General features: G+C 32.1%; 14 protein-coding genes across 21 annotated transcripts; 5 read left to right on the top strand and 9 right to left on the bottom strand.

Annotated features, from left to right (window-relative positions):
• The first annotated feature begins 403 nt into the window (after positions 1-403).
• Positions 404-7,427, top strand: LOC100819780 (protein TIC110, chloroplastic). 2 transcript variants are annotated; one of them, XM_041012072.1, is made up of 15 exons: positions 404-1,107; positions 1,347-1,406; positions 1,567-1,690; positions 1,804-1,872; positions 1,978-2,076; positions 2,493-2,559; positions 2,994-3,046; positions 3,181-3,275; positions 3,482-3,609; positions 3,701-3,801; positions 4,644-4,860; positions 5,153-5,307; positions 5,776-5,901; positions 5,993-6,961; positions 7,064-7,427. In XM_041012072.1, the coding sequence occupies exons 1-15, from the start codon at positions 653-655 to the stop codon at positions 7,304-7,306; spliced, it is 2,961 nt and encodes a 986-aa protein (XP_040868006.1). In that variant the 5' UTR covers positions 404-652; the 3' UTR covers positions 7,307-7,427. The 2 variants fall into 2 exon arrangements, with proteins under 2 accessions (XP_040868006.1, XP_003551181.1); XM_003551133.5 differs by having other exon boundaries at positions 408-1,107; positions 2,982-3,046.
• Positions 7,428-16,609: 9,182 nt separating this feature from the next.
• On the top strand, positions 16,610-19,344 carry LOC100818176 (cationic peroxidase 1). Its single transcript, XM_003551131.4, has 4 exons — positions 16,610-16,918; positions 17,592-17,783; positions 18,165-18,330; positions 18,537-19,344. The coding sequence occupies exons 1-4, from the start codon at positions 16,700-16,702 to the stop codon at positions 18,920-18,922; spliced, it is 963 nt and encodes a 320-aa protein (XP_003551179.1). The 5' UTR covers positions 16,610-16,699; the 3' UTR covers positions 18,923-19,344.
• A 7,021-nt stretch (positions 19,345-26,365) lies between these two features.
• Positions 26,366-29,103, bottom strand: LOC100816580 (cationic peroxidase 1). Its single transcript, XM_003551130.4, has 3 exons — positions 28,834-29,103; positions 27,837-28,031; positions 26,366-27,264 (listed from the first exon to the last, which is right to left on the bottom strand). The coding sequence occupies exons 1-3, from the start codon at positions 29,041-29,043 to the stop codon at positions 26,701-26,703; spliced, it is 969 nt and encodes a 322-aa protein (XP_003551178.1). The 5' UTR covers positions 29,044-29,103; the 3' UTR covers positions 26,366-26,700.
• A 3,082-nt stretch (positions 29,104-32,185) lies between these two features.
• Positions 32,186-36,362, bottom strand: LOC100816056 (peroxidase 4-like). Its single transcript, NM_001254314.3, has 3 exons — positions 36,110-36,362; positions 33,948-34,142; positions 32,186-33,066 (listed from the first exon to the last, which is right to left on the bottom strand). Exons 1-3 carry the CDS (start codon positions 36,323-36,325, stop codon positions 32,500-32,502), a joined length of 978 nt encoding a protein of 325 aa, NP_001241243.1. The 5' UTR covers positions 36,326-36,362; the 3' UTR covers positions 32,186-32,499.
• Positions 36,363-51,825: 15,463 nt separating this feature from the next.
• Positions 51,826-55,772, top strand: PER1 (peroxidase). The gene is made up of 4 exons (NM_001353239.1): positions 51,826-52,090; positions 53,279-53,470; positions 54,184-54,352; positions 55,182-55,772. Exons 1-4 carry the CDS (start codon positions 51,857-51,859, stop codon positions 55,571-55,573), a joined length of 987 nt encoding a protein of 328 aa, NP_001340168.1. The 5' UTR covers positions 51,826-51,856; the 3' UTR covers positions 55,574-55,772.
• A 2,421-nt stretch (positions 55,773-58,193) lies between these two features.
• LOC100811250 (U-box domain-containing protein 4) lies at positions 58,194-65,792 on the bottom strand. The gene is made up of 5 exons (XM_003551125.5): positions 65,457-65,792; positions 61,873-62,153; positions 60,749-60,865; positions 58,575-60,638; positions 58,194-58,481 (listed from the first exon to the last, which is right to left on the bottom strand). Exons 1-5 carry the CDS (start codon positions 65,458-65,460, stop codon positions 58,422-58,424), a joined length of 2,526 nt encoding a protein of 841 aa, XP_003551173.1. The 5' UTR covers positions 65,461-65,792; the 3' UTR covers positions 58,194-58,421.
• A 4,918-nt stretch (positions 65,793-70,710) lies between these two features.
• Positions 70,711-76,752, top strand: LOC100809100 (phosphatidate cytidylyltransferase 4, chloroplastic). 2 transcript variants are annotated; one of them, XM_003551122.5, is made up of 8 exons: positions 70,711-71,032; positions 71,977-72,236; positions 73,082-73,272; positions 74,001-74,125; positions 75,147-75,280; positions 75,522-75,637; positions 76,048-76,151; positions 76,297-76,752. In XM_003551122.5, exons 1-7 carry the CDS (start codon positions 70,760-70,762, stop codon positions 76,137-76,139), a joined length of 1,191 nt encoding a protein of 396 aa, XP_003551170.1. In that variant the 5' UTR covers positions 70,711-70,759; the 3' UTR covers positions 76,140-76,151; positions 76,297-76,752. The 2 variants fall into 2 exon arrangements, with proteins under 2 accessions (XP_003551170.1, XP_006602067.1); XM_006602004.4 differs by having other exon boundaries at positions 76,293-76,752.
• Positions 76,753-83,561: 6,809 nt separating this feature from the next.
• LOC100790905 (CBL-interacting serine/threonine-protein kinase 10) lies at positions 83,562-86,947 on the top strand. Of its 5 annotated transcripts, none has more exons than XM_006602002.4 (2): positions 83,562-83,709; positions 84,380-86,947. In XM_006602002.4, exon 2 carries the CDS (start codon positions 84,820-84,822, stop codon positions 86,206-86,208), a length of 1,389 nt encoding a protein of 462 aa, XP_006602065.1. In that variant the 5' UTR covers positions 83,562-83,709; positions 84,380-84,819; the 3' UTR covers positions 86,209-86,947. The 5 variants fall into 5 exon arrangements, with proteins under 5 accessions (XP_006602065.1, XP_006602066.1, XP_014626762.1 ...); XM_006602003.4 differs by having other exon boundaries at positions 83,612-83,709; positions 84,443-86,947; XM_014771276.3 differs by lacking the exon at positions 83,562-83,709 and adding an exon at positions 83,759-83,850.
• A 2,176-nt stretch (positions 86,948-89,123) lies between these two features.
• On the bottom strand, positions 89,124-91,757 carry LOC100788794 (GIY-YIG DNA endonuclease). Its single transcript, XM_014771041.3, has 4 exons — positions 91,535-91,757; positions 90,907-91,045; positions 90,104-90,237; positions 89,124-90,005 (listed from the first exon to the last, which is right to left on the bottom strand). Exons 1-4 carry the CDS (start codon positions 91,672-91,674, stop codon positions 89,312-89,314), a joined length of 1,107 nt encoding a protein of 368 aa, XP_014626527.1. The 5' UTR covers positions 91,675-91,757; the 3' UTR covers positions 89,124-89,311.
• Positions 91,758-94,578: 2,821 nt separating this feature from the next.
• Positions 94,579-95,322, bottom strand: LOC100306619 (uncharacterized). The gene is made up of 2 exons (XM_003553177.5): positions 94,985-95,322; positions 94,579-94,905 (listed from the first exon to the last, which is right to left on the bottom strand). The coding sequence occupies exons 1-2, from the start codon at positions 95,150-95,152 to the stop codon at positions 94,804-94,806; spliced, it is 270 nt and encodes an 89-aa protein (XP_003553225.1). The 5' UTR covers positions 95,153-95,322; the 3' UTR covers positions 94,579-94,803.
• A 1,761-nt stretch (positions 95,323-97,083) lies between these two features.
• LOC100799694 (uncharacterized) lies at positions 97,084-107,553 on the bottom strand. Of its 2 annotated transcripts, XM_014771023.3 has the most exons (11): positions 106,508-107,553; positions 105,392-105,510; positions 105,172-105,291; positions 104,957-105,044; positions 100,034-100,125; positions 99,828-99,932; positions 98,214-98,323; positions 97,928-98,015; positions 97,806-97,841; positions 97,615-97,705; positions 97,084-97,290 (listed from the first exon to the last, which is right to left on the bottom strand). In XM_014771023.3, the coding sequence occupies exons 1-10, from the start codon at positions 107,292-107,294 to the stop codon at positions 97,619-97,621; spliced, it is 1,632 nt and encodes a 543-aa protein (XP_014626509.1). In that variant the 5' UTR covers positions 107,295-107,553; the 3' UTR covers positions 97,084-97,290; positions 97,615-97,618. The 2 variants fall into 2 exon arrangements, with proteins under 2 accessions (XP_014626509.1, XP_006602064.1); XM_006602001.4 differs by lacking the exon at positions 97,084-97,290 and having other exon boundaries at positions 97,318-97,705.
• A 1,649-nt stretch (positions 107,554-109,202) lies between these two features.
• On the bottom strand, positions 109,203-111,859 carry LOC100799169 (CBL-interacting serine/threonine-protein kinase 11). Its single transcript, XM_003552876.5, has 2 exons — positions 110,914-111,859; positions 109,203-110,382 (listed from the first exon to the last, which is right to left on the bottom strand). The coding sequence occupies exons 1-2, from the start codon at positions 111,494-111,496 to the stop codon at positions 109,613-109,615; spliced, it is 1,353 nt and encodes a 450-aa protein (XP_003552924.1). The 5' UTR covers positions 111,497-111,859; the 3' UTR covers positions 109,203-109,612.
• Positions 111,860-129,772: 17,913 nt separating this feature from the next.
• LOC100779704 (polygalacturonase) lies at positions 129,773-131,607 on the bottom strand. The gene is made up of 3 exons (XM_003553173.5): positions 131,275-131,607; positions 131,055-131,101; positions 129,773-130,232 (listed from the first exon to the last, which is right to left on the bottom strand). Exons 1-3 carry the CDS (start codon positions 131,405-131,407, stop codon positions 129,990-129,992), a joined length of 423 nt encoding a protein of 140 aa, XP_003553221.1. The 5' UTR covers positions 131,408-131,607; the 3' UTR covers positions 129,773-129,989.
• An 8,833-nt stretch (positions 131,608-140,440) lies between these two features.
• LOC100500618 (putative TBP-associated factor 10) lies at positions 140,441-143,869 on the bottom strand. Its single transcript, NM_001249961.2, has 7 exons — positions 143,541-143,869; positions 143,388-143,452; positions 142,030-142,092; positions 141,570-141,627; positions 141,442-141,492; positions 141,000-141,128; positions 140,441-140,809 (listed from the first exon to the last, which is right to left on the bottom strand). Exons 1-6 carry the CDS (start codon positions 143,631-143,633, stop codon positions 141,048-141,050), a joined length of 411 nt encoding a protein of 136 aa, NP_001236890.2. The 5' UTR covers positions 143,634-143,869; the 3' UTR covers positions 140,441-140,809; positions 141,000-141,047.
• Positions 143,870-144,179: the final 310 nt, after the last annotated feature.

The following is a 144,179-nucleotide window of genomic DNA, read 5'->3' as shown; positions in this document are numbered from 1 at the left end:
GCTTTTTAATCGGATTTTTTCGATTCTCATTAGATTGGATTGGTTCATGAAGACTCCTAACATCAAGGGAAAAGTCCATTCATGAGATTTCTCAGATGGTTTTGTTGAGAATCCCAACCATCCAAGAGGTATATTAGCTTCGTGATTTATGTGCTATAATGAGACAATGAATATCCTCAAGAATATCTTGATGCAAATGGAGTTGGGATTTAACTGCTTTAAAATGTAAAATTAATTAAAAAAATAAACATTAAAATTATAATTAAATTTATATTTTATTTTATTTTTAACTTCCTACTTAATATTAATGACTATAAATACATTATTTTAGGGGAACATTGTTTTTTTGGTACCCATCACATTTTTTAGTGGAGCATAAGATAGTAAGTTTATGTACCAAAAAATGTGATACTAAATATTCTCTAATGATTACTCCAATTTCCTAAATACATTTTCTTTTCTTTCTAAAAACCTCATTTTTTAATTATTATAGTTTGGGCCTTAGGAGCTCAATTAAGGCCCTGGCCATCTTCATCTTCCTTTCCGTTAAAAACACTACAGTAACTGTAACGGTGCAACCCTCTCTCTCTGTTTCTTCTGCAACAAACAACCACACTCCAGTTTTACGACGTCGTTTTCCGAGGGAATCATCATGAATCCCTCACACACTCTCATTCCTTCTTCTCACTGCTACCCTCCCCTCCTTCCTTTTACTTTCGCAACTCTTTGCACCTCCCAACGACGCCGTTTCAGAGTCTTCTTCCCTCGCTGTTTCTCCGCCACCTCCGCTCCGCCGCAAGTCCCGAAGGATCTCTGCGGAATCGAACACCTCGTCGATAAGCTGTCGCCGCCGGTGCGGCTCGCAACCTCCGTCGTTGTCTTCGCCGCCGCTGCCTCCGCCGGATATGGACTCGGCTCCAAGCTCGGTGGATGCCAGAATGTCGCTATCGGCGGAGCCGTCGCGTTCGGCGTGGCCGGCACCGCCGCTGCTTACGCTCTCAATGCGGTTGCGCCGCAAGTCGCTGCCGTGAATTTGCATAACTATGTGGTAGGGCTTGATAATCCTTTCTTGTTGAAGAAGGAAGACATCGATGGAATCTCCAATAGGTGTGTTTGCATTGCTGTTATGTATTTTTTTTTTTTATTAGATCGTAGAAATTATGGATTCAGAGCTACGTTTGGTAGTTGGTACGGTGTTGGTCAATTACCAATGACTAATTGGCGTTAATTAATTAATCAATTGTTTATTTATTTAAGTTGATTGTCGAGAGAGTTGTGTGTTTTTTATTTTATTTTATTTTATGAATCTGATTCTTTCGATGCTCTTGCAATGGTTAATTTTGTAGGTATGGTGTGAGCAAGCAGGATGACGCATTTAAAGCGGAGATTTGTGATATTTACAGCCAGTGAGTGACTAATCAATTTTCTATTGAGAATTGAGATATCTTCACGTGTGCATGTTTGTGTATGATTACATAGTGTGATGAGGCTATGAATTCATGCATGTGTGTTGTGTTGACCTATAATTGCTCGAATAATTAATTTGCATTTCAAATTTTCATTCAGCTTTGTGTCGTCTTTGCTTCCTCCTGGTGATGTGGAGCTTAAAGGAGACGAGGCTGATAAGATCATTAGCTTCAAGAATTCTTTAGGAATTGATGACCCAGATGCAGCTGCTATGCATATTGAGGTAGGCTTTTTGTCTGTTAATAGTGTGAATGTCTGTCTCGATTGAATACCTTTTTTTATCATTTAACAGAATCAGTTAATTATTTTGCTGCTTTGATGCTTGCTGATTGTCAGGTTGGTAGGAACATTTTCAGGCAGAGGCTTGAGGTTGGGGATTGTGAAGCGGATATTGAGCAATACCGGGTAAGTCAATTCAATTGTACTATTATCTCAACTAATAGATGGGTATCTTTGAGGATTTAAATGAATACTTGGAGCTTGAACATTGTTAGTGAGTCTCTAATGCAGGCATTTCAGAAGCTGATATATATGTCATATCTCGTTTTTGGAGAAGCATCATCATTCCTTCTACCTTGGAAGCATGTGTTCAAGGTCACTGATTCTCAGGTATTTAATTACGTCTGGTACCTGTGTCATGTGTAATGTGATATTTTTATCTTACACTTAGACTAGGGCCATTTTTTTGTGTAAACTAACTTCTCCAAAAGCTAAGGTGCATAAGTTGATTTTTAAGTTATAGAAGAAATTTGATTCATTTTGCTTTTTCAATTTTTTTTCTTCCATAAGTTCTTTCGTAGAGGTTTATTCAAAAATATCCTAGGAACAGCACTGTATTATCATGTATTGGTGTATTTCAAAAAATGAAGAACTAACATTTGCTGCATAACTACTTATTTTTCTTTGCCAACACTGACATGGATATAGCTTTTTTTTTTCTCTCATGGTGTTAATAGGTTTTTGTTATTATTTTGATTGTTATGCTATTCTTTTTGTTTTTCTGACTGCAATAGTATATTTTTTAGGTTGAAGAAGCTATACGTGACAATGCCCAGCGATTGTATGCTTCCAAGCTGAAATCAGTTGGCAGAGGTAATTATGCGATATGTATGCATCTAGAGCTTTAGTTGGTCTTATTGTAGTGAAGTGTTTAACACACTAGTTAATCCTCCAGTTAAGCTGTCATAATTTTTGTAATTTGTTTTTATATGTTAATATAACTATGATGTTTTTGCTTAGATTATAAGAAGCTAGTTTGGTACACTTTAATCAATGCCTGTTACCATCTAGAAACTATTGCATATTATGCTTTTCTTCAGTTTATTATGCATTTGTGGTATTAAATAAAGCCTTGTAGCTTCTGCGGTATTCTGCTGAAACGTTAGATTTTATTCTGAATATGGTATTTCTCTAAAATTGTTATCAAAACAAAACAAATGCATTCTGTAGCAACTACAACAAGTAGTTAACTATTTATCTGATTTTGATTCCTTAACTAAGTAAAAAATTGTCAGATATTGATGCAGAACAACTCGTTACACTTAGAGAAGCACAACACTTGTATTGCCTTTCTGATCAGGTGCATTTTCTTTTTTGCTTCTTTAATGAATATAACTTTTGACTGCTTCTCTTGTGTAATAAACCTTTCATTATCAAAGATTTCCTTGAGGAATAGTGTACTGCTTATTAACTAAGATGAAATTTCCTTTGAAGCTTGCTGAAAACTTGTTTAAGGAGCACACAAGGAAATTGGTTGAGGGAAGTATTTCAGTAGCACATGGTATACTTAAATCCCACACAAGATCTGTGTAAGTTTTCTAGTTCTCAAAAAATGTGTATCATGTGTTCTTTTGCACCCAATGCGGGTGGATTTTCTTGGATTCAGCTATTTAATTCTGGAGATGCTTTTATTTGCAATCCATTATGAAGGGTTTCTTGGTTTTTTAATTTTTATTGGTGCAAGAAATTTACTATTGAGGAATTTCCCACTTCTAATCAATTTTAAAATTTTCAGCTATGGAGTTATCGAAGCTGTAGAGGAGCTTGATAGTGTATTGGCTTTTAATAATATACTAATCTCATTAAAGAACCACCCAGATGTGGACCACTTTGCTCAAGGTGTTGGCCCAGTTTCTTTACTGGGTAAACTTCTTGACTGATTTTGTTCTGTTCAGCTTCAAGTATTGAATACAAAATCTTTATGTCAACTCTAGTTCATCTTTGGTTGGAACAGGTGGTGAGTATGATGGTGACAGAAAGATAGAGGACTTGAAGCTCCTTTATAGAGCATATATTGCAAATGCTTTGTCTAGTGGTCGCATGGAAGATAATAAAGTAAATAGCCATTTCATTTATGCAGTGTTTAACTAACATATCCTTTTTTCTGGAAACTATGATAATTATTTGAAGCTGAGTTTGGATTATTTTTTCTCAGGTACAACATTCCGATTTTTTTCTATTGAACATGGGAACATTTAGAAAATTGATAGATATTTGGACAACATAGATGGAATAACCTAGCTGGGACTTAGTGCTCTATATGATTTCTTATATATTGATTTTAGTTCCCATAGCATATAGTGAGTGCAACTACAACTCTGGATCTGATAACCATTAAAATAAATGAAGCTATCCCTATAATGAGCCTTCCTGATCCTTCTTTGTTCTCTATTCTCTTCCTTATCTTTTTTACTTGTGCACAGTGCCAAAGCTGATTGAACTGGTTGTTTGGTGTGCAATCCTTGGTACCATCATTCTCATTATAAGCATTTCAATTTAAAGTAGGATTTGTTTTCAGCACCACTGTACATTTTGGTTGTTTTCCATGTTTCACTGCTAGTTTGGTTTCATTTGTTTGATTTTTATATAATTCTTGGGTCCTTGATAAACAACTTTAGCTTTAAACTTTGAAATCTGGTGGTTTTTTTGACATGTAAAATGTATAACCATAAGATCCCGCCTCACATGCCTTTTTTTGTTCATTCTCTAATTTTGTTTTGGTGAATGAGCATTCTGCCAAGCAAAGACACATGACCTTTTATCTAAACCATCATAAGCATAACTAGAAAAAATTGTTTTTGTTATATGTGCTGAATTGACCTTTATATTGGGTTTGTTTTTCTTTAGCTAAACACTCAGAAAGATGATTTTCTAATTATACTTATCATATATTTCAGGTAGCTGCACTAAATCTGTTGAGAAAATTTTTTGGGTTGGGTAAACGTGAAGCCGAAGCCATTATGCTTGATGTTACATCAAGAGTATATCGCAAAAAACTTGCACAGGCTGTCTCAGGTGGTTCTTTAGAAATGACAGATAGCAAGGAAACATTCCTTCAAAAACTTTGTGATGAATTACACTTTGATCCACAAAAGGCCTGTGAAATTCATGAAGGTAACTTGTTCTGTGTTATCCTTGTCATGTTTACACACATGTAGTGCCAGAATTTTCAATGTGCTGTTATAAGGTTATATTTATCTAAGATTCTAAATCTGAAGCTTTACACCTTATTCAATTTTTTATCTACTTTCTTAGTTGTTGTGAATTTGTGATGGTTGGCTTTTAGCATTACATGACTGTTATCTTTGTTCTGTGTCAAATTTACTTTAGGGTAAAGTGTGCATATTTACTTTAGTTGTTGTAAGCTTTATTATATTCAAATCTAACTATAGTTTCTTACATTAAGAAATTTACCGCCAAAAGCTTCAGCAATTGGTGGCTGATGGGGAGCTCAGTGATAAAGATGCTGCTGCTTTGTTGAGGTTGGGTGTAATGCTCTGTATACCTCAACAGACCATTGATACAGCTCACTCGGATATCTGTGGCAGTTTGTTTGAAAAGGTACCAGGTTGAGGTTGCATGTAATGCTCTATAGTTTATTAGTTTATTGGTCATATCTACTGAATTCCATGCATACATTTTGTGCAAAACATGATGTGTCTTCATGTCATTTATTGTTCGATATACCAACCTTGTCCTTCCTCCATGAGCAATAGTTCAAGGTTAGTCAGTGATTGACAATGGAACAGAGGATGTTTCTCCTAGGCAATGTTGTTTCTCGCTAATTTCTACTTATTCTTTGAGGACTGTTATTTTTCCGTTTCGGGGTATTGTTTATTCTATAGCTATTTGGATTACTAAAATGGGAAGTGACTTTTTTATGTGGTGATGATGCACTCATTTTGACTTGTTTCTAAATACTATGAATCTGGATTGGTTTTGATTCTCTTAATTTATAGTTGGTTGATGATATAGATATGCAAAGAAATCAATGTATTCTTATTGACTCTGCTGTGTTGTTTTTAATAGGTTGTCAAGGATGCGATTGCATCAGGGGTTGATGGAAATGGTGCTGAGATGAGGAAATCAGTAAGAAAAGCAGCACATGGCTTGCGACTAACCGGGGATACTGCTATGTCTATTGCAAGCAAGACCGTGAGTGTCCATTTATCAGGAAATTGGATGTCTATTTATGAGGATCTGAAATGAGTTTAACTTTTGCTCTGCTGTTTTTATCACACTACAGGTAAGGAAAATATTTATTAATTACATAAAACGTGCACGAGCAGCTGGGAATTGTACAGAATCTGCAAAAGAATTAAAGAAAATGATAGCTTTCAACACCTTGGTTGTGACTGAGTTGGTGAATGACATTAAAGGGGAGTCAGATGATGAGTCGACTGAAGAACCTGGAAAGGATGACGTGATACAAACTGAAGATGAAGAATGGGATTCTCTGCAGACACTTAAGAAAATAAGACAAAACAAAGAACTCGAAGCAAAGCTGGGGAATCTTAGTCATACAGAAATTACTCTTATAGATGACCTTTCGGAAAGAGATAGAACTGATCTTTACAAGATATACCTCCTATTCTGTTTAACTGGTGAAGAGACAAGGGTTCCATTTGGTGCCCAAATCACTGCCAAGAAGGATGATTCAGAATATGTTCTGCTAAATCAGCTTGGCGGGATTCTTGGTTTGAGTGGTAAAGAAATAGTGGAAGTACATAGAAGTCTAGCAGAGCAAGCTTTTAGGCAGCAAGCTGAGGTAATTTTAGTGGATGGACAGCTGACAAAGGCCAGGGTGGAGCAGCTTAATAATCTGCAGAACCAAGTTGGCTTACCTCAAGAATATTCTCAGAAGATAATCAACAGTATAACTACTACCAAAATGGCAGCAGCCATTGAAACTGCAGTAACTCAAGGGAAGCTTAGTATTAAGCAGATAAGAGAACTTAAGGAAGCCAGTGTTGAGATAGACAACATGGTATCTGAAGACTTGAGAGAGACCCTCTTCAAAAAAACTGTTGGTGATATTTTCTCATCAGGCACTGGAGAGTTCGATGAGGAGGAAGTATATGAAAGAATCCCGTTGGATCTCAACATTAATAAAGAGAAAGCAAGAGGCGTGGTTCTAGAGCTTGCAGAAACTAGGTTATCTAACTCTCTCATTCAAGCCGTGGCACTATTAAGACAGAGAAATCGTGAAGGGGTGGTAAGTGGTCTTCTGAAGTTTCATGTTCAGAAAATTATAATATATATTTCTAAATTTTGTTGCGTATAGCCCAATCGTGATTGCTTCTCACCTTGTGTACAGGTTTCTTCACTCAATAACATGCTGGCTTGTGACAAAGCAGTGCCCTCTCGGCCACATTCGTGGGGAGTGCAAGAGGAGCTTGCTGATCTTTATACTATATACATGAAGAGTAATGCAACTCCTGAAAAATTGTCTCGTTTGCAGTATCTGTTGGGCATAAATGATTCCACAGCAGCTTCTCTTCGAGAGATGGGAGAAAGATTGCTTAGTAATAATGCAGAGGTAGAGGAGTTTGTATTCTGATAATTATAAGAAACAGTTGTCAAAAAACCCATTTTCTATTGTCATATTGTTTAAAGGTGAAAGAAAAGAAAATCATATAGATTCTCGGGAAAGAAATGAGTAAGACGCAGATTTATGAGTAGAAGTTGGGATTTCAGATTGATCATATTTTGACAGTACGATTTAGTCTGCTGATGTTTTTGATCAATGCAAATCATATTGATCTTTATCAAAATAAAAAGGGTTAAATTATATTTTTTTTGTCTTAGCTAGTTCAATATGTTTCCTTTATTATTATTAAAAAATTTAATTTGGTTCCTTAATTTTTTAAATTAATGCAATGTTGCTTTTTCCATCAAATTTAATTAATATTGTAAGCTTTGTAATTTGGTCCCTTAATTTTAAAAGCCTTGTAATTTACATGACAAACTAGTTATCCTTTCACCTTGACAAACGAAACTCTCTCTCTAGAGGGTGAACATGAATTAGATTTTTGAAAATTCAATCTAAATCCAGTCGAGAGTCGAGATCCATTTAAATAAATTGGATTTAAAATTCAGATTTAATTAAATGGATTGGATTTAAAATTCATATTTTGTTAAAAAAAACCAATTTGGATATTTTGGATCCATTTTAAATCTCTTTTTCAAATCAAAAATCATTTTTGTCCAAACTTATTCGACGTAGTTTTTGATTTACATTGACTGATGTTGTTTTTGATTGACTTTAACCAAGGTTATTTTCAATCGACTTCAATCGATGCAATTAACATTGGTCCAGACATTTTTAGATCGACATCAATTAGGGCATTTTTTAGCTAATGTTGGTTAGTGCATTTTTCGATCAATATCGATCAATGATTTTTCTGTCGATCTCAAGTAGGTTTTATTGTTGTCAAGTTGGCTAGGGTTTTTTGGTCAATGTCGGCCAATGATATTTTTTGGCCGACATCGACTAGGATTTTTCGGTTGATCTTGATCGTGGATATTTTTTGTTGATGTGGACTAGGGTTTTTTTAGTCGATATCAACTAGGCTTTTTTTTGCTGATGTCAGTCGGTGATGTTTTTTGTCAACATTGGTCGAAACTATTTTTTTCGTTGGCACTTACTGGAGTTTTTTTTAGCAATGTTAGTTGAGGCTTTTTTTGTTGATGTCGGCTAGGGTTTGTTGGCTGATATCAACCATAATTATTTCTTTTGGTCAACATTGACTTGGGATAATTTTTTGCTGATGTCAGCTAAGGTTTTTTCAATCAACGTTGTAAACTCCTTAGCAAGTATACCAATTTTTCTTAGTATTTTAAAACGGTAAGATCGAGTATCGAGTTCACAGGACTTTGATTGTACTCGAAGTTTGTATATGTCCAATTTTAAGCAATTAATGAATTAAATTTGACATTGGTCGAATAGTGATACAGAATGTAAAATTCAACATAAATAAAGATAATTAAGTAGAGCACATTAAAGAAATAGAACACAAACACTCGGGGGGTGAGTTATCGGTTGAAGCAGAATTACAGAATATGTTGGGACTCAGCCTACCGAAACTACTCTTGATGCAACATTAAAATTTTTTCACTATTTAATATTATTCCGATTATTACATTCACCGCTAACCTATCCTAATCATGATCCCTCATGTGAAAGAGCTTAAAGTACCTAATTTCACTCCTAATCCCTTAAGAGTTACATCAAATAATTTGCTTTAAGAATAAAGATGCATAAATAAGGCTAAACAAGACCATTCTATCCCTAGACATGGATTACCTAGATGTTCTTTTCAAGTTCTTAGGAGATAAACATTTTCCAATGCATAAACCCTATAACACTACATGAGCATGGGTGATCAAACCATAAACATGATATTAAACACAGAAAAAAGACAATAATATCAAAATAGATAGTTAGAATCAAGAGTGTTTGTTGTTGAGCTCCCAATAATGAATGGTTTACCCTCTCATTGTCATCAAAGACTTACTAATACAAAAGGGAAACAAAAGGTGTGGAAGAAAATGGAGAAAAGGGTCCCCAAATGAATGGGTTCTCCATCTTTTCTCGTACCCTAGCTCCTTATTTGGTCCCCAAAAAACTGTCCTGATTTCTTCCTTTTTCCTTTAAAACTTAGCATAGTCATGTTTTTTGACATTGACTATGCGCTAAGCATGCACGTGCACGCTACGCGCACATGCAAAGTTTAGTTGACATAAGTGACTGCACGTTAAGCCGTCAGATGTGCACTAAGCCGTCAGATGTGCGCTAAGCTGCCAAAGACGTCCTAAGATTGGCCTCCTAGTTGGCTCCTCATGTTGAGCGGTTGTTGACGCATTGAGCGCGTTGCTCCATTTCTTCAACTCAACTCTCTTCTAGGCCTTCTGTTGTGTAATTCTACAAAAAAATACACCCCAAAACACTATAAATTAACTAACTTTAACATCTACCGGATAAAACTCAAAAGAAGTTAAATTCCTAATGTTTTAACACAAAATAAGCAATAAAAAGAGAAAAATTAGATAATTACTATGTGATTTAAATATTTAAATTACTTATGCATAACAATTATCAGATGTCAACTAGTTGTTTGTTTTTTTCGACATCGTTCAATGATACTTTTCGACCGATGTTGACCAAAAAATAGTCCTGAATGATGTTGTCCAAAAAATCCTAGTCGTCATCCACAAAAAATAGCATTGTTTAACATCAACCAAAAACTCCTAGCCGATGTCAGGCGAAAAACCTTACTCGGTATTTACCCAAAAATAACCTTGACAGACATCGACAAAAGAAAAACTTAGTTGATATTGACTGAAAAATAGTCTTAACTAATGTTGACCAAAAAAACTTTGGATGACATTGATAAAAAAAAATAGTCCCAACCAACGTTGTCGAAAAAAAATCCTTGTTGGCATTAACCAAAAAATGGTCCTAGCCAATGACAATTTAAAAACATCATCAAGAAAAAAAAAAAAAACTCTAGACAACATCAACTTAAAAAATAACCCCTATTAAAGTTGACTAAAATAACCCTAACCGTTGTCATCGTCCAAAAAATTGAATTGGATTTAGAAAGCTAAACAAATAACCAATCATGGATTGGATTTAAAATCTAAAAAATTGAATTTCAACATATAAATGAATTTAAAGTGGATTAAATATGAATTGGTTTGATACATTTGAATTTTTTTCACATAACCCTCACCTTTTCTTTTTTCATCGCTAATACTCACGTATGACGTATCACACACATTCCACACGTTACATGTCATAAAGATTAAAGAATCATTCTCATTTAATATTTTTCTCTCACCTGTTCTCTCCCCACTGATGCCACATGCATTGAAGGAAGGCACACTCTTTCTCGATCTAGACACGCATGCATGCACACATTCCTCATTCAAAATCACCCTTTACAAGAACACCTCATACTCATCGTAGAAAAGACGATCAGGTTCTCACATACAACAAATGCACGGAGTCCTCTCTCAAGTTCCCTTTCTTCCATTGCTAGAAAATAGCAAAGAGCCAACTCCAACCATGGCACACCAACACCACGCTACTAGAATGTGGACTGAATTGAAGATCCAATGCTATGTTAGTACATTTGTGTTCTATGATCCCACTAGGAGCCAAGAAGTGCATTTCCAATGTTTTTCCCAAGCTTCATAACCAACCATATTTATGAAGAGATACTGCACACCATAACCGATTAACCCAAGCGTTGAACCAATCAAGAGGAATAGCCAGGATGTAAATAGAAACAAGACCAGTAAGTAGGAACCCGGCCAAAATGTTTCCCTGCATCAGAGGCAAATGCAGGGTTATTTGAGCTGCACTTGGGATATGGAAAGAAGCTATTTCAGCTGGCAAGAGTAAGCAGGGAAATTGATGTTTGTTCCATTAATAGCTTGGAGCCAAATAATGTCCATAGTGTCTTGCCATTGATGACCAGCAGAAGGGATGGTGAAGAAGCTTGGAAAAAACATTTGAATTACACTTCTTTGGTTCACAAAGGTGATGGTGTGTGAGGGCTTATGATGTTACTTGCATACGAATGAAGCCTACAAGGCTTAGCAATTGATGAGCAGAGGAAGAAATGATGGTGAAGAAGTTTGGGAAAAACATTTGAACTGCACTTCTTGGCTCCTAGTAGGATCATGGAACACAAATGGAGAAGATCAAGAGTCTACCATTAATTTTACTGACTTAAAAGACAATAATGAGGTGAAAGAGGGTGAATTTTAGACAACAAAGAAGTTCAAGTGGACATTAGAGAAGAAATTGAAGTAGTTGTATTTCTTCATCTACATTTTCGGAGCAACAACTGGGCTAGTATTTCTTCATAACTTGGGACAAATAGCTGAATCCAGGGGTTGGTAGTAAACCACTAGGAAACATGCACACAACAAGAAATGCCAATATAAGTTGCTTGTAGACTCGAGCCATTGATGTCTATCTTTGCTTGTTGGAAGCTCGAGTACTTTGCAAGTCTTCCCCAAGAATCGAAGCCCTTTCTTTATATATAATATTAGAATTATAACCATAATATTGAACTCACTACTTCATACACTACCCTTTGTTCTTGCATATAAAATATGTTTGTTCAACAACATTAAATTTGCGTCTCATTCCATAAAATACAAAGATCAATTCCTTCTTAAACGTCAAAACACAAGAAGTGTGACTGTGCATCAATTGGATCTCTTTAATTCCCTTACAAATTATTCTTTAAAATAACTTATGTTAATTTAACCAAAAATATGAATAGCTGACTTCATTGTATATCACACGCATAACTAAGAGTTTGTATTATACACATTCAATAGGTTGTTAGTGACGTGTGTAACTCCTATACTAAGCATGATAAAAAAAAAAACTCCTATACGGAGCACACTGTAGTTTTAAAATTGGACTGTAATCGACTAAGTTGAAACACTGAACTGATGAGTTATTAGTTGAAACAGTAGATCAATAGTTAAACAACATGAACCGATATAAGTAACATAAAATCTAAGTATATGTATTAATTGTGTCATAGGTTTAATAAATAGTTATGATAGTTTAGTAGTTAATTGATCTACTAACAATTTTCAGATCCTTGGGTTTACCATATTTTTTGGTATTTTCATTAAATTTGGCATTTTTAAAAATAATATATTACTAGTTCAACCAAAAAAATATTAGTAATAAAAAAATTGATTAACTAGTCCAACCAGATTGATTTATGGGTTCAACCATAGAACCAATGATATGATGGATCCAACGAAAAATTTGAATCAACCATACCACAAGTTCCTAGCTCAAGTGGTTGAATTCATCGATTTGGTTCGATTTTTAAAACTATCTAGCAGTGCAAATCTGAGCTGCATTAAAGATCCATTGTTATGTGATAAAATGATCTTATAGGATGCAATTGGTATTTACACCCCGAAGTTTTATTAATATACCTTATTTTATAATTTTCTTTTATAAAACTATCCTTTATTTGGAAACTATTTTTTGAAAGTAGTAAAATTTTAACACATTCAAAAAATCACTTTTCAGAAAGCCAAATTTCAAGGGAAAAAAAAAAGGCGCTGATTACCTTTAAGGGGCAACCTTGGCACTATTTGGTATAGTGCACGATGTTGTCTTCGTCGCAGAGAACTAGGGTGCTTGGTTGCACTTCTCGCTGTTACAAAAAATTTACTTCTCAACCAAACAACTTTTCCAAACAAACATAACAAGATTTTGGTGATTACTTCACTTGAAAAATTTGTCATTACAATGATTGGGGTGTTGATACATTCACAAAATTCACATATATGCAACTTCTCCATAATTTCATAATTATATTTCTTTTCTAGGGTTACTTCTAAAGAAATGGAGAAAATGAGTTGCATAACATAGAGCAACTTATAGACAATTAGGATTTTTTTTTTAAAATTGATTTTCAAAAATTATTTTTCCGAATGTGTTAAAATTTGGACACATTTAGAAAATGTTGAAATTTTAACACACTTCTGAAAGTATTTTCCCCAAAAAAATGAAATTTTTTGAAATTTTTTTATAAAGTGAAGTATATTAGTAAAATTGAGGAGTGTAATAACATTTTTTTCTTATGGGATACATCACATTTTTCTAATCAGTTTAGTGAGGTTCTCTTATTTGAATCATATTTTTTTTTTTATTTACAAGACTCTCGAACCCAAGAGTTTATTTAAGGAAATTGAATTTAATATTACTCGAACCAATAACTTGTTGATATTTTTTTATATATCTTTCTTTGACTTAATATAACTGATTTTTGGAAAGAATTTAACTAGCTAGTAACTCATTTGTATACTTGCATAGCTGCATTCTTAAAGGGAAATGTTGCATGGACCCTCTATAGCTATTCAATATCTAGGAAGAGAAAGAGAGAAGTGTTTATAAGATAGTAATGTTTAGAGTAATTATAAAGCAAGAGAAACTTAGAAAATATAAATAATAAATGTCAATAAAGTATTTATAAGATAGTAATGTTTAGAGTAATTATACATAGGGTTTGTCTTATTGATATCCAAGATGAAAAAAGAGAGGTAAAATAATATCATTTTCAATGATCAATAAAATTCAGACAATTATCTTGTTTTAAATACACATAGTATATGTCATATTTTTCTTTTCATACACTCTTTTTTTATTCATTTTACAACATTCAAGTATAATATTTTTTTTATAAAATTTTGATTATAATTTTAATTAAATATTACAAATAAATACTATACTTGTGAAATTATAGATAAAATTATGAAAATTGAAAAATTGAAATTATAACATTTTGAATATCCCGCACATGTCATATTATTTATTACTTTAATAGATAAATAATTAAGTTATAATTTTTAATTGAAATTTAATAATTAGAATTATACTAAAATGTATAAATATATGTAATAAAATATAAAATGATAAATCTTTATGATTGTTTATTTAATTAATTATAAAAAGCTATACTCATTATTCACTTTAGATAAATAGTTTTCATTTATTTTGAAACTAGAAAAATTAATTTTAATTTATTAATCTGAAATAAATATGTAAAATCATTAAATATGATAGTAATTGTATTAATGGTAGAATTTAAAATAAAAAAAAAATTATCTGAATTCTACCTGTCATTAAAGATGGGATTCTTTAATTTCATTTTTACCTTCGACCAATTAGACAAACTCTTTTTTTATATGGATGGATCCAGAAACTTATTAAAAGGGGTTAAATATTTTTCTTCTTTTATAATTGTTGTAGTGTTTGACTTTTAATGAGTAATAATTTTTTAAAAAATATTTATTATTTTTACAAAATTAAAATTAATTTTTTATTTTAAATGTATTATAAAAACAACAAACATAATTAATTTTACAAAATTCTACACTAATTAATCTTAATCGTTATTATAATAATAAAATAAATAATTAATTTTACATTAATTAACTTAAAAATATATATCTATACACGTAAAAAGTATCAAGAGAGGGGCGAGGCTTGGGCTCATCTCCCTCTCCATTTGTGTGTCTCTGGTTATATATTGACACTCATATATCATAAACACCTAGTTGACACTGTTATTTTATTTTTATTTTTCTCTTTGTACTAAATTATATTATCTATGTTACCTATATTTCTGTCTCTTATCTACATATGAGTGTCTATTCATTTTTATTCTAATGTTTATGTATCACCCTATTCTTCAAAATGCCCAAAAGAGAGGTGTCAACCATGAGTTTAGTGTTGAATAAAAAAAAACCTTGAGTTTAGTGGGGTGTTGGGCAACCGTACGTAGGTAGTCGTCTAGCTTTCACCTTATTTTCAATTTTGGCTGCTACTTGCTTGCAAATGGGGAAAGTAGAAACCAATATTCCATCTTTACCAAAGGAGACACATAAAGGACAAATGGTGGACCTCACATGAAACATTGAATATGCTACTGTGATATATATATATATATATATATTGCTAAGTATATTCTTCCATCATCATGGTCTTCTCACAAACCAGATTCAAATATGAACCTTTTGGACCCTTTTTTGTATGTAACGTTTACTTTTGTTATTAATTATTAATTTTACCATACATGTGGAATGTTCTATATAAAGTTTGGCAGATTGGCAGAACTTGGTTTCCAAGTCTTGGAAATAGTTTTGTTGACTAACATATGATTCCTTTAATCGCAGGTTCACATTTCAAAGTGCAATAGTTTATGAATGAAAGCACTACGTACAGCTAGCCCTTGTATTCATTTTTCCTTTAGCGGTGAATAAATATATCATGACTACTTCGTTTGGTATTCACGTTTAATTTCTTTTATAGTAGCAGTGTTATATATATAAGTTGGTAGCTACCTTTTATGACTATTTTGTTGAGGATTAGGTTATCTTTTAATAAATTAAGCTGAAGAAAATTAGTTATTGGGATTTGGCATATAAGCAACTGGACATGTCAAAGCATATTGAAGCAAATTCAATTTTAAAAAAGTATTTTTTTCATCATATAGGCCATTGCCCTGCAGTATTTCTACACCTTTAATTTTAAAAGTGAGACTTTTATTTGGAATATTCAGAGTATCCCTCTCTTTAATTCGTTTTCAAATGCTTATAACACTTACACGGAAACCCACTAATAGTAAATTAATGATGGCTAATGGTAAGAAGAAAGAACAGCATTCAAATCCAGAGTGCTTAAAGAAGTATACTTCATGTTTTTACTTTGTTTTTGTATACACACATTTTAAAAACATTCTTCCAAAATTAAAGGACCAAACAAAAAGTTATTACACTTGTGCAAAAACTATTTTCCTATTAGGAAAGTTCAAATTTTAGGCCAAGACTCACGAAAAAGTGAGGAATAGATTCTGTGTATGTCTGTTGTACTGTACAACCGGTGCATTTACACTGTAGCTCTTGATATATTATCACTTTAAAATATAAATATTTTTTGTGACATTAAAATTTATATAATTGTCTATTATTAATTAATATACTTGCTATACTTTTTTGCAAGTCTTAATACATTGCTTGGAAACGTTTTTTTCCAAGTCTATAACAATTGAATAAGAAATCTATTCCCCCTCGATTACCTTTAACTTTACCTTAAAGTTTAATACACTACTCATCGAAATAAGCAACTACCATGCAATAATTTAACAAAATGGAAGACTTTGGTTGAGACCCAATAACGCATGTGAATAGTAGTGTTTAATTTTCTGTCAATTTGACCAAATTAAAGTTGATGATAACCAGATCACACAATAAGGTCCAAAATGGACCGCGCATGCCTTGCTATAAATTAAGCTCGAGAGGACCAGTGTTTACTCACAGAACAACACAAGTGCAAATTAAACTTGACCTAGCTAGCAACTTCTCATTATTAATCGCTAGTGCTATTGCATTAATTTGAACAATGGCTTTCCATTCACTACGTTATAACGTATTTTGCTTCTCTATTTTGTTTTCTCTACTTATTGCCTTAGCCTCTGCTGAGCTATCTTCAGATTTCTATGCATCAACATGCCCCAATGCCCTCTCTACCATAAAATCTGCAGTGAAAAGTGCAGTTGCTAAAGAGCATCGCATGGGAGCATCCTTGCTCCGTCTTCATTTCCATGATTGCTTTGTTAATGTACGTTCTTTCTTCTCTAACTCTTCCTTCATCTGTTTCACTCTGACTCATGCATGAAGTGCACGCATGCATATTCACACACGTATGACTTAGGTACAAAATATGTAGAATAAAAATAATTAACCAACTTATATTCTCACATGATATATTTGTTTTTAATTGTAAGTTATTGTTTCCTTTTTCCTTTTTCCTTTTGTGTGTCGTTAATACTATGATATTAGATGCATTCTTAATTTTTGTCATACATATATAGGAAGAAATTATTAAATATGGTCTTAGAACACATGATTCATCATTCACACATGACATATAATCAAATGATTATTAGAGTTCAAATAATTATATAATTACATTGTAAAACAGTTTTATATTATTATTTAATTATAATTTAGCATTAATATAATTATTTTTAAGATAATTATTATAAAAGTAAATAATATTATTATACATTATAATCTGTAATATTAGATGATATTGTTAAACTGTATTATATCATTAGTACATAATTTTTTTTCTCATATCATCAATTTTTGAATCGTAAATTGAAAAGCTTAAATACTTATCATGTAAAAATTGGACTTGGTCAAGGAATAGAATGTAGCCAGCTAGCTGGTATAAGTTTCCATGCATTACACATTGTGTCTTCACTGATTGATTGTTATGAACCTCGTAGGGATGTGATGCATCAGTTCTTCTAGATGACACTTCGAGCTTCACGGGAGAAAAGTCAGCTGCTGCAAATTTGAATTCTTTGAGGGGTTTTGATGTAATTGACGACATCAAAAGTCAGTTGGAGAGTGCTTGTCCAGGAATTGTTTCCTGTGCAGATATTGTTGCTGTTGCTGCACGAGATTCTGTCGTAGCAGTAAGTTAATTTTACTTAATACAATAATCAGCATAAACGAACTCACCAACACACACACACACATACATATACTGTCTTTAAAATGGAAAAATGTCTAGTAATATTTAGAATAGAAACATTAATCGACATCTTGAATTTTTTTATCAAAAGATCCATGTTTTGAAATTTTTAGATATATAAATTAATTTAAGAGTAAATAGTCTATATATATTTGATATCATAGAGGAATTTTACATTTCATTCGATCACAATTTAACATATAATTTGTTAACTTTTATAATATATCTTTTGGAATGATTGATAATCTAACCTTTTCACATTAAAATATATGTATAGATATTAATTTGAATTATTAACTGATTGGTATTTTCATTATCTCAGTTGGGTGGTCCATCATGGACAATAGGGTTAGGGAGAAGAGATTCAACCACTGCAAGTAAAGATGCTGCCACTAGTGATATCCCATCCCCTCTAATGGATCTCAATGATCTCATATCTGCCTTTTCAAACAAGGGGTTTACCTCCCAAGAGATGGTAGTCCTCTCAGGTAAATTCAAAACACTTTTTTTATTAAAAAAATCCAATTCTCAAAGACTTCCATTGGTATCTAATTAATCAATTAATTACCTCAAATTAAGATTATGTCAACATAATAATTAATCGCATGTGGATCTAGTGCAACCTAATGGTATTTTTTTTTCTTATCTTAAAATTTGTGTACATGTATGTATGTATATATATATATATATATAGGAGCTCATACAACAGGGCAAGCCAAATGCCAATTCTTCCGGGGTAGGATTTACAATGAGACCAACATTGATTCAGATTTTGCAACATCAGCCAAGTCAAATTGTCCAAGCACTGATGGTGACAGCAACCTCTCCCCACTTGATGTCACCACCAATGTGTTATTTGACAATGCTTATTTCAAGAACCTTGTGAACAAGAAAGGGCTTCTACATTCTGATCAGCAACTTTTCAGTGGCGGTTCTACTGATTCTCAGGTCACTACCTACAGCACTAGCTCTTCAACTTTCTATGCAGACTTTGCCAGTGCTATGGTCAAAATGGGAAACCTCAGCCCTTTAACAGGAAGCAGTGGCCAAATTCGTACTAACTGCCGCAACGTTAACTAAAAATTAATGGAGAAAATTAATCAATGAGCATTAATTGAGAAAATTAAGCTCGAGAATTATATATGCTCATCCAGTCACAATCTTTATGTGTTATGGTTTTAATTTCTTGGTGTATGGTGTGATACGTAGTCGGTTTATTTTTGTAGTTCTCCAAAAAATTTATGAACTGGCCAAATAAAGAGTGATATTATTCATCCAAAAAAAGAGAGAAAGTGTTGTTATTCTCATACCACTTTTTTGTTTTTTTATTACTCATACCACTTTCAATTATTGGTGTAAAAGTTACTTTATTACAATCTAGTGTGTTTGGACGAGCTGTAGAATTGATTTTGTTTTGTGATTTTTTATAATTGATATTAAGTAAAGGTACTTAAATTTAAAGCACTGTCCCTTGGATAAATAATATTATGAAAGTTATTTTCATAGAGAATGTTGTTGAGAAACTTTCAATTAAAATTATTTTTAGGTGTTTAATTTACTGAAATAAATTTTAATGTTAGTAGATGTTTCATTGCATTATTACTGAAAAAAATTTTAATGTCCCTTTGGAAAAGAATTATCGTGTCATTATATTTAGGTTTTTATATAGGTAAATTGTTAGATGTTAATTATTAATTTTTTGTTAGTAAGAGATCAAATACACCACCTTTTCTTTCTTTCTTAATCATTCGGTTCAACTTATATCTTTTAAATGTCATTATATTTAATTAAAAATTAATTTGTTAATATAAACAAAAGAAATTTATATCAATGTTCAATTTTTTGTTTCGGTTTCAAATACCTATTTTGAGCTGGCTAAGTCTATATATACATATGGAATAATATTTGTAGAAGAAAAATATATCAATCTTGTTGAATTCATACTGAAATAAAAATACAGGCCTAGAATATCATTCAGGATGACCAATGAGGACATTTTGCTTGTGAAAAATTGCAAGCTGGTCATCACAGCATATATACCAGTGAAAATTGTATTAACAAACAATAAAGCAAATTCAAAACCAATGTTCTTATGACCTGTGGTCTCAATTTCTCTAGTTTGAGGAGCCGCTATTAGGCTAACTACAAAGGGTAAGAGAAGAGAAAGGTTCTAGCCTTCTTGTTTGGAGAAAAGGCATCAACAATGTTTGTATAAATCTTTGCACTTAGCCCTTGATAACTATTTGTTAGTCCCACAGCAACTTGGCCTTCAGATGGGAAATTCCTTGTGGTGACAACATAGCACACTGTGTTGATCCAACAAATGCTATTGCCAGCAAGAAAAGTTAGCAAGAACACATGCCAATAGGACAAAGAGGAAATTTGGCTGGTTATGAAGAGATATTGCACACCATAACCAATTAAGCCAAGAGTTGAACCAATCAAGAGGACTAACCAAAGGGGGGGGGGGGGGGGTAAATAGAAACAAGACCAGAAACCCAGCCAAAAAGTTTCCTGCATCAGAGGCAAAGGCAAGGTTATTGAGCTGCAGTTGGGATATGGAAAGAAGCAGCTGTTTCAGCTGGCAAGAGTAAGCAGGGAAATTGGTGTTTGTTCCATTAATGGCTTGGAGTCAAATGATACCTACAAGGCTTAGCCATAGATGAGCAGCAAAAGGGATGGTGAAGAAGCTTGGAAGAGACATTTGAATTATTACACTTCTTTGGCTCATAAAGGTGATGGAATGTGAGGGCTTATAGTTGTGTATTTTGATCGGATTAGTATTTATGGGTAATAGTTTTGAATGTATTTTTGAAATTAATCGGAAAAGGTTTAATTTCTAAATTACAGTTTTTAACTTGGAATAATTTTCGTTTTTAATGACACTAATGGCAAATTCATTCAATTAATGTTTATAACCCGTTTTAAGTTGTACTATTGAAGTTTGTTTTAATTGATTTTATTATCTCTTTTAAATATATAATTAATTCACAATTTGTTTAGTTAATTAATTTGTAATTATTATATCAACTGTATTTATAACATTAATATATTTTTTATTCATAGGAATAAAAAACAATATTAAAAGTTTATAATAACTCAAAATCTCTAACTGAATTAAACTCTCTTAATAACTTATTAGTATAATATAACATTTTCCTTTTGTTTTATGCACACAAATTTCTTCCCTCGTTTTTTTTTAGGTTTTCCCACTCTCTTTTTCTTGTTAGTTTTGATGTTGCCATCAATGCAGGATCAGCATGATAAATCTTGAGAGATCGAATTATACATCAAATAATATGACTATCACGCACCTCGGACTATTTATACATCAAATTGAGTTGTACGAGTTTGAGAATCGATTCTGCTTCGTGATAATTCAAGTTCTTGTGTTGATTGTTGTTCTTGATTTGGCAAACCTAGGATAACAAAAGATACACCCTATTTTTTAGTTTTACTGGCTTAGTGTCTCGTGCCCAAATTGGGGTATTAATTTTATATTTTATATTCTTATATATATTATAATTTTAAAATGTATTTATTTATTAATATATATATATATATATATATATATAATATTTGTGAAAATGACGATGATAATAACAGTGATGGTGATTGTGGTGAAATAGTGACAATAGAGATAATTGTGTAATAATGATGATAATGACTTTGATAGAAGTGATGTTGGGAACAAAGGGTGATAGTGATTAAAATATGTTTTTTAAAATTAAAAATCAAATTCGTAAATTTTTTTTCTTAATTTTGAAAATGAATGTAAAAATATTTAAAAATTGAGTTAAAAACTAATTTAATTTTATTTTTATTAGACACGCTTTGTTTTTAAATTTACATTTGAAACCGAAAACGCCAAAAAATTCTGCCCAATCATGGCTTGCTAGGCTGAAATATTGTGTAGGTCAACTTAATTTATAAACGTCCAAGAATATATGCAGAGAACATGTCTCTAAATATTCATCATGTGATGCATAATGAATAGCATTAATTGCTAGCTTTCAACATTTTTTAAACAATTGTTAACATCCATAACAACATTTACCGCTAAACATCAACTTTAGCCCTTTGTTAATAAGATACAATACTCTCCTTATCCCATTATAATAATGATCGTTCTACATTATTTTAGACATATTAAGAAAAATCAGTAAAGAAATAAAAAAGAATAACAATTTTATAAAAAATAATATTATCATCATTAATTTTTTTAGTTCAAATCATTAATCATTAATATTATAAAGGATATAAGTAAAAATTAAAAATAATTAATATTACATTAAAAATTAAAATGATAATTATTTTATAACAAATTTTTTTATTTTATACAATAATTATTATGTAACGAATGAAGTAACAAATTGTTATTGTATCTTAACACATTTTAAAGTATACATTCTCTTTAATAATTGTTCACTTCTATTCTTTGCACTTTATTAACTAACTTGAAAGACATTTTTTTATCAGCATATAAGTATATATATATATATACCAGAACCCTTGTACAAAGAGATGTCGCCTTCAATGATTAATTCATATTTATACCCACATAAAATATAAATACCAAGTAACCATTGAACAAAACAATATAAACCACTCTAAGCAGAGATGTCCTTCAATATTCTTTGCACTTTATCTGGGGAACATCCTAGTCAATATTCAAAGTTTTTATGGGGAGGGGTTGATAGGGGAGGAAAATGTGTTGGGAGAGTTAGAAAGAAAATTGTCAACCTAAGAATTTCAGGGCTCGGAGGGAAAAACATTTTCTTATTTAATGTGGCACTCTTGATTTAATGGAGGTGGGAGCTTTTGAAGGAGAATGGGGATCTTTGGAGTGAAGTCTTGGAGTCTAGATATGGGGGGTTGGAGAGGTTTGGAGAGGGAGGAAATTTCACAAAATTTTTCTATTTGGTGGAGAGATATAAGTATGTCGTGTGGTAGGGCATGTGATAATGGGAACTAGGGAAAGGGGACAAAATACTTTTTTGGAAGGATGTTTGGGTGGGAGATCAATCATTGGCAAATAAATATCCTAGGTTATTTTTAAATTCAACACAAAAAGTGAGGATTTTTGTGTGGAGATTAATGAGAAATAGACTAGCCACAAGGGATAACTTAAAGGCTAGGAATTTGGTTATTGAAGGCTATGATTTTTCCTGTCCATTCTGCAATTCTGTGGAAGAATCTGTATGACACACTCTCTTTTGGTGTACAAAGGTGGAAGATATATGGAAGACTTGTTATGGTTGGGCGAATGTGTTGACAGTTCTGCCAAGCTCCCCTGATATGCACTTTCGGCAGCATCAACTGCAAACAAACAATGTAGTGAATTCAAGATGGCAAATTTTTTGGTATGGAGTTGTGTGGAATTTCAGAAATAAACCTGTGTTTAGGGATATATCTTCCCATAAAGATGAGATTATTCAACAGGTTCTGTATCATTCCTGGACGTGGATAAAGAACTCATCAGAAATTTCTATTGTCCTTTGCTCAATGGTCATACAATCCGGCAGCATGTATCCGGGGTTGAGTTGTTGTACCAATTCCATTATAGGAAACAATTATGTTGCAACACTCATCAGAAATTTCTATTGTCCTTTGCTCAATGATCCTTTGCTCAATGCTGGCTTCTGCTCATGGTGTGTTTGCACTTGGCAGGTTACAAATGGATTGGTTGGACTTCTGAAGTTTGGTAGTGAAAAACATGCATCGTGGTTATAGGAAACAATTATGTGCAACACTTATTTGGGATATTGGACAGGTTGTTGGTAACTAATGTTATTAGGGACATTAGGCTGTTGGTTAAAAAATTAAAAGTGAAAAGTATTTATTATATAAATTATAAAAGAACAAAAAAAATATAAATATTATAATTTTCTATTTCAATAAAAATATTTTTATTTTAAATTTTTTAATTAATGCTCTTGAAATACTCGTTAGTATTTACCTGTTGAATTTATTATGATAGATTGGGAACGTCTCTCCTTTCTCAGTTTCTCTCCCTCTCACTCCTGTGACGGCCAGAGGATCATTCGCGATCATGGTATCTCTCTGTCTTTGTCGAGATCTTTCTTGGACTCGCCGTTCTCGTCACCATTCGCGTTTTCGCCCCTCAGCCTCTTGCTCTACCTCTCACTGGCGTTGACGCCCGCCGTCACACCCACCACCATGTCCACCACAACCACCGAAGCCACTGTTGGCGCTTCGTTGACCGTGGTGTTACAATCGTCAAGGTCTTGGCCATGCATTCTACATTCACAACCCTCGATGCAGGTCACAAACCCAACCTTCTCCACCTTCACGTATGTGATAACCCCTCAAGGTTATCTTTGTCAGGCCCCTAAACAAAGCCCACCAACAAAGCCACTTCTCTCACGTTAGAAAAATAAAATAAAAATGAAAGAAATAAATAAGAAGAAGATGCAGAGTTTTAAATTAAATAATAAAATATTAGTAACAAAACAAATTTAATTGACAGCACATGAAACAATAATGCATTATAACATACAATAAGCACAAGGAAAAATTAAATCAAGGGAAAGAATTAAATAGTTTGGGTTAAGGCGTGTAAACGCTATCCTTAGAGAGAAAACGTCCTCACTATACGGATAAGAAATTATAATTGCCCTCCTCTCCCAAGATACGACAACCCGTTGATTCCAATCATGTGCAGCGAAAAGATCCTCGAACCTTCTGAACACTCATGCTCTTTCTCTCAAGAAATAAGTTTTTTATAGGAAAGAAAGAGAAAATTTTAGGGAGAAAGGAATAAGACTGTAACTCTGTCAGTGTTGTGTTTCTAGAGAGTAAAAAAGATATATATAAGTATTTATGTAACAACAAAATATGACCGTTGAAAATCAATCTACAGTTGTCACAACAAACGGAACAAACTAGTTGATTTATTAAAACAAAATCTTAAGAAAATCTAAAATAAATATTTTATTTTATAAAATAGAATTAATATAATTAATATATATTTACAAATTTTAAATTAAAACACAAATATTTATCAACATTCTACATTCACAACCTTCGGTGCAGGTCACAAACTCAACCTTCTCCACCTTCACGTATGTGATAACTCTCAGGGTTATCTTTGTCAGGTCTCAAATATTCTCACGTTTTTTTTTCTAAATTCACCCCTATTTGAGTTTTGTTTTGATTGCCCAACCTTGAGGACAGGTTGGTTTTTTCAGCTGTGGGTAATGATAGCAACACCAGCTGTAATGATAGCAACATGAGGCCCACACGTACAACTGATTGCATCCTTGTGAAGAGATCCTTACCGACAACTTTATCCATTATGTTATTTGTCATTGCATTCTGTTATTCCTTTTTATTATCATTGTCCCCTTTTCTATTATGGCCTAAGTACCAATAATGTACATCACTATAAATACCCATTATCAATGAAACAAAGGCAAGAAAAAAATTGAATAATCTTACTTGGTAGTTTAGTTTGTTAGTGTAGATTTAGTTCGTAACACATTAATATTAGGTGCTGAATATTGTAGGAAATTTTAATGGCAATGTAATTTATTATAGTGCAGGGTTATTGGACGGATATCGATCAAGCTCAATCGGTGATTGTGTTTTATTTATGTCTCTGCGCTGACATTAATAACTTATAACCATGGGATCGATCGAGTGTGTGGGATATGGTAAAAGTTTTGGATATTGTCGGTTACCATCCTATTTGGTTTTAAAAGTTATTGGTACCACTGGCTGGTACCGTTTTAATATATAATTTGCTTTTGTTGAAGACAAAAATTAACTTGAAAGTCATATTTTTTTTTGCAGGCCAGGCGAAGACTTTTCTTTCTTTCTTTCTTTTTTTAAGACGACTTTCCTCTTAGTATCACCATTACAGCCTAGTCACTTCGAAACACAATATCATTTTTCCACCACGGATTCAAGATGAATACACTTGCTCAATTTTCATGAAAAAATATATAAAATAAGAGTTTAGCATTTTTTTTGTTCAAAAATTATCATTATTGAAAACAAATTAACAATATTGATTCGTCATTTAGTTTAGTGATAGGCTAATTCGTTGGCCTAACAAAAAATTTCAAAGTTGTCCTAATTAAGGGATTAAAAATTTAAAATCACTTATTTCTTTATCTATATATATATATATATATATATATATATAATTTCTTCAAAAGAAATTCTAATAATTTTTTTCTTTTTAAATATAACATTTGTTTTCTCAGTTGTTTTTTCTAATGATATGTTACTTTTAATGGAGAGACTAAAATTAAGACATACAGTAGAATGTATTTGATTTTCTATTGAAAAAGAGCTAAAATAATTAGTTATTGTTTTTTAATTTACATTACTTGAAAGTTAGTCTAAAGTCTAAACGAAAACCAAAACACACTAATAAAGATTTGATTCCGTATCAAGGTTTCTGTCATATACTTTGAGCATGGTTCTCTGCTCCAAAGTCAAACATAATGTTACTTCCAAGATAATCATTGTAGCTAGATATTGACTTGACACACATATTACTAATTATTAATTATGTTATACTACAATTTCGATAGTATGGTTTCATCCCAACTTTTTATATTCTAAAAAATTGTGGACAAATACAACTAATACAATCAGAAACAATTATTACATTTATAACCATGATACAATTACGATCATAAAACCTTGAAAGTCTTGACATTGTGGCACCTTCAATATTACTTTTAGAAGTGCCACAATAAATGACATCCAATACAGCAACTTCACTTAATAACATTCTAATAAAAAAAATGAATTGTAATACAATTTTGAACCAGCAGAAGATCACATGATTATTATGGAAACCCCACGTTTCACTTTAAAAGCATTTAGTTGACACTTCTACAATTGACTCTGATCTCTCCAGCATTCCCAATAAGAGGCTTCATGTTACCCATCTTGATCATGGAAGCCTTAAAATCTCTAGCAAAAGCAAAAGGGTTCCTGCTGTAGAGCTTCACCAAAGTGTCACTCTCACCACCATCTCCTTTGAAGAGCTCTTGATCAGAATGAAGGAGACCCTTTTTACTCAGCAAAGAGGTATAGTACGAAGTGTCAACTCTTGAGGGAGAGAAACGATCCAACGGAGCTAGATTGCTGTCTCCACCACTTCTAGGGCACGTACCCTGAAGAGAAGATGCAAAGTTGGGGTCTATGTTGGTGTCATTGTAGATCCTGTTCCTAAAGGTGGCGCATTGCGCGAATCCAATGGTGTGTGCACCAGAGAGAGCCACGAGATCTTTGAGGTCTAAGCCGTGAGACTGAAAACTTGAAAGTAGCTGAGAGAGGCTGAAAAATGGGGGTGGAAGATTTGAGTTTGCAGCATCTTTGCTAGCAGTTCTTGAATCCCTTCTGCCTAGTAACACTTTGTACCAGTAGAGTGAGCCTCCCAACTGTTACAGAAAACCACACTCGTTACTTTTTGAAGGTGGATTTATTTTTTTCATCAATAATATTCATACAGTTAATTTCTTCTACTTTATTTTATTTTATTTTTCTATGTATTTCTTTCTTTATCATTATATCACATGCATTGCCAATTATAAAAATATTATTATACAATCACTTTTCAACTCTTTCATTTCATTTTTATCTTATTTTTTTTCTTCATTTATCCTCGCAACATTTATTATATTTTTCTCACTTTATTTTTGCTCATGTCTTTTTCTTCTTTTCGTTCACACACCCCATTTTTAGAGTGTATGTTTAGTATTTTCCTTTACTATATTTTTTATTCTTTGTTTCTCTCTTTCTTTCACCTAAAAAATGTAATGTATATCTATCATTTTTCCTTATTTTTTTACACCACTTCTTTTTTTAAAACACCTTTCTTTTATATATATATATATATATATATATATATATATATATATATATATATATATATATATACATGCTAAAGAGAAGTGAAACACAATTTTTTCGTGAAGTGTGAGAATAAAATTAAGATTAGTATGACACTTACTATGGACACAGAATCACGAGCGGCTACAGCTAAGATATCTGCACATGATACCACGGGACGTTTGCAAGCTCTGTCAACGGCTGCTTTAATTTCATCAACCACCTCCAAACCTCTTATTGAGTTAATATTTGGAAGGGCAGTCTTCTCCCCAGTGAAGTTGGGGGTGTCATCCAGCAGAATTGATCCATCACAGCCCTATAATTTGCAGCCATAGACATTAATTGCTTTCAGGTCATAATAATATATATTATAAATATGGTTGCATGCATTAAATTTTTAAATTTATCATGAATGGTTGCATCCATTAGAAAGTTCACTAAACTTTCTGCTATATATGGGTTCTGACTTGGACTACCTTTCCTCGTTTATCATTTTGCCGCGTACGAAGTTTAAACTAAAAATTTCATGTTTACAATGAAAAATAACTGTAAATGAAATCAATTAACTTGGCCTAGTCAACTTGGCTTGAAAATGAAGTATAAGTTTAATTTGGTTATCAATAAGGGAGGAAAACAAAAGTCAGAGACAATTATAATGAATGAAATTAAGGTTTTTGCATTAGCAACATCTAGAAAACAAGGCTGGACAAGATTACCATTTGAAGATATATATATATATATATATAAAGTTCTTTTCTAAAATTATATTTAGGGGAGTGTTTGGAATATATTCTCTAACACATTAATTCTTTAAATACATTCTTTTTAATAGGTTAAAATTTAATAAAAATTACAAAATTAATCAAGATAAAATATTAAATATGATGTGGTATCACAATTTTTTTCACTTTCAATAAACTTTATGCAATAAGAGAGTGGAACGTGTGTTGCAAACATTTTTCTACTATATATTTATTTTACATCACTTTGTTTTACACTACTTTATACATTTTGTAAAGAGGATTACTAAATGTAGTAGGAAAGATTACTGCATGCATGAATATATTGGTTAGGAAAAATTCTCATGACAGCATGCATGTCAGGGATATGTAACTCACATTGACAAAACAGTCATGGAAGTGCAAACGAAGTAAAGATGCTCCAATGCGCCGTTCACGAAATATTGCTCGTTGAACAACTGACTTAATGATAGGCAGTGCCTGAGGGCAAACATTGTTGTAAAAATCAGGAGTGAGTTGTGCATGTGAAGAGATTGTGAGAAGTGTGGCTATGGCAAGCACAAGATATTGGAGATGATGAGAAGCCATTTCTTTGTTTTACTAGGTTCGATGGATCTTAACAAGCAAAGATTGATGTGTGAGTTTATCTTGGTTGGGGAGGATTTATATAGACTCGAAGTAGCAACTAGCTAAGGTAGCTTACTTGTTTGAGTTATCTACATAGTAATATATTATATCGTTGTGTTCCAACTTGGTTTTGCGAAATAACAAATTGACGTAAACCGCGTACGAGAAATGTTCAAATATGCCCCCACAGGCCATACATCCATGCACTGCATGCAATTATCCGTGCATAATGCATGCCAGCTTAAAAAGGGAAAAAGTCGTATGTTTGGCCAAAACAAAATAGTGAAGAAATTTGTAAGAATCTTGTGCTAAAAACTGGACTAATCTTTTCGGGGTATACGGGGTATATAAAAATATAAAGGATGTTAATACCGAAGTTTTGAAACACGGATTTATTACGAAACAAAATGAAAAATGAGAGCCATATATAATTACGAAAAAGATAAAGAAATAAAAGAAAAATGAAAATGTTTGTTTGATAAAATACTGTGTATAATGGGTCAATGAGACAAATTGCATTGTATCCAAAAGTCAATACCAACTTTTCTTGAGAAAACTGAATATAATAAGTTCGTATTTGACAAATTGTAACCAAGTATAGTTGAAAACATTGGAACGAAAAACTCGGCCTATATTCTGCAATGTTAAAATATTTAAGAGTAAATCGTATCTTGTACTTTCATTTTTTGCAGTACTACTAATTTAAAGAGGTGCAGCTAGCCGTGCAGCACTACTAATGTTTCATTAGAGTCAGCCTAACTAGTAATAAAGGGTTTAAATAATTTATATGAGATCATAATTTAAATCTTATTACTGTCATTATAAAAAAAAGACTAACATTTAAAAGAATATATTAAGTAATTGTATTCATTAATTCATAATTATGCTTACATATTTATAAAAATACATAATATATAATAATATAAATATATAAAATGTAAAGCTATTACATTGACCTTGAATTAATGATAGTTTCTAAGCAACCACCATTTAATTTGTATAGGTGGACAGTGACTAAATATATAAATATTTATTTTATTTCAATTCAACTCATTCTTAAATCAAAATAAAATAGGTTTTTATCGCAATTTCTGTAGGAAATTCCGTCAAAACTTGCATCTCCCGTCAAAAATTCCGTCATAGCCGTCTGCTAATACATGCTTTGTACGTTACTCTAGAGTGAGTCATACAAGTAATTAACCAAGGAAAAGAAAATCAGAAATTAATTTCAAATAGGCTGAAGGAGGTTGAGGTGCGAAGCGACCATGGTAATGGCTTAGCACTAACAGTAATTGAGATATGACCAAAAATATTGGGTAGGTATTGTTAATTTAATTAATAATTAAATACCGAGAGCGTGTGGCATGCATCATGATCTCCGTTTCACTATTCTCCATCAATTAAGTGTGATAGTATATTCCAAATGACTTTTCAACGAAAATAATCCAAATTACTAAGGGACCACACCAATTCCAAATAATTAATAGAGCTTATTCTCTTTGTGTATTCTTTCACCTTGACCAGATGTAATAATGCTTTAATTAAAAATGTTACATATATAAACGTTACGCGCTCAGCATTACAGACATATAATTTTCCCTTATTTTAAGTTGCAGGCCAACATACCCTGCAAAAAATGACGAGTAAATATTTTTTAACTTTGAATGTATGCCCTAAAATTAAGGACATGAATGGAGCCATATATAACGGAGAGATCGGGGGAAGAAGAAAGCACTAGCTAGAGAGGAAGACCTAATCAAGGAGTCTGTACAATTGCATATGATACGAAAAGATTTTTTAAGTCTATTATAAGGAGAGAGACAAGTTTATAAACTTATTTGTAACTAATTCATAGTTAAGTAGTTTATAATTATTTATTAATTTTACGGATTCAGCTCTTTTAAAATTTACCTTAGGAAATAAACTATTAAATCTCAGTGGTTAATCAGAAAATCAACTATTAATACTATGTGTGCTTACACAACAAATTATAAATGTGATGGAATAATCAAATAGGTGTAACATAATTAATAACACATATTAAATTTATGTGAGAAGAACTGAGTTTGATTCTTGCATCATGATACACTTCTAGTCAGGGATCGCTTAATGACAGGTGAAAGGTGTTACTTATAATAATGTAGTAATGGAAGATAAGCAAAAAGAAGATGACACAAGAGTGATAAACAGTCCTTGAATGGGATTCAGTCTGAAACCTAAAAAATATTCTCACAACACACAAGTATTTATCTAAAAATTCAAGTTTCTTCGTTCCATTGCAATTTTGTGTACATGTAGACACAATTAGTCTTTAATTATTCTAAATACACCCAGTAACTGCAATTATGAAGACTTTAATTTTTAGTGGTGCACACGAAAAGACACCAAGGTTATTAGTCACATACTAAAAAATAAAAATAAAAGAAATACAACTTCATTTAGTCCTAGAAGGAAGAAAGTCATCAGGAACACCTTCTAGCCCATGGATCTTCAATAATAATTATACACTAAAATAATTTTGATTCAATGTCCTTCAACATAGGTACAACTTCAAAAATTGTTGTGATCACTTGTTGTTGGGTTTCTTCAGCCTTTTTGGGTCTGACCCTGATCGTAGGTTCTCCTAGTTCTTGTCATCCATATTAAAAAAGGGGCAAGGAGTTAAGATACAACTAAGTCTCTATTAAAAATGTCACATAATCAGTCCAAAGAATTACCAAATCCACAACCATGAATTCTTGTAGAACACATCCTTAAAGATGCACGGGATAAGAGTTTAAGTATGCTAATTTCGATGAGACCCCGTATTAAGGATTAGTCACTAGTCGGCACAAAGAATCAAAATCAAAATTATAAGTATATCTTAAGGTCTTATAAAAGAATCAAAGATCATGGGGATTAGAAAATAATTAAAATTTATTCATGTTTATTCTAAGTCATTAACTAAATATTTGTCATACCGTGGGCTCAAGATTTGATGTTTGTAAAGATACCTTAAAATTCTGTTGGATACTAAAAAATCTAGTTACTTTGTCTACTTACTTAATTTACTCGTGTTTACTTTAGAGAAGTCTAACCTTGTTTTTGTCGTTGGTAACTAAAATTTTAATAACAAAATTATAAATTTCTGCGGTGATTGCCTTGGTGCATGCATTCAAAAAGTACAAATTGTTGCACAGCCAGTCTAATTAACATGTGACCTTTATTCTTTAGCTGATTTCTTTTTGAAACTTTTGGTTCAACATTATTTGAACCTAACACATTAATATTTTAGTACAAGAAAATATAAAATAACAATCACACACAGTTAAAAAATAATACATGGCAAGCATGGCTTGATTCACTTGACATATAATAATAATACTCTTAATCTCTTAATTTTTCAATCTTTATTGTGGTCCATCCCAACAGCATTAATTAATTAACTCTTCTGCAGTTGCGTCTGATCTCTCCTTTGTTCCCTGTGAGAGGCTTCATGTTACCCATCTTGATCATAGAAGCCTTGAAATCTCTAGCAAATGCAAAAGGGTTCCTGCTATAAAGCTCCACCAACTTGTCACTTTCACTGCCATTTCCCTTGTAGAGTTCTTGATCCGAATGAAGGAGACCCTTTTTGCACAGCAATTCCTTGAAGTATGAAGTGTCAACCGTTGCAGGAGTTGGATCCAACGGTGCCAAGTTGTTGTCACCGCCAACTCTAGGGCATGTTTTCCTCAAAGAGGCTGCAAAAGTAGGGTTTATGTTGGCCATGGTGTCGTTGTAGATGCGGTCCCTGAAGGTAGTGCACCTTGCAAACCCTATGGTGTGGCCACCAGAGAGTGCCACAAGATCTTTGAGGTCTAATCCGTGAGAGTTGAAGTTGGAGAGAAGCTGTGAGAAGTTGAAAAATGGAGGAGGGAGATTGGCGTTTGCAGCATCCTTGCTTGCTGTTCTCGCGTCTCTTCTGCCTAGTAACACGCCGTACCATAGGTGTGGACCCCCTAACTGTTGTTAACAGGAAGACAATGTGCTACTTTAGGGTTCCCTTTAAGAAATGAATAAACTAACCAAAAATGGTTTTTACATGTACACTCCAAATGTTACTCAATGCCTAGTGACTGAGAAAAAAAAGTATATAAATATAATAAATAATATGATATGATAAGAAAATAAAAAGAGTTTGAGGTGTTTGAAAAATGAAATGTTCAAAAAATATTACTCTAAACTAAACTCTGGTTTTACTAGTAATATAATATTTCGCGGATACAATACTAATTACATATACGAAAAAATAAATAAAAAACGAGTGATAGATATAATAAGTAAAATATGATATAGAGACAAAGAGGTGACAAATTCCTATTTGTAACACCACAATATTTGTGATAAAAGTCTTGATTCTTTCGCAGTCAAACAATACAAATGTTTCATTGATACTTTTTATTTTTCTTTATTCCTCCTTTTATCACATCATATTAATCATTTTCTATCATGTTTTCTTAAGTCTCTAGTGTGTAACTGAGCAATTATTACAAAGTTATAAATCATCACGTTTATGATTCCAATCAATCTATACATTACATGTAATTGAGTTTTTTAATATAAAAAAATAGAATAATAACACTCAATTACTTGTCCTAATAATTCCTGTCATGTAATAATTTCTCGTCTACAGACTTACTTTGAGTGTCCAAAAGATAATTTTTATTCCATGAATCTTTTTGTGTAACCGAGAGTATTTTAATTAAATTTATTTTTTAATTTAAGAAGTCGATAATAATAACAATAATATAAATATATAACTTAATTAAAGACTTTATCCCAACAAATAAATTAAGAATTCCTAGCTGGAAAGAAAAGTTTGGTTAATTATAATCAATACTTACTATGGCCACAGAATCACGAGCAGCTATAGCTAAGATATCTGCACATGATACAGCAGGACGGTTGCAAGCTTTGTCAACCGCTGCCTTAATCTCATCAACCACTTCCAAACCTCTTATTGAATTCAGATTAGGTAGGGCTGTTTTCTCGCCAGTGAAGTTGTGCGTGTCATCCAGTAGAACTGATCCATCACAACCCTGTGCTCCCAAGGATCCAACAAATCACCAAATTAGTATATTATAAAAAAGAAAATTATAATGTTATCTAATAGAAAATGACATGCATGTTCCTGTGCCTGTTGATGCATGTTTCCGTTAATTCTTAATTGATGGGTGTTTAGATTATTTTATTTTATGATGGACATGATTTCATCACTTTGCAACACGTAATTGAGGTTGACAATAATTCAGGTTTAACCGTATATTGATCAGTGAAAATTGAAATTTAATTTAATTATGATTTATATGTAATGATACATAAACAACCATTCATTATAAATATTTCCATAACACTTTTTACTTTCACTTCATATCACCTATCTCCATTATATATCTAATTATCTACGCTTTTTTCTATTTTCTATTTTTTGTTTCTATTTTCCTTTAATTAATTTGAAGCTGTAGTGAAATTGAACTGGCTTCAATTTTGTTACTCGAAACCTTATTAATTTAGATATAATTATAAAAAAAAAATGGGACAAATAGAAAGTCAAAACAATTAAATACGTCAAGTTTTAAGATTTTGATTAAGTCTTTTGGATTAAACAGGTTAATTTATTTAAACATTACTACAATAATATTTGTAGTGTGTATATATATATATATATATATATATATTCATATGATAAATATTCATTTTCTAAACTTAATCGGCCTATTTTAAGAACCTAGTGTGATCATGTACGCTTAATTTCAAGTCAAATCAAATTACAATAAAAGGGTATGAATTTATCTCGAATTATATTGAAAATAATTTAATGTTAAAATTTGGATGATAATATATTAATGGTATTTTTTTATAGAGTTAAAATATTTTTTTCTTAAAAATTGAGATGTGCTTAACTTCAAAAGACCGAATATTGTAATTCATAATAAATTTTAATATAATAAATATAATTTTCATCCATAAACAAATTTTTCCCTGCAAAATAAATGAGTTAGCTAATGATTCCCAAACATCCTGTCAGTTCATAGCATTTTGAAGCAATTATTTTATGAATTGAACTTTCATATACTATGCGTAAATTTTTATACTGTTTGTGATTTTCAAAATGATAAACAAAAATTAATTATATATCAATCCATAATTAGATAACAATGTATAAATTTTCACATGTTAAGTATATTCTAATTCAATTGATCGTTATTTTATTACAAGCCACAAATTTTGGAAGTTTCGAAATCAAACCAAAATGAAGTTGTTTAACATACTGGATTGGTTATTTAATTTGTTATAAAATTGCACTTTGACTGTAAAAGTGGAAGGAAGGGATTTTAGCTTTTTGAACATCTCCAATGGTGCAACTATGAATCTATGATGGAGTTGCTTAGCCACTTCTAGTATACTCGACATTGTGACATGAGATTTAAGAATTTCAATAAAAAAATTTCTCCAAGAGTACAGTTTTTGTTTTTTTGTTTTTGACAGAACCAACAGCACAGCTCCTAAGAACTATAAGTCATATATATAATATAATTGTTTCACATTCTTAAGATCAGAACAGTTGTTTATATAAACAACAATTCTCATATAAGAATTGTCACTCCAATAATGAAATTGTATAAGAATTAGTTCTTTAAGTTTAAGAAACCCGTAAAAAAAATCATTTAGAGATATTAACATATATCAACCTCAATAGTGACCTAGAGGCAAAAGCTACAACATATATAATGTGGTTTTGGCTGGTAAAACTGAAAGACTTTTATTGATTAAACCATAAATATAAATTGATATAGCTAGGAAGCTTTAATTGGCCATGCATATAGTAATTAGTAACAAGTTTTCAGCTTTGATTTTAACAAATATAGGAAACTAGACCACAATATTAGTACCAAGTTGTGTCTAAATTTATGGTATGAAAACATGAAAAAAATCACTGTCAATATGTGTGTATAAAAGAACAGTAGCATATGCATATGTACCATTTCACACACAAATAACTTACATTAACAAAGCAGTCATGGAAATGCAAACGCAGCAAGGAGGCTCCAATGCGTCGTTCACGAATAATTGCTCGGTGAACGACAGACCTTATGATTGGCAATGCCTGGGGACAAACTTTCTTATAGAAATTAGGAGTAAGCTGTGCATTGGAAGGGATCATAAATGTTCCCAATGTTGCCAGAACAAGCACAAGCAGAGTTTGAATATTAGAAGCCATTGTGTTGTGCTGGCTATTACCCTGCTTTGTGTAAGTTATTATTGCCTTGGCTAGGGATATGATTTATATAGAAAGGAAGTAGCCATAAGCCATCGAGCAAAATTAATTGATTATTGACTTTACTTGCTTAAACTATTCACATTATAATATTTTAGTTCATCATGTACATAATACAACTGGATTGTGGTCCATAACATTGCCACACGTCGGCTAGAAACTAAATAAAGTCAAGAGATTTTATATATATATTTTCATATAAATGCATAGTGAATTAGTAATATTGCATAGATATATATAGAAAGAGAGGAGGACTTACATTACATATTTAAGCCCTAAATAAGATACTAATTAATCAACTTTCACAACTTTTGGAGCACTATTTCTTTTACTAACTTTTTGTTATTTTCCCTAACTTTTATTCAATCATATAAATGCTAAGCATAAAAATGATTAAGTTTTCCTTATTACAACCTAGCTATAATACAGTAGGAGCATCCGATATCCTGAAGTTTTATATAAGAATTCAATGCAAAACATTTTTATATAGCAGTGAGCTTGCAACAATGACCCGGACAGGTTTTTTCTTGTTAATGTTCAGTAATTTTATGTGCACTATATTAAGATGCAAGCATGTTGAGGGCATGATTCATTGTCTAACACCTAAATAATATTTAAAATTAATATGATATGTGCTGATAAATATATAACACAATAGGTAAACATGCCGTTTCCAATAAATAAAGCTCAAAACACTCGACTGCAATTGCAGCATATTAAATAAATAGTTAAATTAGATACGTAGATCTCAGTTTTTTTTTTAATTTTCCTTTCTTAATCATTTGGTTGCTTGGTACTTCCCTTTTGCGTCTACAGATTTAATTTATACGCATATTTTTTAAGACTTACTCAGCGTGTAACTCTTGAACTCCTTCCCACCCTGAGCTTTCTGCGGGATGTTGGAGTGTATATATACAGCTGCACATGTAATCAAACAACCATTATTTTCTGTTGAGTAATAATTTTTTTTCTTTGCATAATTTTCTTACATTATTTTTATTCGACTTTATAAAATAATAAAATTAAATATTTATTTCAGCAGTCACTCCCTCAATTTATTTTCTAAACAAATAAGATAGGTGTAACATAATTAATTATTAATTTTGATTCATAAATAACATTTATTTTATAAACAATAGTTTTTTTATTAAAGGAGTACAAGAAATACTTTAATTCTTATACACGTTTACATGTTTAATCTCCGTACCCATTCATTATAGATTAAATTGTAACTTTTGTCTCTTTTAAATTTCTGATCCATAATTTGGATTTTTCTATGTTTTTTTCACGTGATTCTGGTCTTTCTATGATAAAATCTGTAATTTTGATCAAATTCCTAATTTTGTAAAATTTATTTTTATATTTTAATTGATTAAGTATTTGTTATAATACTTTAAGTGAATATGTTATGTCATTGTACTAAAAAAATTAAAAAAAAAAACATATGCAACATTAAGAATTGAATTAAAGTTGCAGAAAAAATATAAGAACCAAAATTAAGAATTAGGAATTAAATGAAACACAAAATTAAGGATCGCGAATTAAATGAAAATAAAAATTACATTTTAGTCATTCATTATTCCTATCTTTGTTAAGAAGAATTGTCTCGCAGGAAAAATGTTGACTGTAATGAATTTGTTTAGCTGAAGTTTTGTTGTTATTTGCTTTATATTAGAGACTAGCTTAAGGGGGTGTGTTAAATAAAGGTGTATAAGCTAGTTTGCTTTTTTCTCCAATTGTATTCTGACGTTCCCTATTGCTGACTCATACATGAGTGACACATGTATTGAGTATATAAGTAATGAATGAATGGTGATGCTGCAAGTGGTGCACACTGATTCATTTTTCTGTTATTCAGTTGTAACAAACTCTCTCTCTCTCTCTTCATCTTCGTGTGTGTGAGTGAAGTGCAGTGAAGCACTCAAGCTCCAACATATGGTATCCAGAGCAAGTTGTTGAAGCTTTGAGAGTGAATCCAAGCTTGATTACAAATTTATCTCATAAAATTTTAAAATGTCACGAATTTTGTCTCCAGTTTATAAAATATAAAAAAAATCCTCATATAAAAAACACTACAATTAACGAATAAAATTTACAAAATTGTCTTAATTGTAATGGTTTAAATGAAAAACCACTACGAATGTTATAATCGTGGCAATTTTTTAATGTGGGGCAAAATTTGTAATGTTTTATAAATTAGGGGACAAATTTTGAAAAAAAAATGAGGATAAAATATGCGATATATTATAAAACTTTGGAGAAAAATGCAATTGAGCTTAAATTTTAACAACAGTTTACCTCATTATTTTGCAATTTGTTCGCTGATTCTACCATGTAAACAAATGTTAGAGGTGTGGGAACTTGAATAATGTGATTAAAAAAATATAATAAAGTCGGAGTCCAAAAAAGAAATATTGCAAAACGTTGCCATTAGGAATCATATTTTTCCATTATAGACATTGATAAAGGAATCTTATTTGATATATCTTATTATTTCATTGCTCTACCTATAACTGCATCGAGTTCATGGTAATCATGAGCTCTGGCTCGGGGTCAACGGGAGTATGCTTTTGACCCAAGAAAAATAAGATAAAATAGATAGCATACAACTTGATGTTACCCAAAAGATTGTCAACGGTATTATTAAATGCAAGCTTATTATTCTGTCCAAAATCTACCTTCTCATTAAATCTAATGCAATACATTTGATGCTTTCAACATAATCCTGTGAAATACTAAGATCTTAGCTAGTACATATAACTTTTTCTGCAATTTCAAGCAAACAAAAAATTGCTTGATGTCAGTTAATTCGTTTTTCTTGGTATGACCCAGGTGGATTCAGCCATGCATTCAGGTGACAGTTAACCATACATATATTATTTAAATCGACATAGCTAATCTTACGAAAAGTTGGTGGGCAAGTAATTGGCTCCACTCACATCTTATCATTGCATTCTATCTAATAAATAAGAAACAGGGCCACAAGTTTAATTGGGAAATAAAATTAGGTTACACACACTGACGAATCATGAATCAATATTTAAAGGGGCCCGGGCAGGAAAAAAAACTAATAGTAAATACTATTAAATAAAGGTTCATAGTAAAACATAAAATTTAAATACATCATGTTTGTTAAAAGAAGAGTTTATAATAATTCAGTTGTTAAATTTGAGAGAGAGAAAAATGATAAACATCTACATGACTAACTTATCTGGCAACTGTAATTATTGCTAGTTGCAATGGATCACCATTAAGCAATCGCTTCATTTTTTTTTTGTATTGTAGTACTAAAGTTTAGCTTCTACGATGGTCAACTAGTTTTACCAAGAGAAACACACAGGCAGTCATAGATTATAAAATAAAGATATTTAATGGTGGAAAATACATTTCCCATGATGGGAAACTCTTAAGGTCTTACACCTAGCAATGCCTTTATGTGAATCCCAGAAATGTTTATAATTGGCTTTGCCAAGAAGTTTTGACATTATTATTATTATTATTATTATTATTATTATTATTATTATTATTATTATTATATAAATTGGTACCATCATTACAAATTAAGGAAAAAAGCTTATAGCCAGCCTCACTGAAAGTGATAAAAAAAAAAGTTGCTAGAAAACACAATTAAGTATGAAAAGTGTTTTCATTATAGAGTGAGAGAAAGTGTTGAAATTTGAACGAGTAAGAGAGGAGACAAGATCAATTTGGACTAACTAACTAATATCCACGGCCGCACGCATGACTATTAGAACTTAGAAAAATCAGTTGGTAATAGCTATATTGTTTTCATTTGCACTACTATATATGTCAACTCTTAGAATACATCTAAGTAATTGACATAAGAAAATTTTAGATCTATCCCCTCTGATTCAAAGACCAACAGGAAAGAACTAAAGTAGAGGCTTTAACAAATGAGACGGAACAAGATAATTAGAGGTTTGTTATTGACCCCAATACAATTATTATTGGTCCTATCATCTTTTGAATATTTCAAAAATACTATTTTTCACAATGCACAATGAAAATACATTTTTATTATCCCGATGAGAGTACAAAAATATTGTATAACGAAATTTCATTGTGTCACAATTTCTATAACACAACAAAATTATGATTTTGTTATGTTATAATTTGTGTAATATAAAAAAATTATGTTTTGTTTGTGTTATGGACATTATAGATAAGAAAGAGTAAGTGTTAATATTAGAGAATAGAAGGCAAAACATATTTTGATATTTATACATTCATGATAAGGATCAAAAGTAATTTTGAAGAGACCAATATCAATTCCCATTGGTAAAATCTCAGTGGACAGCTAACCTACTATAATTAATTAGCATTGGTAGAACATTGGGCCAAGGCTAGGAAGGCTTTCTCTTAATAAATTAATGGGCTTTTGTCTCATAAACAAGTATAAAGAGAAAGCATCCAAGGTAATTTTTATTTCCACTTCTCCTTCTTGTTAATACACTCCTCTTTCAAATTTGATCATACAAAATACCCTGTTATGGGAAAGTAGATTCTGGACATTATTTACACTCCTCTCTTTCCTGGAATCTGACTTCAGCTTGTCGTAATCACCCCCTCGTGAGGTAATATTAATTAGTAATTTTCATTTATTCATCTTCCTCTCCGATTACAAATCAAATCAAATCACTATTGTAAAAGAAATATCCAACACGTTTCCTTTGAAAAATGTCAAAAATACTTCCCAATCAAAATTTTACCCAAAGATAAATACTAATAGTAACACGCAACAATAAATCCCAACAATTCAATGTCTCGTAGCTCCTCCAACCATTAAGCACAACTGTACCCACTGGCCTTGAATTTTATCCTGAATTATATTGATTTTCACACCAGCACCCTTATACCCACACTTTGCTTACATATCATTCGTTAAAGTGCCAATAACGAGTACCAAATCCCAAAGACTTAAACTTTGCAAATCCTTGTGTCATTTATTTACACTGCTCCCCACTATTCGAATCGACATTTGTTATTTCATCATCCCTAACCACTTGCTGAGAAGACCAAATTGCTAATATCTACAAGGTACACCCCACCATATCATGATTTCTCTACATAGAAACACTCAACCATGTTCCCTTCTATTTGAAACCACCAAATATAACCTTTATATATCCAACAGCTTAACATTATTCCTGACACTGACGTGGACCATAAACGTACCCAGCATGACAAAGGATATGATAATTTTTTAGTACTATTTAACTACTGCCAAGAGAGAATACACATGTATATTTACAGCAATAATTGTAATGATGTTGCAAAGAAATGCTAATCCTAATCAAATCATGTAGTGGGGAGTGTAAATAATTTCGAATATGTTTTATGGTAAGAGGGTATTTTGGGTAAACAAATTTGAAAGGGGAGTGGGTTATTAAAAAGAGATAGTGGAAATAGCACTTGCCAACGTCCAATGATTTAAGGTGTTACGGATGATTGACCCCAAAAAAACTAGTGTTAAAGGTTGAATCTTCCGAAATGCAAGGATTCTAATTATTTGACAGTAAAAATTCTTGTATCATGTTAAGTTAAGAATCAATATTTTCAGAAACTTAAGTTGTTAAATTAGAATGGTGATTGTTTTCTTATTCTTGTATCAAGTTATTATTACCGATTCGATTTCTTAATAGCTCAACATGTTGAGCTTACAAAGCTACTAATTTAAAATATTAATCTTTGCTTGTTTGTTAAATAACTCATACTTCAGTTTTTCATATATTCAGTTCATGAATTATTTGAGTGTTTATATTTGTGTATGCGCGCCTGTATTTAGTTTTTTCTAGCTTCTATTCTATAATGTTTTTTTTCGTTGTAAATATGCAAAAATTAAAGACAAAATTGTTGAGCATATTTTGGTTCAATTCAAATGGCAAATGAGTTGTGCTCAAGTAATTAATAAAATAAAAAAACAATACCTTTTAACCAGCCAAGGAAATAATAATCAAACTTGTTTTTATCAAATGTCTAATTCAATTCATTTCTACTTTCTAGGTACACTTTTTCTTCTTGTTTCCTTTTTTAAGGATATAATATTGACAGATAGAGACAAATGCCCTTTTTTCTTCTCTTGTTTCCCTTTTTAAGAAATAAAAAATCAAATGAAAGTGATGCTCAATGAGTCTCTCGATACTTTTTCATATTTTTTGTCTGAATTGTTTACACATGAAAATCAAATGAAAGTGATACTCAATGAGTCTCGACTTCAATGAAAAGATAACTACACTTCACCAGAAAAAGAAGTCTAAATTAACAAAGTGATAGCAACCAGTGGTTGTTTATTTTGCGAACCAATTGGTTCATTGTTTATGTTGTAGTGTCTACACCTTTCTCTTTCTCATGAGCTAGCGTGCATGACGCATATACGTACAAAATTATGATACATACTTCACTGAATTTTGAGCAAAACAATAGAGTCGAGCAGCAAGCTGATGAAAACCATATTTGTAGCCACTATTAATTAATAATTGTCACATACAATCATGCATAATCTAGCTATACGGAATTGCTAATGCACGTGAAATTTCTAATTAATTAACCCAATGTTCTGTATATTGGGGGTTTTCAATGCCTTCTATCCACCTAACTAGGTTTTATTTTATTTATTTTGCTTACATTTGCATAAGGGTAACAATGTGTGACATTAAGGTTTAATTTTTTACATTTTTTATTGATAAATATTAATTTATAAGTTTTATTAAAATTGTTAATTGAGAATTCGGATCTATGATCCCTTTTCCTTTTCTTCTCTTGCCATCCATTGAGGCGACCTTATACTTAATTTGTTACCTTACAGTGTGTGACCCATTCATGCGTTATCATTCATGTCTATAAAACTTTGAGTTTTTTTATAAATATAATACAAGGGGTACTCTAACAGTCTAACTCAAATCCAGGACTCCAGGAGTCTTACAATGCCATATTATATTAAAGGGATAAATAAAGATATACTAAAAATTAATACACCAATAAAAAAAAAAAAAAAAAAACAATGCATTATATCAAGTTTCAATACCTTTGAAATAAAAAATAACATCCTGAAAAACAATTTTATTATGGATACTCCAAGTAAAGCTTGTCACTGTATGCTAAAGAATATATGATATAATATAAAGTAAATTATATTCACCTTGTGTTTTTTTAAATTACATTTGATATCTCTCTTTTTTTATACCTTATAAAAAAAACTCCTTAATTATTTAGTTTATATTACACTCAGACATCTTCCCTCCTAAACATTGTTTAATAATTTAAGAGAAAATAGATACATGTTGGTCACATGACTTTTAATGAAAATTTATGTCTAAAATAATCTCATTTTCTTCCTCTTAACTCCATAAAAGACATGATATCATTTTTAACTTTAAAATATTTTAACATTTTTTTCTTTTTCTTTTTTCTCTAATTGTTGGACGTGAACCCAATTTTTGTTGGACATGAATCCACCTTATTGATATGCATGTGTTAATATTATTTCTTTTTCTTCTTCTTTTAGTTCAATATTTTTTGTGCGTGTTGGATCATTTGGGAGTGTTTGGTTTGCATTTTCATTTTCTATTTTCATTTTCTGTTTTCATTTTCTGAAAACTGTTTTCATTTTCAAAAGATTAGAATTCTGAAAACATGTTTGGTTTGACTTCTTGTTTTCTGTTTTCAGGAGATAAAAATATTCAAAATTTATGATATATTGACTTCTTGTCTTTTTGTATTTTTAGATTTGCTTAAAATTACATTCCTTACCATCGCATTTTCATTTTACCCAAAATGAGGTTCCTGTTTTCAACTAAAAATGAGATTTTATTGTTTTCATTTTCTGGTTGTTTCCTATTTTCATTTTCAATGAAAATGTTTTCAAAAATCTAACCAAACACATTTTCATCACCATTTTTTGTTTTCAGTGAAAATGAAAACAGAAAACAATCAAACCAAACACCCCATTGGTTACTATGTTTTTGTTGGACGTGTTTCCAGCAATGTCTATTGATTGAATATGGTTATTTGTTTCAAATTTGAGTGTTCTGCTCTTGTATTTGTGTTTTTAACTCTTTTCTTTGAAATATTTAGTTTTGATAATTAGGTATTTGATATAATGTCTCAATCAAGAACTAGATCTTGTTCAAGTGTTAGCAATAATGAAGAGTCAAATATTAAAAGAAAAACTGTTATTGTCTTAAGAAAAATCCATTCACATAATCAATTGTTAATTTGTTATTGAGTATTTAACAAAGATATTGGGATAAATTTATTTACTCACATATTTCAATTTACGTTAGGATATCGGGTGTAATTTGAGAAAAATACAGGAAGAGGTGTGAGTGTAATAAAAATATTAGAGAATTTAATCTTTTCACATGTTTTAATTAACATTAATTAACGATGTTAAAAGAATGAGATAAAAGTAATGTAAAAAAAAGTATTAGAGAAAAATAGATAGAGTGTAATTTACTCAAAAATAAACTAGTGAGCATAGAAATAGAATTAGGCAACATCCATAATAATCCAATCATTATCATGCATATGCATAAATTGCATGTTCCTAGACGTTGATTCAACAAGACTGGTTTTGAGCTATTGGATGAAGATTAAACGGCTAATAGTAAATACACCAAAATCAATTAATCTAAATCCAGCATCTACTCAGTTAGCCTTGTAGTATAGACGGAATTAGGACTCTCCACCCTAAACTAAAACAAAAAAATTAATAAAATTTTTCTTATAAAAAAAAAAAGTTTTGAAAAAATAAATGTTTATATTTATTATTTTAGTAGTTTTGGATTCAGAAAGAAAGAAAAAATAGTTGCGGACAGTATCTATATTGTGTAAAAGTTGGAATATTATAAACCAAAAGAGAACAAGCTAGCCAACCAAGATTTTGTCCCTTGTGTTTATTGTAAGTTTCAAGTCAAATATTTCACGCCACATGCCAGAGTTCCTAAATTAAGAATAAATAAATAAAACGGAAGAAGTGAAACAACAGGCATGGTCTAAAAAGTCTATGTATTATTAATTTGTAGAACTCAGCACACACCATCCATTAATTACGTTGGTCCAGCTGGTTATCTGATCACAATTTAAAGAATGATATTATGTTAGGAGGGACATATAAGTTAATTTTTCAATTTTTTTATTATTTTATTAGTTGAAAATTTTATTTTATTATTTGATAAATAAATTTTTTTAGTAGTTTTTAGATTTTTTTTTAAATATTATTTGAAGTAGTGTTTTTTAAAACATTAAATTCTAATTTTAATTTTTTATATTTTCTTTTATTTTCATCTACAAAATATTTATTTAATTTCCTAATTATTATTTTTAAATTAAATCATAATTTTTTTTTATTTTATATTTTTTACTAATTTTACCAAAAAATTATAATTTAATAACTTAATTTTTTTAATTTTCAACTTCCAATTAACTTTTTAACTTTTAAATAACTTTTCAATTAATTATACTAAAATAACCTATATATGTAATTTCATTCAAATCTGATACATAAATGACGATTCAAACCTTTTAACTAACTCATAATTATATCGACACAAGATTTAATGAGCTTCACCAGAAAAGCTATCGAACTTGTTTTTCTATCCATCTTTCATCTAATTATATAAAAGAGATTTCTTCAATATTGGTTGCACTTCTTTAATGTAAAGATAACTTAATATACTATAGTATTGTTGATATATTATATATTGTGGATAGGTTCAAAAAAGGGGATTCATGCATTAAAGATGCAAGTTAACGATTAAAGATAAAATTCAGTACAAAGGCTGGGCCTGCAGAATTCAAGATGATATGATTGGCTATTTCACTATTTAACCCCAATGCTTGGTTTTAAACCACCAAATATAGCATCCATATTCACACCTATAAATATCACTATAATTGCCTTAAATGAAGTATGCTTCCTTTATATAAATTATCCTATATATCTCAAAATAATAGTCATTTTTAGTTATTTTACACAGGTTAAAAAAGAAACAATAAATACATAAAAAAAGAATTTTATAATTTTATAAAATTAATCTTATATCATCATTAATTTATTTATAAATTTTATTATTCGTTATTAATATTATAAGGAATGTAAATAAAAAAATATAATTGATGTTACATTAAAAAAACTAAAATAAAAATTAATTTGAAACAATTTTTTTCTCTTATAGGATAATCATAATCGACCAAAGGAATTAGTTGTTAATATGTTACATCACTGAGACACATGCATGTAGCAATTGGAGTAGAACAAAAAAATATATATTTAACTAAATACATTTTCTTAAAAAAGATTTTAATTAACGAAAAGACCTCATTCTTATGTTGAAAATTGGAAATATCAATAACATCAACATTAATTTATATATGGTATTATATATCATTATTGGTGTCTAACTTGTAATTTTGTTTACAGTATTAAAAGATATGTTTGATTGTTACATTTCGATTTCTCAAAATAATATCTTAAATTGAAGTTTGAACCGAAATTGAAGCTCATTGTTCAATTAGTTGAGGATTTACCTACTTCATTTTAACTCATTCCAACTTTAGTCTAAAAATCTCAATTAAAAAATCTCTCCAATTCCTTCTTTATCCTACAAAGGGTTATCCACCCACTCATTATCGGCAATATTCAACCCTCTCAACATATTTTTCTTTCTCCTCTAATTAACAAAAACATGAAATATATTGAATTTTGACCACCTTCTATCACTTTTTTTTGCTGTTGATTTTTATCGTGTCAAAGATTTATTATATGTGACGGTTGAGTTACAAGTGTGAAGTGAAGTCCTATATCGGGCAAAAGTGAAAAAGTTGATAACCATATAAGTGAGGAAGACCCATAAACCTGAACCTTAAGGTTTTGGGTTAAAATGTGGTGTCAAGTTTCCTCATGTAGTAGCTCATGGTCCACCGATAAGATAAATAGTTTGGAAAATCTCTATCTTCAAGCTTGGAATTCTCTATCCTCAAGCTTGAGTGAGCCAGGATAGGAGCCTTCATTCCTAACCATCCAAGACAAGAGTCAATCCACTTCTTAGAGTAAGAAAGCTAAAAAGTTAAAGAGTCATCGTAGAGTGAGTCAATTTTGTAAACACATCCTTGTAATCCTACTATTCTTTTGTATAGTGGAAGAATCTCCATATTTGAGAATTATAATTGTGTGCTCTCATTACTACCTTTAATGACTAAGTGTCTATCTTAACTTCACGAAGTAGGAAAGTCCAAGTTTTTCCAACAGTGATCACCCTCCAAAACTCCTCTTGTAACTCTTTTTCCTACTCACCTCCTCCTCACAAAGTTCCTCTTGATCTTCTTTTTTTCTCTAACTCACTCATCTCTTTTTCAATTTGACTTTGTCTTGTTTCTATGTTCCCAAAATGCTCCAAGTTCCACACTTTCATGATCAATCCCTTCTTCAACTCCTTCAATTTCTCTTTAAGTGAATAAGTTTCCCACCCTACAATATTTAAATCATTTCATATTTCTTTCACATACTTCACAAATCTTTTATTCAAGAACAAACAATCAAGAACCTTAAAGGGTTAGGTTCCCAATCAATAATAGAATTCTTTACCCAAATAGGATAATGATCTGAAATATTTATATATATCAAAAATTTATTATATGTTTCTGGATTGACCACAAATTCAACCACTTTCTAGTTACCAAGACTCAATCAATTGACTTCTTACTTTTTTATTTGGTCTATACCAAATAAACTTTTTGAAGTTATTAAACTTCATTCTTTCCCCTACTTCATTCTTTTTCTCCCTCAAATCCTCACAAATACTTCTCTTTTGCATCCTCTCACACGGTGCATAAATGTTTATTGTGACTTCTCTTTCCGCATTCCTTCCACTCCCACAAACCTTTCATTTACAAAATGAATTCTAAGTTGAAAACACTTTGTATCCCAAATGCACAACAAATCCCTTGAAGCTCCACGTGCCGGTGATGCTATCCAATGGAAATCCCCATCATCCCAAAAAACAACAAAAAATATTATCAACCACTTCTTTCTTTGTTTCTTGTAAGCAAAGAAATTGTATTTTCTCATTTTGTATCAATCTTCAAATAAATTCCTCCTTCACCTTTCCCCCAAGTGCCCTAATGTAGTTTGATAGCATCTTCATCATAAAACCTCTCCTTCCCTTCAAATGTTCTTTTTGAGCTTCTAACAACCCAATTTTATCGCTCTCTTCCATATGTTTCAACTTCTCCAACATCACTACTTCTTCCCCATCAAAGATCCCTCCTCAAAGATTGACATACCTCTGACTTCACCACGCACAACCCACTCAATTGATAGCTCGGCTACATGTCTCTCCCTTCTTTGCATTTACCTAGCTCGACCCAGCACGGCAAAACGATTTCCCCTTGGCACATAATTTCTTTTCCCCATGTAAATTGTGATTCGATTAACTTCAAAACTAAATTGAAATAAATCTTTTACCTACTTGTTCACGATAACAAATTTATCTGGCATATTGGATTTGATTATTTGACAATCAAGTCAAATTTCGTTACTCAAATTTATCAGTAGACCAGGGTCTTGATCGAATTAGAGAATTAAGTTTGACACATACATATGTTATCAACTAAAAGCTAAACACTATTAACTTACTAAAACCCTAAGAGGATTTGAATCATAAGTCCTCAATATTATAATTTATAATCAAACAGAAAAAGTATACATTAAGAATTTGAGTCAAATTAATTATAATCAAAATAACTAGTATTCTCGAAATAAAATCCACTGTCAACAATTAATTACTGTCTTTGAATACAAGTCTTTGATTTTGCATCATACACGTATGTTTATATGAACTAATTAAGATACCTCATACAAATATTAAAATGCTTTTGTATATAATATATAACATTTTTCTACTTTAGGAAAACGAGTTACCGCCGCATTGCTATAAGTGCCCCTTTCTTTTGAATTGTATTGCAAGCACATGCATGCTTGAACTTCATGTAAATATGATGTGGATAGCTAACTAATGCGTTGACATCAGAACAGCGAAGAATACGTATATATCATTAATTGGTTTCGTGTCACTTGCTAGGAACTGTATTTGTAAAATTAATATGGACAATTTTGTACAACAAAGAAAGATTAAAAAAAACAGAACGAAAAATATGTAAGGTAATTAATAAAGAGAAATAAAATAGTAAAAAAATGTTAACTAATTCTTTTAAGGCATTAGTTAAGAAACTAAAAAAAATTATTAAAATATACAAAATTATACATGTTATCCATAATTTTTTTTACATTTTTTTACGATTTTCACAATATTTTTTTTATTTTCTTAATTAATAATCTAAGAGTATTAGTTAGCAATATCCAAATAATAATATGGTGATGTTTGTTTTACGGACAAGTTAAAAGTGAAACTTCTTCTCATTCTAGATGCCAGAGGTTTGCGTGGGAGCGAGGTCATAAAGAAGTGGTGTGTATCAAAATTCTTATTTAATTATTACAAGTTATATTCCTCATTAATTTATAATAGCATTGATGGAGCCTTGTCATAATTAAGATCAAACTATATATGTTACTTTTTTCTCATATCTACTTAATAGAATTAAGGTTGCCTAGTAGAAATGGATTTTGCGGAGATCTAAAAGAACCCTTATCTTTTATACGAAATGGTATCATAACCCTCAGAATTGGTGGGAGTTTTGACTTATTTCAAGTTCTCATCTTGTTTTAAGTTCTTTGGCTGTTACTACTTACTAGTACGTGTTTTTATATAAGTTGGAACATAACCCTTTACTCCTTAATTTTAGTAAAAATTTGATTTGCTCTCAAAATTAACGTAGGGAAAAAGTATGGAATAGATCTTACTGATGCCTTTGGTTTCTTTCTCCTCAAACATGTTTCTAGGCACATAATAATCAACGGACCAGAGGTTTGTTTCATAGGAAACATTTCTGGCGCAAATAATTTATGTTTAGTGTGAATCATCTCGTTCTATAGAGAGATACACGATTTTCCATGATCTGGGTAAAGCATCTTTATCTCAATAAAATATACTGAATATAGTAGTTTGATCAAGAATAATCAGACTAATTACGACGTCGACAATCTTGACCAAACATCCTTTTCAGCATACGTAAATTAGAATTAATCTAACTATATAATTTGCTTAATTAATAATATATAAACCATCATGGTATATTACAACAAACATGTGTGCATAAGCAATCAACACACGTCCTGCTCGTGCAATGCATTACTTTTTAAACGCACATTCAAACGAAAGTTTACGATTGAGCTTATTTGACTTGAGTTTAATTCGTTGATCTTTGTTAAAGACTATTAATCAATAGGAAGAAAATATAATATTAAAATGCAAGGACAATTGAACCGCTCCATTTTCATAATCAAAATAAAGACAATACTTAAAAAATTTACAATTATTTGTAACTAAGTTAGAGTGAGACATATCAACGAAGAGAAGAAGTGAGAGTGAGACACTTGGATCGGCGATCAAGGACAGTAGTTATTTTCTTATAACTCTAGGGCAGTGTGTGTGGCCATTATAATATTAATCTGTCACATTCGTATTGGTGAACCCCTAATTTATCACATGCTCTGGAGATTTAAAAGAACCATAAAACAAGCAAGCTCGGACATTTAATTAAGTAGTTGTCTATCTTTTCAATTATATATTTTCTCTACGTTTTCCAATATTTTCAAGTTTATATATATTAATATCATAAGAATTGAATAAACAACTAAAACATTCTATTATATGTTATTTGTAAATATTAATATCGTTATGTTATAAAGATAATATAAAATACTATATCTCTAGGTAATATCATAAAATAAAATATATAGCACGGGTTTTTGCAACCTTTAGTTAATTTTACTAGTCATCAACATTGGCATGCATGCATGTTCTTTCCTAGCAGCTAGGCAACACGGATGCGGACCCTACAATGTTGAAAAATCAAAAGCATAACACCCCTGATCGAACAAACTAAGTTCATTTCATCGTAATTTAATGTGCATGTTTCCCAATTTAAAAGAAAAGTTAAATGAATCGTCTTTATTGTCATCAATTCAAACCACTAATTATATGTGAGATTGATCTGACAAAAATAGATTCAAATTTTTTAAATAAAGTCTTGCATGCATTCTAGTTTTATAGATAATAAAAAATATGATTAAAAAATTCTATTAAAAATATTAATTAGTTAAACATTTTTTTTATAAAGATTAATTATTAATAAAATTAATAAATGTTTTATATCAATATAAATATCATGATGACAAAAATAAAAATAGGTCAATTCAATCCAGAGATGTTCACGTAAAGCTGATAAAATAATTAGGTGAGGGTGTGAACTACCAGCTTCATCATGGTCTCTATATATTGAAGCTCTCGTATGCACATTTTACTACAGCCACTTCTATAGCTTCAATTTATAAGAATGGCACTTTCTCCTATTCGTTCTTCTTCTTTCTCTTCATCAGCTATTGTTGCATTGGCTGTGTTACTGCTTCTTACAGGGACCTCTTCAGCTAACCTCTCAAAGAACTTCTATTCCAAGACATGTCCCAACGTTTTCAACACTGTAAAATCTGTAGTTAAATCTGCTGTTGTCAGAGAACCTCGCATTGGGGCATCTATTGTTCGTCTCTTCTTCCATGACTGCTTTGTTCAAGTAATTTACTCCTAACCTTTATACTAGTTTTTTTTTTCTTCTACTAGAGTATGACTTTTTTTAATGGTATATCAGTGTGAAGTATTTATTGGCTAATTTTACTGAAAAACCTAACTAACATATCACTTTTAATAGGATTTTTCTTACCAATTATATTTTTTACTACTAGATTATTAGGACTTTTGCATGTGATATGATCTTTTTTGTTCATGAAGTAACTCTTTTTAGCTATCTACATTTTGGGGCTATATAGCTCATGTCCTTTTTTCAAAACCTCTCCATAATTTTCTCAGTTAAGATCTCACTGGTGATGACAAGTACATATATGATATAACTCATGCATCTTTCACTTGTCTTTTAACAATGCAAACGTTGTAAATAAATAACTTAACTTTTTTTTCACTCATTAATTTTATATTTTTTACCTCTCTCTTGGTAAATCAATGGTTATATTTATCACTTTTTGTTACCGACTAATATAATACACAGACACTTGTACTGAGATATTAACGTAGCACGGTGCGTTGATTTGACACTAAGAAATTGATTTTGTCCTCTTTCAGTAATGTTATTCAAAACAAAAATTAATTTTGATAAGTTTTTAATTTATTATACGTTTATTAATAATGATAGCAGATAGTTTCCGGGTAAATATGTAGTATTTTTCATTCTTTTTAAAAACCAAAACATATTATCTTTAAGTAATTATTATTTTTACTTCATGTTTTTATAAATGAATATATATAAATATCATATTATTTTAAAATATTTCTTGCTTTCAAAGTTTGTAAAAAAAAAGTGAAAAAAAAAACATTTTTCAATTCAAAATTTTATGAACAGAAAATTAATAAAATAAAATAGCAATTTTATTATGATTTATTAAAACATAAAATAATAATAATAATATTTTCTCAAATCAAAACATAGTATCCTAAATTCATTCAAAATTATAGTCCTATTTGGATAAGCTTCTATATATAAGCACTTATATGAAAAGAAAATTAAAAAAAAAAAAAAAAACTCTTCCGTAAACTAAAATCAACTTATGCATGAATTTTAATTAAATTTTTTTGGATAAATTAAAATTTAACTAATTCTTTTTGCCTTCAAAAGATCTCTGAATCAAATTTATGGTAATTCTTTGGTCATGTTTGAGATATATGATTGATGGTGCTTTAATGGAAACAGGGCTGTGATGGGTCAATACTACTTGATGACACTCCAACCTTCCAGGGGGAGAAAACTGCAGCTGCTAACAACAATTCAGTGAGAGGCTTTGAAGTAATTGATGCTATCAAGTCTGAGGTCGAGAAAATATGCCCTGGTGTGGTCTCATGTGCTGATATCTTGGACATTGCTTCTCGTGACTCTGTTGTTCTTGTGAGTTCAAACCTAATTAATCTGCTAAACATCGAGTTTAATAAGCCTAGATCAGAAATAATTTTTAATATGAATTTTAAGATGATTATTATAAAAATTAATAATTTTATCATACATAATTAATTATTTATGATTAAATGAAAATATAAAAAACTTTTACGCTATATATTAGTATATTATTATTTGTTGTATTAATGTAATGAGACATATTGTTAGTGTAGAGTTACAACGTTTATATTAACAGTGTATATCTATGCAAAAAGTATGATTCACCAACGATATATATTAATTTCTCATATCAATAAAATTATATATCAATGTGTTACATCGATCTAACACAATAGACATCAAGAAAATTGAATCTAACAGAATGGATTACTTCCTCAAAACGTGACAAATTAAGATTTGAATTCCTTCGTAAGAGGTATTTATATTTAATATTCATCTATGTTTCATACAGGGTTATCTAAACAAACAAAAAAAAATATTTGTGAAAAACCAAAAATAATAACAGTATAGACTTATAATATTTATACTAATTATCATATCTGCATTACATAAAGTTTATAGCAAAGAAGTTAATTAAGTCTAATGATTCTATCATTAGCATATAAATTATATTTGTTTGTAGTGTGATTTTCCAAACATATTTGATAAATATGTCGTTTCTGAACTTTGAAGTCCTTAAAATATTTATTTGTTGTATTGTGCAGCTTGGAGGGCCATTTTGGAAAGTTAGACTTGGAAGAAGGGATTCCAGAACTGCCAACTTTACTGCTGCTAACACTGGTGTTATTCCACCTCCCACATCTAACCTCACCAACCTTATCACAAGGTTTCGAGATCAAGGACTCTCTGCTAGGGACATGGTTGCTTTATCTGGTATTTCTCTTTTTTCTTCTTTATCTTATTTTTCCCCATCTTTGATCTCTCCCTTCCATTATATGAACAATTACTCCTTTTGTCTGTGTTTAGTTGAGACTTGAGACACGTTTTAATATCGGTTTTGCATATAACAGTGATTTTTCCTTTCCAAAATTCATACTAGAATGTGACATTTAAACAACCACATGCATTGGATCAAGTCCTTTTTCTAAGTTTGAAGTCATGTCCTTAAATAGTAACACATTTAAGCAACAAGAAAGGCACATTTAACCAACCAAGAATCATCCATGATTTTTCAATGTACGGGGAAATAAGTGAATCTAATATTAGGATTGACCTAATGGTGAAAATTAAAATTTCACAAAATCTTAAGTTCAAACCTTGTTGTCTGTCATTGAAAAAAAAATATATTTCATATATAACTATAAAATATGAATAACAAGCAATTTCATAAATCAACAGAAATTACAGCTACATTATAGTTATGGGATTTAGTAACCTCAAATTCTCTAAATAGAGAGAATGAAGTTAATAATCAAAAAATAATAAAGAAATACTCTATTTCGAGAGTCCTCCATATATTTAATTTATCATTCATAAAAGTAAGTAAATAATATGAATTTAATTAGAATGTCTTATCTAATGAGATTTCTAATTAGTTGACACTGTAAAAAAATATTTACACTAACAGCGCATGAAAATTAAACTTAATAATTATTAGTGAGACTAGTACATGAGACTAACAACAGTAAATCAGTTATTAAAAATTATATAGGAATACTGAAAATTTCTATTTATGATATTATGTGTGTGGTTTCACTTGCAGGAGCTCACACATTTGGCAAAGCAAGGTGTACTAGTTTCAGAGATCGCATATACAATCAAACCAACATTGATAGAACATTTGCATTGGCCAGGCAGAGGAGGTGTCCTAGGACTAATGGCACAGGTGACAACAATCTAGCAAATCTAGACTTCAGAACTCCAAATCATTTTGACAACAACTACTTCAAAAACCTTCTCATCAAAAGGGGACTCCTGAATTCTGATCAAGTGCTTTTCAATGGTGGATCCACTGATTCACTGGTAAGAACTTACAGCCAGAATAACAAGGCATTTGATACTGACTTTGTTAAAGCAATGATTAGGATGGGAGATATCAAACCCTTAACTGGGTCACAAGGTGAGATTAGGAAGAACTGCAGGAGAGTGAATTAATTAGAAGTGACACATAAATTTGTTTGTTGTAAACTTTGTACCCTTCAAAAGGGGGAAGTTGTTTGGTCTTTTTTGTTGTTTAAGTGATTTCTCTTGGGTTGGGAAATTGTGAATTGTTTGTTTAGTTCAATTTAAATTGTACTTGTGTAACCTTATAATTTTAATATGGAATAAATTATATGGCATTTTGCCTTTTGTAGCAGGTGGAATAATGCATATAACTTCAATCAATAATGCTACACTGTATGAAACATAGTCTCCGGTGTATATATCTTCAACTTTTAACTATAAACAAAAGAAAAGTTTCCTTAATGTAAATAATGGATCGGATTTGACCCAAGAACATTTTGAAATCTTAAGACAGAATTAAAATTTTGTTTTTATTTATTTATTTGAATAGTAAAAATGTTAATTTTATTCATGTTTTGATCAAGTCGTTATAGTTTAAAAAGTGTTAACAGTCTTTGTAATTTTAACATTTTACAACTCAATTGTTTGAGACTAATACTGTTAAATTTCTCATATTAACTAATATTTTGTTTTTCTTTGATAATGTTGCTTCAGTGTAAAGTAGTCACAGACTTATAGTTGTAGTCCCTCAAGATGGTCTTTCAAACAACACATTTGATACATAACTTGCTTAAGTGATATGAAATTACTTATCAAACAGATGGAGTAAAAAATAAAAGAGATTCTGTCTAATGGTGGCTATCACTCTTAGTAACTTTCTTAAATTATCTCATATTATAAGACGACTGAAAATAATTTCTTTTAAAACATTTCCCCTGCTGAATAAATTTTCTCTTTGACTTCTTTTGCCTCGTCAATTCGTCATAATCATTGTTAATAACTATCACTAGTTATGAGTGTTCTAAATTTGACAAAACCAATGAAACCAATTATTTGATTCCATTTTCTAAATAATCTGATTTGATTCTGAAAAACAAGTTTGTATGGTTCCATTGACAATTTGAGTTCAAACTGAATCTTCTTAATTAAATTAAATCAAACAAACTTCACAAGGATCTAGTGAATATGATCTGTGCTAATTAGTGAGATCAAATTCTACAACATTTGCTACGTGGATTGTGTGGGACCTTTTTTCTTTTTCAAGCTCTTTCCGTATCATTACTTTTTATGATTAAAATGAAAAAGGCATAAGAATTACACTGTTGAGTAATATATAAATCTCAGAGTCAATGAAAGTTTATGGTTATGGGTGTCATTGCCTTTGACTTAAAAGGTGCAACAAGGCTTTACTTTTCTTTGTTTGTGTTTGGTTGTGCCTTTTTAATAAGGTGTGCATTTCTTTTTTTTAATTGAGTTGCGCCTTTTACTTCCTGATTACTTTTTTTTAATTGAGTTTCTTTTTTTTACATTCGACACGATTATTTTCAGAGGTGAGAAAGTTTGCTCATTATGAGATCACTTTGGATCTTTGTATTTTGTTTTGATGAAATTTTAGATTCTTTATCCTAAGAGTGTGAGTTTTTTATATGGTAAAATTTCCGTTTTATTTAAGATAAATTTTGAATAAAAGTTTTAATATCTTGTTAAAAACTGAAAAATATCAGTCAATATGAAAAAAAAATCCTAAAAATTTAGTCATTTTAGAATGAAGAGTATTATTTTGAAATGGGGGAGTATCTTTTTATTTGTTTGAATTTCTTGAATATTTTTTTTAGCAACAACTTATGATCTTCACAATTCTCTCTCAAAAGTAGAAAAAGGTTCATTTGTTCATTTATATTTTTTATTACTTCTATTGTGTACTCACTTTTCCGTACATATAATTCATGTATTATGTAATTGCATAAATTAAATAAAACACATCAGAATTTGATGAATCCAAATGTATTTGATTTCACATTAAAAAATTATTTTTAAATCCAGCATTGATTTCAAATAAACTTTCACATGTTTAGTTTCATGGTAAAAAAAATTTAAGAATTAATTGAGTTTAAAATTGATTATGATTTAAAGTAACTTTTGCATTTGATAAAAAAAAAGTATATTAAATTTGACTCCTAACTTGATTTTATAATAAAAACATAAATCACATCATTTTAAAATCAATTTCAATCAAAATTAATTTTATAAAATTACTTTCATTCAAAATCCCCTTGTCAAATTCGCCTTGCAAATAATAAAGACTAATAGTCTAGTTTGTCAGCTTAACGGCTCACAATTCACATTGTACAATTCAATTTCCAAAATCTATTAATTTGTATAAACACTAATACCTTGCATTGATACAGAAAAGGAGGTGTCTACAAAATGGGTGAAGGGGGATAAATTCTTAGACAAAGTTGACAAACTCTTTTCTTTATTATATTGTAACATGAACAACAATACTATAAAGCAATTGGATTATCAAGGGGAAAATGAAAAATAGGAAGGCAAGAACCTTCTACATGTAATCAAGCATCAATTGGACAAATAATCATGCTTTCTTCAAGATGCTTGCCTTGCCTGTTATAAAATCATCCACGCATGAACATAACAGTTTACACCTACATCCCTATCTCAATGAAAGGGGAAATTACAGTGTCACTAAATAAACCAAATGTTTTATTTGTCCACAACCATTACCACAACAACAAAAACCGGACCCTTTTTGTTAATACAAAAGCTAGACTTACATGTATAATTTTTTTGCAATACAGAAAGGTTTTTCACAAGGAGGACACAATCAATCCTCCACAAATATTTTTTTCCCTTTCCAAGCAAGAGAAAACGATACAAAACACCTTTACACACATTATTTGCACCATGTAATATATAAATTGGACATTATACAGGAGTTAATTCAAAACCTTTGGATACCACACGAGTTGGGAATTCAAGATCAGCCCCTCCCAGAACTCCCATGTCTTTGACTTTTAAATTGATTGAGGAGAGCCTGAGCCTAAACATAGAAGAAAACCCATCACTTTTTTGAAAGAATAGAAGGAAGAATTAAAAGCAACTAAAGTATGAAACTACAAAGAAAGAACCCCACCTTTTCTTTGGCCCTTGGGGTGCCTGACTGTGATAAAGCTACTAATGGCGGGACAGCTCCTTGTTGAAGCACCTTGCTTGAAAATTTGGGACTATGTAAGCAAAGATGTAGAAGAGCTGCAGCTGCATTCTCCTTTCCTCTCGCAGAACCCAACTCCACAACCTCAACCAGAACAGGAATACCACCTTCATCACCAATTGCATTTCTTCCTTCTGGAATTGTGGCAAGATTTGCTAAGACGGCAACCGCCTTGTCAACCATTCCAGCTGCTGGGTCCATTAAGTCCACAAGGTGCCTCACAGCACCAGCTTGCACAATCCGATTCTTGTTTTCATGAAATATTGACAAATTAAATAAAGCAGTGGCAGCATCTCTCTTTCCCCGAGGGGTTCCACTTCCCAATAATTCTACCAGTGGTCCAATAGCCCCAGACCTCCCTATGAAAATCTTGTTTTCCTCAATCACTGATAAGCTGAAAAGAGTGGCAGCTGAATTCTCCTTGGCTTCTGGGCTCCCAGTCTCAAGCACATGAATCAGAGGTTCAATTGCACCAGCATTTGCAATTGCAGTTTTGTTGTTATCATTGATTGACAAGTTTAGAAGTGCAGTAACAGCATTTTCTTGGATTGTTGTATCAGTTGATTGAAGTAAATCAACTAATAAGTTAATGGCTCCACAGTTTGCAATCGCAATTCTATTATCCATATTGTGCTTAGCAAGAAGGCGGAGTTCTGCTGTTGCCTCTCTCTGAGTATCAACATCAGAGCTCCTCAACCCCTCAACCAAATTCCGAACCTGGGTTTCAATAGCAGAAAGATCAGCTCTTGTTTCAACAACAGGAGAAGATACTATCCTAGGAACATGCCTCTCTGATGGCCGCCTCCAAATGGCTTGACTTCGAGACCTTGTCTCCAATCGGAGTGGGAACTCAGGTTCTCTATGCACTGATGGCACGGCAGTAGTACCACCAGTTTCTGTCCCTGGATTTAATTCACCAGAAGCTTCTCTACTGTGCCCTGCACTTGTTGACAGCTGAGGAGCATTGTTGTCATCATCTTGTGTTTCTTGGGGAAAATTTGCATTAGAAAGTGCACTGGAATCAGAAACAGCTCTAATATGGGTTTGAGATTGTTCAGAGCTGAAGGCACTGGAAGATTCCCTTCTAGATGGTGACATTGATGGATGGCTAGCTGAATCCACACTGCTTTCATCTGAGCTAGCAGACCTGTCATCCAAACCTTCAGGAGATATTCTAGCAAGATCCATATATTGCCCATTAACCATACCTCTGAAGGAGCCTTCTGAAGTTGAACGGGGATGCAAAGGTGATGTTCCCTCTCGCTGAGTTCCACCAGAAGTTAAGTTATTAGCTGGTGAACTAAAAGAACAAGAACGTGCTGACTCAGGTGAGGATGGCTGGTTGCTCCTGGAATGAGCAAAAACAGGTGATTCCCTGGTTGTACCAGATTCCATATAACCATGAAGGACAGATGCTTGATTTAAATTTGTGGATTTTGTGGGATCAACCAGTTGCACATTGTTTGATTCACACCAATTTGCAATTAGTGCTTTTACAGTATAATTAGGTATTAAGTGGGTATGAACCAGAGTCTGACGTGTCTTTGGACAAACAGTAAGCCCAAGATCAATCCAGTTCTTGATGAAAGCTCGCTCATATGTTTGCCCTGATGCCACAATCACGGGATCAGTCATCAACTCCAAAGAAAGAGGACAACAAAAATCAGCAGGTATTGAAACTGGGCTGCTACTCTGGGCTTGTTTAAGCATAACAAGACGCTCATGCATTCGCGTTACAACAGCAATCATTTGATCAATGAATTCAGCTTCTGCAGTCTTTTCAGTTTGTTCAGCATTCTCCTTCAACCTTTCGAGGGCCACTGCCTCAATAAGAACCTCCTGATTAGACCTTAGGCCCAGGCTATCAGCTATTTTTGTCAGGAGCTCTGAACTGGGTCCTACATTTTCCAAGTGTTCTGTAATAGCTTCCTTAATGACTGGGGAGATTTCTTCATGTCCCAAAAGCTTAAGTTTTTGTGAACAGAGCTGCAATTTTTACATTAATTATACATCCAATGTTTTTTCCCTTTAATAAACATATAAATCCAACTAAAAGGGGATCTCAATTTAAGTACTTGATCAGCAGAATATTTTACCTGTAAATATTCAGAACTTAATTCATCAGGGAGACAATGCTGAGAATCCTTCAGCTGCTGGAAAATATTGAGCCCTGAAGTGCGAATTCTTGATATCAGGGGTTCAACTTGCATAACCTAGCAATCAAAGACAGAGGAAGTAGTGAGAACTTGACATGCAATCAACATGCAAAAATCAAACCATGAACGTCCATGAGATGCAGGCACAACAAAAGAATTACTATACATTCTTCTAGACCAGGTGGCAACCCAACTCAAGCAAAGATACTTGCAAGTTTCTCACTTCTAACCTGAACACATCACACTAAGGTGGAGACACAAGAAACAGCAACCTTTTTGGAAGGACTAACTAAGTTCACTGAGTTGCAGTAAAAAATAAACTTGATCTTCTGAAGATGTTCAATAAAATGACAAATGTACACATTTTCCAAGATAACAATCATTTATTTCTCCAAACAAAATGTTAGAAATGATGATTCAGGATCATGACCCAAAAAAAATAAACATGATGAAAATTGAAATAATAGAACACAAATCCATATTTGATAAAAGTCACAGCATTTTGGAAGCCAAAAGCAAGCTACATGTTATCACATGCACTACCACCACCACATCTTCTCTATTTACACTAAATAGTATTACTGTACCATCATGTCTTCTGAATCATTAGGATCCTGAACCTTTGGTTTTCCAAAAGTAAAACCACTTAACTCTAATTATTAAAAACAAATGAACTTGAAAAGGCAATTCCAACATAGGTGCATAGCAAACACAAAGCAAAGCATTGATTATGCAGAGAGTGAAATGCTTTGAAGTACTGCTGAAAGAAAAGGCACAAGATGATAGAAAGGTAGTAAGGGAAGGACTGAGCGAGATGACAAAATACACCAATGCTATCATAACCATGATCCTCTATATGAAACAGAAGTAAATAGCATGATTTCCTCACCAACCACAAAACAAAGTATTGGACATATTTATACTAAAATTGAATCTGCACATAAAGAAAAGACAAGGACAACTACCCCATAACGGAAGCTCTTTCATTTTACTTTGAAGTAGCAACTAAGACAAATATGTCCTCTGTATCTACATACTAAGAGTTAAGATATTGAGAGACTTACAAAGTATACTTTGCTAGATAATAGGTGCCAGTTCTCAACATGCTCCTTTAACTCATTAACAGCAAAACCAATTTCTTCCAATATCTTATTAAGCACTTCATCAGAAGCTAACTCAGGATTAACAATTGCATCAATGATTGGCTTCAACAACTTATGTATCTCCTCTGCCTTCTGGTAATACTTTGAGACAGGTTCAGAGTTCATGTTTCCAGAAAAAGATAAATGCAAAAATGAGGACATTCCATTTACGATCATTTTTAACAATGATATCTCCATAACACCTGCATATAATAATAACAACAACAACAGCAGCAATAATAAGTTGCATGTAGAAACAATACAAAAGGAGGGTAAAATAGCTCCCAATCTGTATAACAGCGTAAGCTAGAAAATTCTAACTCTAATAAAAAAACAAAAAGTGAAGGTATGACCTTCAGGTACAATACAAAACCAAAATATAATACATGTAAGTGCAGAGTAGAAGATTGAAGCCTCCTCATACACTTCACTACATGCATGTAAAAAGAAAGTTATATACATACATATATTGTCTTATAATTAAGCCAATTAATAAAGGAATCCTAACAAGTTATGTTACATTTCAAAGGCACAAACCAAAGAAAAATAAGGCATACATACATACATGTGCGTATAGGGAACGTATCAAATGACAACACGTCTTATCCTGAAAAATGAAAACTATAAATATAGACCATTAGATATTAGTTGGATGGTCAAGATTAAAAGAAAAAGCACATGGCTTTTTAAAGTGGTCATGTGACCACTAACGAACTTTTAATCTTGACCATTCATGTACGGTTATATGACTCAGATTTATAGTTCTCCTTTCTTAAAATAAGTTCTCACTTGATACCAACCCCAACCCCCACCACCCCCAGCCCCCCCCCACACACACATAATGTTAAGCAACCCATTTGGTGAATTCTTATTAGTTGTTTACATGTTTTGAAGCTTTTTTTCTTAAATAATAAATGTTAGCCTATATATCTACCAACCCATTATGGTTAGTGTTGACATTTTTCAGAAACTATTTACCGAACATTCAACCCAATCCTGTTGGCATAGGGCAAACAAAGACATGAAGCTGAACTAGGTCAGCCAAGTTGAGAGCTACATACCTGGTGGTAACTTACTCTAGTATGTCACATACAATTGATAACAAAAAAATGAAAATCATTACCTTTTTATACATCACATCTGTGAATGATAAAAGGAAAGGCTCATGAATGTGAGTTTTGTCTAATGGAAAGCCTAGTGCACAAGGGTACCAGCTTCCACTATAGTATGAGGTGGGGAAGGTGAGACATATGCCTCCTTCCTCCTTTGAGTGAAGAGACTTGTGATCAGAACCTCGAGCCTCCCAATCATATTGGAATAATGTTAGCATCGGTTGTGTCTAACCCAATGTAGACAAATTGCAAACCAACTTGTTGGATTGTATGATCCAACATTTTTCTTCCTCCACAAGTCGCCCACCCATCTAAATCATTTCCATTGTTAGCTCATCATGGATCATCACTCCAAGGCATAAGATTGTCAGGTCAGCGCTCTGAAAATGCACTAGGAGATGCAGATGAACCAGGCCAGATTATATATATAGTTGGTGCCCTAATTCTGTGCAAACCCCCTTACTCCCTAAAGCTCAACCACATTCAATCCCCTTTTTGGTTCTCCCTCTCTCCCTTACACTTGACCTTCTCTCTCATAGCTTCGTTGTAGTTTTTCGGCCTGTTGCTTCTCTTCTTTTCTCCAGTTCTATGATTTTGCTGGTGCTCTGTTGTGATTTAATTTCATGCTTTAGTTTTATGTGTTGTCAAAAACTTATGTGACTTATGAGTTGTATAAGATCCTATGAATCATCCATCTAAGTTTAATCAAATGTTTGTTGTGATTTAGAGGTTAGTTTTCTTATTATTATACACACAACATACATGTAATTCTTTCATTTTAGTTGGAACTTATTATTCATGTTACAATCATACCATCCTACAAGCCCCCTCTGTTCCAACACTTAAATTTGATTCTGACAACCCTGGTCTAATCAACAGAAATATCTTAAACAACTAAATATGTGGACAGCAAAAAAATCCTTCCCAAATTAAAAGACTGATTACCATAGGAGTGGGCCAATTTGGGTGCAGGACCAACACCCTTCTCACCCAAAAGAAACCCAAGCCTCTTTCTAGTTTCATCAGCCATCACCCTTTATCACCAACAAAAAAAAAAAAAAAAAACATAGCCTCTTCTCCAATCAGCTGTCAACCCCTATCACCAACCATTTTGCCTCACCCGAAGTTGCAGAAAAAACACAGAACAGAGGCTGTCCAATGACAGTGCAGGTCGCAAAGCCTGTCCGGCAATGGCACAAATGGAGGAGCCACCACGAAGCCTGCAAATTGCAGCAATGTTCCATGATTTTGGCCTCAATGGTTAGGCATGACGTGACAGCCCTTAGCGGAGCAGCAGGGTGCCGCAACACGACACTCCAGGCGACAGCCCTACTTATATAATTAAATGCCAATTTATGGCGTTTGATGGTTTAAAAAGGAAAAAATACGAAAAAGAGAGTTGCAATAAATGGAGAAATCAAATAAGGCTAAATAAGAAAGATGACAAACTTTTAGTCAGTATCAATATATCAATACAATCAGGAAACTTCAAAGAAAAAGAGAGCCTAATACCAAATGCCAAGCTAATAACAGGCCTAATATGAGAGTCACACTACTGAGTCAACCCAATCAAGTCATGAAGAATGGTACATCTACACAAGGTAAACAAGCCGGACTGTGGTTCCAAATTTCCATTTGACATGGAGGAACAGCCACCTCTAAATACCAATTTTAGAAGAGGAGACCACTCTACTTCAAGTAGGGGTTCTGACTCCATGTCACACCTAACAAAAAGATGACTCGCGCTCATGCAAATGCACCCAAGCATCATTGTCACTTGACAATTTTATCTTATAATATCCATTCCTGGTGCAATACAGCAAAAGAGGCGTTCAAGATAACAACACTCTACCAGCTGAGTCAAGCTAAAGCAGTTCTAGACAAGTTTGCTTAACTCAACACACAGGCAGCACATCAAGATAAAATTAGTGCACGTCCAACCGAAGAAAATATAACTAGCATCTATCAGTTTTTACGTGAAAAAATACATATACGTTCGTTGCCAGAGCATATCCAGACACGCAATAATTTAATTAGAAAAAAAATCGGATTCCTCAAATCAAGTTGAGTATATCAAATCAAACGCAACGTAACTACAGTTAAGTTTGTTCCACATGACTAGGAATCAGTTTTCTCGAAACGACCGAAACTCCTAAATATAGAAAGAAACACTTGGAGCTGATCCAGTTCAACAAGCCGAACTCAACCCACACCAGAAAACAAATCATAACTTCTTTAACGCTTAACCAGCAACTGTATTTCAAACTCTCCTAGTTTTTATCTTCTTCATCACGTTAACAACGATGCAAAAACAACAAACCACAGTAGCAAACTCTCACAAGAAAATTTTCACGATTGGTCAAAGATAAAATTTTAATCAAACGTGGAATTTACCCATGGGGCGAAAGCTGATGCCACTGTTTCCAGGACTCTGTTGGATTGGATTCGGCAAGTGATAGAAACTGTGAGCTGAAGAAAGTGAAGCTAAGAGTCTTCGCGGGTTCTCACTCTACTTCCTTAGTCTTGGTTAGTTGCCGGCGAGGGAGAGTTGCTAGTACCACCGCCGGCGAGGGAGTGGAGCGGCTGGTTTTATTGCCGGCGACGGTGGCGATTCGCCGGAAGAATAGGACGCGTGATTAGGGCAAGGTGCTCAATGAATTGGGAAATTTTAGAGACTCCGTCTTCTCTTCTGTTCGAGTTTTTTTATTATTATTATTTTGTTGAATCCCAACTTCTCTTGCTGGATTTTTTTAATTAGGATTAATGATCATAATCACATGATTGGTCATTCGAAGTATCTCATAATTGACTTCATTACCCTTCTTTTTTTTTAGTATTTAAAAATAATTTGTGGTCTTAACTTTTAAATGATACAAGATTCCGTGGCTACTGAAAAATAATTTTTTTTTTTACTACTAAATCAATCTTAAAATTCTTTCATTACATACCAACTTGTATTTTTTTATATTAAAAATGAGAATAGAAAAACATTCTTAATACTATGGAGTAAGTCCACCTAGAAGATTACTGTAAAACATGCCCAAATCACAAATAATTTCATCTAATTTGTAATTACTCAACTAATCTTTAATAGTAAGAAAATTACTCTAAGGAGAATTGTCCATCAAGCCACAAAAATGACATTAGGAAGATTTCACACAAGTAATGAAGATGAAAATCTAAAGAAAAAATGTCTCTAAAGGTAATCAATAAAAGTCTTATACAAATAAAATCTCGTGAATATTTTACACTAACATATGACAAAAAAACATAAATTGATACAAGTAAATTCTATTAAAATTTTAAAATATAATCGATTAGTCATAAATGAAAAAAAATAAAAAGCAAATTATTCATAAAACTAACAAATATTTCACACACATGCATACTAAAAAAACAAGCAAAGTTGTGTGCATAGATACAAAGTTGAAACACAAATTCGTTATAGAAAATATATGTCTTTAACATCTTAAAAAAACAAGGAAGATTTTTTTATTTCTCAACTTTGACTTTTATGTGTAGTTTGTAAAGAATATGTGTGCTGTTTTTTTTTTCTTTTTTTGGATCAAATAAATATCTGGATCCACATAGACACATACATAAAGTTTTTTTTTCTTTTTTTTTATCTGGGGAATGAGACGTTCATACATAAGTGATATATAGTTTTAGTATATTTGTAATAACTATAATAAAGTTAATAATCACACGAAAAATAGTTAGAGATCTATTCATTTTGTTTATTTATTTATTTGGTGTAAAGTTATCTATTCATCTATTGATTCTATCCACTCAGCTTTAAAAGAGAACAAGACAAAAAGTTCCTTTGATCTGTAATGGGATTTGGAACGGAATAAAAAAGCTTTATCCCTTTCCATGTTTTCATAAGATTTATATCTCTTCAAAAGTAAATAAATGTATAAACTAAAAAATAAAATATACCTAATAATAATTTAGAATGGGTTAAATTTATTATAAAATACTTTATTCGAAATAATAATATTTTTATGTTTATATACTTTACACATTTCTTCATTAATGAAACCATATTCTGATTAATCTCGCGATCCCTTAACCACGTACGTCGATGCTTCCTATAACCCTATCCTATGGTAAGTGGTATTCATTATTCAAATCAAAGCCCTAAGACTGTCTCAAACGAAAAAGATAAATATACATTATGTTTTTTATCCTTTCACCTTTTGAAATGTATGAGGACCTTGAATGTAACAACATTCATCAGTCATCACCAAATTCTTTATCTAGGAGGAAAAATAATAAATAAGGAGCAACAATGAGTTTTCCTTGTCTGTTGTCATATTTTTTGTAGTGTTGCTATTTTTTTATCGTATAACTAATTCGGTAATTCCTAAGTAAATCCTATAATTTAGTCTCTGAAAAAAAAAAATTGGTAACATAAGTTATTTTAGAAAAATTTTATTTCAAAAAAATGGACAGACTATAGCTTTTCACACTAATAATCCTAAGATTATTTAGTAGTTTATTTTAGAAATCAAACCAGGTAAAATAATTTTTCTACATGGATTGAACTAAGCATTTATTTTTATTTCAAACATGAAATCGACAATCCAAAGTTAGGATTATTTTTTTTACAATGTATAAAGTTATGATTATATTTTTCATAATTTGTAAGGATATTTCTATACTAAAATAAACTCATTTCTTGTACTAGGGCTTACAAGTTATGCACAAAATTATGTAATATTGATATTTTCTTAAAGCAAATGAGGAAAAAAAAAACAATTTTGTTTTAAGGTTTCTTGCATAGTAAAATATATTTCAAATATTTAATTTTCAAAATTATAGTCCGTTTAACTTAAAAGTTTATTAATCTTAAACACTTTTTATCCTTTGTATACTTATTTTTAATGACCACACTACTAATTAGGACATTTAGCTCGTCGATGAGAACTCTAGATATTTTTCATAAATTTCAAAGGCTTGACTAAGGAATTAATCTCTAATCTAGGTATTAGTTCTATGAATGAATTTTTTTTTTTCACATTATTGGTATTGGTATTTATCGATTTTGTCAATGACAAATTTCCATTAAAAAATTTGATTGACCATCTTTAATTAGGATTTTCTTTTTTTATTTATAAGACTTAAACTAAAATTTTAGTTAAGAGAATCGAGTTTGATATGATTCAACCATTAAAATGAATTAATCTAAGTGTTAAAATTATTTGGCTAAGTCACGTGACTCATTCCTATTTAGCTTGAGTCACATTCATAGACACCATGAACTCAACAATCCCCGCTATTTGTACAAGCGGCGGCGTGGACACAGTCTTCCTTCGTCACGAATCAATTAAATCAATTCCTTTGCAATCGCATATTTTATCATATTAATTATATTTTTAATCGTTTTTAATATTAAACAATACTGTAAATCATAATTTTGTTGTTGACAATTCCATAGGATGATAATTTTTATTCTTTAAATTTTTAACCATTTAAAAAAAATTATTAGAATTTGAATGTGAATTTCAATTTTTTTTTTTAATTTTGGAGATATTAACTTTATTGTTAACAATCTCATACGTTTGCAGTATATACCAGCTAGATTTGTTGGCAACATTGTTAAAGCATGCCAAAAACACATCAATGTTCATCTCGAAGGAGGGAGGAAATATGTTTGTCAAATAAAGAGAAAAAATAGAACTGAAAATAGCGATACATTGCTAAAGGGTGATATACATTTACAAAAGATAACGGGATTAAGGCAAAGAGATGTGGTGTAATTTTGGTTCATTCATAATCATTGGTTGTGTTCAAATTTAAATATGATTTTATGATTTATCATTTTATTTGCAGCTCCAATTTTATTTTACACGTTAATAATTTATGAGACCTTTCAATATGTGTACACTTTATAATTTTCTAATTTTTTTTAACCATAATTCAATACTGTAAAATAATTTATTAACTATTATTATAACAAATAATTCAGGTAATAAAAATAAATTTTATTAGACCTCTCAATATGTCTATACTTTTCCTAATTTTTTTTTACCATAATAGATTACATTTTTATTTATATTGCGCTAATAATTTCCTAATTTTTTAACCATAATTCATTTGCATAAAATAATTTATCAACTATTATTAGTAACAAATAATTAAGGTGATAAAAAGAAATTTTATTAGACCTCCCAATATCTCTATACCTTTTTTATAATCATTGTTATTTCATGTGAGTATTCTTAGATATTGATATTTTAAATTAATATATATAAATTTTATATAAATAATGTTTAAATTTCTTTTATATCAAAATATCCTTTTTTAATTAAGAAATATAAAAATTATATCTTTTTAACTATTATATATTATATTTATGATACACTAATTCATATTTATATTCAATGGTTACACATATATTAATATTAGAACAGATTCATCTAAATAATTTTTATATTTTTTTTATAATCATTGATTTTTTTACGTCAAAACACTCTAGATATTTATATTTATATGTAAATTTCACATGAATGAAGTTTTAAATTTATTTTTATATCAAAACATCTTTATTTCTTTTATTTATAAGTATAAAAATTATATATATTTAAATAGTTACATATATTTTTTTATGTTATATTAATTCATATTTATATCCGTTCATGAGACAAGTAATTATATTAGATTAAATATTTTTAGGTAAATAATTTTTCTATATTCATAATTTTATTTTATATAAAGAAACTCTTAGATATTTATATTTAAATTAATAGATACAACTTTTATAAGAATGATATTCATATTTCTTTTTATATGAAAATATCTTTCATATCTTTATTCTAAAAGTAAAAAAAAAAATATTTTTTACTAGAAAAATATATTTAATTATATATTTTATTTATGTTATCTTAATTCATTTGTCACATTAGTAAACAAATATATCTTGATAAATATTTTTTAAATTAGTTTTTGATGTTGAGAGACTTTTTTTATTTATGTTTAAATTTAGTTGATACAATTTTTATATGAAAAATTTTTAAATTTATTTTTATATCAAATCATTCTTATTTTTTTAATTTGAAATTATAAAAAGTATATTTTATTTATGATACACTAATCCATATGTATATTCTCCCTGTGCATAGGTACTCAACTTATAATAAATTCATTTTTCTTTTATAAATATATATATTTTTTTTAATTTCAAGAGTCTTTTATATATTTATATTTAAATTTAATATATTTAACTTTTACATAAATAATATTTATATTTTTTATATCAAAATATTTTTTATTTTTTAATTTGAAAGTATAAAAATTATATTTTTTAAACTATTATATAATTTATTTATGTTACGATTAATTCATATTTATTTTTATATATAACTCGAATAACTTTACTAGAATAATTTTATAAAATATATGAGGTTTAATACATGAGATTTTGTTACCAAACATATAAATTTTGACATTTAATTATTGCAAAAAAAAAATCAATTAAAAATTATCATATTTTTTTATAAAAATCTATGCTCTACTTTACCGTTAAATAGAAAAATAGAAAATAAATAATAAATAAAAACTCTTAAATCCTCCAAAGTAAAAAAAAAAAAACCAACTAGTTGTATTATGATAAAAACGAGGCAGGGTAATAAAAATGCTCCAAATCGAAGCTTTAAAAGAACATTCCATTCTTCTTCTTCTATCAACTCGGTCTCATGGCTCACCCTCGACTCACTAACTCGCTCTGTTCTTCTCCCCTTCGCAATCTCAATCCCAATCCCAAACTCATTCCTCTCTGCACTTGCTCATGCCGTCCCTTCTCTTCGCAATCCCTAATTCTCCATTCTCACCCTCTTTTCCTCGCCAAACCCAAACCTCTCCTCCGGTTCGCCCGCCGAACCGGACCGCCCCTCGTCCTCGCCGCCGTCGGCCAGGCCGAACCCGAACTTCCTCAAACCAGTGCCCCCACGGTCATTCCCGAAGACGAGGTATTCAATTCAATTACCAAAACCGAATTTTTCTGTCAAATTTTATTCCTTTCATTTGATTAACTTATGTCTGATTACGGTTTATGAGTTCAGTTAATTAAGTCAATAGCGTCTTCAATTTAGGGTTCTACTATGCGCAATTTCGTCGTCCCTGGAAAATTGTTATCTGAGTTCTTAGCCGGTTTGTGTAAACAGAGACGTTTAACATTTTTTTTTTCAAGGACGGAGTTGAAATTTACGCGATTTTGTTATGTGGAACTGCAGTTAGCTTTTTAATTGGTAAAATAAAATAACATAAAATGCCGTGTGCTACAATCACTGGAGAGGAGGTATTCAATTCAATTATTCAATAACGAACTTGAAATTTTCATTGAAATGGAATTCGTTCCATTTGGTTGTGCATGATTACGAGTTCAGTTAATTAGGTCAGTAACGTGTTGAGTTTAGAGTTCTACCGTGCGCAACATGGAAAAAATGTCACCTGAGTTCTGAGCTCTGAACCAGTTTGTGGAAACATAAATGTTAACATTTTTGTGAAGGATGGAATTAAAATTGACGCAATTTTGTTATGTGGAATTGATGTTAAATTTTTTAATTGAAGAAATAGAGTGAAAATGCTGTGCACTGCAATCGTGTGGTGTGTTTCAATTTTGTGCAAGAAAAGTGTGTAACAGGATGGACTGGTTTTGGTTTTGTTCCTTGTAAAATGATGAAATTTGAAGTTGGTTGAGTTTTAATATAATGGTGAACTGGAGGCTTGCTGAGGATTTTGTTATTTTGGAATTAAAGCTTAGAATGTTTGAAGAACTGTTGAGAAATTGTGTTGGGTGACAATGCACTTTCATTTTTTACTTTTTGGGTATGCATGTGGACAGAATGTGGTCACTGAAGTGGATGATTGTGATTTGTGAGGAGTTGATGGATGTTGTCATTTGCCTTTGTAGGAGGATTTGCCCTCAAAATCTCAACAGCAGCTTAGGAACCGGGTGGTTTTTGGACTTGGCATTGGGATTAGTGTAGGAGGCATTGTTTTGGCTGGTGGATGGGTCTTCGCGGTTGCCCTAGCTGCTGCTGTCTTTACTGGTGCTCGAGAATATTTTGAATTGGTTCGGAGTCATGGAATTACTGAAGGAATGACACCACCTCCACGTTATGTGTCACGAGTCTGCTCTGTCATTTGTGCCTTGATGCCATTGTTTGTCATGTAAGATTGGTTAGTCTGCCTTATTTTTCCATTAGCACTTGCATTTTGCTAGCAATCATGATTCATATGCATTTAACAGTGAAAAGTTATTGATATTTGTTTTACATGTTGAGTGCAATTCTGCAATTTATTCTCTTGGATTTTATGTTATCATACCTGTTGGAACAGGATACCTATCATTTAACTTTTGATATCTAGGGGGACCAAAATCAAATGTTGGGAAAGAGAGGTTGAGGGGAAAAGAGGTTAAGGGGGAGAGGTTATGGTTAATATAATAATCTTTGATTAATTTTTTAAAAATAATTGATGGTTTTTAATTGATTTATAATTGACCTTTTTTTTTTTCAACTTATCTTGATTGTCCTCCTACATTACCCACCGCCTTTTTTCAAATGGTATCAAAGGGACATCAACCTATCAACAAAATAGCCTTTTCTATCTCGAGAAAGATTAACACACTTGAGAATTTTAGTGCAAGAAGGATTTTTGGTTACCATTGTTGGGAAAGAAAATGAAGATTGTTTGGGACCTTTCTCATGGGACATGTGAGGCACATTTTTTGCAAAATTCTGTCATCTCTAGCAGCCTATGTGATGATTTCTATCTTTTCTTTACATTAAGGGGGTTATGTGTAACAAAATGAAGTTTATGTACCAATCATAAAAATGCCCCAAACTTTAGGGGGTAATCTGTATTTTACCCTTATAAGTTTGCTTTGCTTCTATCTGTATGATGTGAACACTTATGTCGAGAGCTTCTAAAACGTATTTATATGTTATAACTTCTGGTATAGAAGGTTGATGGATGTTGCTTGCTGATTGATTGGTATTTCTGATACATGCCAGGTATCGTGGTCATATTGATGTTTCTGTGACTTCTGCTGCTTTTGTTTTGGCCACAGCATTACTCTTACAAAGAGGAAGTCCTCGTTTTGCACAGCTAAGTAGTGCCATATTTGGGTTATTTTATTGTGGATATCTTCCCTCTTTTTGGCTTAAACTTCGATGTGGTTTAGCAGCTCCAGCCTTGAACACAAGTAATTGACTTTTTTTAATTCCTCTTTCAATTTTGGTTCTGCTGATTGTGTGGCTGAAAAGGGTCAGATCTATTTCTTCATAATTAATAAAATCACCAAAGTCACGACCCTTCATTGCTGTTTATATCTCTTTGTAGTAGTAGTAGTAGTAGATTTATATGTATGATTCAAACCAATAATTTGTGAATCTGAATGCACTCTTGCTTCATTGTAGATTTGTAGTTGTTTAGTTCAAAATTTGAATACTTTGTTTGAAATGTGTTCTTGCCCTTGGCTGAAAGTAAATTAAACTTCAAATAGTGTAATAATATGAACTAAAGGGACCATGGCAGCAAGTCTGGTATTTTTTCCTCCTTGTATATGATTTAGTTTCCGGGTTTTCTAGTTTAGAAAACTGTTTGGTTATATATTCTAGTTATTTTTCTTTCATGTGCAATGTTATGATGTGAGGTGCTTTGAATTTGACTAGCTATAGTAGCAGATGTAATTTCTACAATGAATCAAATGCCCGGTTGACATCATTCAGGAAGCTTATATATGTTTACCCATTTTATGTATGTTACTTTACAGCACTTGTCATTGATGTCTGTTCCTTTAGTTAGAATTTATTAATGAAAGCTAACTTATGCATATATTATTATTTATATTCATTAGCATAATTTTGAACTCCCTATTTTCTCTGTGGCTTGAATTAGGCCCTATGTCCTTAATAGATTATTATTTTGTAGGAATAGGAGCAACATGGCCTATACTTCTTGGTGGCCAAGCTCATTGGACAGTTGGTCTTGTGGCAACTTTGATTACCATAAGCAGCGTTATTGCAGCGGATACATTTGCATTTCTTGGTGGCAAGGTATATAGACTTATTGGTTTGCAACTTAGCTATGTTCTCAAATTTGTCACTTGCTTAAAGAGTATTTATATTTGGTAACTGCCAACTTGTCCTGCCATTTCTTTGAGCCTGTTCTGATTCTTAAAATTTATCATGATATTAGTGGTGTTCGAAGTTTATTTTAATGTTAGTATAAAATAAATTGTTTTTAGTGAGATATCCTGGTCATACAGTCTGACAAGTCACATCTTGAAACAACAACTGGAGCATGTGAACGGAGTGGAACTATGGATTGATTTTATTCGGTTGGAAAACAACATAATTAATACTATGGATATACATATGCTTAAGTCTGTTTGTTATCTTGGTTATAAGTCCAAATAACTGAGTATCATCAATGTTCTGTGATAGTAATTTATTCGCATATAAGCCTATTATCGGTTAGAAATGATTTTGTAACGTGTCTCCACATATTCTATGTCAAATTCATTATAATATCTTGAAGTTGATTAGATTTCTCCTTTTATTGCTGTTGTGTTCAATTGTTTGAAGAGTGGCATGCACTTCATTGAGCAGTTTTTTGAAGGATCATCTTTTGATTAAAAAAAATTCTACACCAAACATAAGTGAGTAAATCTTCAGACACATCAGTCTGAAGCTAAGTTGCGAAAGATTAGCACACCTCGTTTCTCAGTGGCATTAGTAGGTTGGTACCAAAACAAAATCCAGAATTTTGAGGGAGCTAATACTTGCTTGTATGAGGGCAAAGTTGAGAAGTTCTAAGTTGGAGTATAAGGAATACTTTTTTAAAAAAAAAAACAGACCGAGGGAACAGAACTATTTATTTTTTCCTTTATAAAAGTATTTTATGTAGCTATTGCATTTTTTAAGTCAAAAGTTGGCATCTATCTAACTAATTATTATGAATTTGTCATGATTTAAGTTATTAGTTTTTCTTGACTTCACATTCAAACAGTTTCTTTGTTATCCGTTCCAAAAATACACCCTTAATCCAGCAATTTCTTTTTGTATTTTCATGCAGGCATTTGGTAGAACACCACTTACCAGTATAAGTCCAAAGAAGACATGGGAGGGTACTATTATAGGCTTTTGTGGGTGTATAGTTACTTCTGCTGTTCTGTCAAAAATTTTCAGCTGGCCAATACCTTTATCAAGGTACACTACCTATTCTTGAAGTTAACGTCAGTGTGTAATTCGGTTTGTCCCACCTGTTTAAGAATTAAGATGTTTCAGTATCATGGTTGTTTTGTTCATAATGTTACTTGTCTTCTGTTAATCAATGAATAGATGTCATTCTAGTCTAAGATGAACATTTGTACATTTACCATGCAACTTTATATCCTGTGAACAGTTATTGACATGTGGTCATTTGTGGTTTTTGCATGGGTTTTGTCAGTGCAATAGGTCTTGGTGTTCTAAGTTTCTTTGGGTCTGTTTTTGGTGATCTCACTGAATCAATGATTAAACGAGATGCAGGAGTTAAAGACTCTGGCACACTAATACCTGGTCATGGTAATTCCTCTTTACTTAATAATATTTCTGTGATAGATGCATTATTTATATACTTTATTGTTTGATATGAGAAATTTTGGTTTTTAACCATGCTGAATGATGTCGTGTGATCCATGTAGCTGATCTCACCTAATAGGATAAGGTTTTGATATTGTTGTTGCTTGATATGAGAAATTTTAGCGTGGACTGAAGAAATAGCAATATATAAATAGTCCTGTTATTTTGGTTATCTCCAAATCATTAATAAGTAATTACATATCATATGGTTGAAAATTTTGTTTAGGGATGTCATCTTGCTTCCGAAGATGAACACCTCATATTAGAGTCCTGCCTTATTATTTTTTTTCTTCATTGGAAACTAGAAAGTACTTGAAAGGTAAAACATATTTTATTAACTACATTAAATGCAGGTGGAGTACTAGACAGAGCGGACAGTTATGTGTTCACGGGTGCTCTAGCATACAACTTTATCAAAACCGTTTTACCACTGTATGGAGTATGACATGAAACAGTGGTAAGTGTTTCTTCAAGTTAGAGTTTAAATTTCATCTGCTTATAGTTTAAAACAATATATTATCAGTAAATATGAAGTAACAAGTAACATAATCTTTACCAGAATTATTAAGATATCTTATCATGTGTAAATTTTTTAAAGTTAGGTGGTATCTGCATAGTATGTTCACTGACAGCTTTGAAACATTACTGGCGACAAATTGAACTCAAATATTCACGGAAACTCCTGGACATTTTTCATGGGATTAAGTGATGATTTACATAAATTTGGATAAGCTTCTTGGTGGGAAAGAAATTTTTTCTGATGATCATCAGAAAAGGAGCAGCAGAAATTTTCTTATCACGCCAGGTCTACTTGACCACAGTTCATCGCTGCTTCTTTTTCGAATTGCATGAGGTCAATAGGTCACAGATACGAGGACAAAGCAGGGGTATTTATTGTATTTTAACTTGTAAATAGCACAATTGGCTTTGAAAGAAAAAGAACGGTTGCAGAGTCGCTCCAGTTATTTTGATGTCTTGCTAACTTATATTCTAAGGAATACTACTGTAGAATAATCAGAGAAATGTGGGGCTAGTGAAAATAAATTGTTATAAACTTATAATTGGTACTAGTATTGTATTAGTTACTTATATAATTGAAGCCATTAGAAACATTTTCGGGTTTGTCAAATGAAAAGTAAACAGGCCAAAAAATGTCAAACTAGTTTAACTAAAAATCAAAATTATCTTGTAGTGAGGAGATTAAAGAAAAATTTCAGTAAACATATTACATAGTAATTGTGCAGCAACGGTACTTGAAGATTTAAGTTGGGGGTGCAAATGGCAACATTTGAATGAAGCAAACAAATTTTGGACCCTGGAAATGAGTGAAACCTCAAAAGATGTCAAACCAACTGCATATTGTACACGTTGCTGTTGGTCTGGTGCATTGTCCTATAGAAGCAATGCTATAGATTAAATTTTTTTTTAAGGCGACTTAAAATTAAAACTTGATTATACCTGACGATATTCATCGTATATAAGTCAATGTTGAGTTTTAAGATTTGTATCGTGCATCAAATCTATTTTGAGTCGGACTGTAGGAGGAGGCAGAAAAACAGAAGAATAAAAGTCTTAATGTAAGTATTTGAAAAAATAATGTGTAGCTTCGTAAAATAATTAATTTACAAATCTAGTAGCCTTTCCCTGTTGAGGTCATCCAATATATTTCTTGCTTATGTTGATATCACAAGGAAAACAGTGTAAAAATGATACCTAATATTTTCTTTTTGTCATGTTATAGATATAAAATATTCACTGATTTTGTCGATAATTGATTTTCCTATCCGAAACCTAATATGATTTCTAAGGGGACATATATCGTGTTTGGGCATGCGTTTCAGATCCACGTACAATAAGATTTTCACATCAAAAAACTAAAAATGGGGTAGAAGCTATTTGTAATAGCTTTGATTAGGATGGTAAATGAATCCGTTTATTCGTCATCCATCCACAATAAATCCATCCAATCTATTCATTAGAAAAAAAATAAAACAAATGAATGGATTTAAATTCATCCATTTAATTTTATGGATAGTTAATGATTCATCCACTTTATTTAAAATCTAATGAATTCTCTAATCAATACTTAATGTATTAAAATTGATCCAACTTAATAATAAAAGAATGTAACCAATTTTCAACTAACGTCGACCATGATTTTTTCCGGTCGTTATCGGTCAAGACTATTCTTTTGGCAAACATCGGTCCGAGTTTTTTGGCCATCGTTGGTTGATGATATTTTTTAACCGACATTGGTGGATGCTAACTTACGGATGACATTGGGTATGATTTTTTTGGTTGACTTTGGTCGGAGCTATTTTTTTATTGATGTCATCTTGAGTTTTTTTTTGCTGACATTAGTTAATGAAGTATTTCAGCCAATGTGGTTGATGCTATTTTTCTAACGATGTTGACTAAGTTTTTTTCGGTCGACTTTGGTTGGGGCTATATTTTGGCTAATGTTGTTCAGAGTTTTTTCGACTTATGTTGGTCTATGATGTTTTTTAGTTGACATCGGCCAATGCTATTTTTCAGACGATGTCAACTAGGGTTTTTTCGATTGAATTTGGTTGGGGCTATTTTTTTCGTCGGTGCTAACTAGGATTTTTTTGGACAATTTTAGTTGATGATGTTTTTAGGCCAACATCAGCCGAGACTATTTTTTGATCGATGTCAATTAGAGTTTTTTTCCGATGTCTGTCGAGGCTATTTTTGCCAACTTTGGTCAGGATTTTTTTGGCCGACATCAGTTAGAGCTATTTTTGGCTGACATTGCCTTAGGTTTTTGGTCGACATCAGTTACTAGAGCTATTTTTGGCCGACATTGCCTTAGGTTTTTGGTCGACATCAGTTACGACTTTTATTTTGTTGACATCGACTAGGTTTTTCTAGTTGACATCGACTAGGGCTATTTTTTGGTTGAAAAATATCATTGACCAACATCGTCCAAAAAAATCCTAGTCGACATCATTCAAAAAATAACATTGGTCAATGTCGACCAAAAAATTCTAGTCGATATCGGCCAAAAAATCCTAACTGATATTGTCCAAAAAATAGTCTAAACTGACGTTGATCGAGAAAAACACTATCTGATGTCGGTCGAAAAATAGCCCCGACCGATATCGACCGAAAAAATGCTAGTCGACACTAGAAAAAATAACCATGACCAATATCGACAAAAAAAAGTTATGGTTGATATTGGCAAAATAACATCATTGACTGATGTGGCCAATAAAAACCTAGTTGAAGATCAACATCAGCTAAAAAATAGTCTCGATTGATGTGGAACGAAAAATCCTAGTTGATGTCGGCAAAAAATAATCATCGACCGACATTGACCCAAAAACTTAGTCGACCTCGACCAAAAAAATACTCTTGGCCAACATCGGCCAAGTTAGTTAACATCATCTGTCAACATCAACAAAAAAAATAGTCTCAATCGATGTCTGCAAATAATTAGCCTTAATCGAGATTAGTTAAAAACAATCTAGATCGACATTTGTTGGGGCTATTATTATTTTAAAAATTATATTGATTTTTTTTAAAAAATATATTATTTTTAAACTAAAAATAATTAAGTTTTAAATTATATTTTTTTATATGGATTGAATGAATATCCATTCATAAAGAAAGTGTTAATGGATGGATTAAATATATTTTCTTATCAAACAGATCGTCAAATCCCTGAAATAATTTTTAATAGATTAAAATAAATTAATAGACTAGTTTAATTCATTCATTAGAATATTGATTAAGGTGATTCGATCCATCCATTTGTCACCTCTAACTTTGGGTAAACATGGATCGAGTGTATATCAACACTAATCCAAACAAGGGGTATATTATTCATATTATATACGGCGTTGATGGCAGAAAATACAAAAGTTAAATGTCCAGTAATTCTGTGCATGGTGAAATTATACTTTATATACAGGGATGACTCCATTATTGTTCGCAGAGCTAGCTAATTTGTTCAGACACGTGAAAACTATTCTTAGAGTAATATATGCTTTCTTTTATTATTATTATCATTTTTGTTCCAAATTGTCAATTACTCCATTATATCTCAAAGTATTATAATATTAATTAAATAGGTAGTATATTCTGAGATGCAAGAATCCATTTCTTATTTACAGGGGACAAAGGCATTGAATGAGTGAAATGCAAGGCGGTGGCTGAGGCCGAGGGATGCGCAGAGCCGCTCAATGCGTTTCTTTGTTTGGAGCTTATGCTACACAATTATTGTCTATCTTTAAATGGATTTAATTTTGAGAGTATAAATAATTTTCAAACTTTTATATAATGCTAAAATTATTTTGTAGGTTAAACCTTCAAAATTATTCTAGAGAAATAATTAGACTGAACACTTAGTTCGACCTCTTATCAATCACCCGGTTTCTCCTATCAATCAAGAGTTCGACTACTCCCTAATTAAGAACAATCATCACTTGATCATCATTCATTATCAATAACATAATTATTGTTGTCAATCAAGTAGTTCCTACGAGCATAGACCTGAGATATAAAAGATGTTCACCTCACTTTTTAGCAAATACTATTTTGGAGAGACATGACATGTTCATGATGAAAGATGTTTACCCTCTAAAACAACTTTATACAAATATGCATTATTAACACATCTTAGTCGTTATTCTATTGAATTCTAACATGAGTGTCAAAGTCTTTATAAGTAGAGATCTTATTAATACATCTGCAAGTGAATGGACCTCCAATGAAGTTAATGGTAGAAGCTTGAGATCAACTTCCCCTCTTCAAACACTAGAATAGATTATTATATTGGTTCTTTCAAAACACAAGTCATACCTAATTCGATTTGGTCTGACTAAACAATGTAAAAGTATTTATACTAGTGATTTATGAAAATTAAATTCATTTTAAATTTGTGTTTAATTTTAATTTATTGCTGGTGTAAATAATTTTACCCCATCAACTAATTAAAAATCTTAATGTAATTATAAGAATTTAATTATTTAGCACCCACAATATAATATAAAGGAACCAGTACAAAAAATTCTTTTTAACATTAGTTGTTTTTAACATTTTATATATGTTTTGTGAATGTATGCTAATAAGTTGATATAGAAACACTACAAGAAAAACACTTAAACATGTTTGATATATTTTTTAAAAAAAATATGTTTCCTTCCTTGAAGATATAACTATGAATTATGTGTTAGATTTGCAATATAAAGGAATATCTTAGCATTAGTGAATAATTATAAATATCTTTTCCAATAATATTTTGCCTTTTTCAATGTTTAGCATCACAAGCAACTAATAACTAATTTTAAACATCTTATTAATTTTAGTATTTTAAAAGGTATGAGGTGATTTTAACTATCTCGACTTAAATTTTTTGGCTATAGTCTTTATTCTATCTTCTAACATTTCAAAGTTAGTAATATATAGTCAAAACTAATTGTTGATTATGTCAAGAATCACCTTTAAAAATATTTAAGAAGTCCATTTATATTAAAATATAATCAAATGTAAGTAGTATTATTTTTAACAAGCTTGTACTGTAATAGAATTGGGGCGGTCATGACCTCATGGGCTCATATTGTGAACCGCGACAGGTAGACTTGGGATATTTTGAAGATATATGCTAATATATTTAGAATTTTTTTTACCAAAAAAAAGAAAGAAAGATAAAGATATACCTAAAATTTGAACGTGTCTTCCAGAGTACAGGTCATTTTACCCTACCCATTTGTTTATTTTAAGATCTTATTAATGACTAGCTTAAGAATATATTAATTAAAAATATGTAATGTATTTTCATTTTTAATTGCTTTAAAATAGTATATTGAACATTTTTTATTTTAATATAAAAAACATTTTATTAAATATGTGTTAATTTTATTTTTTAGTTAATTTTTTAAATAAATTAATTAACATTATTTATTTTTTATTTATCATTCTCCTAATTTGGCCAAATATCAACACATTCATCCAAAAACATATAAAAAGAAAGAATAAATATTAAAATAACTGTATTGCCGCGGATGGATATAATTGCTTCAGCATTCAAATAGGGGAGTTTTTTTTTTTTTTTTTTTCAAATTGTGTAGAAAGCATCGTCAATATATAAACATTATTTGAATAATTAAACAAAAAGAGTTATTTCTGCAGGTACGGATCCTGGAGTTTATCAAATGGGAGTCAATTTTTTTTTCACAATTATTTAAATATCTAACTTCTAATAAATAATTATTTATTAAATAATAAATCAAAATAATATTTATTATTTATTTTATTGATAAATTAAAGACATAATTTATTAGTAGAAATTTTTTAAGTAAATATTAATTCAAAAATTCATTCTTTATACATTTTCTTTATTAGTATTTTTTATTTTTTATTTTATTTTTTTCTCATATATATTCATAAAGAATCTTAAGGGCAAGGATCAAGATCCGTGCTTTCCTACTTAAATCCATCCCTGAATATATAATTTTTGGTTGTTTGTCTTTATTTTCAACATGTACCGAAAACAAAAAGCGTTTTAGCTAAATATTAATAGACCACTAGAAAAATTAGGTGACAAGAAAGAGGTAGTATTAGATAAAAGAAGAATTACTTAATAGTGAATATAAAAATGAAAAAAAAATAAATTACGCACTATATCCATATTTTTTAAGAAGAACATGAGAAAATATTATAAATTAATAAAAAAATATAAGATAATGAAATAATGGTCATTACCAAAATATCTTTACTTTGGCAAAAGAACCTATTCGCTCTAAATTATTCACTATAAACTAACAATTTGGACTTATAGAAGGAAGTTTCTGTAGTTTCAAGCAAAGGGGGGAAAAAGTGAATAATTGTGCACAAGGATTAGTACCTACAATAAGTTAAGATCCTACGAAAGAGCCATATAATATTATTTGAAATGAAAGTGGAAGGTATGTTCCGTGAGTCACGGTGTGTGTGTTTCTTCCATCAAAACAATACCATAGTATTTGATATGGTATTTGTATCTTTCTTTTCTTTTCTTTTTCCTGAGTTATACAATAATCTCATTGGTGATGCGTAGTTATCTTTAATTTAAGAGAATTTTGCATACAAAAAATCAAACATATTTTTTTTATTAAATTATTCTTATACCATTGCATCAATCTTATGAATTTACTACTTGTATTCTTTTGAGTACTACTGGATTAATTATAAATTTTCAATTAAAATAATTTTGTAGGTTAATATAATATTTTAAAATGTTTAATTAGGTATTTATATTTTCAAAATGATTAAATCTTTAAAAGTTTATCATGTAGGTTTTAAGGTAAATTAAATTTAAAGAAATGCATTCCAACTAAATTTTTGTGTAGGTTCTTGATGCATTGTTACATATTTAATTTTCTTTTCAACGTGCGATTCTTAAGAAAAATCTTTTTGGCAATTAAATATTTGATATTTCTTGAATAAAAATTTTCAGTCTTCAGAAGGTTTCTGATGTAGGACATCAAGAGTTGTTTAAAAAAGTCCCTCAACAACTCTACACTTTTTCTTTTTCTTTGAAAATCAGATGCAATAAACGAGAAAAAATCAAGAAAAAAAAATTTAAAAATAAAACGTCACTTTTTAAACTATAAATCAAGCCAAAACTAATAAATTGTAATTTACAAATGATCATGCAATTACAAGATGATTTAACTTTTCCTTTTTTTCAAGCCTCACGCCACGCACTCATTGGGTCACACGTCTTGGGCCGGGCCCAGTCACACTTATTCATCATTTTCTTGAGAGATACAATACATGCTGCCACAATCAAATAATAATAATAATAACAATAATAATTATAATAAATAATTAAATTACCAATCAATTCACTTTGGTTTCCTAATCCTGATTTGAAATCTTTACTTTATAATGTGCAATATATAAATATATACACACAGATGCAAAACACACACACACAAACGCACACATCTGTTTCTTGGTTTGTGAAGCATCTTCAATGTGTACCTACATGTGCATCTTAAATCCTAAAGGTTAGTAAATTATTTTTTTGTTCTTTGTTTTTTATTTTTTATATCTGTTAGATTTTCTGGTTCAATTTATATGTACAACTCGAGCATGTTCCTGAATCATCCATATGATATCATCACCTATCACTGTACCTGTGAACTTGGGTTGGTTATTTTATTTCCTCTTTGAGACTGATTTTAAAGCTTCTGCATACTAGGAAGCAAAATTTAGTCATGGTTTTTCCTGCAAACAATCATAGACCAAAAGTGTAGTTCAGATTCTGAGGTTTCTTTATCATTCTACCACAGTTTCATCTCTTCTCTTTGCACCCTTTTGGATTCTTGTTGAATGAGTAATAACTTTTTCCAAACCTGATGAATAGTGCAGAATTGTTGTTTTGATTCAATTCTCATTTAGACAATCATTTGAAGATCATAACTAAAGAAGATCAGTTGGTTTGCTTTCTGAAATTTTCTATTTATTTGCATATTTAACTTCAGAACATAAATTATTGTTTATTTACCTGACATTAGTAATCAATTAATCGTGTCATGGCCATTCTTAGTTTTTCTCCTTGTATGTTTTTAGATCAGCATCTGATCTGTGTTCATCATCTTAATACATATTCTCCCTTTTTTTATTCAGATCTTAGAAGTTATTGAAGTGGTTGTACTTGTTCCTTTTGTTTTGCAGATTCTCTCTAACAAATGATTATTTTCTGAAAATCAAGTATGTGACTGAAGTTCATTGATTTAGGGTTTCCAGCACATACTCTGACTTCTGGTTGACAGAGACACCACTGGGAATGCCAAAAAGATGTGCCTTCTTGATTGCAGCTTTGTGGCTGAGATTCATAAGGTGATACCCTTGCTATTGGTTCCCCACTTAATGCTTGACAAGAGGGGACTACAAGTTTGTAGCTCATTTATTAGCTATTCCTTGATGCACAATAGGCACACAAGTTTTTGTAGAGTGCCTGTTCTGCTAATACACGACCCGTGTGAAGACGGTTGAAACACCTTTATGCTATATGTATATAGGTATAGTTACATACACTTCATAATAGTAAATGATATAGAATTTAAGTGAGCCGAGGAAGTTGTGGAAAATTTCATACTACTTTAAGGTCTCATATGGAGAGTAAGCCACATGTCTTAATGCAAAGATATGAGTTAGGAAGATTACTTGGCCAGGGAACCTTTGGAAAGGTTTACTATGCTAGGAGTACAATAACTAACCAGAGTGTGGCTATTAAAGTGATTGACAAAGATAAGGTTATGAGAACTGGGCAAGCTGAACAAATCAAGCGCGAAATATCTGTTATGAGACTGGCCAGGCACCCCAATATTATACAGCTTTTTGAGGTTTTGGCCAACAAGAGTAAAATTTACTTTGTTATAGAATATGCTAAAGGTGGCGAGCTCTTCAACAAGGTGGCCAAAGGAAAGCTCAAGGAAGATGTTGCACACAAGTATTTTAAGCAGCTAATCAGTGCTGTAGATTATTGTCACAGTAGAGGCGTGTACCACCGAGACATAAAGCCTGAGAACATTCTATTGGATGAAAATGGGAATCTAAAGGTTTCTGACTTCGGTTTAAGTGCTCTCGTTGATTCCAAGAGGCAGGATGGCTTACTCCATACACCTTGTGGCACACCTGCTTATGTTGCTCCCGAAGTCATCAAAAGGAAGGGATATGATGGTACCAAAGCTGATATATGGTCTTGTGGAATTGTTTTGTTTGTCTTGTTGGCAGGTTATCTCCCTTTTCACGACCCGAATTTGATAGAGATGTATAGGAAGATAAGCAAAGCAGAATTAAAATGTCCTAATTGGTTCCCACCAGAAGTATGTGAGCTATTGGGCATGATGTTGAATCCAAATCCTGAAACTAGGATTCCAATATCTACTATTAGAGAAAATAGTTGGTTTAAGAAAGGACAAAATATTAAAAACAAAAGACCTGTAGTGGAAAACAACACTGTCTCTTCTTCAAGTACTGTTCTTCTTGATCAAAATGATTGTGATGGTCTAGCAGCAGAAGCAAATGGGGAGTCAGTTGTGCCCTTAAGTATAAACGCCTTTGATATTATCTCCCGTTCTGTTGGTTTTGATCTTTCTAGATTCTTTGATGAAAGTTTTAAGAAAAAGGAAGCAAGATTTAGTTCAAGGTTACCTGCAAATGTCATCATCTCCAAGCTGGAAGACATTGCTAACCAACTGAGGATGAAAATAAAGAAAAAAGCTGCGGGTTTGTTGAAATTAGAGAGCCTCAATGAAGGTAGGAAGGGAGTTTTATCCATTGATGCAGAGATCTTTGAGGTTACACCTTGTTTCCATATGGTGGAGGTGAAAAAATCAAATGGAGATACATTGGAATATCAAAAGATATTGAAAGAGGATATTAGGCCTGCTCTTCAGGATATTGTTTGGGTCTGGCAAAGTGACCAACAACTGCAATCACAACAGTCAGAGCAACAGCAACAGACAGATGACCAGCAGCAACAACAACCACAGTCATAACCTGTTCTCGGTTTTGAGATGTCATGCTTACTGCATTTCATGGCAATCCCAGTTCTTTTCTTTTTTTCTTCTAAATTTTGTTTTTGCATATCTTGCATTTCATCACACTATGACATCATTGTATCATTTTTTCCCTTCATTTTTAGCTGTTTCACCTTGTTGTAGCATATCTTGTCTCAAAATTTTGTTTGCAAAATTGAAGTAGATCATTTCTCAATTTTTCTGTATAACATCAGTCTTAGGAACTCTTGTCCAGTTCAGATTCAATCAAAGTATAATTTAAATATGTTTTAGGAGTTTATTTACTTTACTTTTACTTACGTTAGATGAACTAAATCCTAAATATATATACCAACTCTCAGCTCTGTTGAGCCAATCCACTCAAGCCAGTATTATTACTCCAAATGATATATGAATGCTCAAATGTGTAGGAGGGTTGCCTAAGGAACAAGCACACTTGTGTCAGAAGAGACTAGGTGAAATTGGATCCCCTACAGTTGGTGATTGAATTGCGTGAGGTGCAGTTCCAAATCTGATGGTGATTAATTTTCAGAAGAAGCTTTCACGCTTCTATTTAATACAAAAATGTTTTGAAAGGTTAGGAGTTGTGCAGTAAAAAGTGTAACTGCAGGCGATCTCAATCCATGTTTGGTTGTGATAGACAACAATAGTTTCTATTGGTTCCTCATCTTTCAAGGAAATGAAAACTTTCATAGTGAGAGCCGTGCTGGCCTCAAAAGTATTGGTTGTTTATTAACTCTCTCCGGTGGACACTTCCTCCTTTTGTTCCCTTTATTGTTGTTTGCACATCATGGAAAGGAATTTTGTGTAATGGCATTTTGATCACAGAATAGAATTCATTGACAGTAAGAAAGCATATTGGTGAGGGGCAGAAGCAGGCACTAATTTCTGTTTGCTTGGCGTGATTTTCAGTGTGCCATTTCTTAACACAATCAGCAGGCTGAGTAAGCAACAAGAGCTCATTTAGCAGCATGTGAAGGATCTCAGCTCTTCAATGAAAAAGCTACGAGTAAACACGCTAGTGCAACTCTTGGTTTGGTCTTCTAAACATTGAGTTGTCCTGTGTAGCCATTTTAGTCTTTTAAAGATTTTTCTTAAATAAAAACTAACTAATATTGACTGATAAAAAAAGAAAAGAAAAGAAATCCTCGATGATTAAGAAGTTATTACATTAGTTTTCATCAGAATCCAATTGTAAGGTATGAGATTTGAGTCTCATATTGGAAAATATGGGATCCTAGCCTGCAGATTATAAGGTCTTGGGCTTTTAACTACAACGGGCTTTTGTGTAGTTTTAACAAGGTTTTTTCAATATTAGAGCCTTTCACAATGTATCAGTTGCAAACGTGTGGCGCGAGGTAGTGATACAGATGTTGCAATGTTCATCTGGGTCTAATCAAAGAGTTAGTACACAACTAGCCTGCATGGGGTCTAGGTTTACAGAGCATGGAGAGATGTTAGTATCTAATTTTAAGGTTAGAGACTTGAGTTCAATGTTAGAAGTACTATGGAGCGTAGTGAGATGTTAGGATCTAATTGAAAGATATGAGACTTGAATCTTACATTATAAGTATTATGTATGTTAGGATTTAATTACAAGGTATGAGACTTGAGTCCCATGTTAGAAGTACGAGATTCTAGAGAGGAATTCATAAGGTTTTGGACTTTCCAACTTTAATATTTACCTTTTCTAGCGTGGTTCTTCCAACTATAATATTTGCACTAAATTTTAAGATTTTAAAATGTTTTCCAACTATAATATATTCATTTTTATGGAGGATTGAAGTAGTGTCACAAAGTGATTACTCTGATAATCTAATGATTATTTTGTATGTTTTATAAACGAATATGAATATATGATAATAGTATTTTTTTTAAAAAGATAATTATTGCAATTGACAACCTCTTTGCATATGTAAGAGGAAAATTGCATATAATTACTCTCTCCCATACTTTTGTGAAGCAAAGAGACTGATACTGGAATATTAGTTTATTATTATTGTGGTGACAAGATAAATTTCAAGGTTAATTTAGATAAAAAAATTTTCAAAAATTAGTGTCATATCACACTAATATTTGGAAAGACGAAAGTGATAATTTACTCGACATGGAAGGTCTCTTGTTTATTTTCGAGAGAAAAGGATGAATACAAAGCATTCATCATAAGATGCATGCTACCCGATCAAGTTTTGATTGAGGCACCTTATCTCAAATTGTCATCTGCTTGGTCCTTTTCAAAAGCACTTTAATCAAAGTCAATGTCCCATGTGCCAAAAGCATAACAAAGGAAAGAAGAGACAGGCCTAGTTTTGAGGCACCTCTACAATTATATGATGCAGAATGATCATTGCAAACTTTAGCAGTTGTGTTTGCTACTGAAGTGTAAGTCATATTGATCAACGGCCATTACATATTAAACGTCAAAAAATTCAGGGCAAAAATTATTATTGGCTATTGTTAGTAACATTATATATCTCCCAATGAGACACGCACATGAATTGAACATTATGATTAGTAAATTATTGGCATGGACTTACGTTTTCACCTTTTTTCTCAAATAAAAAATTAAAAAACTGAAGCAACAATAGTTTATGGTTGTTACACTTGAAAGTTTCAAACATGTGTATCATGTGTTTACTGACTCTTCTGAAATTCTGTCCAATTAATGGAATCTAAATTCATCTTGCCTAATACAAACTCATTTGGTAAAACAAGTAACAGAAGTGTGGTGTTAAAAAGTTAGTTGTACTGAAGGTAGAAACGCTTGAAAGGTTTCATAATATTTTTCATGTGAATATTCACTAATTCTTCTCAATTATGTGCAATTACTGGAAACAAACTCCTTAGATAAGAACATAAATATGGTAGAAAGAAAATATGGCAGTAACCAAACCTTGAGGAAACAAACAAGATAATATTTATTTGTTCATAATTCTCCATTCTTACACATTCATTGGTGGTCTCTGTTGTCAATAACTGCTTTGTGTGATCCATATCTGAGAAAGATAATGGAGTGTGACAAAGCAGATTATTTAACAAATTATGTTTTCTCATCACATCAGTGTTGTGGCAGGCCAAAGCCTTACAATTGGACAAAGTTGGGGGAGTTGGTTAAGTCAATAAAATCAGTACCAACAGAAGAAGAAACTCTTCTCTTCTTCCTATCCAAAACACTTCTGCAACTAGGAGAGGGGGTTGACAAATCGATAATCTCAGCTTCATTGGGCACAACAAATGTGTGGCTGATGTCATGATTTTTATTGGCTGCTGATGTAGCACCTGATTGCTCAGGTTCTGGTTGAATCAAATCAGCACCACTCTTATTGATCACACTCATAAAATCATCTTCAATAATATCTACTCTATGTAATGAAGTTGTTGAAGATGATTTCATTGTCAGTGGCGTTGTAGAACTAAACGGTTGGCTCTGCTCTTGTGAAGAAAATGAATTACCTAGTGGTTGTCTTACTTCAGATTCTTTGTTCCACTCAAATGCTTCGCTAATCTTGTCCCTGTGATTTGGATTTTCTGGTGAATCAGGAGTGACAAAATCATCACCCACATCTGGAACAGAACCACTAGTACTAGTATTATTATTGAATTCTACTTCATCAATATTATCATCTTCATTCTCTGACAAACCATCAATGCCTTCATTATAACATGGAAGTTCATCCAGTGAGCCAAACTTGGTCTTCATGTGTGCGGGCAAGCTCGGGCAACCAGCACAGTGTTTCATGTACTTAGTGGAGAAGAAGTTCACAGTGATATTCATGCTGTGATCATTTATATCAAGTCAGCATCAAGAACTAAATCACACCATTACAGCAAAAAAGAAAGTCCATTCCTAACTCAATAGAGATAGAGACCATACCTCTGCCAGGATGGAAGGGTGAGCATTGTGTATGCAAGTTTAATCTTGTTGGCAATTCCTGAGAGGGATTTAAACTCCACAGCTGCCTTCCTTACCGCCAATGATTCAACAGGGTGCTGCCATGCCCATTCAAACTGCAAATCCCAAATCAAATTAACATCATAAAAACATTATCTTAAAATTTGGGATTTAAATAACATGATATGCTTGCTTTCTACTTGATCCAATCATGCCAAACTTCTCAGGAACCAGACTCATTCATGCTATGTAAAACCTGACAAATTAAGTTTACAAAGAATAAAAAGGTGAAATGGAAGAAACCAAAAAAGACTAGTATTGGAATCTGAGCCCCAATACCCATATTTTCCACATCTTATCTTTTCCAAATGAAAATTCTAAAGCACATTCTCATACAAGTTTTTTTTTTATCAGCGCATATTCTCATACAAGTGATTGGATATGTTAACCACAAACTGCCAGAATTTAACAAGTGCATTTTTTAGTATGACTAGAAAACATGTCAGTTGATAGTTCCCAAGTACCATACATCTAGAAGCAAATTATTCCTGTTGGAAATTGATACTGCACCAAAAATAGACTTGACCCTTGCATGTTTAATTGCTTATTAATGAGTAAGTCCATAAAATAACAATCTTTCAGCATTCATAACATGCCCTCATGCTTAGCACTTCATGAATTCAACTAGCTCAAGCAACCAACAACGCCAAACATAAAGCTTCAAACATTTTGATTGCTAAAAATGTTCGAAACATTACATACGGAAAGCAAGATCAGATTCAAACCTGAAGAGCAGAGACATTTGTTGGGAAGCCATAGATACACAAAACCATCTCCCAAGGCCTCCTCTTCCTCGTTCTCCAAGCTCCACACCCAATCTCCCCATTGTGTTGCCTGATCCGGCGCCTCGGATTCACTGTGAATCTGAAATTGCTTACATGGAAACATAAACACGAAGACTAAAAGCATAAGATCCATCACACAAGAAACAAGTTGAATCAGAAACCTTAAAAACAAAATTGTTAAATACCCAACATTTCTACCAAAGAAAAATTCAAATTTTTTCAACAACTAGCAGCAGAAACATTTCTAACCAAACAAGTGTAAGATCCATCACAAAACAAACAAGTCAAAGCAGAAACCTTAAAAACAAAATAGTTAAATACCCAACATTTCTACCAAAGAAAAGTGATTTTTTTTATAAAAAAAACTAGCAGCACAAGAGGATCATCAGATCATAATAAGGGCACCAACTTGAAATGAAATTGAAACCAAACAAATTGGTAAAGACCCATGATTTGTATAAAGAAAAAATCAAAAGGGGTGTGCGTGATTTTTGGATTGAGTAAAAGGGTGTCATCAAAATTGGATCTTTGAGAAGTGAAAATAAGAGAGATGAGATGAGAGAGGAACCCGATATAAGTGTGGCCTTTGTAGCGGGGGCTGAGGGATGTCAAGAGGTAGCAAGCAAAGAAACCATTTCCTTCACAATCCTCGTTTTCGTTTTCTTCTTCGTCTTCTACCACTGCAGATGCACCCTTTCTCTTCCGCATCTCTCTCTCTCTCTCTCTCTAATGAAATATGACCGTTGAGTCGAGACTGGTAGATATGTTTGTCTATGAGATGAGATTGCATAAGGTCACGCTCATGATGTTATATAATTATTAAAATTAAATTATGCTCGGAAGATACGTTGGCTTTATTAGAGAGAGGAAAAAAATGACATTTTTGAAAAAAATACATTTTCTGCATTTTGCAATTTTGATTTTTGAAAAAAATCGTTATGTGTGGTGTAATTATCGATTTCAAATATGTAATTATATTTTTTATTTGATTTTTTTCTTGATATTAGTATAAAATAACCTTAATCGGAAATAATGATTAGTTTTTGTTGAAGTTATTTTATTTGATTTTAATGTATTAACTATGTAAACTATTATTATTATTATTATTATTATTATTATTATACAATTTGTTGTACTACGTTATTAAAATGACTAATGGTAAAAATCATACTTAAAAAAAATTCAAACTTCATTGTCGTTATTATATATATAAAAAAGATTAATAGAAATGAGTAATAATCAGATAATTATTAAAATGGTCATTTCCTTAACCTTTCAGTGCAGGTATTGTTTAAAAAAAATTCCATTTGTAACCAAAAAATTATTATTTTTATTTTCCCACCAATATTTTTATAAGATATAAAGATAAAAATGTTCTTTCCCTAAAAAAATATTCTTATTTATTACATATCTTATTTACATTTAGGTATTTGTTATTTTATATACATATATTTTCATTCTCTTATTACACAATTAAATAAGAGAAAAGAAAAAATTATCTTTATTTATTTTAATTTTCTCTGGTACTAAATAGCTTCATAAATGACTTCTTTAGTCTTCTTTTTTTTTTTTCCTTCATTTTTTTAACCAAACATTGGCTTAAATGTGAAATCTTTCTTAACAAAAACTCAAACTTTGAAATTCCATTTGTCTGAAAAATTAATATCTTCCTTTAGATTCTCTCGATGATTATAATACAAAATTAATTTAATAATACTTCATATTATTTAATGAAGCAATTTCTTTTTTTTTGTTATAAAAAATTACTATTTAAGATCTTCTTACCTTGACAAAGCCAAATTCAATAGTAGGTGATACTTCATCAATATTAGAGGATTCATTTAGGTGATTTTTATATAATGAGATTTTAGGTATTTTTTTTAGGATGAGATTTTTGGTATTTAATTGGGAGGGAAAAATAGAAAACGTTATAACAGTTAGCATTAGCATATTGACCATGTCAAGTACTTTTCTTTTAATGAAGATAAAGAAATGAACACTACAAACTTTTTTTTGGACCAAAAATGAATACTACTAATGAATAACGAAAGAGTTTGAAATAAATTATTACTATTTAACCGACGTTTTTAAAAATAATGAATATCAAAATGAAGATAAGTAATGAAGATGTACATTTTTTTAAATCCTTATTTATATTTGAGTTTAATTAAACATTAATATTTTGAGAAAAACAAAATTGTAACTAAATGAGGGATCCCATTTATAATATTACCCCCCACAAGATTGTAACCAAATGATTGTAGTGATACTGATCAAAAGTCAAATTAAGAATTAGCAATGACACCAATAATAGGAAGGAAAAAATCTCGTTCCAAATGTTGCATAACTTGGTAATTCTTACCCTGTCACAATCAAGATAAATTCCAGTGTGATAATCAATACAAGATGATACAACATTCACATGCCACTGCTCTCCAGAGATGCATAAACTAGATAAACCACCAGAATAGAAATTTTCCCAGTTAGAAAGATCATTTGACACTCCTACCAATGTTTCATATACAAAGGACATTAGTCGCCATTACCATGCAAGATCATATATGATACTGGTCAAAATTAGCTTCAGATCTTTTGCATTGGTGTCTACTCATGCTTTCAGTATATTACATTTTACTGACATATGGGACACAGGATTGCAAGAGAGTCAAGGAGACACTAACTGGAGAATAGAGAAAGGTTCACATTATGGAAAAAATTTGGATTTGGAAAGAATAGAAATATCATCAAACATCAAGCACAGTTTATTCTAGTATTGGTAGAAAGTTTAAATCCTCTAATGACTGAGAAAGCGAGAATCTAATCCAAATTCTTGTAGAACAGGTTCAGAAAGTTTACTTTTATAATGACATTTTTCAAGCAGCAGTCAGTTTCATGAAGAATTTAAGAAGCAATGATTCCGTGTTCATGTTCTTTTTTTGCTTCTCTATACAGGCATATTCACTCCCCAGTTTTACGCAGGGAAGTTTCCTTCACTAAACATCATCGCAAATTGCTTTTTTAGAAACCAATCTGTTCTTGCTTTCTACCTAAAAACCCATCAGCATCCCAAAATATTTTTTTTAGACATGCTGTTTAGAGAACTCAACCGCCACCAACTCAGTTCCCTATCATTATCCTACTATTACTAATGAGTAGTGAACCAGACATACTATAAAGTTTAACCATACATCAGAACACTCAATAACCCTTTAATCCATCCAATTTCAATGTTATTCTATCCTGCTGAAATTTTATTGTTTACCATGCCTGCCCCACTCCCATATAACTTCTGAGTTTTGACTATAGGAAAAATGCAACAACTCACCTATCCTATTCCTACATCTACACCAGATACCTTGTGTTGCTAATTGCTAAACAATAACAATGCCTACAACTAAATCTCAGTGAATCCAACAAAAGCATTGCACCTCTGTTGACACCATGCTATGAAGCTGTATATATATATATATATATATACACTTGAACCCGAAAACATACAAGCATCTCATGGAAAACCCATATTGAAATTAACAAGTTTACATGAAAACAAGAAACAACCCAGCAATCCAGAACAGAAGCAGTTAAAAAAAGACAACACTTCACGTGATGATATATCAAGAAAATAAGCTTCATTTTCATCATTATCATTATTTTTGCAGTTATAGCACTTTTCACCATTCAAAACCAACAACAACAACACTATGAACAACATCTATATGATACATAACATCTAAACTGACCCCAAAAATTACAATCCCAGAGGCAACGTTTAATCACCCAATTTGGGCCCACAGAGATCATGGAACCGAACAATTACAACAACATACAATCACATCATCACGATCTCTTGGAAGAATTAGAGACCAAATGCCTCCAAAGGTAACGCCCACTAGCCATATCCACGAAGGTCCAGAATCCAGACTCTACCACAGCGCGAACCTGCATCCGCAAAAATTAGGGTTATAAGAAAAAGCGAACGTTTTTGTGAAATTGAGGCAAAAGGGTGAAATGGGTCAACCTTGGAAGTTCCATTTGAGGAAGCGTCGGAGGAGTCAGAGATTTTGGGGTTGGGAGGAACAACAGCGTCGTCTTCTTCGATCTGAGGCTGAGATCTGAGGTTTCTGAGAACGAAGAAACCGGCGAGGGTTGCGGACAAGAATATCAGAATTAATCGCAGAGGACACATTTTGTTATTTTTTCTCTGCAGAAATGTGTGTGTGTGGCACACTCTTGGACCCCAAAGGGATTAAGGTTGATAAATTCCCTTTAATGGCTGCTGTTAAAAACTCGTTATTATTATTAGTTTTATTGTTGTGTTAAGTGTAGTGGACACTCACTGCATAACCAATAGGAAGGATCACACATGCGGTTGGTGGGTTCAGATTATAAAAAGTCAAATCCTTCAAAAAAGGATAATGATAATGACACTTGCCAAAGTTTAATTTGAGAAATTTGAGCACTCCTATGCATGTTAGATAAAAATGCTTGTTTTTTTTGTTTTTTTTAGATTAAAAAATGATTATTTTAGCCTTTTATTTTCAGTTTAATCTTTTATTTTTTAAAATATTTACTTTGATCTTTTATTTTATTCAAAATAATCTTTTAACATTTTAAAAATTCACTTTGATATTTTATCCTATTTTTAAAGATAAAATATATGCTTGATCTCTTAATTTATTTTTTAGTTTTAAATTGGTCATCTATGTTTTAAAAGTTCGAAAATGGTTAGGAAACCAATTTAGAACTAATAAGGACAAACTTTTAATTAAAACGACATTAAACTTAGGTAATTGGCAATTACAACTCCTCTAGCTTATGTGGAGGTGAAGTTTCTAGCATCAGTGTGACCTTGTTGTTTCACGAGAGATTCACGTCAAAGAAATTCAGTTCGTCAACATTGTTCAAGATGAACTCTGCAAGTGTAAGCAATGGGACAACGTTACCTCTGTTTCATTCCACTATGGAGGAACCACAATTGACTTGTCAATGATTCAAATTTAATGCCGTTTAAATTAGAACTAATGAAAGGACAAACTTGTTACTAGAAAAAAATTTAGAGAATCATTTTAAAACTTTTAAAACATAAGGAACCAATTTAGAACCAAAGTTTGGGGATCAAATATATGTTTTAGAAATACTCTTTCAACTATTTAATTTAAAATGATAATTTATTATAGTATTGTTCGAATGACAAAGTTAAACATATTTATAATTGAAAGAACATTTTAAATGATATAAAGTGCTAAAACAACTTTAAAAAAAAATAAAGAATCATTTTAGACAAAATAAATAAGATAAAAGATCACCTTGATCTTTTGAAAAAACAAAGGGTCATTTTAAACAAAATAAATAAGATAAGAGACTAAAATGATCATTTAGACTTTTTTTATGATGACCACAATGGAAATTTTTATTTTATGACCTGGTACTGATTAATTTAAATGACCTCTAAAAGGGTTGTTAGAGGAGAATGTGAACTGGTATAATAATATTTTGTTGTATTTGATTGGAGAAATTTTCAGTTTAAAGCATTTTTTTTACATAAATAAAAAACCAAAATATGTGTCCCTAATATAACAAAGCTGGACCCAGTCTTTATGTCCCAATGTTTGAATATTGGAATTTTTTTATAGGTAAAATGGAACTTTCAAAATTGCCACTTAGTTGAGTTATCGCAAATCAGCATTAAATTCCAATGCCATTAATTTAACTGCTCCACAAGTTAATGGCATTCATTGCTGATCCTTGAAATCCATTTCTCAGGGAAAATAGTAATAAATAGAAATATTTAGATCAAGTGTGGGACGGCTGAGGGAGTTAGTAAGGTTAGGTCCACGCTGAAAACTAAAGTGGTAAGCATGTCATGCATGCACCCACTCTTTTTGACCAAAGAAAAAAAATTATTTGAGCTATTATATAAAAAACACCCAAAACAATCATAAAATAATTTCTTGCAATGCCACTAAAAATTAGATGGGAGGCAAAAAAAAAAAGGTTTGGCTTGGCACGTGGCAAATGAAGTCTGCACTTCAAACAAATGAATCCACTTCACTATGCCCATGTGCTGTCTTGACTATATAAAACATCCGCACCAGAAAGAGAGCATGGTCAGCAAGGTAAGAGTAAAAGCAAAACCGGGTTTTATTGGAAGCAATTAGACATAGACATTACTACTTTTGATTATTATGTTTTACCAGTGAAAAAAAAACACAAAATATGATGGATGATGGCACGAAGGTTGCACCAAAGTACTCACTAAAGGGGATTCGTAACCACTTTTAAGGTCACAACTTCTATAGCGTGTTTGGATTGGTGGTAGAAATCCTGGTTCACATGAAAATCATGGTAAAATCAACACGAAAACAATTATTTGTTGCTTCAGAAAATCGCAGTGAGTACAAATCACCGTGTTACCAAACATGCACCTAGTCTTCCATGAATAATAAGGAATACAATAACATTCGCCTTATCATATGTTACTTAAGCATGTACCTGGACTTGGTGTGCAAATGGTTAAGATAGTAGTTGATTTTACAATGGAAGCATAGTGCCCTTTATATTTGGTTTACCTATAGTATAAACAAGTATGCATACGTGGTGCTACGAGCAAAATACTAGAAAATTAAAAAAAGAAAAGAATCAGACCACCTTACTACAATCTTCTGGCAAATCGAGTTATGTTGGCTAGGGCCGTTCTCAGGCTTCGAATTCCTGCTCCAGAGTTTGAGCTTACCATCATCTGCCATAGACAATCCACCCAAAGCTTAATCCCAACAATAATGTCAGGAAAATTGGAAAATAAAATAGTATGAATAAATCTGCCAAAAGGATCAGCATACCACAGGCTTAACTACAGATTTGTTCTGGAAGAGGTTCTGTGATCAAGCATGAAGAAACTTGTTAATCTCCAAAATAGAATGTTAATTTTCATAGAAGGTTAATTTGGATGGTCAGTGTTTACCTCTTCAATTTGCATGGCACGTCTTGCCACATCAATTGGAAAAACCATATCTGTCTTAGTTAATACAATCTGATATTTAGTTTTTGATCTGCAAATTGATATCACTTGTCAAATAAATTTAGGTACCTGACATACCCCCTTATGAGTTTATATGATCAGAATATAAGCCACACTTATATTTGTAGCTTTCCCAAGGAAAGAAGAAATAAAGAACAAAGGTGCACGACACCAATGGCCAAAATAAAGCACAACGACACATGATGCCAATTGCCCATGTATGGTTTACCTTTCCATTAATTCAATTAGTTCAAGATCTCTTGGTTTCATACCCCACTTTGTATCAATCAGCAGGCATACTCGTTTGAGACCAACTCTTGTGGACACATACTCCTTCACCTAAAATTAGAGGGTTTCCAGAAACCGGTGCTTAATATAACAAGGCAACTCAAAAACCCACTCCATGAACATTTCTACAATAAAATATGAGGAAACATGGAAAATGCCAACACATATGACCAAATGAACCTTATACTGTCCCAGTGTGAAGGCAGAAAAGACAAGTTAAAAACACAGATCCATTTGGCTAAGAGAAAACTTGAACATATAAAGGATGTGTGGCAACAAACAATGCAAAGTTATTATAGCTAACAATCAAGTCATATCTAGCATCCACTAAATGGGTCAATTGACAATAGGTAATAGTATAAAGTTTTAATACTAATAAACGAAAATTAAGATCTTAATATATTCACTATTGGCCAAGATGAAGTGATAGGTTTCCTATTTACAAGTGACTAACGATAGTAGACTGATAGAAAAATAAGACAAGGGTTCCTGACTTCCTGTTATTCATATGAACAGAAAAGAAACTCAAGGAAGAATTCCCTTAGAAGAGGTGTCGCCTTTTTTCACCGAGAATGATCAGTTTGTATTATTTTCTCCCAGATAACTTCCTTTAAAATTTTCCCTTATTCAACTCCAGAAGGAACCTCTAGCAAACTACTCATTAACCAACTATAACTCCAAATAAAAATCAATAGTAACTGACTCATTAAACTTCTAACAGAAACTCTTGTAACTTACTCATGATACATTAACTTCGTATAATTACTGTTTATTCCTCCCAGAATAAACCTTCCCATCCTTATTCTCCTCATTAACTATTGGTATAGGCACATGAATAACAAGCCCCTTCATCACTTTGTATAGACAATTGGACAGTTATTTTTTTATTAAGTGAATAAACCAAAGAAATCTAGCTTAGTATCTAACATGATTTCTATATAAAATTTGGTGAATCTCTTAAGTCTAACATCAACATCAACATCAAACCAAGTTTTGAAGACTTGGCCAGTGCTAAAGTTTATATCACCATGTTTTGATCCTGTGTCAAAGAGGATTGCTTTTCCTCCAAACTTTTTGTAATTTCTTCTGTCGTAGTGAAACTCATTATTTATCACAAAAAAAATTATTAACATGGTTTTATTTCATTCTCCCGAGTCAGGGCACCATTAACAGTAAAACACCACAGCAAACAATCAAATTCCAAGAAACAACTCAATTAGTTTAGTGCACAAAAAATTAGTTAACAGAATTATTTTCATCTTGCCAGGTTAATAAAATAGTCCCAGAATTGAATCGATGTCCCTCAATCCCCTGTGGCCTCTTTCTTGCCCCACAAGTACAGTAGCTATGAATAGGTAGGTGGTCAAAACTGAAATCCAATTTAGCATGACAAGTGGTGTTTTAATCCAACAAAATAGTGATTAAACTTTAACACATAACCTTGAAGTATGGGAAGACTAGCACTTATGTAAAGATATCATAATACTTTAGAGGCTAAACCAAACTTTTAAGAACAACCTGACCATGAGAGATTGAATATAATTTGCATACTTACAAGCTCCTCCCAAGATTCTTTCACTTCTTCTTTTGCATAAGCAAATCCATATCCTGGCAAATCAACTAAGCAATGCTTTGTTCCCAGCTGGAAGAAGTTGATTGTCTGCAGAGTATTCATCATTTGTTACAAAAGAACATTTCATCTATTAACGCACTTTATCTTTCAAATTTCTAAATGTGCTTACTTTCAAGAACTTATGATACCTGTGTAAGGCCAGGCTTGTCTGATGTCCGCACAACCCCCCATTGTCTAGTCAGTGCATTAAGAAGAGATGACTTCCCGACATTTGACCTTCCTGATAACCAGAACACGGTCAGAAATATCATTTCACTTGTTTCTCTTAGCAAGTACATTAATATCTACCTACTTTCTACACAGATCTATTTGACTTGATTATCTGAACCCTTAAAATAATGATGAAAACAACCCCAAACCCTTCTGCAAAAAATTTACTGAATTTACCGTATGTAGGTTCAGTTTATAGCCCTAAAATGTACCGTCACAAGGAAGTGAAATACAAAATAATCAACATCACAATGACTTGACTACAGTTTGACAAGTCTCTTATTACAACAAAAACAACAAAAAAGGGCAGCTTAGTAGACGAGGCTACCACCACTGTTGTTTTCAGGAGGTTAAGATGTATTTAGCCCTGCCTGTGAATGGATAAGCTGTTTACCCAAAACAGATGACCACTAGACCAGCTGGAAGCAAGCTTGCCATTGCGTCAAGAATGACAATCAAACTTATTATTAGTATTGTTTTTGTTGTTGTTATTACAAGTACATCATACACTAACTTTTACATAACAGAAATTTTTTTTTTTTGCTCAGAAAAATTAGGAGTATTATATAAATATAAAATAGTACCAGTGGTACTAAGATTACAAAGGATTAGAAAGGAACCAGCGTATCCAATAATGGGACGAGCTGGCACAATCTAATATATTACATAGTTCTACCAACATCTATCCCCCCTAATTACAGAATGCATCCCTCAGGCCAGAAGACCATTGGTTAAAATGTAAATTAAAATCCTTCTCCAAAGCTTTGAACCACGACCATAGTAAGAGTAACGCATCCTCCAGCACCTTATTTCCATGGAAGGTTGCATTTTGGAAGACCACCTTGTTTCTATGTTGCCAAATAGTCCATGTTAAGGCAATCCACCAGCATTTCCACCTTTTAGATTTGAGTCCATCAGCTATGTCAGTTCCATATTGTAGGAAGTGTTGTCTAGGGGTTTGGGGCATTGCTGTCTTCAAGTTGACCCAAGACATTGACTCCCACCATAGAGGGAGGGTTTTGGTACAGTTAAAAAACAGATGCGCAGCCCCCTCTTCAATATTATTGCACAAAGGGCAGACCATGTCTTGAACCATAACTTGTCTCCTTCTAAGGTTAGATTTGGTTGGTAATCTGTCCCTGACCAATCTCCATGCGAATACTGCTGCCTTGGTTGGTATCTTTAGTTTCCATATTTCCGCAAAATCAGCATCTTGAATTTCCTCTGTCAGCTCCCCCCATAGCACGTGATATCCGCTTTTTGTTGAGTAGTGTCCTCCTGGTTCAGGCTTCCAAAGCCATTTGTCTTCCCTTTGAGGATGAATTTGCTGCTGAGTTATCTCCCCAAGAAAGCTATCTGCCATTGCTATTTCAGAATCGAAGAGAGGTCTCCTCCAATTCAGCTGTCATTCCCAACCTGAATTTGTGATTGTCCCCAGCTGCTGAATGGTTTGCTGTTGATGGCATGAAATCTGGTATAACCTAGGAAATTTATCCCTTAATGATAGGTCGGTGTTTGTCCAAAGATCCTCCCAAAACTTGATCCTATCTCCCCCTCCCACCTTCCAGATTGTTTCCCTTTTGAGAGGTATATTTCGCTGCAGTTGCTGTGTTTTGATTAGGTCCTTCCACCATGCAGAATCTTTGCTTCCACTACTCCCTTCCTCCAATGCCCTCCACCCTCCGTACTTAGATTGCAGAACTTTAGCCCATGGTTCCTGTTGGATGTAGAACAGATCCCATCTCCATTTGCCTAACAATGTTGTATTGAAGGTTCTGAGATCTTTGATACCAAGACCACCTTTTGCTTTCGGCAAGCAAACAGTTTTCCAATTAACCCATGCAATTTTCCTGCTGTCCGCTTCCCCACCCCACAGAAATCTGCGCTGCAAGCTTTCAAGTTTGGCTATTATTTTTTATGGTACCCTGAAAAAAGAAAAATAATAGATAGGAAGAGTTGATAAAACAACATTAATTAAGGTCACTCTCCCCCCAAAGGATATGTGTCTATGTTTCCAAGCGGCGAGTTTTCTCTCACATTTACAGATTATGGGATCCCAAAACTCCGTACGTCTTAGGTTAGCCCCAATGGGGATACCCAGATAAATGAATGGCAAGGACAAGGTCCTACAGTTTAGGTATTCAGCTGCTGATTTCGTCCATTGAGCAGATTTACCAATGGCCCCAAAACTACTCTTTGCAAAGTTTATCTTTAATCCGGATGCTAATTCAAAACTCCTCAACAATGACTTGATTGTCTTCACATTCTTCAGAGTGGCATCACCAAGGAAGATGGTGTCATCGGCATACTGGAGGATGTTAACTGGTTCACTGTTTGCTCCCACATGAAAACTGTTGTAGAGATTCTTATCCAATGCTTCTCTCATAAGGCCGGTTAATCCTTAAGCGGCTATGTTGAAGAGTAAAGGCGCTAACGGGTCGCCTTGTCTAAGGCCTCTTTGAGGAGTGAACTCATTAGTGGGGCTGCCGTTTACTAGAACAGAAACTGTTGCAGATTTGAGGCAATTCTCGATCCAGGATATCCATTTTTGGCAGAATCCTAATCTGGTCATCATATAGGAAAGGAACTCCCATGAGATGGAGTCGTAAGCTCTTTCGTAATCCACTTTAAACACCAAGCAAGGTTTATGTTTTCTTTTAGCTTCTTCCACCGCCTCATTGGCTATGACTACGCTATGAAGCAATTGTCTTCCACTTATAAATGCTGATTGTCGCACATCAATTATCTCTGGAAGTATCTTCTTCAGCCTATTTGCAAGGAGCTTAGCCACTATCTTATAAATACAACCAATTAGTGAGATTGGCCTGTATTCATTAAGATTTTGAGGGTGTCTCTTCTTTGGGATCAAGGCAATGAAAGATGCGTTGCTGCCCCTCGTGAAGGCCCCGTTTGCATGAAATTCAGCTAGGAATCTGCTGATGTCGGGCTTCATGGTCCTCCAAAAGTGTTTGATGAATTTAAAATTCAAACCATCCGGGCCTGGGCTTTTTTCGCTGCCACATTCCCATACAGCCGCTTGAATTTCATCCTCAAGGAAATTTGCCACCAGCATTTCATTTTGATGCAGACCAATTCCTTGAAATCTAGTTCCATTTAAAACTGGTCTGCGCTGTTCAGGTTCAGTAAACCTCTCATTGAAAAATCTGCAGACCTCCTTTTTCACACATATTGGGTCTTCTACCCATATGCCATTAATGAAGACACCTTTAACTTCAGTATTTGAGCGTTTAGAGTTCATCAACAAGTGGAAGTAGCGAGTGTTGCAGTCACCCTCTTTAATCCATTTTTCTCTCGCCTTTTGCCTCATCAAAGATTCATGACACTGTGCTGCCAGCCAAAGATCCTCCTGTAATTTTCTGCGTTTCAATAATTCTTGAGTAGTCAGCTGCCTTGTGGTGCTTGCAATTTCGAGGCTATTCAGATCTGCCTCTAACCTCTGCACCTTCTTAAGGGTGTCACCATAATGCTCCCTATTCCACACCTTCAGCACCTCTTTCAATTTTTTGATTTTTACTTTGAGCACGTGCCCCCCCCCCCCCCCATCCTCTAGGTTGAGTATTTGACCAGCATTCTCTGACAATCCGATCAAAGGTTTTGTCTTTCAACCAGCAGTCAAAAACTTTAAATGGTTTTGGACCCCAATCAATGTTCCTAGCTCTCATGAGAATGGGACAGTGGTCCGAGAAATTCCGGTCCAGGATGAATTGGGTGCTGCCTGGCCATTTGATGAGCCATTCGTGAGAGACAAAAACTCTGTCTAGTTTGCTCCTTGCTGTCCCGTTTGGTTTAAACCATGTAAATCTTCTCCCCACACTAGGTATTTCTTCTACCTCAAGATCTGCAAGCCACTCATTAAATTCGCTTATATTGTTTGCTTCCAGACCCCTGTGAGCCACCCCTTCTCTCTCAGAGTGGTGTCTAATACTGTTAAAGTTTCCCATGAGGCACCATAGACCCTCTGGATCGTGCTGTCTCAGCTGGCTAAGCGCTTCCCATAATTCTCTCTTGTACAAATTATCACACGGGGAGTATATGTTTGCAATTGTTATTTTCTGATTTTCACTGACCCACACCCCATCCAATACTATGAATCCCCTGCCAAATACTCTATGATCAGCTTTGAAGGATTGCTCGTTCCACAGACATAACAGTCCACCTGCTGTGTTTATGGCTGGCTGGAATTCCCAACCCACTGTCAAGTCTCCCCACAATGCCTGGCACAAGGTCTTATCAACCTGCTCCTTCTTAGTTTCCTGGATGCATATCATATCCAGCTGGTATTTTTTTATTAGCCTCCGGATTGCAGCCCATTTAACCCCTCTCCCAAGCCCTCTGACATTATAGGAAATAATGTTCATGATAACATGTTTCTGTCTCCCAATTCTTGTGCCTGTTGCCTGTCTCTGACCTCCATAGCTGTAAATTTATTGATAATTGTCGCCTGGTCTGCATCAGTGTGAACCCCCATGAGCTTTGCAAGTTCCCACTGGGAGGAAGCCTCCTTGATAAGCTCCTCATTGGGTCCCTCTGCTGTTGAAGATGGTCCTGGAATATTTCTCATGCTCTGATTTGGTGAGTGAGTGGCCGAGAGTTGACATCTCATTTCAGAAGACGATGTGCTAAAGATAATGAAACCAGAAACAAGGTAATAATGATAAAATATAACGCCTCAACCAAATAAATGCAACAATACCATAAATGCAACAATACCATAATACAATTGCTGAGCAAAAAAAAAAATACCATAATACAATTAACGTAAACAAAGAAAACAAAGGTACAAAAAAGTAGAGTTAAATGATGGTGCCTTAAAACCATACCAGCAAATGCAATCTCTGGAAGATTAGGAGTTGGAAATGATGATGAGACCTTTGCAGCAGCAAAAAATTCCAATTTATTCCTAAAAATCTGTCACAGTCAATCAGAACAGAATGACAAGATTAACAAAGGGAAAGCAACAACAATTAAACTGAATAGCAATGCTTATTCTAGAAGTATAATTAATGTTTTTTTATTGCACTAAACAAACACATACATTTTCTTCAATTTTCTCTCTTTCTGAACTGCTAGAGAAGGGAATATTATCTAAGGGTGCAGAAAGATCTATATTGTAACCTGCCCTTTTTAAGTCAATCATGCGTCTCCTTCCCAAAAGCTGTGAATAATAACCATAGTAGAAGTCAAAATACCTTCACATTAACAATGGAACAACATAATCAACACAACAATCAAAAGTCCCTACTCATACAGATTACATTTTTCTCCACAAAGGAAAGTATTAAAGGGCTAGGCTGTATTGCACGGAACTGGGCATTCTTGGACATCTTAGGCTCTTTCTCGGACTCCTTTTCATTTTTCTTCTCCTCTTTACTTCCTGAAATTAACTTAGGGAATCAAAGGGAAGAAGTTCTCAAGGTATTCATGTAAACAGTAAAAATCATCACATTCAAGATAAAACACAAGCATTTGATGTATTACAGACAGTACAGAAAGACAGTCACAGGATTCATTCAAACTTTAAACTAAACTTAAATGTTCAGCAGAGGACAATCATCCTTCGGGTCTGTCCTGTAAATGAACAGCTCCTCTTTGTATCTTTTTGTTAAATTCTAAATTGAAAATACAGAAAATACACAAAGAAGATGTTAAGCATGTGTCCTAAACCTTCAACCTCATCCGATAATTTATAAAATCAGTTCATTGGGACCTACAAGTCCCTTAAAAATAGTATTGCAGTTTTTGTGCAAGTATGCAAATGTAATTCAGTTGAATATGTAATATACTTAATACTGATATTTTCTCAATTGAGAAATGCTAGATCATATGCACACAGGAGGGTAAAATCAAAACTGAACAGACTGCAGAAAAAGTTGAAGTGTTCCAGTGGAATTCTAATCATACTATTTGTACACGTGAGAAAGGCAAAAAGGTCACATAAATAACATAAACCTTCATAGCTTACTGACTAAAGAGAACTTTATTTCACTATAATTTGTTCATATGACTCATGTCATATAACCAATTTTCATATTGTGCCTAGTAGTGTCAGAAGTACTAGACAAAATAAACGTAAGTCATAATCTCAGTACAGCTCTAAAACTTAGCTCACAGAAATCATCATTTGCACATCTTAAACATCATAGATAAGGATGCTCAATTACTAGTAGTATTTTATTATTCAGAATTAAAAATATATTAACTACCATTTATTAAAACATACAAATTACAATCATTGGCAAAGTTCTTCCACTCACAAGTATGATTGCATAATGCATTTTAAAGTTCCTAAGGAAAATATTAGCATAACAACAAATAAAGAATAGTCAAACAACACCTATGTTTGTGCAAAGAGAGGAAGATAAACCACCTACCATTAATACCAATGCCATCATCTAGTCTCTTGTTTGAGATATCATGTGGGTCAATCTTTATCACCCTTTTCTTCTTCTTTGGGCGATCATCTAGCATCTCAGCATCATCATCATCCAACCCTGTTTTATCTCTGGCTTTTTTCTTGGCAAAACTTGAACGAGATACAACTACTTGGTTTTTCCCTTTGCTCAATTCAGTTTTATTTTCTCTACCTCTCTTCACCGAACGGCTTCCTTGATCTTCTGCCCCAACCAATCCAATTTTCCCCACCTCCTTCGCCTTGCCTTTCTGTTTATCAGTGACCAACACAACATCTTCCTTCCTTTCCTTCCTCATGTGAGTCGATTGCTTCACCTTCAATCCGGCATTCATTGACTTACTGGGACCCCGCATTGTAAGGTGGCCTGTGTTCCCTTCAACAGGCTCATCTTTCACTCGCTTCTCACCATTCCTAATCAAAGTTCTCTTCTTCTTAGATGTTTCCACACCATTCTCTAACTTCACATTTTTATCCCATCCCTCCTTAGCATATACCCTCTTCTTCTTCCCACCAGAATCCAAAGTCCTCAACTTTCCCCTCTCCTCAACTTCTCCACCACATTGCATTCCTTTAACCTTCACCCTTTTCTTCAACTTCCCCTCAGACCCATTTCCTCTATCACAAACCCCATTTTTCTCAAAAGAATTTTCATTCTTCTTAGTTCTAATAGAGTTCCTAGAAGTGCTTACTACAGGTTTAGTAGCCTTCTTTTTTAGCCTTTGCCTTAAACTATCCTCAGAAGGCATTTTGAACAATGCTAAAATCAGTTAAACTTTTTTTCTCAAAAAACACTAAAATCAACACCCCACATGAATTTTATGTGCAACGAAGCAAATAACAGGGTCAGACACGGTTTGAGTTCCCTGAAGATAAGGTTTAGAAACTTAACCTCGTCATGGAATGTTCGAAAGTTCTTAACTTTCGGTTAATATTTGAGATAGGAGCTTCGAGTGTTGTGGTGGAATGTGGAGGCAGTGATCTTGGGACACAGGAGGAGGCGCTGTAATGTTACGTTGGGTTGGGTTGAGGTGTGAAATGCCATGGGCCTTGCTAGCACCACCAAGATGGGCTCACGGGCCTTCTTAGATTTTGGGCTTGCTTACACATTTCCTCTATTTTTCTTTTTATTTTTTTTTGAGGAACAAAATTTTGATGGACATGAAAAAAAAACTAATGTTTTGAGTTTTGGTGTAAATTTAGGGTATCCTCATGTAACATTTGTTTTTTCATACATACAACACAAATCAAACTCTAATGGTTTTGATTAAGGGATTAACTATCTACCATCGCATAATTATTTTTGAAAAACTATTGTTTTTACACACATGAAAAAAATGGGTCTAGTTTAAGTCTTTAATAAGATTAACATGCGGTTTATAATAATAAAAATGAAAGTTGTGCTATCATGTGATATCAAATATGTGCATTGAGTCCTTTGAAAATAGGACAAATACAAACTAATTCCTTAAAATTCTAGTTAAGGGAGTTAAAATAAAAGATAATTATTGTATAAAAAATATACACGTCTAAATTCAATATCGGGTGTCACCTGGAGCAGAAACATCGCCACTAAATTCCATAACAAAAATCAGTTAATACATGTCAATGTAAAGTAAATAAGTAATAAAACTCTATGCTTCCTAATCTTGATGTCCTCCATATATTATTTACAAATCCAATTGATGAGCAAAATGCAGAAAGAAAAGGCAGAAACACACTGATAAACCAAACAATTATGTGGGCTAAAGATGAAACATAGTCCTCACCTCACCCTGTAAAAGTACAAAGTTTATTACAAATGTTGTTGACTGGTATAGAATTAAGGTTTTTCAGTTCTGTATATGCTGGGATGATGAAGTAGATATTTATGTCTGTATGCTATTTTTGCGTTGCATACATCAACATCTGCTAACACTATATTTCACTATGGGTAGTTTTGTCTTGGAAGGGTTCTTTGAAGGGTGAAACGAATAATGGAGCCTGGAGGGTTGTTTTACATAAATGCCATGCTATGTTGTAGCTTGGTTCTGTTTGCAAGTTCACAAAACCCTGTTTTTATACTGTTTCTGTTGGGTATAGCTTATACCCTTCTTATAATCTTATATGGCTTATAAAATAAAAGAACAAAGTTTATTAGTTTAACCATACTCCCATATCGTGGAGAAGGGTTCTCTCACTTACACAATACATTCAACAAAATCATTTTTTTTTTGTTATAACAATAAAACCAATATACATTATAGCATGGGATTTATCAATTAATTCTTTAAAATAATAATAATTGTTAACCTTTTCTTTTGCTGAATGGCATGGGGTCAAAACCCCAAACCAACAATACTTGTTCACTGATTCCTTAAAATAAGTTAAGACTTAACATTAAATATTTAATAAATAACATATTAATCTTTCAATTTTATGTTATGAATAAAATCCAAGTCAAACTGTAAGGGTTAAGAAAAAACAGGGATGGGAATTGTGGTTTCAATCTAATGATAAAATATTTCTTCTTTTTTTTTGGTTGAAATTACAATAAAGCCGAATTTGACATAATGCTAATGCATATGAAATTATCAATTGATAAAAGGGGGCTTAACATTTACATGATCCTCAGTCCTCACCATCATGCATAAAGCAAAGGCAAAAACACACTGAAATACTACAAAACAAAATTATACGAGGAACCATAGTCCTCACCATGTAAAAGTACAAAGTCTAACCATGCTCCCATCCCATAATGTGGAGAAGGCTTTCCATCACTTATATTCAATATACACATAATGTTTTGTAAGAAGAATAATAATAAGGAGTAAATTCAATTCCCCGCAGCAACTTCCTCTCTCACAATCCCTCAAAAAAAAACAAAATAATACACCCCTTTTTTATTCAATAATATACAAAAACCAAAAAAACATAAAATAATACATAATCACTACCTTCCAACTTCCATCCATCTATTATGCAACATAAACACCGTGCCCCCACCAATTTCCATTTTTTCTTTTAACTTTTGTACATTTTGACTTTCTTTTGGATTTAACCCAAGCCATTCAAATTTCCTTTGACTTCAGTCACCGGCAACCTGCGACTCAAGTTCTTGTTGTTCTTCTTCTTCTTGATGTTGTTGTTGTTGTTCCTCCTCACTACTATACGACGTGGTTGCACCCCCAAGCAACAAAGGCTTCAACCTCTCCTCCCACACACCCCTCACTGCCGCGGCCACGGCGTCGCCGCCCCTCTTCCTTACCTCCACCACCGCGAGCTCCGCCGTGAGCCGGTAAACCTCCACCCCAATCCCAAACCTCCCATTCATCCCTTCCAACTCCACCCCACACTCCTTCTTCCACCGCACCGCCATCCCCGCCGCCGCCCCCGCATCCTCCGCCGCCTCCAAAACCCTCTCCGGCGGCTCCCGCGTCACCAACCTCTCCCCCCACTCCCCGCCAAACATCCCCGACAAATCCAACCCCGAAGAAAAACATATCAAATCAAAAGCGTTCAAATCCACCACCCTCTCGTCCTTCGGCCCGAAAAACGAACCCGACCCGGTTGCATGGTAATCCTCTTCGTGAAATTTTAATTCTTTGTACCCTTTTTTGAACCACGGGTCCCGCGTCATGCCATCAACCGTGATCCTCGTTTCTGGGTTCGTGTCGAGCAACTTCGATAAGAATCGCCGGAGCTCCGGCGACATCCACCGCGGACACCGGAACTCGCCTTTGTAAATTTTCTTATACATTACCATCAAATTCGGGTCGTTGAACGGTAAGTATCCCGCGGCGAGCACGAACAGAACGACGCCGCATGACCACACATCAACCTTGGCACCATCGTAACCTGCATAAAATGTCATTTTTGTACAACAAATTTTATAATTAATAAGACAATGAGATTAAGAGAGACCTCATAGATAATAGTATGTTTTGTCTGTAATTTCCGGTGACTAGATTTTAAATTATAAATAAACTGTGATAGTAATTTCATCTCAAATTCTTGACACTGTTGACAAAATCATCCTTGCAACAATGTTTTGGAAAATCACCTGCCACCGTGATTTAGACAGCATCATCAAGGTTGTTTTAACTGTTCACGATTACATCAACTGCATTTATCCGCAATTTGTCACGATGTTTGTTTGTTAAGATGTTTGATATTAACAAAACGCCACCAATATTTAAAACCTTGCTTGCAATCAATGAGTAGAAAAAATCTTAACATTGTGACTTGTAAATTAAGGTTGTGGACATTTTCTAAAACTATGCCCACAGTATAAGAATTGAGACGAAATCACATATCAAAAGGTAAAATTTTGGTAAAAATTATTGTCCGAGTTACTTTAATGAATATTTTGGTAAAAATTATGGTAACCTTTTTTGCCTAAAATCTCAGGTGCCACGTAAGCAGGGGTTCCGCAAAGCGTGTGGAGCAGCCCATCGGGCCGGATCTGATCTCGAACCGCACTCAACCCGAAATCCGAGACCCTCAAATCGCCGTTCTCGTCGAGGAGGAGATTCTCCGGCTTGAGGTCGCGGTGGAAAACGCCGCGCGAGTGGCAGTACCCGACGGCGGAGATCAATTGATGAAAGTATTTGCGGCTGAGATCCTCGGCGAAGCGACCCTTGGAGATTTTCGCGAATAACTCGCCGCCGCGGACGAAGTCCATGATGAAGAAGATTTTGGTCTTGGTGGCGAGGACTTCGTGGAGGCGCACTATGTAGGGGTGGTGGAGCTTGCTCATGATCGTGATTTCGCGCTTCACGTTTCCGACGAGGCCGGTTCCGGCGAGTTTCTTCTTGTTGATGATTTTCACGGCCACGCTCTGCCCCGTTTGCACGTTGCGCGCGTAGTGGACTTTGGCGAAGGCACCGCAGCCGAGGACGCGGCCCAGCTCGTATTTTCCGAACAGGGCGGTTTCCTCCGCCGCCGCCGCCGCCTGGTCGATCTCCGGCATTGTTGCGCCACCAGAGACCGAACCCTAACTTTGAAATGGGGGAGGAAGCAATCAGAAGCGGAAATTGAAGGGTGGGTTATGCGATTTGGATAGATGAATTGAAATGGGTCGATTGCAGAATTCGATTTTGGTGACTCGTTGCAAATGGGGGTGTTGCTGCGTTTTTTTTGGGAACAAAATTTGAAGGATTTTGAGTTTTTTTTTTTGTTTGTTTGTGGGGTACGGCAGGTTCGGAGCGACAGAAGATTGTGAGGTGGTGTGGGACACACGTGCATGTCGACCATGTCATGCGATTTTGACACGTGTCCATATGAGGTCCCTTTGGTGTTTGAAAATGTGAATGTGAAATATGCTAAGATGCTTTTGCTTACTTTTTCTTCTTTGAATATTAGAATAGATTGTGGCTTGTGATTAATCGTTCGTGCACGTTGCATCAGTTTTGAATCAACTTCATTTTCGTGTTTAAGCATTTGATAATATGGGCGTTGGTCGGTGGTAAAAGAAATTGATGAAAATTAAAAACAATAGCTTTTGGGTTTTTTTAGTCGGAGTATGATTTTATTGGAAGATTAACTATTGAGTAAATAATCTATGTTATATCAATAATAATGATTGAGATAAGTGATAACTATTGATATTGTTTAATTAAATAATATAGAATTATTATTTACTTTCGTGTAAATACTTAGAAAGAAAATCTATTTTTTTACAATGTCCGTAAATTACAAATCATACTTTATGTTAGTAACTAGCAAACAGAATCTATAGCTTAAATTTGGTCTTCTGTTTTGGGAATGCAATTTGTTTATGACATCAAACCGCTGTTAGTAAAAACTATAAACTATATTTTATGTTGGAAACACAAATTGTGTTATTGTTGGAATATCTTGACTACGAGTTTACAACGTTCAGTTTCGGTTAAAAGATTCTTTATTAAAGTTTATAAAAGTTGATTATATGACTACTTTCTTTATAAATTGTTTGGAAATTATTTTTTCAATTTTAAAAATTGTTAACATGAGTTCTTTGAATTTTTTTAGAAAAACTATATACCCTTCATAAATTTATCAAACATGTAGTTTAGTTAAAATTAAGACACAGACAATTAAGACTCGCCTTATTTAGTTTTTAAAAAAATAGCTTTTATAAAATACTATTTTTGTTTTGCATCCAATAATGCCGGAAAAAAAATGATGTTGGTGATAGTAAGACACACCTTATTAATGTCTGCAATAGAGTAAGGCAATTCTAAAAAAATTCAGATATTCCATGAGATATGTCATATTCTAGGTTTAGGGTTTCAACCTCTTCTCTTACAACTAACTTTTCTCTCTTTCTTTTTCTTGTAATGAATGCCAATAACCTTCAAACAAAGACATTTCACGAAATTAATGTTTTTTTACGTAAATGGTTAACATAATAAAATAAAACAGAGAAAATTTTAGTATATTTTGTTTTTATATCTCTCTCTTGATTTGTATGGTTTTATTAATTACGCAAAAAACTATGATTTTATACACACTTTAATTCAAAAATAGCACAATCAAAATAAGCTATATATTGCTTAATAATGTTGACAATCTAACCAATCGTATGTTTTGAACGCGCAGTTAGGTCAATAATGAAAAGGAACCCTAAAAAGTTCCAAACCACAACTTAGAGCAAAGTGGGTTTTCAAATATATTGTTGGCAAATTGAGAACATGTTGCTTAAAAAGTTAATAATGTGGTAACAGTATTTGAAAGGCATGGAAACAATGGTTTGCACAGTACATAATTTGGATTGCTATTTGTTAAAATTAACTTTATGCATCATTTGTCTTCTTTTCTTTATTTTTCATATAGCATGAAATTCGCACAGGTTTCATTGTTATTTGTCTATGCTCGTGTTTGTTTTTTTGGAGAAAAATTAATCTTGTTACTTTTAAATAAAATATACACGTTCTTAATATAAATTTATAATTAAATTAATTCAATATAAATTTTAATCATTTTTAAAATTTTAAATAAATTTTATTTAACTTTGAAACAAATGATCCTATGGTAATTCTCACTTCTCATATTGAGTATTTTGTTTTATTTTTTTAATCTTTTTTATTCCTTTTAAATATAATTTTAATTTTAATTTGAAATAATTTGATTTAATAATTAATCCAAAAAAATATTTCTCAACTACCTCAAATAAATCTCCTTTTTATTCGTATATTTAATTTTATTTATCATTTATTTTTCAATATATCATTTTTATTTTTATTTCTAAATTGAATTTTAATATTTTTTTAAAAATATATCAATAATTAAAATTTACTTTGTATTACAATATAAATTGTTCGTTAAAAATTCAAAATAATATATATATATATATATATATATATATATATATATATATATATATATATATATATATATATACACACACACATGTATATTTTTAAAAAATTATTTATTTTAAATCTTGGTTATGTCAAAATAAATATTTCATATAATATTACATAAACTAAAATGATTACTAAATACATTAATCATCTGAACAAAATTATTAAGTTTAATCAATCATATCATGAATTCAAGTTATAAATATAAATTAAAACTGGATTGGAAAAAATACTTATCCCCTAAAAAAAATCTAAAATACTAATGCTAAATTATAGAAAATCTCAAATATTCCATGAGATATGCCATATTCCAGTTTCAATTTCTTCACTTGCAACTAACTTGTCACTTCTTTTTCTTAATTGTAATAAATGTCCATAACTTGTAAACACACATATTTTATGGAATCGGTATTTTTATGTAAATTGTTTCCATAATAAAATACTAAAATACAAAGAGAAAATAAAACTTGGAAATGAGATGTTTTGAGAAGATCTAATTTATTTAGTGTTTTGCATTTGAACCTAATTGAAATATAATAATAGGATAAAAAATTATATAATCATCTAATCAAATATCGTTATACATTTTAAGTTATCTGTAAGATGATTTTTAATTATTAGATATATACTATAAAAAAATTTGCATTAACAGTGTATGATAATTAAAATCTTTAGATTTATATCTATCTTCTTGTGGTTTTATTAGGTAAAATACATAAAATTATTCCTTGATCTTATCTATACTTATATTAAAATCATCCGGTCGTCTTCACATTTCACATTCACATGATGTCCGAGTTCACTGTTTTTTTTTTTTCCATTTACAATTACAATTCACCTTCTCCCTTTTTCTTTCTTTTGCACTGTGCATAGCACAGGCCGAATGCTAGTTTTATACTAATACACATTTTATTCAAAAATTAGCACAATCAAGGTAATTATATATATATAGGTAAGCTGCTCAATTTAATGCTGACAATCAAATCAATTATGTTTCCAACGCGTAATGCAAATGATTTATTTTTAGAATGACATAATGCAATTGAAGTAATGAACCATGAAATGAAAATATTCAAATCACAATAATCTAGAGCAACAATGGGTCGTCAAATGCATTGTCCGCAAATTGAGAAACACATTGCTTGAAAGCTAATAATGCGGCTTTTGAAATGCAATCGAACAGTGGTTTGAGTACAACTCATAATATGGATTATTAGTAATATTTAACTTTTCGCATTATTTATCTTCTTTTCTTTTATCTTCATATAGCATGAAATTCGCAAACAGCTTATCTGTGTGACTGTGTCCATGTTTTCTTCCTTTTTTCAGTTTTTTTTTTTATTTTTTATAGGAAATACATATTTAATATTTTAATATAAATTTATAGTTAATATTAATTTAAATTTAAATTTAAATTATGTTTAAAAGGGGCAAACCATTTATCCAGTTTGGAAGTTAAAAAAATATTATTTACTGCATTATCGTGTAAAAAATTTTAAATCCACATATCACATCTTGAGCACGTACTAGTATGTAGATTGTAATCTAGTAATAAAATGTTTATTAAATACAAAATATAATAAGCTAACAAAAAACTAATTTTTTAAAAGTAAAAATAATAAACTTACAAATTAGTTAAATAAGTGAAACTCAAACTTTTTTTTAACAAAGTATATTCAAGTTTTTATGCTAGCTGACTTTTATTTCCTTCTATTTAATTTACATTCTCATGCCTTTATTAATTATTTCTATCATTTTCTTCATTCAATTTTTTTATTAACCTTTGCAAGTAGAAAAATTACTAATAAGACATTGATAACTTTTTTTTTCTTCTTAATCCTTTGATTCACTAAGGTAAAGGGACTCAGACTAATTTAAAATTCAATCAAAAGATAAATAAAAATTAATTAAGAATTATTTTTGTTAAGAATGAAATTTGAATAATACCTTAACGATTTAAATTTATACATTATATTTCTCATCCTATCAGTATATTATTTTTATATTTTATTCATTTTTCTCGTCTCGTCTTAGCCAAACAATATACAACATTCCTCTTCTCCTATTTTATAGTTATTGTAATTATTTTTTACCTATGAATGATAGACTATATATGTATGCTTGCTTAAAGATAAGAGATATTGCATTTCAGTTTCAATTTGCAAATGGTCAAGCACCTGAAGAGGATGCACAAACATGTTTATGGTGGTGTGAATCTGAGGCTGGTTGTGGCGAAGGAGTGGGATCTGCATCTGAAGAGGGCAAAAGAATTACATAATGGGAGTGCACAATCACCAGTGTGATTCTTGTGAATATAAATTTTTAGGGTATATTTGGAAAAAAAATTATAAAGGGAAGTGAATTAGTAATTAGGGGGAGAGAAAATAACAACTCCCTAATATGATTAATGATAATGAACTTTGGACATGAAATATTGGTCAATGAAAAAAATATTATCGATATAATTATTAGACTCATAATGGAATGTGCCTAAAGTTAATAAATAAAGTGATTAATTTTTTATGTTATCACGACATTCAATTAATTGTTTTCTAAGATTTATTCCATTGGAAACTCAACATTTGAAATGTATGATTAGATAAAAGAGCCAGTGACTTCTTGAAACCATTTGTGTAAGACAAACAATTTTGGTACATGCAATCATGTATTCAACATAAGTAATTTTCAATTCTTAAAACATATATTTAAATTTGTCATTTAAGCAAATATGTTTGTATTACATGTTGTTGGATCATTTTAAAATAAAATCACATAATTATAAATATTTTATACACGGATTTATGTAACTATAACTAACCAAAGTAAAAAAATTGATGCTTATATTTTTATTTAATGACCTTTAATTTTTATTGTTGGTCCGTGGCTTCCTATTATCTAAGTCTGACTTCATTCTTGTTTGTGAAATCAGGAGTGATGAGAAAAAAAAAATTAAAAAAAACAACGTGATTTTTAATCAATATGCGTTGGCTACATTTTTGGGTTATGTCTGTAACCTATTGGTTACATTTTTCTTCTTTTTTTGAATTAATATGTGTTTTTTTAAAGGAAAAGTAACGTGTTAGATAATCTATCATGCATGATTGTTTAAAGGAGTTATTTATTTTAAATTTGTGAATTCTATAATTAATGTCACTTAAATTTATAAATTTTATACAAAAATACAGGAAAGAATCCAAGAGTGTATTAAAGGGATTGGAATTTTTTAACACAATTATTTAAATATATAACTTCTAATAAATAATTATATACTAAATTATAAGTTTAACAAAAATATTTATTATTAATGTTATGTTTAAAACTAGATGTATGATCTACTACTAGAAGAGAAATAAGCATGCGCACACACACCCAGACACACAGTATATATATATATATATTTCTGATACATTTCATTTTATTAGTAGTTTTTAAGTTTAATTTTTTGTCATAAAGGGGGCCAAGGCCCCTGCTTGTCCTCCCTTGGATCTGTTATTGCAAAAATATACTCCAATATAATGTTAAAATTATTAGAGGGAGTGCATTAACAATTATATTGGTATGAATAAGTTAAACAATGATTACTTATTTGAACAATTCATATAAGCATCACATTGCTAACTGATCATTTGCTTCAATGGAAAAATTATAAAGCAACATTACTTAATTTTAAGCAACTTATAAGCACTCACGTTAGAGATATTCCTTAGTTACTTTGACTATAAATTAACCATTTAGTTGCATTTTAGGAATTATTGATTCATAATTGATTGCTTTGGTTGTTTAATGCTACATGATATATTAGTTGATATTTTGGATGTGAATAGATTCTTATTTTATTGTCTTGAGGCACATGCAGAATTTTGATCATTCTTATATTCTGGGTCAAGCGCAGCCAATTTATGCATAAGAAAGTTAGACACAACATACGGTTAAAGGAGAGCAAAAACAATTATTGAATTCGATCTATTTGGAAAATCATTAAGGCCAAACACGACAAAGTTAAAAAAAAATAATTGTCGCCCTTCCAAGATGTATTAAGTCGATTGAGCATCTTGGAGGAGAGGATGATAAGGTAATTACCTATGCTAAATTTCTAATGGAACTATGAAAAAATACTCACCTGATTTCATTACTATTGGTGGTATTTATAGTATTTACAAATGAGGAGAAATTACCAATCATTGGCCAACAAAGAATATTTCTAAGGATAGCAAAATGGGGTATGAATATAATTATGTTACAACTGATTTGTAGTGAGATAATTATTTAATGGCTTTGTCTTCTTTTATTATTGTATTTACACAAAATCACTAAGGGAGTTAGGCCTTGTGCATGTTCTCTTGGGCCTAGTGGTGTCTGAGTTGCTAGTTGGGTTGCTATCATTACCCCTCTGGGAAAACAACCTTGTCCTCAAGGTTATAGGAGTCCCGTAGCTCCTCCCAACGTTCCTATGTGGTGTCCTTGAGTGGAAGCCCAAACCATTGAAACAGTGCCAGCTTGGTAAGGGGAGTGGTTATTTGGTCCCATTTCTAGTCTAGAATCATCATGGGTTCAACTATCGGGTGGTTATCGCAAGCTGCAGGGGACATAAGTTGCTAATCAACTTAGGAAGGACCTTGGTACGATTTCAACAGTGAAACATGGAAGACCGGGTGGATCCTAGAAGATATTGCCAACTTGAGGCAGTTGGCCACCTGACCAATGCGTGCCTTTATTTGAAAAGAGCCATAGAAGCATTTTCCCAGTTTCGTGTATGTGGGAGTTAGTGATGTTTGGCGATAAGGGCGAAGGCGAACAAGCAACCAATCGTCCACAGAAAATTGAGCATCTACAAATTGTTTCATGGAAGCTTGGGCTTTAGCGAGCCGTTGTATCAGAGTGGTGTGAACGTTAGCTTTTGTGGTTAGCAAGGAATCAACAACCTCTACTGGTGATGATCCTAACAGATAATTGGGGATGGACGAAGGACGTTTGTCGTATGTGACCTCAAAGGGGGAAAAATCAGTGTCAGAGTGGACGAAGGTGTTGTAAGACCATTCCTCTAGGGCGAGGAATCAGAGCCACTATGCAAGATTGTCATGGACGAAGGCTCTGAGGCATTGTTCAAGAATGCGATTGAGGACCTTCGTCTGGTCGTCCATTTGTGGGTGGTAGGAGGTTCTAATCTGTAACTTTTTGTCACTTAGGCGGAACAATTCGCACCAAAAATAGCTGATAAATAAGGAATCACGGTCGAAAACCAGACTGCGAAGAAAACTGTGAAGTTTGCAGACAATGTCCATGAAGAGGATGACTACCTTGTGCACCGTATAGTGTGAAGGAAGGGCACCAAAGTGAATCCCTTTTAAAAATTTATCCACCACCACCAGGATAGTGGTCAAACCGTTCCACGACGGTAGTCCTAATATGAAATTCAGGGATAAATCCTCCTAGATAGAAGATGGTGTCGGCAAGGGTTGGAGGAGGCTCGCTGGTTTCGTAGATTCGTACTTGGTTTGTTGGCAGCCAAGACACCGAGAAATGTGGTGGCAGACATCTGAACGCTTATTGTTCAAGAAGTTGTCCTGAAGGCGATGAAGAGTTTTAGCAACTTCAATGTGACCACCAAGGGGTGTTTGATGAAATTTGTCCAACAAAATTAAAGTGAAGGGACTGTTTGTCGGGAGCCAAATCTTGCCATTGAGGAAAATGAGGTTACAGTGTATTGCGAAGTTTGAATGTGCTTCAAGGTGTTGTTGGATTTGCACGAGTAAATCCTGGTATGACAAATGTTCCAATAGAGAAGCCCAAAGTTGGTCCATGAATTTGAAATTAAGAAGCAATAGAGAATACAACTAAATTGAGGGAATCCGGGAGAAAGCGTCGGCGACGATATTGGTGGAGCTTGACTTGTGTTGGATTGTGTAATTGTAGCCCAGGAGTTTGGCAAGGTAAATTTGTTGTTCGGGAGTCTGTTTCACCTGAGACATGAGGTCCCTGAGGCTCTGGTGATCTATAAGAATCACAAAAGGATGACCCAAAAGGTAGTGTCTCCACTTATGCACTGCTGTAGTTATGGCATGAAGTTCACAAATGTATTTTGATGACCGTTGAAGACGAGGATAAAATAACTTGCTAAAAAAAGAAATTAGGTGGGGATTTCGCAAGAGGACTGCTCCCATGGCGACGCCTGAAGCATCGAATTCCAGGGTAAAAGGAAGAGAAAAGTTCGACATAGCTAGAACTGGGGCGTTAATCATACATTGTTTGAGAGCTTTGAAGGCTCGTTGGGCTTCCAATTGCCAGAAAAATTGGTCCTTTCTTAGCAATGAATTTTCGATAGAAACCAGTTAATCCGAGGAACCCTCGCAATTCAAATTGTGAGGAGGGAGTTGGCCATGCAACTATTGCCTGAATCTTATCCAGGTCTGGGGCCATGTTGTCGGCTAACACGATATGCTCGAGGTAGTGTAAGTTGTCCTAAGCAAACAAACACTTAGAACGGCGCAAAAAGAATTGGCCCTGAGATAAAGTGGTAATGACAACTTTCAAGTGTTTGAGGTGGTTTAAAAGCGATAGACTAAAGACGAGAATGTCGTTAAAGAAGACCGCGACAAATTTTTGAAGAAATGGTCTAAGAAGATCATTCATAGTCGCTTGAAATGTCGAGGGGACATTACAAAGTCCGAACGACATGACTTTATACTCAAAATGTCCATGGTGAGTACAAAAGTCCGCTTTCGAGATGTCATCTTTAGTCATACGTATTTGGTGAAAACCTTGTCGGAGGTCAAGCTTGGAGAACTAGGAAGTCTTGCCTAACTCGTTGAGGAGCTCGTCTATCGTAGGCATGGGAAATTTGTCTTTGACCGTGATGGTGTTCAGAGCCCGTAGTTGACACAACAACGCCAGGTTCTGTCCTTCTTCTTTACCAGGAGCATCGGCGAAGAGAAGGGGTTGCGACTGGGTTGGATGAGGCCAGCCACGAGCATAAAAGCTACTTACCTTTCATGTTTTGACTTTTGGCAATATAGGTATCGATAAGGTTTTATGTCCACTGGTGCGGAGTTCGGTATAAGGTGGATGTGGTGGGAGATTGAACGATGAAAGGTAATTGAGAAGGTTCTTGGAAGAGGGACTCAAAGCTCAAAAGCAGGGTGGTGATGACAGGGGGTATTGAAGGTGAAGCTGGGGGTACAGTAGGACCAATTAAGTGTAGAGGTTTTGGGTCGGGTATTTGGACCAAATGAAACAGGGCTGATAAGCTCTAGGTGTGCATATAGCATTTCAGTTGATGAGATGATGCATAATCAGGACGGAGAGGTACATCCATGTGTAAGGTTATAGGTCGACCCAGATGGGTGAAGGACATAGTTAGAAAGGTGTAATAAGTCATTATAGGGCCTAGGTCATGGAGCCACTAGACCCCGAGGACTATATAGGCGTCGTAGAGAGGAAGTTGGAAGAGGTCTAGGGTGAATTGGTGGCCCTGAATGATGATGGCAACCTTGGGGCATGTGGTGTAGCAGGTTAGCTGGTTTCCATTTCCCACCTTAACATGCAGGGATGGTGTTGAGGACGCAAGGAGGTTAAAGAATTTAGCAACGTGACTCTGAATGAAGTTATGGGTGCTTTTGCCGTCCACAAGAATGGTGACACGATGATGAAGAATATGGACGTATAAGTGAAATCTTTCGGCCGACAACATCTCCGAGAGAGCGTTGAAGCTGATTTGAAGGGAAAAGTGTTGTATTGTCAACACAAGCTAGTGGCTCTGCGATTGGGTGGTCAAAGTCCGAATGTTTGTTGTTGTCGGGGATGAGAAGGTGGAGGCGAGGCTTGCATCTATGGCCTACGATCCACTTCTCATCACATTGGTAGCAAAGACCTTTTTCTCGTTTGACTGCCATCTCCTTCGGGGTCAGTCATTTGACTGGAAATTTCGGGGTGGGTGTGTTGGCAGCGCCTAGTGGTGAAAACGAAAGATGGATTGGAGAGCGGGAGTAACGACGATAGTCTTGTAATTTGTCTTCCTGAAGCTTAGCGAGAGCAACCGCCTAAGGCAAAGAAGAGGCTGGAGTGCTTGAACTTCTCGACGCAATTCCAAATTAAGGCCAGAAATGAAGCAACTGAGGAGGAAAAAAAGGGGCAAGGCCCACGATCTTGTTTGCGAGTCACTCAAACTCAGTGAGGTACTCATTGACAAAGCCTCGTTGAGTTAATTTGAACAAAGCACCCTGAGGGTCACCATAGTATGAAAGGGTGAAACGTGATTTGATCGTTTTAAGCATGGCGGGCCATGATGTGAGGAATCCATTCCTCGACATCCACTGGTACTAGCAGAGGACAGGACCCTCCATGTAAAAGGAGGTGACCATTAGTCTCTCGTGGTCAGGGGTCCCCTGATAATCGAAGAACTGACAAATTTTGAAGATCCATCCTATGGGATCCTGACCGTCGAAGCGTGGTACCTCAAGCTTCATGTGAGGTCATGAAGGTGAGGGCGGGGTAGGTGTATGGAGGGTTTTAAGGGAAGAGGGGGTGACAGTAAGGGCTGCTAGTCGTCCCATGATGGAGTCGAGCTTGGCTTCCATGGTGGTTTGGGCGTGAGCCAGGGTGGCATGGTTTTGTGCGAGGCATGTAATGGCCTCCTTGAGGGATCAATGATGGCCTAGCGGATATTATTGTCAAGCATGGTGTGAAGGTTGTCGGAGGCAGGTCAGACCAATTGATAAGATAACTACCTATGCTAAATTGCTAATGAAACTGTGGAAAAAAAATACTTTGTTGATTTTATTACTATTGATGGTATTTATAGTGTTTACAGATGAGAGAAAATTGTCAATTATTGGCCAACAAAGAATATTTCTAAGGATAACAGAATGAGGTATGAAATATAATTATGTTATATAATTGATTTGTAGTGAGATAATTATCTAATGATCTTGTTTTCTTTTACTCCTCCTGCATTTACACGAAATCATTAAGGTAATTAGGCCTCATGATGTTCTTTTAAGCCTAATAGTGTCCGAGTTGTGACTTGATAGAGTAGTATCACATTATGTCACTATATACTTAATTGTATCTATATTTATAATTTGTATTTATCATATTTCTATGCTGGTTGTAATTAATTTGCTGGTTGTAATTAATTAGCAGACAAGCGTGAAGTGGCACAGTGCATGCAATTGGCGTAAATCAAGCAAATGAATACTATGAGCAATACAACTACTCAATCACTTCTATTAAATAGGAGTACATGCATGGTGTGCTTTGAGGGTGGATCACATTGACAAAAAAAATTAGAATTTTCAGGTAATAGTTTTAGATATTTTTTAATCAAATTAATTAATAAATTAACATTTGTTGAAAAAAAAAATAATTTGGACATCACCACCTCCCATGCATGATGTTACCCGGCAGCGTACACAAGGCTGGTGATAAGGTGATTACTATAGTCCACACATAACACGTATATATTATAGCAAATAAAGATTGTTTGGTTGTTAGCAGAAAAAGTAGAAGTTCCAGTCTTATTATCATAGTATCTAGAAAGGTAATAAAAAGTATGTTTTGCTAATTAATTTGACAACTGACAATTGACATAAACCAAAGTAGACATGACATGAAAATTTATATATACCTAGATACCCAGATGAGAACTTTCAATTCTAGCAGATACTCGTTAAAGATGCGCAGATGCATGGGGTAACAGAATATTAGGGGTCATTTGATGGTATAGGTTATAGGGTTTTAAGAAGAAATTAGTGCATTATGGAGTTGCTTTGCCTGCTTCAACAAAGGATATATATATAAGGTTTTATATATTGGACGAAATTGCTAGGAAAATCATGCATAATAATAAGAATGAATTTGGTGCTTTGATAGAATTTAATTAATTGGAAATCTAATATCTTTGTTGAGCAATAATTAACAATAACTTTTGTTAAAATCATCCAATAATTAATTAAGCAGGAAAAGATGATCCGGATCCAAACACTTGCAGTGAATGAAGAGAGGTTTTTGCGTGTTTCTATCCACTTGTAGAATTTCACCTATGCAGCATGTATCTTGAAGAGATTTTTAAGGAAGCAATTTATGCAAGTAAACCCATGCCATCCTATGCAAGACGTATTATTAAACGTAACCCATGGAACTTCTCTGGAATCTGTCCCTATATTCAAGCTTATTAATTCAAGTGAATAGTGAAATTTAATTTGATGAGTTATGTTATTCTTAACTTATTTTAGAATCTTAGAATGTGAGTTTAATATTAATTCAATTTTAAAAACTAATTTAAAAGGTGAAGGTTATTTCTCATTTATATACTTTTGTATGACTATTTTTAATCGATGTGAGATGTAAATTTTTTTGAATAACTTCTTAAAATTTGAGCTCATTAAAACAAAATTTAAAATATATATACTAATGATTGCACAATTTTTAGATGAATCAATTTTTTTTCTTTTACTTTTATATCTATATATGTGTGTGCGGTCTTTAATTAATAACTCCCTAGTGAAGTATATATTTTGATGTATTATAAGCGTGTGGGATCGATTGAAAGAACGTATATGTCTTAATTTTTTTGTCCCTCCTAATTTCTTACTTAAAATGACAAATAATTAAAAAAAAAATAACACCCTCGATCTTTTTTACTGTTTTTTTTATCCATGATTTTTTAAAAGGGAATAGATCATGTGTGTTATTCAATTGTATATTTTTCTTCTGCAATCTTGTATTAAACATTTAACGAAATCTAGATCTCCACAACTTTCACGTAACCAAAAAAATAAAGCGACCTGCACAAGCGAATATTCTAGATAATTTTTATGATTGCTATCTTTTCTAGTTTAATTTTATTATTTTTTAAAAAGTAATTTAACCTTTAAAATTTTCTTTAGTTAGTTTTAAAAATATAATTTTTGAGACATGTGTATAAAAAATGTAAAAAAAAGAGAGAGAAAGATAAATAAAATTATATGCCATCAACTTATAATTTGATTGTAAGATTAAAAAAAAGGCTTGAATGATAAAAAAGCATCTTTCGGGATCTTAGTTTGATTTTATTTTTTGCCATAGAAACTAATTAATATAAAATATGTGGTATAAGGTCGTTGGTTTTAATTATTTCTTCGTGGCAGCAATGAATGAATGATTTAGAGCCTTGGGGTTCCTTCATTAGGGTTCTTGGTCTTTTATTTTATTTTTCAGAATTCATCAACGGAGTTAATTGGCTGATTATCTATAATTCCTTTCTTTGAGGCTCAGCGCAGCAATGGAATTACTGAGGGAATAAACTGAAACTCCGAACAAATGTGAGGATAGAGCATCATATTAGGTGTCGGCATCTTAAGTTGGATTTCATTGTAAAACTAGACTTCTATTCCATTTCAGCAACATGTTGAATGGATTCCGGATAATGCTTTTCTACCAATAATTCAAAATTAAAAGTCTTCCCATTAATTAGCACCTTAAATTATAAGGTCCACTGGAGTAACCTAACTAATAATGTACCTTAAATTAACGTTGTCTTAGGAGCATATACACATATACACGTATAGGAATCAACTATATCGAAAATATATAGGTTTGAAACAGATACATGATAGTGAGTTTAAGTGATGGAAATTAAGCTTGATACGGCAATGGAAACGAGAAATTACACATGCAGTGTCGTACACGTGATGTAACTTAAAAGGTGGAAATGATTTTTACTTTTATATATACTTAAAAATCAAAAACGATATAAGAAAATTTATAATATATCTCGCACATTCTATCCAATTAATTGAGTTTAGACTCTGATAAAAATAAAGCTCAAAAGTGAGTGCCGACACACCGATTTAACACAATGATATCAATCCATCTAATTAATTAATATTTGTTTTATATCGTTGTATTGTCTTAATCCAACAATATGTCTATTTCTCATGGCATCGACCATACGTGATATGAACATGGACATGTGTGGTTGTACGTTTTGAAGAAATAAATAAATCTATTTATACATTTTTTTATATTTTTAATTAAATTTAAATATATAAATAGGATGGAATATTTTTAAAAATGATTTGTTTGTTAAATTTTGAACAATTATTTTAAAAGTCACATTTAACGTGATTCTTAATGAACTTATAGTGTAAAAATATTTATATTATTACTATTAAAAAAATTAAATTAAATTAAATTGACCATCACTGGTTGGCACATTTTGTTGGCATAGTAAAGTTATCTCAGTCGATCAATGTTTATTGCTTGATAATGTGCTATTTTTTAAGAATTTGGATTTGTCGATTTAATATTGTTTCCAAGCATACTTTGAAAATGAGTTAAGTTGTACTTTGATCTTCAATTGTGATTTATGCATTATTCACGCGAGAAACAGCTAAAGATTGATTTGGTTAAGCAAAATAGTCTTTTACTCTTTGGAGGTGAAATTGTTTTTTTATTTTTAGATTTAAATATATTTTTAATCCTTTAAATTTGGATATTTTTTTAATCTTTAAAAAATATTTATTTTATTAATTTCTTAAATTTCCGAAAAAATAATTTTAATCCCTCTCTTTCATTGCATTAAAGGTGTAATAATTTGTGATGATTTTTTATCATAATAATTTTTTAAAATTTAGTTTCCTTAAATATAATTTTCGACGGTTTTGAACTACCAACTATGTAAAATTTAAACAAAAAATCACCACAATTCTACATCCATGTTTTTATTTTATTTTTCTTTACATATTATGGTGGTATTAAACCAGCATAAATTATTTTTAAAAAATCAAATTGAAATAATAAATTTTGATAGTTAAGTCACAAATAATTGCGAAATCATGAACACCATGAATAGAAAGGAATTAAAAATAACTTTTTGAAAATTTAAGAGATTAATAAAAATATTTTTTTTAAATTAAAAAAATTATTTAAATTTAAAAGACTAAAATATATTTAAACCATTTTTTATCAATAAATAATGAAGTAAACGCACATGATCAGTTGGCATCAAACACTACCGATTTCTAGCTGCAATTTGGCATTTGAAGTTAGGACACTTTTCACACATGATAGACTCGAGCTTTTCTTTGTTGATCCTTCTTATCCCAAACTCATAAGTCACTAACTTTTCTTGACGATCACATGATCAAACATTTGTTATGCCACCCAACAACTTAGCCACTTCGTGGCCAACCCCATATAAAGTCATGATCTAGCTACATTATCAGAACTTTGACGTGCAGATCCTTGGCTTCGGTGATGCGGAGGAAGATGTGTTTGTAACCAATCAACACTTTTAAGGTTCGCCATGATTCTCATAAATTAATACAAGATTTTTTTTTACATATTTTTGTCTTCAATGATAATAGACATCCAAAAAAATATCTTAAATAGTCATTCATTTCAAAATTACTTCAAATCTAATTAAGCATGCTTAATTATAAAATTTTTAAGTAATAAAACTAATGAAGTATATATATATATATATATATATATTATATTATAGCTATTACTAATTAATCTCTTACCTATATATAATTTTTGGATTTTTTTTCAATCCATTGTATATTTGATTTATTTATATGTTTTTTTCACTATAAGTGTATCATGATTTATTTTTTATTTGTCTTATTTCTTTTACATTGATGATTACTTTTCACTTTTTTGGATGTCAAAATATGTTAAAGAATATTAACAGTGTCATTTAATTTTATCTTTGGTTTCTCTTTGATCACCCATGAAAATAAAAGAAATAAATTGTTAAAAAATACCTAAGTTCTATATCGACTGCCTCACTCCTTAGAGTATAAGTTATATATCTATTGGACAATTTTACTTAAAATCAATTGGTTTTAAGATGAAATCTAACACAAATAATAATATATGCTTCTTATTTTGAGGAAGAATACAAATCCATTGCATATGCAACAAGAGAGCTCCAATGGACAATGGTAATTAACATTCCTTATCATAGCTCTTCAGCAAAATTTGAGTCGCTCTTCCATTATCTACCGTGACAATCATAGTGCAGTACTCCACAAGTCCACATATTATAGCAAATTTAATTTTCCATGAACAAATTAACAAACCTTTAACACATCAATTGTCATGTGGTTCGAGAGAAACTTCTGGCTGTCTCATGTGTCTTCTTCTAGTCACTTCTCATGCACAAGTAGTGGACATGTTTACTAATTAAGGCATCTACACCATGAGTGTTTTAATTAAGTGGGGTATTAGTTCATACGAGTAATATCGAATAAAAACACGTGACCAAAAGTTTGTTGAGTACATTGTAACCAAGGTCTGTTAGAAAATTAGCTAGTGGGCCTGGAGTGGATCTTAGCACCTTTCTGCTTTCCTATATAAGTTGTATAAAAAAACGTGAATTAATTGATAAAGTATATATGAAATGGATTAATTGTTCTTTGAGTTTTCTTCTTCTCACTTGTGTTTCTCTTATTTGAGTTGCTTTATTATTTTCTAATATATAAAGCTATAAAAACTTGTTCCGTATTTTTCTCTCTCCAAATTATATTGGTTTTCTTTAATTAATAATTGAAGTCTACTCAATTACTACCAAATTAAAAAGGTTTACTCACTAATATAAATTTTCATTTGTCACTAACTTTTATATATATATATATATATAATTTATATTTCTATCACGTTCAAGCATAACAATACTTTGGGTTTTGAAGTGTAGATAATACACAAACTTATTTTATCTTGTACTGAAATTTAACTTTTATTTTATCTTATACTATTAATTTAATTATAAATACTAACGTTACGAACCAATCTTTTTTGAATTTTTTTCAGTAATGGTCAGATAAAATAAAAGTACACGAATAATTTTATCAATTTTGATAATGATATTAAGTTTATATGTGTCACAAATTACAAACAGAATATGTAAAATAATAAAATAACATATGTTATTTTAATAATATATTTGTGTTAATAATTTAAATAACATTTATAGCAATTTTGCAACAATTAGGGCCACCTATCATACAGTATATCGATATCCTTAGACTTCTAGTGAAGGAAGAAGACCTTTGGTTTCTATTCTGACCAGAACCTCTAACATGATTGCTGTTCCTTTTTCATTTGTACTTGTTTTCATGAATGTGCTCAAATGTAATTATTTTTAAAACATTGTTTAAATTTTCACTATATACTTATTTATTTTATAATTTTTTTCTTTATTTATCTTAGCAATTATTTATCTCATTTATTATTTGAGAATTAGATGAATTATAATTAAATTTATATAGTACTTCAAAAAGAATAAATAAAATAGAAATATTTTTTTTGAGTTTAATAAACATGCATTATTTGTGTAAACCTTTTACCTTATCAATCAATTAAAATAATATTTAACTCGACTTCATAGATAAGTATTATAAATTTCAACAAATTTAACATAGTATATAAAACAGAAATGAAGTAGTAATGTTTTTTCCTCCGTTTTTCAAAATCTTTTGTTAATGTACCTAATTGTTTTGCTTGAGGTAACGGATAAATAATAAATCCAAGAGAAGCAGCAAAGAGAAGACAACATTTTCACTTTTCAGCTAGACCACCACTCTGTTAACCAAAAATCAACTGACATTGGATAAATATTAAATGAACTTGCCGCCACAACTTTATGCATTAACCAGTTGAATAAAACAGAGGAAGAGACAATGGAGGAAAAATCCAAGCGGCATAGCCAAATGTAACAACATAATTCTACTGCTACTATATACTTTCTTTTGTTTTAATTTTTTTTATTATCAAAGCAAGTCATATGTGTTTTGTTTTGATATCTAATATCAACCATACACCAAAGTTAAAAATACTAATTAAAGAGGAGTCTCTACATAGTCACATGCATCAGGCTAAACAAAAATGCATAATCATCATATATCATATGCTATGATATATAGACAACAAGATTCACTCCTCTGAAGTGAACAATTTCCTTTAAAGTGAAAGTAAATAATTTCAAACGTTGATGGCAATATTAATAGTCAACATTACACACATATGCAAAATATGGTACAGATGTGTTGAAATATTAACCATTGATTTTCCTGTCAACGACTAAAATTACTTACTTTATCTCTACTCACTTTACAAAAACTAAATTCACAGAGAAATTCAAGGCATGCTCAGCTTGTTTCCACACTTGCACCTCCATGCTTCAGGGTAGTACTCTGCGGTCACCGGAGTACCCGGCGGCACTGTCACATGGACCGGCCTGCAGGGTGTACATTTGCCACATTTAGAGGTGCATTGTGGTGGGGATGACCCCGGTCCACCTAGGAACCTCCTTTCCCAATCTAGAGAAACTTTTGTTTTGCCTTCAAACACCATGTCATGTTCAATTCTCCCCTCATATTTCTGGTAAAAAAAAATAATTACTCAATAATTACTGTTCAATTAATAAAATTGAAAATTCAAGTAATTAAGACATAAATGATTAATGTACTGAAGTTAAAATTAAATTGTTTAGGTAATACTCGAATTCAATTTTTGACAAGAAATAATTTTTAATCAAATTTTATTTATCTTTCGACTAAAATCTAGCTCAGTTAAGATTTCTTTTTCCTTATAAATCGAAAGATTAAGACAAAAAATTAATAAAATTAAAACAAATTAAGACGGAAACCATTGACTACACGAACACAAATTTGAGTGTAACATGTTTTTCTCTAAATCTCTAGTGGATGTGGCATGTGGGACAATGAAGAATGCATGATCCTTATTAACATGCATGAATACTGAATAGTCAGTGATCAATTCAGTGTACTGTGGACCCAGTAAGAAAGCACATGGTCCACTGACCCCTTGTGTTACCCAGTCAAAGTGAACTCAATGTATCGGACGGCTCACATTGCAAAGGTCCCTGCACACTGCAGCTATTTTGGCGCATTTTATGTTCTAAGAATGTGTTTGGGAGGGTAAAATGTTGGAGACTTTAAAAATTGCTGTTCAGTCTTCAATTCCAGAATTAAAGTTATACCATTGTAGCTTAATTTCCATTAAAACAAATTCTGATGTGGTAATTTCTAGTTGGATGCCACATTAAGTAATTAATTAGAGTTAATATAAGGCCTAGAAAAATAGTAATATGGGACACATAATTTTGGTTAAAATAAAAGAAGTAAAGAACAAATATGGGTTAATGCTAGGTGGCAAAAAAAAAAAAAAGAACGTTTCTACCTGATGATCTGTATCTCCTTTGGCAAACATGAGACATTTGATTGCATCTGCATTGGAGAAGGGATGGAGGGGTGTGACTTGTGAGTTAGATCGATAAAGCCATAAAGGTGTAGTGAATTTATGACTTGTATTAGTTTCCTTTCATAGTTTTAAAATTTAAGCAAAATTAAGTGGAGAATGGAGATAGAAAAGTAGAAATTCAGTTTGTGGTGTTGCTTACCTAAACATGCATTGGTGGTGCCAGTAGTTGTGCTGCTGAAGATCAGTGATAGCATGAAGAAAAATAAGGGAACTCTGGAATAAAGATTGATTTTGTTCATTAACCTGTTAGCATTTGATCTCTTCCTCTCCATTACAAGAAGACGACCCACCCTTCAGAAAGCCTCTTTGAATATGGTTGCAGGTATATATGCCTGACACACTCTCTCTCTGACCTTTAAAGAGCCTCTCTCCACTCTCAAGCTACAAAGCCAGTTTTAGGGTTTACAACGCCAGAGAATTGTACGTACCATGCAAATGTCAAGCTAAACAAACACCTAAGTGTCTAACTCTTGAGCCCATTTGTCTGATTTGTATAGGACTTTAAAAGAATGGATGCCATCAATTTTAAGAAATTATAGGATGTGCCATTATGTAATTTAACACATAACATCAATGTAAAAACAAAGCTATAAGAAACTATGTTAAGTGTAATATTTAACAAAGTTGTCATAAAAGTTAATAAAATTATTATATATATATATATATATATATATTATAAATTGTGATTAAATGATAATATAATAAATATATTTAAATTAATTGAATTCTTAAATCGAAAAGAAAAATTTATATTTAAATATAGCTTGAGTGACCAACGGAGTTTGATATGAAAAATATTAGACTCAATTTATTTAAGTAAAGTCTTAGATTCAAGGAAAAAAATATTGTTAGAAGAGAAAATCTCACTAAAAAAAATCAATCAAATTTTATAATAGATTAGTTATTAACCTAACTATTAGATACATCATACCACTGAATTACATTTATTTTCAGTCAGTGCATGCAAAGTAATACTGCTTTAATTTTTTCACTGTCTCACCACATCTTTTTTTTATTATTTACTTGGTTCCACCACCAAACCAAACACTTCTAAAAATATTTAAAATCTATGTTGAATATGAATGTTGGACAGTACTCACACTAGCTTGATATAGGTGCAACTAGTATCTTGAAGTGTACATATTTTCTTATCGGATCAGAAATCACACACGTTTCCTTTTTCACTCTCTCACTCCACAATTTTCTCTAAGGTATGTGGCGATTGTGATAAAGACGCATGATATTATAGAGAGAGAAGAGAAATAAGTAAATAATAATAGTGCAAGACGAAAAAAGTGGATCGAATGTGACTCGGCATATCTAATGAGGTGTGTGTGGTTTGTGGAGAGGTGTTTGCGCTATGCAGGACAGATCAACAGCAAGTAATAAAACAAATGTGAATCTATGCCAATCATAGCTTCCTAGGCTATATACCATGTTTGGGTAATTGGTTTCTTGGAAATTTTCAATGCATAAACCTTATTCTTTATTTGATAGAGTCAGATTTTTTAAATTCATTTATTAAAATAAATATTTATTTTAATAAAAAAATCATTTTTTAATGTGTTTTGTCTAAATTATTTTGATATGTTTTAAGAAACAAGTCTTATCTGCTTCTTAAAAAAATCTTTATATAAAAAATATTTATTTTAAAATTATCTTTTTTAAATTTAAACAAACTCACCGTGACACTAATCCACAAAGTTTAATGAATGAAGACATGTTCTTACTTGTCACCTGAACATTTTTTTTATTCCAAAAAGGGGTAAAAATGGAAAGACATTTCAATATTAGCAGATAAATGACACGCTAGAGCTTAAAGAGATTCACTCAGAAATTACTGTACAAACTCGTTAAGCGAGATTTTAGTGATGTTCGGAAAAATTGAACTCACATTCATGAAGAGAATGAGAGTTAACCCCAAATCCTAGACTGCTTATGTCAACCCTAACTAGAGCGAGAAGACATGTAAAATGAAAAAAATTAGAAGCTAACCAATATTATATTTATATAATGATTTAATTTAAATTAACAGTATAAAGATTTAATTTCTTATTGTACCCATTTTCCTTCACTTTAAATGAGTTAAATTCACAACTCATAATGCTTGGTCATGTTTTAGATGATCTTCCTTTTGCCTAATTTGTCACGGCAGTTATTCAATGGGACAAGTATATATAAGAAAAACAAAAGGCACGTGCCTAGTGGCTGTGTCTCTCCAGTTTTTGGAAATGTTGTTATTGATTGGATTAGATTAGATAAGGGCCTTCATATAGGACTATGTCTTCCCATAACATGTTTAAGCAATTGAGTCTACACTTAGTTATTCAACTATGCTTATAGAGTAAGATCTTAAATCCAATATAATTTATATGACGTATTTGTGAAGGGTAATAATATAATCATTTGTGAATGATTTCAATTTCATCTGAGTTTGTTTTTTTTTTTTTATGAAATAAATTAATCAATGTAAGCCCAGTTGGAGATTTTTCTAACAGGATTCTCTTGCAGGCTTTCTTCTGTCTTTTAACGATTTCCAAACCCAGAGAAAGTAAGAACCACTCCCAACCCATTCCTCTGCTGCTTTCTGCTCTCACTGCAACTACCCTTTTTCCCATTCTTTGTTTTTTTTCCCTTTGCTTTTCCCCTTATACATATAGTTACTGTTCTCACGGCACAACTTGGCAGAAACATTTTAACAACTTCAACTTTAACATATTTGGAAGATGAACTAATTATGATGACATATTTTTATTTTATTAAGTAATTTAAAATGATAATTCATCTATAGGTGATTTACTTGGTTTATGTAAATTATGTCTAGGCAAATTCTTGTTATTTTATCTCCATCACTAACTTTATACAATGTGAGAATTTAGGCAAATAATATAGCCGAGGCCTAAGGTCAAGCTTTATAATTAGTAGTGACCATACCCGAATATAGAGGTCAGTGAAATCTCACAAGTGCATATCTTTGTTCTCATGTGAAACACACTGTTTGGTCCTAGCTAGCTTTTCCCTTACCATTTTCTACCTAGCCTTTCAGAGATCACATGTAGTGTTCCCTTCATTTCATTTGGTAGCAATTCGAAAGATATCACTCTTTGAAATGAGGGTCCTCTGTTTTTTCACTTTTTGCTAACAATTAGCATACATACACGAGCTACAAACTTAGTCAACTCAACTAAGATTACGCTATGCAAAAGCTGCAATGTGTCTAATGTCTATGCTCGAGCCAAAGCTTCTTATTAGAAACTTTTGTAAGGTTTATAGATACAATACAATTTACAAACGTTTGTATAGAATAAGTTACTTAAAGTACTGACACGTATCCTAATCTGATATCAATACTCCACCAATATGAATATGAGAAGTATCCAAGCCTTTAAAAAAAAAAAATGAAAATCTAATATAATTACATGTAAGACTAATAAGCATGAATAATATTAAAACATAAAAAGTATTATCTCTTTATCAATCAAACATAAAATTTGTCCTCTTTAGAGATGATCTCAAGAAAGTAATGAGATTAATACTCCTATTTGTAGACAATAGGAAGTGATTGATGATGACAATGATTTCTAAATTTTATTTTATTTTTAGTAGTGTTCAAAAAGCGTGTTATTAAGTTTGGAATTGCAACTATATATTTATTATGGTTTATACAATTTTATATATATCATATCAAGATATATATCTTACGCAAAATATATCCTCTATACTTTTAGAACAATCGTGTTGCCGTATTAGATATGTGCCCTATCTGGTACATGTGTATCATAGCTTACTAAAGTTGAAATTGGATGTATGAATGATTACATTAAGAAGAAGAGTTATTATATAATTTTAGCACACCTTTTTGTAGGACACTTTTTTTACTCTCCATCATTACCTAATTTGTTTTACACTTCTCTCTTATTGGTAAAAAGTAATTCAAAATGCTTTAGGTTCATTTATATAAATCAAACCTAGCTAGCTCTATGATAACGACAAAGCTCAATATGAAGCATTTTCCATGTCAGGTGTTAACCGTGAACCAAAGCCTCGCCTAGTTTCAATTAGGTCCATATGGAATTGACTATGGAGACAAACAACCAAAGGAGATAAAATCTAAGACATGACCCGCATGTCAAGGTCTTTAATGGACAAGGAGAGCACTTTTAACACACTACACAAGCACAATAATACATACTGCAGGCTTTATATATGTAAGTTCTTTTGTTCTTGTGTGTGCACCCTTGTTGTGCATGATAGAATTTTTGGTGCAAAAGGCTTGAGAGCAAGTGATGAAGGTTGACAGATGATAGAATCACGGATTGATCGATGTGGCAAAAAAGGAATTACTCACTACCTTATAGAGTGTGGTTAGGTTGTTCACATCCTCTTGTTTTCATGCAAGGTTCTTCAATGCCTGTAATAATAAGCAAGATATGATGTCTCCAGCAGCTTCCTTCGAATCACAAACTTTGCATGCAAGCTTTGAGACTGATCCTTGCCCCACCACACGTTGGAGGAAATGTGATGGTGACATGTGCAGGCAACTGTGTCCTAATAAGGTTCTCATTCTCTCAATTATTCAACCTTGGAATAAATGCTAGCTGACAGTTTTTATTCTTTCCTTTGTTTTTTTCCTTGCCCTTTTCCTTTAACTCTTTTGAATTTGATGGATGAATGTATCATTCCCTGATCTCTTTGTCTATCGTGTGCTATGATTTTTTTTCTACCTTGAGGAAAAAGTATAATCCACAAGACAGTGATGGATTTTAATACTATTTAGGCAATTCATATGTAAAACTACAGCTTTTTTATCACTAAACAATCACTGAATTAAATTTCCCGAAAAGAAAAAAGTGACATTACTATTAGCTTAATCATGTCAAATTAAAATATGCATTGAATTTTAATGTTTGAGGTTGGTTCATCTTTGGAGGAGCATCGAACAACATTAACTCAAATTTTATGCTTATTCTAGTTGATGGTCCTTATTTGATAGGTAATTTGTTAAGTACCACTGCAAGTACCAAGGTTAGTTGATACTGCAACCTTAGAACGAGAAAATATATTTCTTCCTAAACTTTAATAAACCGGAAAGAAAGGAAAAATAGAATAAGAGGGAATAATATATTTGGTGCTTACTAGCTCCGAAGCCTTGATGTACATATATTTCTGTATTTGTGATTGGATGAACTTATAATTAGTACTTTAGAAGAAAACAAGTAAAACAAATTAAAGAGGTATAATACAGGTTTTTATTGAGATGTTTATGATCTTAAAAATGTGACATCTTGCTCTGATTGGAACAATGCACGTTCAGGACCAATTCTTAGGTAGGCACAAACACAAAGTTTCTTAGTTCATTAAAAATAAAATAAAAATATCAGAAAAAATAATTGCTGGATACTACTTATTGGCTCAGTGATGCTTTGGAAGTGTATTTAGCAGATGCCAGTAAAGGATTTTGTTTCTTATAACTCAGTGTTATCTGCTTATACAAAAAATGTGAAAATGGGGTTAGAATTGCATTTTTCGAAAGAATTGCAAAAAAGAATATGATTTCATGGAATTTGATGGTGGTTGGGTTTGTTAACAGAGGTGACCTAGGTTCTGCTTGAATTGGTTGAAAAGATTTCAAATCCGAAGGATAGATGAGGCCAGTCACATTTTCAGCCACAATTGTTTCTATTTCTGTTTATGTCACATTCTGGAATGCAAATAAGCCACCAAAGTCTTGTGTGAAGGAGTAAAGGTCATGTTTTAGTTAAGGGCATGTGAAAGAATTGTTACATCTGATCTAAGCCTTGGTGAAAGTATACTTTATGGTTGCTGATACTGTGTTTGTATGCTAATTGCCAAGTCAGCAGAGTAATCACACTTGGCTCTTGTGAGGTTTCTGTCTTCTCTGTTTGGTAGGCTGGATGCATTTCTCTATTATCTTTTGCATCCTTAAGTTAAATAACTCTAATCACTAATGTGTCAATCCTGATTACATCCTTGAAGGAACCATGGAAAAAAGGTATAGCAAAACCTTATGTTGTGTTTTTGAAGGGTACTCCAAAAGGCAAAGTCTAACATTGTCTCGAATAACTTTGATTCAAGTGTTTATATAAGCTTTCAAATTGACTAGTAATGGGAGGAAGTCTCGTGGACTTGACATAGTGCAATTCTGCCGATTTGCCTCCTAAGTGCGTGTGCTAATGAGCCTTGCAAACCTTGTGCTTTGTGATTCAATAAAATTAATTTTTGAGATTATTTTGAATTTGAAATTCAAATTCAAAGCTAACTACAAAATGTTGGTTTTAATGTGCTAGTTTTTAATTTCGATCAATTAGGGATTTAATGGGATTTTCCGAATTCAATTTATTTCTTTACCGTTTAATCATTAAAACCTTGTATTTACCATTTAATTATTGTTTTAATTTTTTTTTCTTACCATTTACGCACACCTTCCCAACTTTATATATAGAGCCATTTTCCGAATGTTTTGGAAACACCACAACAAGTTCCCCTCTTCACTTTCTATAATCTGAGAGGTTTCTGCTGTATCTTATGGGACTTGCTCACAGATAAATTCTTTAGGAAAGTGCTTGTACACACCTTGGGAACAATTATTCTTGATATTCAGCCTCATTTTACAACACCTTATTAGCAAACACACTTTGTTGGAAACAGAACATAACTATATCAGCAAAGACATCGTACTAGCAGATTTTTTCTCAGATAAACAATGTAACTCAAGCCATTTAAATACAAGTTTATCAGCAAGCACACCAAAAATTTTAGCACAGCACAACATTATCAGCTATATTGCTAGAAATATTCAGCATGTATTTAATAAAGGACTGATTAGACAAATTCTTTACCCTGAACTGCAGTTTGTTCTTGAGGTAATCAGTGATGCAAGTTCTCCTCGTTGCAGGTGGAATACAAGACTATTGCCGTTGAAATACCCTTGATCATAATAGTATGTTGGTTTCTCACATTCAAAATAAAATAGTCTCTATAGTTTTAAAATATATATTTTTGATCTCTAAAGTCACGCAACATTAAAAAAATAAGTGACAAATATTAAGGATGTCACATCACCACCACTTCTATTGAGACTAAAATAAATTCTTTAAACTTGTAGGGACTGACATAATTTTTTTAATTTAAAGACTAAAGTCATATTTAAACTTAAAATATAATAATAATATTGTAATAATTATTTATAGCATAAATTTTAGAATCAAGTTGAATCTTTAATCATAGGATGTTGTGCATTTTTTTGAACTGATTTAAATTTTAATTTTGTTTCCGCTATTTGTTTGAAAGTCTTATTTTTCATTAAAAAAAATTGCATCTGCCATTTATTATCATCATTATGTTGTCAAAATAAAACGTGTGCCCATGATTTAATTGAGGTTTTATTGAGATAATCAATGACGTGAAGTATGAAAAGTGCCGCTTGTTGAGAATTTTGAGATAACCATTTAGTTATTTTCATTCCCCTTCCCTACTTTCATCCATCGTTTTTTTTTCGCTTAAATATATTTTTATAATTTGTAAGTTAGCATTTTTTTTTTAATTTTTTTCATTCCAAGTTTATTTTTTAAATTTTTGTTTACATAAGTTTGTGTTAAAATTAAAAAAATAAACTTACAAAAACAAAAAATAAAAAAAAGGCTAATTTGTACCTATTTCTTTTCTTCTTAGCAAATGGACCCTTAAATATGCTAGTTGTATAATTTTGGTTCTTCTCATTCTAATTGGATCCTCAACTTTCTTCTCATTTAGACATTTACAACTAAGTCACTTCTTCACTTCTCCATTAAAAATATTTATTAATTTAATTTAAAAATTAACTCAAATTTTATTATCTCAACCATCTCAAACTATCATTTATTATTTTTATCGGTATAATTATTTTTCTAAATCGTTTATCTCTAGCATTTTCACCTTTATTTTTAAATTAAATTTCAATATTCTTTTAAAAAACAATAAATAATTAAAAAAACCTTATATTATATCACTATAAATTATAAACTACTTATGATAAATGAAAAATATGATTTTATATGAATTTTAATCGTAATATAATTTATGTTAAAAATTATTTGTTTATTACAAATTTTAAAATTATATAAAAATAAACATTTATCATATAAATTACACTTGCTAAAATAGTAGTTAATAATCATTTTGAAATAACATATGACACATATGGCCATGGGAAAGTCCGCCAATGGTCCAATGCCTACAGGCAGTAGTGGTTTATTAATCAAATAGTGAATTCAAGGAGAATGAAGGCTGGAAACATCAATTTAATATTCGTCTTCATATCCATGTTTCAAAATTATATTCGTACCCATTCACATACTCATATGAATAACAATTTTAATTTCCATTCACGTGTGGGATGCCTTAATATCATATCTGCACTTGACTTACATAACTTGTTGCTATAAATACTTGACTTATATATAAAGTCAATAAATTAATATGAAAAATATTATTAAAAAAATTACTACAAACAAATTAAAAATTCACTCTTAAATTACTCAAATACAACATTAAAAGCAACTAAACATTACCTTATAGAATTTTAGACGTTGTATGTAGAACATAATTTGCTTAACCACTTCTTACATTCAATATACAATTAGTTTGAATCAAGGGGATATAGGAGGGAGTTTTGTTTTAAATCGATATTCTATGTCTTGCAATGATCTTGAGATCTATAGCATGCAAGTTTTATTTTAAAACAAATATTTTATCACTGAATTCATTCAGAACATTTACTACCATCTCATCGTATCTACAATCGATAAAATCCCTTCATCTTATCTTTATCTTCATTAGTATGAAAGTTATAACATTAGTCATTAAATTAATAATTAGTAAAATATATACTTGTTTATATATGTAAGGTATTTTAATTTTAATTAAATTAATATATATAATAGGTGGAGGACAGGATGAGTACTATTATAGGACATATTACCCACACATTTCCATTCAAAATTTACAAGTAAATACCTGTGTTCCATATCCATCCCCAACAAATGAACATTTATCCTATCCATTTAACTTAAGTCACGGTATACTGTCTATGTTTTCTTGAAAAAAAATGATTAATTGTACTAAGTAAAAATTTAAAATTTAGAACTAAAGGAAAACGTGATACAAACAGGAGACATTTAAAAATAGAATTTAATGCCTAAACACTAGTAATGTAAAACAGTTTTACACTGTCATCTAATTATATATCACTATTTGAATTAATTTAAAAATCAACAAACTTTATAATAAGTTGTGATTGAATAACTATGTAAACCCTTTTACACTTTCAGTATATAATCATTTTTTCTCTTAAGAAATAACAATAGAGAAACATAAGATGAGTTCATTACTGATAAGAGTACTTCTTCATATCAGATTCCATTAATGTTAGCGGCGACCAATTGCGAGCCTCTTTGGTTTAAAGTTATAAAGTACTTTTGTGAATTTCAATATAAAATTGCGTGTTTCAATGCATAAATTCAGAAGGAAAGATTTGTTGCTTCTAGAGTAAAAGTACTTTTGAGTTTTCCCAACTTCAATCCAAACATGCTATGCATTGCTTCCGCAGATTTGTGGAGAGATTGTTATAGTTTGGGCATCATATCATGAAAATTGTTCCATTAACTATGTCACTCCTACAAAACATATTTGGCAATCAGTTAAAAACATGGAATCAAACACAAATTCAAGCCAGTAAAATGACGTGTATTCAACTACAGAAAATGGGCATACTGCGCTATGCCTTCTGATACAGTGCATAACACTAGAGAACCAACATATCAATAGAATATATTCAATTCAGCATTTGTACATAAGGATACTTACTAAACACGAGACTTTAGAAGCCAGAACACAAAAAAAAACAAGAAAAATTCATTCTTCTCGGGTAGCAGGATCCATTCCGGTAGAAGGGCTATCAGCAAAATATTCTTGATGCTTTAAATTCACGCCATACTGTTCATAAAAGATAATAAATGGATTAAATGTAAAGGAACATCAACATATCAGTACAATTAGCTCTAATCTTAGAGCTCTATTAACACCACAACGTTGATCCAAGAAGAAGCTTAAAAACATTTTTTTTGAAAACATGACTAGACCACTGGTGTGGGATGGCACAGTGAATATATACAGCCTGGAGTGGAGAGTGGATATCACATAGTGAGGGTAAACATCTATAATACAATAATGGATTGCAAATTTGCAATGACCCCTACTACAATGAGGAGAGAACTTTTCTCTATTTGAAATAGATAACTATTCTTACCTCACGCAATGCCTTTGAAAGGTCTTCCATTGTCAAAACTAGGCGCTTATCCTGTTATACATAGAAAAAATGTAAGTAATATACACACAATGACTGTAAAGACAAAACCAGTTAAGAGCAATCAAAACCTTCTGCTGCTTGTCCCTTTTGTCTTTTGGAATTGTTGCTTGTCTTGCTTTGCAGTGCCTACAGTTAACATCTAGTCAACTCATCATGCCAGCATGGACACGTATAAGAAAGACAGAGAAACTAAATGACTAATAATAATGCACTTATGACTTAACCAAAAAAGAAATAGTAATGCACTCATGTATGTGCATTTCCTATATAATGCCTTACACATGCACTCATTAAAGAAACAAATTTCCATCAGACACTTCTCACCTTCACTCACATGCATGAACTAACTTTTGCCAAATGTTCAATACTTTTTAGGAAACCAGAAACAAATTTCAACAGAAGAGTATTTCCCAAATTTACTATGCACATAAAGAGTTTGTTGTGATGCAGTGATTCAAGGTTAAAAATAAAAGAAAATAAAGGATAGAAGGTAAAGATTCAATTAAAACATAGGTAAAATGAACATACTGAAGTGCATCTCCTGCAACTTCAGCAACAAACTTCTGAGTGGCAACAGCTACCAATCTAGTCCTGAAATAGTAATGAGAATTTCTAGTCAAGCACACGATATATTATGAACAAGACATACAAGGTCTAAGAATCCAACTTAATGTAGAAATAAATCAGTCAACAACAGTCAAGCATGAATCCCAATAAACAAGCACTTATTTTGGACAGTATTAGAAGTTCAAAACAACAATAAACAGCAAGAAATCCAAATAAACCTCAGTAACAGTGAAAAGAAAAAAAAAGCTAGAAAATCAGAGCAACACAATTTGCATATTTCATCATTTGCTGACGTAAATTGCTTTAACAGTCAGAGCTCATTCCCAATATAATGACTGCACCATGTTAAATGATCCCAAATACGAGTAAGATACATTAAAAAAAAATAGTCAATGTTTGCACAGAAAGCGTAAACAAAGTATAAACTGTTAATATCTTATATTTTTATTTGTTTTAGATAACTTATCTAATATAACAACTCAAAAACTCTCAGATTGACGGTAACACAATGCTGTGATTCTTTATTTCCATGTAAAGATCCCTTCTGCCTTAAGTTTTTATACATCAAATATGTGTAGATATCCAACGAACTTATCATAATATCATATCGCTCTAGCACTCAATTATTTGCAAATGCATGGACTTTTGATTTGTCTCCTTTTTTTTTTTTTACTTCTTTTAGCATGACCACCACATTAACAGCCAAAAACTCAACTCAGGCAAAGACTTACCGCAGAGAGAGAGCAAAAAGATAGGCATGCCGGAAGTGTTAAAAAAAAATTAAAAATAGGGATGATAAGTATGAGAAAAGAGCAGGAAATGTGATTTAATCCACCCAAGACAAGCAAATTAGTTAAAAACAATGGCTCAGTCAAAAACTGCCACAAAAGGGTAAATTTTACATTCATTAGTCAACAGTTCAAACTCCAACAAGATGCAAAAAATGCAATTAACCAATCTTCGTCGGTCTTAAGAGGTTTCCTTCACACCCTTAAGTCCTTAACCCATCTCTTTCGTTTTAATTTTAAAATGTTAAAATTAGGGCAGAGAAAGATGGGAAACAAATTCAATATTAAGCATTGTTTGAACAATTGAACCCTAGACAGCAGCATGCTCTAGGTGGTAAGATACCTGTCAGAAACAATAGCAATTAATAACTAGTTTCCTCACAAGAAAGAAACCTTCCATACAATTCAATTCCAGAGTTCCTAATTTTCCGAAGGAGCTAATAACAATTACTATTATACAGGAAAACATTGGTACGAAAAAAAAAAACAAGAATTAATTTATAGTGAATAATAAAGATAAGGGGTACCCACAATCGAACATCGGGACATTGGAAACCGCTCTTGGCCAAGTAATGCTCCACCAATTCATCAGGTATCTAAAAGATGAAATTTTGTAATAAGAAGAAAAGCAAAATAAAAGAAAAGAAAAAAGGAAGATGAAGGAAGGAAGGGAAAGTAGGTTACAGTGGGAGTATAATCCATTAAGGAAGCGAGGAAATCAGAAAGGGCAGAATCGTCATCGTTCCTTCCTTCACTCGATTGCGGGTTCTGGTTCATCCTTTTCTCTCTCTCTCTCTCTTTGTTACCACCCAATCACTACTACTCAATGCTTCGGAAAGTTGTTCAGTGAGTCACTGTTTGCGGCGAAGCAGAGAGTGTGAGAAGAAATTCGAAGCGGAGAGAGGAAAGAGTATCGCAGATTGTTGCAGCGATGCCAAATAGCGATTACGGTGTAGAGAGATTTTCTCACCCGCACCTCGTCACGATCAAAGGATGATTAGATTAAGTGTGATTAAATCTTTAACCGAGTGATTCTGATTATTGTTAATAAATTTTTTTGTAATTTTAGCCTTTTTAATTCTTGATATCTAATTTTTAGTTTTTTTTTATGATTTTAGTTTTCATAAATTAAAAATTTTACAATTTTAATTCAATATTTAATTTTAAATATGTTTAATTTTATATTTAATACATTTCAATAGAACCTTTGATATAATATATTTATTTAAGGTATTATAAAAAATATTTAATTAATTAAAATAAAAAATAAACATATACAAATTAAAGATTGGATTAAAATTTTATTTTTTAAATGTAAATATT

This window comes from Glycine max, chromosome 18 (genome assembly GCF_000004515.6).
Source record: "Glycine max cultivar Williams 82 chromosome 18, Glycine_max_v4.0, whole genome shotgun sequence".
Classification (NCBI taxonomy): domain Eukaryota; kingdom Viridiplantae; phylum Streptophyta; class Magnoliopsida; order Fabales; family Fabaceae; genus Glycine; species Glycine max.
Note: the sequence above shows the minus strand (reverse complement) of the source record. Positions and strands in the feature narration are given on the sequence as shown.

Bases quoted from the DNA above. Each gene is read 5' to 3' on its own strand.
- LOC100819780 (XM_003551133.5), top strand. From the start codon at position 653: ATGAATCCCTCACACACTCTCATTCCTTCTTCTCACTGCTACCCTCCC. The intron at 1,691-1,803 runs GTAGGCTTTTTG...GCTGATTGTCAG, and splicing joins CAGCTGCTATGCATATTGAG to GTTGGTAGGAACATTTTCAG. The intron at 2,077-2,492 runs GTATTTAATTAC...TATATTTTTTAG, and splicing joins TCAAGGTCACTGATTCTCAG to GTTGAAGAAGCTATACGTGA.
- LOC100818176 (XM_003551131.4), top strand. From the start codon at position 16,700: ATGGCTTTCCATTCACTACGTTATAACGTATTTTGCTTCTCTATTTTG. The intron at 16,919-17,591 runs GTACGTTCTTTC...TGAACCTCGTAG, and splicing joins TCCATGATTGCTTTGTTAAT to GGATGTGATGCATCAGTTCT. The intron at 18,331-18,536 runs GTAAATTCAAAA...ATATATATATAG, and splicing joins AGAGATGGTAGTCCTCTCAG to GAGCTCATACAACAGGGCAA.
- LOC100816580 (XM_003551130.4), bottom strand. From the start codon at position 29,043: ATGGCTTCTCATCATCTCCAATATCTTGTGCTTGCCATAGCCACACTT. The intron at 28,032-28,833 runs GTGAGTTACATA...TGCAAATTATAG, and splicing joins TCCATGACTGTTTTGTCAAT to GGCTGTGATGGATCAATTCT. The intron at 27,265-27,836 runs GTAAGTGTCATA...TTTCTGTAACAG, and splicing joins CTCGTGATTCTGTGTCCATA to TTGGGAGGCTCACTCTACTG.
- LOC100816056 (NM_001254314.3), bottom strand. From the start codon at position 36,325: ATGGCTTCTAATATTCAAACTCTGCTTGTGCTTGTTCTGGCAACATTG. The intron at 34,143-36,109 runs GTAAGTTATTTG...TTGGGAGCACAG, and splicing joins TCCATGACTGCTTTGTTAAT to GGTTGTGATGGATCAGTTCT. The intron at 33,067-33,947 runs GTAAGTATTGAT...TGTTAACAACAG, and splicing joins CTCGTGATTCTGTGGCCATA to TTAGGGGGTCCACACCTATG.
- PER1 (NM_001353239.1), top strand. From the start codon at position 51,857: ATGGCACTTTCTCCTATTCGTTCTTCTTCTTTCTCTTCATCAGCTATT. The intron at 52,091-53,278 runs GTAATTTACTCC...TAATGGAAACAG, and splicing joins TCCATGACTGCTTTGTTCAA to GGCTGTGATGGGTCAATACT. The intron at 53,471-54,183 runs GTGAGTTCAAAC...TGTATTGTGCAG, and splicing joins CTCGTGACTCTGTTGTTCTT to CTTGGAGGGCCATTTTGGAA.
- LOC100811250 (XM_003551125.5), bottom strand. The intron at 60,866-61,872 runs GTAAGTCTCTCA...TTTGATTGCTAG, and splicing joins TATCTAGCAAAGTATACTTT to GTTATGCAAGTTGAACCCCT. The intron at 58,482-58,574 runs GTGGGGTTCTTT...TTCTATGTTTAG, and splicing joins CCCCAAGGGCCAAAGAAAAG to GCTCAGGCTCTCCTCAATCA.
- LOC100809100 (XM_003551122.5), top strand. From the start codon at position 70,760: ATGGCTCACCCTCGACTCACTAACTCGCTCTGTTCTTCTCCCCTTCGC. The intron at 71,033-71,976 runs GTATTCAATTCA...TTGCCTTTGTAG, and splicing joins CGGTCATTCCCGAAGACGAG to GAGGATTTGCCCTCAAAATC. The intron at 72,237-73,081 runs GTAAGATTGGTT...GATACATGCCAG, and splicing joins TTGATGCCATTGTTTGTCAT to GTATCGTGGTCATATTGATG.
- LOC100790905 (XM_006602002.4), top strand. From the start codon at position 84,820: ATGGAGAGTAAGCCACATGTCTTAATGCAAAGATATGAGTTAGGAAGA.
- LOC100788794 (XM_014771041.3), bottom strand. From the start codon at position 91,674: ATGCGGAAGAGAAAGGGTGCATCTGCAGTGGTAGAAGACGAAGAAGAA. The intron at 91,046-91,534 runs GTTCCTCTCTCA...AAGCAATTTCAG, and splicing joins AAAGGCCACACTTATATCGG to ATTCACAGTGAATCCGAGGC. The intron at 90,238-90,906 runs GTTTGAATCTGA...TGGGATTTGCAG, and splicing joins CAAATGTCTCTGCTCTTCAG to TTTGAATGGGCATGGCAGCA.
- LOC100306619 (XM_003553177.5), bottom strand. From the start codon at position 95,152: ATGTGTCCTCTGCGATTAATTCTGATATTCTTGTCCGCAACCCTCGCC. The intron at 94,906-94,984 runs GTTGACCCATTT...TTGCGGATGCAG, and splicing joins CCTCAAATGGAACTTCCAAG to GTTCGCGCTGTGGTAGAGTC.
- LOC100799694 (XM_014771023.3), bottom strand. From the start codon at position 107,294: ATGCCTTCTGAGGATAGTTTAAGGCAAAGGCTAAAAAAGAAGGCTACT. The intron at 105,045-105,171 runs GTATGTGTTTGT...TGACTGTGACAG, and splicing joins GAGAGAAAATTGAAGAAAAT to ATTTTTAGGAATAAATTGGA. The intron at 97,706-97,805 runs GTATGCTGATCC...TGTCTATGGCAG, and splicing joins AATCTGTAGTTAAGCCTGTG to ATGATGGTAAGCTCAAACTC.
- LOC100799169 (XM_003552876.5), bottom strand. From the start codon at position 111,496: ATGCCGGAGATCGACCAGGCGGCGGCGGCGGCGGAGGAAACCGCCCTG. The intron at 110,383-110,913 runs GTTACCATAATT...CATTTTATGCAG, and splicing joins TGAGATTTTAGGCAAAAAAG to GTTACGATGGTGCCAAGGTT.
- LOC100779704 (XM_003553173.5), bottom strand. From the start codon at position 131,407: ATGGAGAGGAAGAGATCAAATGCTAACAGGTTAATGAACAAAATCAAT. The intron at 131,102-131,274 runs GTAAGCAACACC...TCTCCAATGCAG, and splicing joins CACCACCAATGCATGTTTAG to ATGCAATCAAATGTCTCATG. The intron at 130,233-131,054 runs GTAGAAACGTTC...TTTTTTTACCAG, and splicing joins AAGGAGATACAGATCATCAG to AAATATGAGGGGAGAATTGA.
- LOC100500618 (NM_001249961.2), bottom strand. From the start codon at position 143,633: ATGAACCAGAACCCGCAATCGAGTGAAGGAAGGAACGATGACGATTCT. The intron at 143,453-143,540 runs GTAACCTACTTT...TTCATCTTTTAG, and splicing joins TAATGGATTATACTCCCACT to ATACCTGATGAATTGGTGGA. The intron at 141,129-141,441 runs GTAAGAATAGTT...TTTTATGAACAG, and splicing joins TTTCAAAGGCATTGCGTGAG to TATGGCGTGAATTTAAAGCA.